We start from the raw sequence: 143,836 nt of genomic DNA, 5'->3' as shown, positions 1-143,836 counted from the left end.
AGGAAGAAATTATTTTAGCTTGAAATAAATTATTTTAGCTTAAAAGAAAGTCCAGACAGTTGTCTTGGTGAAATAGTTTTAGTTTGCCTTGTAAAGAATTTAGTGCTGCTAACCTTTACGTTACCAACCTGAGATTATTCATTGCTGAGGACAGGTAAAGATGCTTAGTGGATTGAAATTAAAGTAACGGCTGTTTTTGATGAAATGCTTCTCTTAGACAGAAACAGGAAACGGGAGCCGTGGGTACTTTTGGAACAAAATCGCATTACACTCGCATTTCTCTTTGTGTTTGCCAGGACAGTTGTCCAGGCTATCTGTGTGGGCCCTCAACAACTCTTACCTGGTATGTGACAGACCATCCTAGGATGGGGAATGTTCCTGGAGAAGTAGTACTTTCCCCCTGAGCAGCTAGACTGAGAGTAACACCAGTTGTCCTTCCATGTGTTGTGGTTGAACTGAGGTTCATACACTGACTTGAAATTGGTATTTGTTCTGTAACCTTTCATATTCTCTTGTGGAGTGTCTTTCTGCAGAGCAAGTTGGCTCTTCCGCTGATCGCCTGAGGCCAAATGCTGGAGGTAAAGTAAAGAACATGAACTCAGATAGACTGAAAGTTAGTGGAAACTTCAATTACTGTTTTTCTTGTTATTTTTACCTCTTCCATATACAATTTGGAGAAGCTGTAAGCACAGGAGGGTAGAAGCAAGCTACCTACTGCTCCACTCCTAAGTAGTTACCTCAGGCAACCAATGCTGCTTGTCGGCACTTTCCAGCTGCTTTTATTTCCTTGCAGTTTCTGCTCCGGACCTTAGCCGCTCCTTCCTGTGCATATCTGAGACCCCTTTTTGTAGTAACAGACTCTATTGAAGCAGGGGGAGTGGATTGCTTTCTGACTTGCGACAAGAAGTGCAGGGACAAGTGATGATAGCAAAGGACATGTCCAGGCCTTTTTGGTTTCTATCTTTACTAAGGGTTGTGTATGCAGAGAGGCAGTCCCATGTCTCTTAATACTTGGTATCTGTTCTAGATCTTGGGTTTAGGTTGAATAATAGACTAGTAGCTGTTATTACCATTAACTTGGGTTTTTTTCCTTTCCTGTAGTAGCAGTCACTAATGTTCATAGTGTTCTTTGCCTCTGGCACTTGCTTAGGATACTCGGCACCGTAACATCTAAGATTGGGAACATCCTAAGAACGGCAGTTTATTGAAGGCACCTTGCAAATGTCACACAGAGGGGTTAGCTAATCTATTTCATGATGATCCAGAATCAAGTTCATCATAAGAAATTCACCTGTAAGAGCTGCAGGCTGTAAGAGCCTGGATGGGCTGAGAACAGAATAAGCATTCGTCAGTTATCTGTTGGGGTCAGGAAGCAGCATATTTTAAGGACTATGTGGAGAGAAGAGGGTTGGGAAAGGACAGGATGTCTTTTTAAGCAACTCTTAATGTTTTGCAAGGTTACATTTTTATTCCATAACTATGTCTCACCAGGGGAAAAATGCGAGTGAACTGACAGATTTTGCAATGTGCACAGAAGGTCAACAGACGTGAGGAGGCTTGCCCATCTGAAAACAAAAAGTATAAATTCCAGAGTTGAAGGTCTTGCATTAAGGTCATGCTATGCCCTGACAAACCAACCAAGCAAGGCAAGGTCAGTGTTTGTCGCCTGTGAATCATCACATTTCAGTGCACAAAGAGGCAGGGTGGAAGCTACAGTTCATAGAAATGGTTTGAAGCTTATGGCAAGCTCATCCTTTTTTTTCAAATTTCAAATACCTGTATCTCCTGATATCAAAAGTAAAAATACACATGTTCTGATTTTGGTTGTAGTGGATTGATTGAATAATTGACATAATGGATATGGCTATTTTGTGTAACATCCTGATTGCATTTGTATTTCTCAGCCAACCTTTATAACTTCAATTAAAAAAAAATAATTAATTGGGAGGCTAGCTTTTCCAAAGCCCTATAATTTTTTTAAATGTGTAGTACTTACCATAAAATATTCTCTCCATATGCTTAAGATTAAATGCTTACTCAAAATAGTCTATAAAGTAACTTGTAGGAGCAGAAAACGCTTTCTTTTTTCTGGGACTTCTGATTTTCTACATAATCCTACTTATGTTTTTATGTTGGCTACCTATAAAGGACTAGCTATATCTAACTGAAGTTTTTAAAAATGAAGTTCATGTGGGAGGGTTCTCTTCTTTACTAAATTGTTTAGTGGATTTTCTTTGGTAATCTAAACTGTCTTGTGAAACATACTTTTAGAATCTCACTAGTTATTTAGCAGCCTCAGAGTACTATATACAATAATTGCTGGTACAATACATTTTGGGGATTTTAGGGGTGTTACTTTACCAAAATAGCAACTTATGACATTGTTAATATTTAAGTTAGTAAAATTAAATGCAGCGATACCACGAACAATTGGACGTTTGACAGAACTATGTTACCAGCTAGCACTCATTTTTATATTGTAGATAAAATCGCACCCAAAATGTTGATTATCATTGCAGTATTCAACAATACTCAAAGGATTCCCGTTTCCTTACAAAGAATGCGTACAGCAGTTATTTAGAGTAGTCTTATCTGTCTGATCTGACTGTGTTAATGAACTCTCAAGAAAAAATGTAACTTATCTTGTTTATTGCCTTTTCACCAGTTCTCAGTCTATACCCGGAAAGCATGTAAGTGATGGTGTAATGGACAGAAAGGTCTAACTACCTGAGAAGCAGTGCTGTAGAGGACCTTGTTCTCAGCAGGATGCTAGGTCAGCTAGGTAGGTTTGCTAGCTGCAGCAGGTAATGTTCCCCCTGTAGCAGGGATTCACGTCTTTCCTCGGGTAAGGGTCTTCAGCTGAGCGAGCGGCAGCTGGCTTGTCTGCTCTGCCGAGCAGCTGTGGCAGGCACTGGGCTGGTGATGCGGGGAGACTCTAGAACTGCTCTTGTTGACACTTCTGAGCTGTGCACCGCCATGGCAGCAGCACAGCCCTATCTTTTGCCTGTCATTAGCAGAGGGAAAAGCTTGTGTACCTCCAGTTCATCCTTTATGTTTTTAGCATTCTTCCACTTTAAAATTAATATTTGTGACCAGAAATAATGAATTTCTGTAGAGAATTAATATTTGCATGTGGACACAGAAAAAAAGGCTGTGCACAGGACTGTAAAATCACCTGACCTTGGGGTTTTGTGTTCAATAAAATTCACAGTTTTGGACAAGATTTTAGGGATTATTTTTTCTAGAGTACAAGTGCAGTGCTACATAGTTTCAACAGGTGAAATTCTCATCATCAAGTAGGGTTAATGGAGTTAAATGAGTAAGTGTAAAAATGCATTTTCAGGCATTGACCAGTAAGGATCTTAAATGTAGTCATGCGATTGCTGTTTGAATCTAGTAACAGGAAGAAAATCTAGAAATCTACATTGCGATGTGGCCACTGGTTATTGCCAGAGATGTCTCCAATGGTGCTTTGCCCACAAAAATAAGATTCCTGCTACACTGAGGTTGCAACTCCAGTACACTTTTCAGGTCTCCTTAGAAATCCTCCAAGTTTACAAGTGTTATTATATAGACTCAGACACTAAGTCACAGGATATTTTGTGTCTCAGTTTCACAGGCTCTTATTTCCTTACCACTGCTCATATTCCAGAAAGCACAGCTATCAGAGATGGCTTTTCCCTCCCTGTGATGGTGGACCAGAATCAGTGCTTTTGGTCCCACCAGGGGGCCATAGCAGTCCATTAGCTTGTGGTCTCCAGGCGCAACTATTTCAGGACATTATACTTGCGAGTGACTGCTACTCATTTAATTTTTTATTGGTTTTGTTGGTTTTGCAAGCCATCTTGGGAACAAAGAGGAGAATAAAAGCTTTGTGAGGTCAACAATAAATTAGATGTAAGTTTCTTGTCGTGATTTTAAGGTCTTTTGTAGAAAAAATGGGGCACACTGTTTCTTTTTGTATTCACCAGAAGTGGGAATATATGGCATTGTCCACAAGAAGTTGGAGAAAAGCAAAAAATGGAAGAAGTGTGAGGAGGCTTTTTTTACACTTGGAGGGGGAAAAGAGGAGTGTGACTGGTGTGACTCTGTCATTACGACAAATGTTTGGATAACTTACAGGCTAAGTTGCTATTGAATCTTTTCAAGAAGAGAAGGCAGCTGATAGCAGAAGCTCTAAGAAAGGGTCCATGCAGCTGCTAGCTTCTGATCCTGCAGCCCAAAATGGCCTGTTACCATTTGCTTTGTTGTAAGGCCCATGTAGAGAAGAGGCTGTTGTGAAGGCACAGAGGTAACAGGAAGCATGGGCTGATTTTGAGTTGTCATACGTGGGGACACAAAGTGTCAGGACCCCTGGGGCACATGTTAAGATCTATATTTTGTTTCTGAAAGCACTTTTATCAATTATTTTTAAATAAACCCAGCAAGGTTGGCATGAAATTGTGGATCTACTTCCTCATGAATCCTCTGTGTCTGTGGACGGGGGAAGAGCACAAGAGAGCCAGAGTTAACAGAAAGTACCTGCATCTTTGCCACATGTAAGAGACAGCAGGACATTGTTGAAAGGAGGAATGCAAGAAATTCAAAGGATGTGGAAGGGACTGCAAGAAGTCTTTCATACTGCTGTTCAATTAATTTTCGAGTAAACTATGACAAGGAAATGGCTTCCTGGGGACCACGACTGTCTGCCTACAGAACAGACTGTAAGTTGCAAACCTTGTTTTTCCAGCGTACTGCGTTTTTTTACGATTGCTTGGGATTTCCACGTAGTTGCTATAAAAGCAACTTAAGCAAATAGCCAGGTGACTTGTTAAAAGGGAGGTGCCATTAAGATCTCACATAGTGCATTATTGTCTTTATCCAAATACAGCAAATGAAAGTGAGGTTCTGGAGCAGCATTTTCCTGAGATGCAGTACAAGGAGCTTAACTTTCTTTGGTAAATTGATGAAAGGGATAATTTGGGAAAACTTCATTTTTTACAAAGCAGATTCATTGACTGGGGAATTCAATCTAATTCTGTGACTGGGATGCCTATGGGGAGGTAATACTGCTGATGCTGCAAGACAACAGTTCATAATGTCTTAAATGTTAAAGAGATGATGACATATCTAAAAGGAGAAATGGAGAATGGATGGAGTCAGGTGAAGGGCAGTAGTGTTAGCTGCCAAAGTTATGTGTTCTGTGAGGTTTGAATATTGTGCGGTTCCCTCGTTCAGCTCAGCCTGTTGATTTCAGTGGAAGGTGAAAGGATGAAGTATTATTAAGGTATCAGAATCTGCCAGTAATTCTGGCACTTTGCCTTTTCACACTTTCCTTTCCCCAGAGCTGATCCATATTTCTTCCACTATAGTGCTATAAAAATACTAAGATGATTTTTCAGTTTTAAAGGGAATAGCTTTTTTGGACATGTATTTTGTTGCCTTATGAAAAACATTTTCCAAATGTTAATTGAGGTTGAAATTGTGCCTGGGTCCACCAGTTTAGACATAATGGAGGATCTTTAGTTACTCTTGAAACTTATTCTTATCTATCTCTTCACCTCAGTTATCTATACCATCTTGGACCGCTCTCCAGTAGTCTGGGCTCAACGTGAAGTCTTATTTTCAAAAGCCTAAGTCTCGTGGAAAGCAAGAAAGATTTGGCACATAAGCTAGGGGGATACCTTGGGAAAACTCAGAACTAGATTTGGGGATTTGCACGTGCAGAATATCAAATCCAAGAATTTATGCAATGCCTATCTGTATAAGAAAACAGCTAAGATGTTCTGTAGAAGTGTAAACCTGAGCTGGACAATTAAGTTTTAAAGGTACTTTAGCTCTTGCACCCAGCTAGAACTGAGAAGTTGAGAAAGAATAGGGGCAGATACAGCAGAGCGTTACAGATTTGTTTCAACTTTGGATCAAACAGCAACTGAAATCTTGAAATAAAAGGCTGGCTGGAAATGCTTTGGGAGTTATTGATAAAAGTCTTGGTGAAAGATAATTGAAAGAAGTCTGGATTGGGGGGTGATTCCAACAATTTTCTTTGGTTTCAAAATTTATTAATGTTTCTTAAAGCAGTGGTTCTCAGGAGGGGGGGTATCTTTGTGTTCATGGAAAGGTGCTTCTGAAAGACTTCTAGTCAAAGCTGGAGAGACACAATATTTGTTCCAAAGTGGTATCCAGCTTTTTGATTAAAAAAAATATAGAGTAAGCAGCTTTAGCTACAGTTCTGGTAGCAGTCCTGTGCAATTTCCTATGCAATTCAGAGGATTGTGACCTACATAAAGATAAAGATCTACAGTAAAGTAAAACCATGAACCACTTTGTTGTCCCCATTCCTACAATTCCCACCCCTATAGTGATACAACAAGGAGCATTCAGGATCATATCATGGAGATACAAAGATAACTTTCTCAGTGCCAGATGTTCTTCAGGCAAAAGAAATACCATCTCTGGTTTTGATCGCATTCGTGGCAGTTGCTAGCTAAAATCAGTTTACAAGCAGAACAGCCTGGGACAATAAATAGTAACTGTGAGTAAATAATGACAAAACAAACAGAAATGGTGGATAAAAGCCAATTTGAGAGAAGTCTATGATCTTTCTATGTTCAGATATCTCCAGGGTGTGAGGGGAAGGGCTGCTCTAACATCTTAAGATCTGGATTCTTTCATGAACTGCCAGTTGAAGACATTGCAAGGCAGCTATTATCAGTGCTTACTATTGATTGGGAACCTGCTTCCTCCTGGCTGAATTCCATGATTTTATCACTCCTTTCAGGAATGGATTTAGCATGTTCAGTAATGCCAGATATGATTATTTAACAAATAGGAACATCTGTTCAGTGGTTAAGTGCCCCTCTTGGTTCTGATTTCTGGCTAAAATCAGGCAGTAAATTGCTTTGCTTCTCTGAGCTTTTTCTTTCCACCTATTTATCTTACCGATACCTGACAACCTTAATTGCATTTTTGATCCAAAGATAAGCTGGTGGTGGGCATAAAGCTTCCTCCACCTCCCCTTGTACAGTGATGTGCACAGAAAAGGTGAGGTGGGACTGAAAAGGAAAGCCAACAGAGCTCTACAGGCAGCACATACTACTGGCTTTGGAGGTCACTAAATGTACTTTTAATTTTTTTGCATTTTAGATTTACATACTGTATGCAAGTTATAGCACTGGTTGGCGCGCTGGTGTTCTAGCTTGTGGCATGTTATTTAAGAAAGCACATTTATTCCTCATTTGCAATCTACAGGCCTGGCTGTATTATTCTCAAGATTTTCAACACACTTGCATATTTCAGGCATGGCCCACTAAAGCATTGCACTGGAAGCAGAGATGAATCGCTGTACTGTTTTATAATAGGAAAAGACAAGGAATTAGTTTCTGATAACAGAAATATTTACATGCAGTGCTCTCAGGCATTTCTTAAAGAAAGATCCTTCTTTGAATCCCAGCTTCAGCTGTACAAAGTTAACAAAACTGTAGAAACATAGGCAGGGAAGTTCTCTGCTTCACTCCGCTGTCCCCAGGGAAGGTCAGCTCTGGCATGCTTGTCTAACTAGGTCTTATAAGACGTCCAAGATGATGGCACCACACCATCTCCAAGCAATCTATGTTTTTTGCTATCCATGCCCAGAGAAAGTTTTTTTCTGAAGTGTAATTTGAATCTTCCTTCTTTCAGTTTAAGTCAATTTTTTCCCTGGCCATCATGGAGATGGAGAACAGAACATGAAAAAGAAAAGCTGCACAGAAACTCTGGAAGAATATGATCACTGTGTTTCACCATCAGGCATCATTGCTCTGCTTAGGAAAGCTCTGATTTTCATTGCTGAGCTTTGTAAAGTTTTGGGTACTGCCAGAACTATTACTCAGCAATCCTGAGCAGCTGCTGAACAGCAGAATACATCCAGAGATCTTTACACCTGTCTAATAAAACAGTAGAAAGGCAATAAAGAAGGTATGGCTCGATGAACCTGAAAAGAAAGCCTCAGAAATAGGAAGTATGAAGGGGATATGGCAGAAAGATGAACCTTCTGGCTGAAATGGGCAAACTTTCTTTTAGCGGCTTGCAGCGGGGAGGTCACAGCAAGTGCCGTAAGTAAGCCTGTTGCCTCGTTCCCTTCCTGCTGAGACTCAGCCCCCCTGGTTATGGATGGGACATGACAGATCTACCAGATTTCTGAAGTCAAGGACCCCAGCTGTGTTCATCTGCATCTGTGTTGTGGCAATTTCCCAAACACTGTACTCCTGCAGGTTAGTATACTAGCCCCCTGCTTGTCCTTTTCCTGGATTCAGGTCAATTTGTCTTTGATTTGGGTTCCACATAGACTCCTGTCTCATGTCATATATGGTCATTGACCCTATGTTTGCTTATGGAGCAATTGTGTTTGATTCTAGACTTGACTCTGCAGGAGGGCATCTGAATGATTTGAGTGGAAAAGAGCCTCTCTGAATACCCCCATTTTAGGGGCTTTCAGTCAAGAAGTTGGCCACTGGTGGTGTTTTTTGCAGTGCAAGCTGGCATGCTGCACAGCAGTGTAGCTGGCTGGGGGGATCCCCACTGACTGGTTATTCCAAAAACCCATGGCAGCACCTCAGCTCAGGGCAGTCTTGGGGCAGTTTGACTGCCAGCTGCAGCTGGGAGGCTGGCTGTGCCCACTCTTTGCGCCCCAAAGCCAAGAAACTGAAAAAGAAAATACCCTGAAGTGCAGCCTAGGACTATTGGGCTTGCCTTTGAAATATTGTTACCTACTGACATCAGTCCCTTTTCTGAAACTGCTTAATAACCTGAACCTTCCTCTTGGAAGCTTTGAGAAAGATCAGGTATCAACTATTTAAATGCAGTTAGCTGAAAATTGATAGATGGATGATGATGTAAACATGTATTGCTTTATGGGTACTGTCACACTGCTGATGCACACTCTGCAATGATGTAGATGGCTGTAACAACATATTTGGAGGTTAATCTGTTTTGAATCATTAAGGTGGTACCTCAGTGCGAGCGCTGTTGCAGAACTTCTAGGGCAAGATTCTGCCGTGCGCTGGTCAGATATAGGTGGCTTGCATGAATTAACAATGCATTTACTTATTTGTAAAAGAGATCTTGAAGGTGGTATTCCTAAAATCCTTCAGGCTTGAGGATTAGGTCAGAGAAGTTTGAAGAGTTCCAGCATTTAAACAGAACTTTTTATTACTCGGGATATGTTGTAGATCCAGCATGCAGCTCATTAGGTAATCACACTGAAGATCATAGGTTCACCATACTGTTATTGGTGTTGGTTCATATTATTAGAAAATATCCATTTATTTACTCCACAGGGGGATTTTTAAATAAGTTTTGAGTAAGCACATATTCTTCTTGTGATAAGTTACTCTGAAAGGTAGAGATGGATGTCAATATGACTTCCAAATCTAAGGCTGACTAAACTTTGGCCCATCTTTGACATGTATAGCTTAATTGTCTCTCTTCCAAGAATGTGGCTCTGTTAGTTGGAACAACACCATCTACTGACACTCCTAAAGCCAGTAAGTAATAAAATTGTTGATTCATACTCATTCCCTTTTGCTCCATTTTTACTTCAAATAGTGTAAGATGTGCTTTGTTCTTCTTGTTTGTCACTTGGCTGTGATTTTTCAGAGACCTAAAAGGAAGATAAAAGGCATTATTTAAAAAAGGGTTGTTCATACTTGATTCAGCACTCTCCTTAGATATTATTTTCCTATATATTTGAAGAAGCAGATGAAGCATTCCATAAGCAGCTGGCAGGAGTCTCACAATCTCTAGCCCTTGTTCTCGTGGAGGACTTCAACTTAACGGATGTGTGCTGGAAATACAACGCAGCAGAGAGGAAACAGTCTAGGAGGTTCCTGGAGTGTGTGGAAGATAACTTCCTGACACAGCTGGTAAGTGAGCCTACTGGGGAGATGCCTCACTTGTCCTGCTGTTTACAAACAGAGAAGAACTGGTAGGAGATGTGGTGGTCGGAGGCCATCTTGGACTTAGCAACCACGGTACGATAGAGTTCTTGATTCGTGGCGAAGTAAGGAGGGGGGTGAGCAAAACCACTACCATGGACTTCCTGAGGGCAGTCTTTGGCCTGTTCAGGACACTGGTTGACAGAGTCCCTTGGGAGACGGTCCTGAAGGGCAAAGGGGTCCAGGAAGGCTGGGCATTCTTTAAGAAGGAAGTCTTAAAGGCACAGGAGCAGGCTGTCCTCATGTGCTGTAAGATGAACTGGCAGGGAAGATGACCGGCCTGGCTGAACAGGGAGCTTTTGTTGGGACTCAGGAAAAAAAGGAGAGTTTACCACTTTCGGAAGAAGGGGCAGGCAACTCAAGAAGAGTACAGGGATCTCGTCAAGTCATGCAGAGAGAAGATTAGAAAGGCAAAAGCCCAGCTAGAACTCAATCTGGCCACTGTTGTAAAAGATAATAAAAAATGTTTTTACAAATACATTAACAACAAAAAGAGAACCAAGGAGAATCTCCCTCCTTTATTGGATGCGGGGGGGAACATTGCCACCAAGGATGAGGAAAAGGCTGAGGTACTTAATGCCTTCTTTGCCTCAGTCTTGAATAGTCAGACCAGTTATCCCCAGGGTATTCAGCCCCCTGAGCTAGAAGACAGGGACAGAGAGCAGAATGAACCCCCCATAATCGAGGAGGAAGCAGTTAACAACCTGTTACACCACCTGGACACTCACAAGTCTCTGGGGCCAGATGGGATCCACCCAAGGGTACTGAAGGAGTGGAGTACTGATGTCCAAGGGTACTGATGTCCACCCAAGGGTACTGAAGCTGGCGGGGGAGCTTGCCAAGCCACTCTCCATCATTTATCAGCAGTCCTGGTTAACCAGGGAGGTCACAGACAACTGGAGGTTAGCAAATGTGACACCCATCTACAAGAAGGGCCGGAAGGAAGATCTGGGGAACTACAGACCTGTCAGCCTGACCTCGGTGCTGGGGAAGATTATGGAGAAGTTCATCTTGAGTGTGATCAACAGGCATGTGCAGGCCAACCAGGTGATCAGGCCCAGCCAGCATGGGTTCAGGAAAGGCAGGTCCTGCTTGACCAACCTGATCTCCTTCTATGACCAGGTGACCCACCTAGTGGATGAGGGAAAGGCTGTAGATGTTGTCTACCTGAACTTCAGTAAAGCCTTTGACACTGTCTCTCACAGCATTCTCCTGGAGAAGCTGGCAGCTCATGGCTTGAATGGGTGTACTCTTCGCTGGGTTAAAAACTGTCTGGATGGCCGAGCCCAGAGAGTTGTGTTGAACAGAGTTAAATCCAGTTGGCGGCCGGTCACAAGCGGTGTTCCCCAGGGCTCAGCTTTGGGGCCAGTCTTGTTTAATATCTTTATCAATGATCTGGATGAGGGGATCGAGTGCGCCCTCAGTAAGTTTGCAGACGACACCAAGTTGTGCGGGAGTGTTGATCTGCTTGAGGGGAGGAAGGCTCTGCAGAGGGACCTGGACAGGCTGGATCGATGGGCCAAGGCCAATTGTATGAGGTTCAACAAGGCCAAGTGCCAGGTCCTGCACTTGGGCCACAGCAACCCCATGCAACGCTACCGGCTTGGGGAAGAGTGTCTGGAAAGCTGCCTGGCAGAAAAGGACCTGAGGGTGCTGGTTGACAGCCGGCTGAACGTGAGCTGGCAGTGTGCCCAGGTGGCCAAGAAAGCCAATGGCATCCTGGCTTGTATCAGAAATAGCATGGCCAGCAGGACTAGGGAAGTGATCATCCCCCTGTACTCGGCACTGGTGAGGCCACACCTCGAATACTGTGTTCAGTTTTGGGCCTCTCACTACAAGAGAGACATTGAGGGGCTGGAGCGTGTCCAGAGAAGGGCAACGAAGCTGGTGAAGGGTCTGGAGCACAAGTCTGATGGGGAGCGGCTGAGGAAACTGGACTTGTTTAGCCTGGAGAAGCGGAGGCTGAGGGGAGACCTCATTGCTCTCTCCAACTACCTGAAAGGAGGTTGTAGAGAGGTGGGGGTTGGTCTCTTCTCCCAAGTCACAAGCCATAGGACAAGAAGAGATGGCAAGTTGCACCAGGGGAGGTTTAGATTGGATATTAGGAAAAATTTCTTCACCAAAAGGGTTGTCAAGCATTGGAACAGGCTGCCCAGGGAAGTGCTGGAGGAGTTCAAAGAATGTGTAGATGTGGCACTTCAGGACATGGTTTAGTAGGCATGGAGGTGTTGGTTTGACAGTCGGACTAGATGATCTTAAAGGTCTTTTCCAACCTTAATGATTCTATGATTCTATGATTCCTCTTCAAAGTCTTTTAACACTTGCTCTAAACCCAAAACCTTTCAGAACCAGTGTTTAGCTAATTTGCAGCTTCCACCTTTGGCTTTTGTTCTTCAGCTTACATCATTGTCCCATGAGCAATTGATTTATTTTCTGTGTGTTCTGGAAAGGTATTGGTGTTTATTTCTGGGAGTCTTTGTTTATGTTCTCACAAAACTGCATGTCATGATCCCATGCTTGCTTAATTCAGCTCCATTGCCTTGTCATTCACATCTGTGTGATCTTCAGATATGGTCCCTAAGCTGTTTGAACAGATTTAATTTGACCTTCCCTGCATGCTAGCTCTGAATCTTAACCTGCTGCTCCATTTTATCTCTGCACTTCATAGCAATAAGCACCTGCAGAGTTTCGCATACCTAATCCTTTGAACATCCTTAAATGTGCAGGTGGAAAAATACAAAGGGGTTGAGCAGTCACAGCTTCTGTACTGTGTAGGGTGGGACTTCAGAAATGTTGCATTTTTTTTCTATCTGCCAGTAACCTGTGGAGCCCAGAGCTGAATCTTTTGTGCTTACCAAGTTCTGAAGAGTAAGAAGTGACTCGTAAAAGAGTAACTTGGAAATTGCTATCACACAGTAGGAAGAAATGCTGAATATTCAACTTAAAGACACTCCAGAAGGCTAAAACTGTATTTGCTTATTTAACAGCTAAATCACTGTCTGAAAAGAAACATACGTGTACCTTGGTAAGCTTAAAGATAAATATTAACAGTGTAGATGCAGGAAAAACTAAACTATTTTTAAAAATACTTAAGTATTAGCTAAAGCTAATACACATTATTTGTAGGGCAGAATGTATAGTTGTTGCTAAAAACTGTGAGGCATAACTGCCCTTAAAAGCTTTTTTCTGTAAAGAGTTAAGTCACTTGAGCTGTGATTATAATATTATCCTGTTAAATTGGGTCAGGTTCAGTGCAGAAGAACTAATTTTGTTTATGTTAAAAGAAGGCTGTTTCAGAAACCACTAGCTCTCTTTACCTGGAGTCAACTTCATGCATTGATTCAGGAAAGCAAGCGATGCAAGGCTGATCAGCTCTGATAGGACTGAGGAGTGGGAAGCAGGCTGTACTGCCTGTGAAGTGGAAGTAAAGAACCACCTTCCATTAGAAGCACCTGTAGTCAGAAACTGTAGCTATGTGTGGTGGGTTGACCTTGGCTGGACACCAGGTGCCCACCAAAGCCGCTCTATCACTCCCCTCCTCAGCTGGGCAGGGGAGAGAAAATACAAAAAAAGGCTTGTGGGTCGAGATAAGGGCAAGGAGGGATCATTCAGCAGTTACTGTCACAGGCAAAACAGACTCAACTTGGGGAAATTAGTTTAATTTATTACCAATGAAATTGGGGTGAGGTAATGAGAAAATAAAAACTACATCTTAAAACACCTTCCCCCCACCCCTGCCTTCTTCCCAGGCTTAACTTCACTTCTGATTTCTCTACCTCCTCCCCTCCAGCGGCGCAGGGGGACGGGGAATGGGGGTTGCGGTCAGTTCATCACACATCTCTGCTGCTCCTTCCTCCTCAGGGGGAGGACTCTTCACGCTCTTCCCCTGCTCCAGTGTGGGGTCCCTCCCATGGGAGACAGTCCTCCATGAACTTCTCCAACATGAGTCCTTCCCACAGGCTGCAGTTCTTCACGAACCACTCCAGCATGGTCCCATTCCACAGGGTGCAGTCCTTCAGAAACAGACTGCTCCAGCGTGAGTCCCCCATGGGGTCACAAGTCCTGCCAGGAAACCTGCTCCAGCGTGGGCTCCTTTCTCCATGGGGCCACAGGTCCTGCCAGGAGCCTCCTCCAGCGTGGGCTTCCCACAGGATCACAGCCTCCTTTGGGTATCCACCTGCTCCAGCATGGGGTCCTCCATGGGCTGCAGGTGGATATCTGCTCCACCCTTAACCTCCATGGGCTGCAGGGGGACAGCCTGCCTCACCATGGTCTTCACCACAGGCTGCAGGGGAATCTCTGCTCTGGTGCCTGGAGCACCTCCTCCCCCTCCTTCTTCATTGGCCTTGGTGTCTGCAGAGCTGTTCCTCTCACATATTCTCACTTCTCTCTTTGGCTGCAGTTGCACAGTTTTCTTTTTACCCTTCTTAGCTAGGTTATCCCAGAGGCGCTACCAGCGTCGCTGATGGGCTCGGCCTTGGCCAGCAGCGGGTCCCTCTTGGAGCCAGCTGGCATTGGCTCTGTCAGACATGGGGGAAGCTTCTAGCAGCTTCTCACAGAAGCCACCCCTGTAGCCCACCCGCTACCAAAACCTTGCCATGCAAACCCAATACACTATGGCTACAATCTGCTGAGCATGGTCAGTGTTTTATGTCCTTTGCCCAAGCTACAGTCCTCAAGTAAAGACAACCTGGAGTTGCATGAACGGGCCTTTGTTCGCTGATGACTTCTTCTGGGTGCAAGCTCACCAGCCATTAACAACTCCAACGTCCTTCTTTCTCTTCTGCCTCTGTCGTTAGATTTCACTGGGATCTGCTGAGGTTAAGAAGTCACTGGAGAGAGAATATTAGTGCCACACGTCTAGTTGGACAAAGTGAGATAAAAAGCTGATAAAGGAATTGCGTATCTGTCCTGGTTTCAGCTGGGATAGAGTTAATTTTCTTCCTAGTAGCTGGTACAGTGCTGTGTTTTGGATTTAGGATGAGAATAATGCTGATAACACACTGATGTTTTAGTTGTAGCTAAGCAGTGCTTACACCAGTCAAGGACTTTTCAGCTTCCCATGCTCTGCCGGGTGCACAAGAAGCTGGGAGGGGGCACAGCCAGGACAGCTGACCCAAACTGGCCAAAGGGCTATGTCATACCATATGGCGTCATGCCCAGTATATAAACTGGGGGAGTTGGCTGGGGGGCAGGGATCGCTGCTCAGGGACGGGCTGGGCATCGGTCAGTGGGTGGTGAGCGGTTGTATCACTTGTTTTTTTTCATGGGTTTTGTTCCTCTCTCACTCTCTTGTTGTTTTCCTTCTCATTACAATTTATTATTATTAATTTTTTTTTCCAATTATTAAACTGTTCTTATCTCAACCCACGAGTTTTCTTACTTTTGCTCTTCCGATTCTCTCCCCCATCCCACTGGGGAGGGGGAGAGGGTGAGCAAGCAGCTGTGTGGTACTTAATTGCCTAGTGGGGCTAAACCACAACAGTATCACATTTTAATTGCATAAGAAGGAATACAATACATAGATAAGCATAAAGAAAAGTTATCTTCATAGTGAACTGCCCTAAAAGGGGAGAGAATGGGGTCTAGGGATCAGTTAAGTCTTTTCTGGCAAGTATCAGAGCAAAGCATTGAGCCTGAGGGCCTGTGTGAGCAAATCATAAAGGGGCGGCACTGTACTTTCCCTGCGTGCCAGGGCCGCTGTACACCTCGAACCTGGGCATCTTGAGCAATCTGGCAGAGCAATGCAAATAATGCAGCTTCTGCAACATAGTTACGCAAGTCAGCTCGTGTTTCACTGGCACCATGTGCAGTCCTTTTTCTTGCCACCTTCTTCCTAAAGACCGTGCCACCTACCCCTGCATAGGCTGCAGACAGGATCCACTGTCCAGTGTTCCCAGTTGGAGGTACCCACTCTGGCCAAAGGAGATGGTTTCCAGATGTCCTCAGCTCCATTCCCTGAAAAAAACATTTCATGGACTTGATGTATATATTGCTAAAGAGATGAGGGGAATTTTGAGGGGAAAGGAAACATAAAGGGATCAGAGAAGAGACCAATAAGGAAAAGGGATGGGAACTTTAGAAGAAAGGAGGAAAGGAGAAAGATAACTGTCAAGGAACAAACTGGACTATAAATACTTCATTGTGATACAAGTTTTTCTAGGAAGTGCAAGTCACTAGGTCTTACCTCCTGAGGCTTTGTAGAACTGTCAGCACATTTACAGGAAGGTAAGTCATGTTGTTTTGGATGTATTTTGATGCAGAGTACACAGAATGTGTCTTTTACCTTGAAGGCCTTACTGGGAGAATTTAGAGGGTTTTTTATATACATTATTTTTGTGTTGACATTTCGTGTTACACTACCACTCTTTTAATTGCACCACACCCCACAAATTTTCAACTTGACATGACAAGGCATCCTCTGTGATAGTGGTATTGCCTACACTTTCCCAGAGGTGCCCAGCCTTCTGCTCTGAGGTCTTCAGCCATCACTCCACTCTCAGGTCAGAGATGTATGGGTATATGGGGTGTGCAGGGAGTCAGGGAGCAGATTTTCCTTTAGCTGGGAGAGGAATGAGTCTTTTTTTGGTTTTTGAGGTTGGCCATCCATATGTATGGTCTTTCCCAACTGATGTGTCAGGGTTGCAGCATGAGGTCTCTGCTGGCTGGCTGGTGGGAAAAGGGGCTCAGAGCAAGGTGGCTCAGAACAAGCCCATGTTCAAGCAACTTCTTGAGGGAGAATACAAGTTAAACTGGCCAATTTTGTATAACCAAACAATATATTTTGTCAGCTCATTACTGTAAGCAATATGCAGAAGAAATCATTTGTTACTTCCATCTAGATAAAAGCAACGCGGTTAGAGTCATAATGTCCATGTGTGAGTTTGGCCAACACAAGGCTTATCTGAGGTTCCTCTACCTTAGATGTGCCACAAAGACTATACAGTTCAGAAGGTATGTAAGCACAACGTGTAGTATCTGCTATACTGTGAGCAGTCATAGCTTATCTGCAGCATTATCATAAATCAATACATTTATGAAATTAGTTTCCCTATGAACTTTGAGATGACCTTAGCAGGCAAAATTTCTGTGGCATCTGTAGATCTCTACTCTCAAGAAGCAGCAAGAGAGATTAATTATGACCACTGCTATATAAAGGAAAAATATGTTATTACACTGTAATACACTGTATTACACTGGATGATGTGATGGTTGGAGGCTGTCTCGGGCACAGCGATCACAAAATGCTGGAGTTTTCGATTCTTGGAGAAGTCAGGAGGGGAGTCAGCAGAACTGCCTACCCCCAGGAGGACAGCAGGACTTCCGGAGGGGAGACTTTGGCCTGTTCAGGACACTGGTCGACAGAGTCCCCTGGGAGGCAGTCCTGAAGGGCAAAGGAGTCCAGGAAGGCTGGGCATTCTTCAAGAAGGAAATCTTAAAGGCGCAGGAGCAGGCCGTCCCCATGTGCCGAAAGACGAGCCAGCGGAGAAGACAACCAGCCTGGCTGAACAGAGAGCTTTGGCTGGAACTCGGGAGAAAAAGGAGAGTTTATGGCCTTTGGAAGAAGGGGCAGGCAACTCAGGAAGACTACAAGGATGTTGTGAGGTTATGCAGGGAGAAAATTAGAAGGGCCAAAGCCCACCTAGAACTTAATCTGGCTACTGCTGTACAAGACAATAAAAAATGTTTCTATAAATACATTAGCAACAAAAGGAGGGCTAAGGAGAATCTCCATCCTTTATTGGACGTGAGGGGGAAGCATAGTGACAAAGGATGAGGAAAAGGCTGAGATACCTAAAGCCTTCTTTGCCTCAGTCTTTAATAGTAACACCAGTTGGTTTTGGGGTACCTAGCCCCTGGCGCTGGAAGACAGGGACAGGGAGCAGAATGAAGCCCCCCTAATCCAAGGAGAAATGGTTAGTCACCTGCTACACCACTTAGACACACACAAGTCTATGGGGCTGGATAGGATCCACCCGAGGGTACTGAGGGAGCTGGCAGAAGTGTTCACCAAGCCACTTTGTGTCATTTACCAGCAGTCCTGGCTAACCAGGGAGGTCCCAGTTGACTGGAGGTTAGCAAATGTGACACCCATCTACAAGAAGGGCTGGAAGGAGGATCAGGGAACTACAGACCTGTCAGCCTGACCTTGGTGCTGGGGAAGCTGATGGAGCAGATAATCTTTGAGTGGCATCACTTGGCACGTACAGGACAACCAGGTGATCAGGCCCAGTCAGCATGGGTTTATGAAAGGCAGGTCCTGCTTGACCAACTTGATCTCCTTCTATCACAAGGTGACCCGCTTAGTGGATGAGGGAAAGGCTGTGGATGTTATCTACCTAGACTTTAGTAAAGCCTTTGACACGGTTTCCCACAGCATTCTCCTGGAGAAACTGGCTGCTCATGGCTTGGATGGGCGTACTCTTCACTGGGTTAAAAAAACTGTCTGGATGGCCGGGCCCAAAGAGTGGTGGTGAACGGAGTTAAATCCAGTTGGCGGCCAGTCACAAGCAGTGTTCCCTAGGGCTCAGTTTTGGGGCCAGTCTTGTTTAATATCTTTATCAATGATCTGGATGAAGGGATCGAATGCACCCTCAGTAAGTTTGCAGATGACAGCAAGTTGGTCCCTCTACAGAGGGACCTGGACAGGCTGGATTGATGGGCTGGGGCCAACTGTATGAGGTTCAACAAGGCCAAGTGCCAGGTCCTGCACTTGGGCCACAACAACCCCATGCAACGCTACCGGCTTGGGGAAGAGTGTCTGGAAAGCTGCCTGGCAGAAAAGGACCTGAGGGTGCTGGTTGACAGCCGGCTGAACGTGAGCTGGCAGTGTGCCCAGGTGGCCAAGAAAGCCAATGGCATCCTGGCTTGTATCGGGAATAACGCGGCCAGCAGGAGTAGGGAAGTGATTGTCCCTTTGTACTCAGCACTGGTGAGGCTGCACCTCGAATACTGTGTTCAGTTTTGGGCCCCTCACTACAAGAGAGACATTGAGGTGCTGGAGTGTGTCCAAAGAAGGGCAATGAAGCTGGTGAAGGGTCTGGAGAACAAGTCTGATGAGGAGCGGCTGAGGGAACTGGGCTTGTTTAGCCTGGAGAAGCGGAGGCTGAGGGGAGACCTTATTGCTCTCTCCAACTACCTGAAAGGAGGCTGTAGAGAGGTGGGTGTTGGTCTCTTCTCCCAAGTCACAAGCCATGGGACAAGAGGAGATGGCCTCAAGTTGCACCAGGGGAGGTTTAGATTGGATATTAGGAAAAATTTCTTCACCAAAAGGGTTGTCAAGCATTGGAACAGGCTGCCCAGGGAAGTGGTTGAGTCACCATCCCTGGAGGTATTTAAAAGACATGTAGATGTGGTGCTTAGGGACATGGTTTAGTGGGGGACTTGGCAGTGCTAGGTTAACAGTTGGACTCCATGATCTTAAAGGTCTTTTCCAACCTAAATGATTCTGTGATTCTATGAAGTCTTGGGGGGCTGGGGAGAGGAACTTAGTTTCAAAAGAGCAGAGCAGACTGTATGGATGAATACCATGAAGTCTGCCATTCCCCAGATGGAAGACAGGTCACCATCTGTGGACTCTGTTAGCCTTTTTCTGTAGGAAGCCTCAGGCCAGACTTGCCTTTGTGTTCTGTGGGTCTTTGAAATTGTTTAGCAGGGGGTCTTGACCTCTGTTCTTCTAGCCCTGGCCAAACACAGCTCGCATCCCTGGCAGGCTGGAGTTGAGTCTCAGACCACTAGAACATCGTGCTGTCCCTGAAGTACCTGCCTGAGGTTACATATGTCTACCGCGTCTCTTCCTGTGTACCCCTTCTTAAATTAATTACAGTCATACAGGTAAACCTGAGAGAGCGCTGTACTTAGTAACTACTAGTCAGGTTATATGCAGTATCTTATCTCTTTTTTGCTTGTTTCTGAAGGAAAAATCTTGATTTCAGAATGCTGGGCATACTTTGAAAATAGATGAGGCTTGAAAGCCACAGCAAAGGCATGCAGTGCTGACTGCCACCCAATCCCTCGCACCAGGATGTTGTGCCAGGAGAGGGTAAGTACATGGGCACATGAGCATGATGGGGCCTGCACTTGTGGGTGTTGGTGGAACCAACGGGTCAGGCAATAACTCACAAATTGAGCAGGGTGTTGCACATGGTAAGAAATGTGCATCATCTCACAGCACTTCTTGCTGACTTACTGATTTTTGTTTTCCCATCAGCATGATTGGCACGTCCTTGGTTACTGTTCACTGAAAGCCATTCCAACAGATTAATGAGTAGCTGGACTGTAAAACTAAGGAATCAGGAGCAGGTACAGCCGCAGCCAGATGGTGTATATTTCTTAAGCAGCTTGCACAATAGCATGTTTTGATATATCATCTGAGCTCTTATGAGTGTCACCAAAGTAATTCAGCAAAGCCTTCATGTTCTCACTGTGTCCCTGCTGCTGTGAATTGAAGAGCCACTCTCTCCTTTTCTTTTTGCACCTACAGTGCCACTGAGAGCAGTGGGTTTGGAGGGCAGCCTCCCAGGGAGGTGGAAAGAGGGGACAGCTTCCAGCCAGGACTTTTGCTTTCTTCTGTGGTGTTGAGGGTAGCCATAGGTGGGATGCAAGAAGGGTAGAGAAGAGCCTGACAAAGGAATCAGGAAGACAGAGGTGCTGTAAAGAGTGAGGTTTCAGCAGATGGGTGGTTTATTTTCATTCTAGCGCTTTGGCTGATAAGGGGTGGGTCTCTGAGCTGGGAGGCTTGGCTAAAAGGTCAGAGCAGTGTACTTGCAGGAGCACTTCACAAGACTGGCGTCCAGCATATTGGACAGGACTTGTGGTATCAGCAACGTGATTGCTTTGCAGCTGACTGAATTCTTGGTGCAAGAAATCAGTGGTGGCAAGATTGGAAACAGACACACCGGTCAACATGAGCATGGCAGGCAAAGTAAGCAAAAGTTTATACTAGAAATTTTCTTTGCTGCAGCTGAGTAATGCATTTTTAAATGCAATTTCTTTGCAGGAGCACTGTAAGTCCTGGTGGTATAGCACAGATGAGATTTTAGGAGGAAGCTGGTACAGGAGAGCTGCCTTTACTTGCAGGCCACTGTACTCTCCTAGGAAATGGTTGTTACACTCTTCAAGGCAATAATTTATTTATTTTTTTAAACACTGAGGCAACATAATATAACAGCACCAGAATAAGAATAACCTCCCCTCACAGTTAGCAAACTATTTTTAATCTCTGATTGGACAGTTTAAAATATGATACAATGTAGTAAGTGTTCAGATCAATATATTGATCAGCTCTATCAGTTTCCATTCTGAGATCCCACAGTGGTTTAAACTATTTTTAGCTTCTTTATAAGTAAGTCATATCCTTTTGCTTTCTAAAAAAAATAGTTAATATTGTGTTAAATTTCAGAGTGTAATCGTGCTGATGTTAGGACAGTCATTAAATTTGAATATGTGTATAACAAGTCTGGGGGTTAAGACAATGAAGATCAAAAGTAACTATCACATGCAATGCAGTACTGAGCTGGGACTGAAATGAGTATTTACGTCTTTGCTAGAAAGTAAGTGACAAGAGAGATGTTGGTTAATACCACTGCTGAAGACGGTATATGTTGCTTCTTGCACTACCTGAGCGATGCTAACATACACCCAGAGACATGCAAGAGAGGTCAATGGACAGGAACCCAGAGGTGGAAAGTGACTGAAGGCATGTACCTTGCTGGAATGTGCCTTAAGAAAGTACCAGGATTGCTTGCTGTTACTGCCAGCTGTCTTCACTATTTTAAAACCAAACAAAACAAGAGAAAATAAAATAATGCTCTCTTTAACTCTGAGATACCGCAAGTGGAAAATTAATTGTAGTTCACTTATAGGTGAATTCACTAAGTTCAGTCCTCCGCCCAGCCTTGAACTGAGCATGATAAATGAAGTCTTGTGATGTAACTAAACTGCCTTGTTTTACTTTGTTTATCTTGGAGTAATAGATGAGTTACCATGCAGTTTACGTGACCAAGCAGCATAATCCTTACACTCTGTAAAAGGGTGTTTTTCTACACCTACCCTCTCCCTGCTGCAGTAACTTGTAAGGCTGGTAGAACACAGGAGCAGAAAAGAAAACCTTGTGACTCCAGCTAGTGCTTGCCTTAATAGATGAAATGGGTGACAGTGTGCTGGTGGTGCATCTGTGGGATCCTGTTATAGTTGGTAAAAGTTCACAGGGACTCAGCCATCAGAACAATACATAGTTAACCAGTGTCTAATTGTAGGAGAGATTTATTTGTTCTCAGCAATCCCAGTTCTTGGCTACCTTTTTTCTTATAAACACTACGTGTGCTTTGCATGTGCAAGTTGCGAAATCATTATTGTGCTATGTGGGATACAGTATAAATGCATAAGCCTTTTTTTTTTTTAAAGTAAGTTTCCTAGAAAATGTGGCCCTTTAAAATGTGATCTTTGGCCTCACTTGTGAATTTTTTACTAATCACGCTTGCATTTGACACTTGAAACGTTAAATTTAGTGCAGACCTCTCCCGAGTCTGTCTTTTTCAAAGCATTGTGCTCATTCCCACTTTGGGTCTGGCTGCTGAAAGTGCGCTATTTTATTTCATATGTTTGGTATTTCCTAGTAATTATTTTCTTTGTTACCAGTTGACAATTTGTTTATAATTAGACATTATTTCTACTTCTACTTCAAAAGCTTTGATACTAAGAAGTTGCTTTATTTTTTTTTCCTGTGAGAACTTTGCAGCACACTGGTGTTAAGTTGTCCCAGTCCCAGGGTCCCAGTCACGCAGGATACTTGTGCATGTGCTAAACTTCTTGCATTGTGGACTTGATTCGCCTCCATTTCTCTCTCAAGATAATGCCACCTGAATGCTTGCAGTCAGTAGGACTTAACTGAGTCACTGAGGACTTAATAGAGTGTCACCCACAAGGGTGACCATGGAAAATCATATTCCAGCGCCTGGAGTCATTTAAAGCTCTGGGATGGGCAGAGACCACCAAGGAAGAACAGGAATGAATACAGGGACAGAGAGGCCCCACTACCTTTGAATACACTAGGAGTGAGCTTGCAGGGTGGAAACTGGGGCTACCTTCTGTCCGAGGGCCTGGGATGAGGAGTGGACAATGCTCCTCTCTCTTCTGAGTGCATTCTTCTCTCAGTGGCAGATGATCAGAGGAGCCCAGAGGCCCATCAGCACCTGGACAAAGCCTGCGGAGCTAATGGACAAGCTTTAGCCTAACAGACAAAAAAAGCTGTCTTGGGTATTGGGAGTAACCCCACCTGAGTTAAATATCCCTTTTGAGAAGCAAGGTACCTTAGCACAGATAATCTTGCACTAAAGGCAGTGTTGCTTCTTCCAGATTACTTCTGCATGGTGCTACGTCATTTTACATAGGTGTCCTCTCAGCCATCACCTCATGCCTGAACTTGGGCTGTAATAAAACATTTATAAACCTGTATTAGGCTCTGAATTCCATTTTTTGTAATTTTGTCAGTTCCCGACACAGGCAGTTCTAGGCAATACAGACTTTATCACAACCTGATATATGGCATCATTTAGTGTGCCGTCTCCAAGAAGACACAGATATACACCAGTAATCCAACACGGCAAAAATAATCCTCCAAGAAAGTTAGAAACAGAGAAGGAGCAATGAGGATGGATAAGGTATCCAGTTGTCCTAGGAGACTATTATACATGTTGCTGAAAATGTCATATGACAGAAATATGAACAAAGTCAGACATGATCTTGGTGGGGGGAAAAGAATGGGCTTACACTGTGCTTTAGCGTTGGCTTTTTTGTTGTGTTTTGGGTTTGGGTTTTTTTTCCTGTAGTTTTCCCTCTCCTCCCCCAAATATGAGCAGGAATTTCACATGCAAAAATGTAGGAATCTGTCTGTGTGGTGACTTGCAAATGCAAGTGCCATCCCCTTTTTCTTTGCTCTGTTTGCAGGTTATTAAATGCAAAGCAGCAGTAATGTGGGAAGCCAATAAACCGTTTTCTATTGAGGAAGTGGAAGTTGCCCCACCAAAAGCACATGAAGTTCGCATAAAGGTACTAAAAATGAAATTTAAAACAATTGTTATGACTTGCATTCTATCTTGCTGTTTATCAGAATTATTTCTATAGATTTTTAGGATCCAGTTGGAAAACATTCACTAGGTGAGTAGTTACTGTTCAGTGAGCTCCTATGGAACATGTTTCAAAGTCCTAAATTTGATCATGATGTTCTTTTAAAAAAAAAAAGTTTTCAGGGTTAGGTTTTTTGTTTACTAAGACACCTGTGCTTCTCATAGGCTGAAAAAATTACAGTACAAGGCAAAAATCTGAATCTCCTATAGTGTGGAGCAAGAAATTCTCTTTTACTTTGTTTGAATCTGTGCCAGGAGATAGCTCAGTAGGGGTGGGAGCTTCCTTTTCTAACTGGGTATTGAGCATCTGTTACATTTCAGGAACTTTCTCAGTGGAATTCAGCAGCTGTTTTCATTTTAGAGCAGTTTCAAGGGTAACACAAGTGAGGAGAGCCCTCTCATGGGGTTGACAAACTCCATTTGTCAGAATAAAAGTTGTAAAGACATACCTGAATTTTTCAAAAGAACTACTGCTGCCCTACCTGCAAGAAAAGGCAAAATGTGATATAAAATACTATGTGTAGCCTAAATTTTTGTATATATAACATATACATTTAAATATATAAATAATATATAATTATAATGTAATTATAGATAATATTATATCCTTGTATAATACATATTTTATATAACATCTATTATATGATATATTGCAATATAATCTAAACATAAGGAATATAAATATATATATTTCTATGTTTATAAATAATATGTGCTAGTTAATTTATATTTACATAATTTTGTAATATTTCTATAATATTACAACCTTTTTCTATTTATGTATTTATATATAAATATTAGGAATAATTTATTTTATTCTGTTCTTCATACGTAATTGTATTACTGGAACGTTGGTTCTGCCAGATAATCAACGAGACTCCCTATAGAACTCAGTAGCGCATAGCAAACATTCACAAAGGAGCCTTGCTTTGTAGATTAAAGACTAATACAAACCATGAAAATCATGAATCACACAACCAAAAGTGTTTTACCTGTAGATTTACTGTGTGCATATGTGACTTTGGAGGGAAGCAAGTGACTTCTCCAAATATATGACATCATTTCACTTCCGCACATGACATGACATAGTTAAATACTGAAATATTCCTCTCTTTCCTCTAAATCAGATCATGGCCACAGGGATCTGTCGCTCTGATGACCATGTGATAACTGGTGGACTGGTTATGCCTTTTCCAATAATTCTTGGGCATGAAGCAGCTGGTGTTGTGGAGAGTGTTGGGCAGGGAGTAACTTCGATCAAACCAGGTATGAAACAGCACTGAACACAGCCCCTGTGCTGAGTTTCCAGCTCCTGGTTAAGTCAAAGATGATTACATGCGTGAGTACTTGTATTGCAGAGGAAAATGTTCCAACTTTTAGTTTTTTCAAGGATACCTTAAAGGACACTACGTGCTGTTTCCATCTTTCTGTGTTCCCAATCTTGATTTATTTTCAGATTTTCTATTCAATTTCTTTTGGTTTTGGCTAAAACATCTGCAGCTTGCTTTCCACCTACATAGCGCTTTTCCTGTTATGGGATTAGGAACATAGATTCTTTGCTGTTGGTCATAGGAAATCAGGTATTAGCTGCAGGTTCTTTAAACACAGTTTACACAGCTAATGTCTCTCAAGAGTAAGGCAGAGGACTTACAACATGTCAAAGCACCTTTTAATTCTCCTGACAGCTAAATAATCCATTGACTTGAGTAGACCAGAACTTAGGTCTGTGTGTTCAATTACTTCACTTTAAAAGTATCAGGGCATGACTGGGGTGCCCACCCTGCCGCAGACTTTGCTTGTGTGCAGCACCAGTGCAGGTGAGTCAGCACTGCTCGCTGAGGGCTGGATCGCTCTGAGGACACTCCTCTGGACCAGCTGCTCCTCTTGCTACCCTCTCTTGGAACCACAGTGGGTAGATAGAGAAGTCAGTGACAGATGCTGATTTTCATCCAACTGCTGCAAGATGAGGCAGGATTTCTATACACTTTTACTGGACTGAACAAATTCTAACAAGGGCTAAATTATTAAGACAAAATATGCAGTGAACAAAATCTGCATAGAAATGCTCAATTTTATCCAGGCAGTTTGTTACAATACCTAAGTAGTTCACTTTTAACACCTCCGTACTTCCAGTGTCTTTGTTCATACTGGCAACAAGTATGAAGTCTGTCCAAGGAAGGTTGGTATGTATGATAAGAGAAAGTTTTATCAGAGATTTCTGCTTTAACTCCAAACAAATATGCATATTGTAAATTTCAGTGATAGCTCTAACTGCTTTTTCTCTTACCTCTGGGTTCATAAATCACTCCGTTGTCTAATTCCAGCTGCCATGTGTTTCCAGGTGAGCTGAAACAGCAGGCCTGAACACACACACGCACAAAATCCCATTTCTCAGATGTTGCTTAATTTACACCTTCAAGTTCTAAAAAAAGGCTCCAAGATGTGCAGAGTTTCTTTAGCAGAATGATTACTAAGCCCATGTCACAGTTCTAAGTTAACTGAGGGTCAGGGTAGTGGGGGCATTTCATGTTCTGTAGGCATTTTCCATTTTTTAGTGGAAATCAAAGATTCCCCTTGACTTTCAATATGTCAAGGATTAGCCACATTTTAGAACTGCCAAACCACAAATCGATCTGTATTAGGGATTACCTGTTTAGAGATCATTAGGGATTTACCATACATGGTTGCTGTGGAAAATGTGTAGCAGCAAAAAATTGCACTGGGAAGCTATGTGCTACTTTGTTAATCATGTAATTGTGCTAGAGAATTAAGAGATGTTGTCTTAGCTTGTGTGTGTGTCACTGCTTCTCTGACAAATATTTTACCTACCTTTACTCCAATGCAACAGTAATAGGACTGCAAGTAGGAAAGAGATTCAAGAGGGCTGGCAAATTAATGCTTAATTTCCCCTTCTTTGTATGCACAGTTTACAGCCCTGTTATCTGGGCACTCCAATCTGCTGTCCTAGTGGATGTCAATTTTTATCTCAGTTTCTTTACCTGTGTGTTACTATTTTCCTTTTAAGTAGAAGATGCAATAAACTGCTGAATCAGTACTTCAGGTATGTCAGTAGCTAACACGGTTTTATGACATAGCTCAGACTCAATTCTATGAAAGACAGCAGGAATTTTGCATATCGAAATTAGGTGTCATAACTTTGCCCTAATTATGTCCTTTATAACAGAGAGAGATGGTTTATCTTCCAAGGGCAGCAGAAGGAAATAAAACCACCACTGCACTCCTAGGGCACATTCGCCTAGGGATTAAATACACTTGCTTCATGTTTTTACCTGCATGCTGCTTGTTTGCCTTTTTTAATCCTCTGTCATCACTGTTTTATTTCTAGGAGACAAGGTTATTCCACTCTTTGTTCCACAGTGTGGGGAGTGCAACAGTTGCTTAAGCACCAAGGGTAATCTGTGCAATAAAAATGAGTGAGTTTTCCTACGTTACCTGCAACCCTTATTTGATTTTTAGTTATACAAAACTGATCACATTCAACAGATTTCACTTGCCATTATTTCTGGTCATCTCTCAAACAGTGTTGGTTCAGGTACTGGATTAATGCCTGATGGCACCACTAGATTCACCTGTAAAGGAAAAGCAATTCACCATTTTATTGGTACAAGTACCTTCACTGAATACACAGTAGTGCATGAATCTGCTGTAGCCAAAATTGATTCTGCTGCTCCTCTGGAAAAAGTTTGTCTAATTGGCTGTGGATTTTCAACTGGCTATGGGGCTGCTGTGCAGACTGCCAAGGTAAGTATCGTGGTGGGTGTTTCTGGTATCTCATGGGGTCTGTCCAGGATTGTGTGGCCTGCAAGCAGGTCATCAGCATGGCAGCCAGGAGGTGTAGACTCTGTTGAGTTCAGGGTGGAAAGAAGATACTAGTTCTTTGGCTACTTCAGTTTCTCTGTCTCTAAGGTACTCAGAAGCCTTCAATTCAAAATCCTGTAAAAATACTTATTACCATCCAGTAAGTTTTCTCTCATAGCTTCATCACCCCTAGAAAAATGTTACAACAGAGCTGATTTGTTTTATTGTAACTTAAGTCTAGAAATACATGGAAGCCTATATATGCAACACTCATAATTGGTAGCAATACATGAATGTGACTTTTACAGCCGGCACTGTCTCCAGTGGAGTGACACTACAGATCTTAACACCACTGGAATATAAAGCATCATTTAAAAAATGTGTCTCTAAACCTGAAGCTGAGACATATAATGAAAACCTGGTCTCAGAAATGTATTTTAGGGACAATTTATCTTAGTCACATGTAGGATTATAACAGTATAGCTGGCTACTGCACTAGTAGGTATGCATGTGCAAATTCCTTCTCAGCAGGTAATCTCTAAATTACAAGAAGTGGCTTAAGTGAAAACACGTTGATAATAAGAAAATGCATTGTACTTTACCTAGACTGTAACAGTATGCCATGTTTATATGGTTATTATAGGTGGAACCAGGCTCCACCTGTGCCATCTTTGGTCTCGGAGGAGTTGGCCTTTCTGTTGTCATGGGTTGCAAGGCAGCTGGAGCTTCCCGCATCATTGCTGTTGATATCAATAGCGACAAGTTTGCCAAGGCCAAAGAGCTGGGAGCCACAGACTGCGTCAACCCTAAAGATTTCAAGAAGCCTATTCACGAAGTGTTGATCGAAATGACTGGCTGTGGTGTGGACTACTCCTTTGAGGTCATCGGCCGTACTGAAACCATGGTATGCAAGCAAAAGATGTGGTCAAATGAGGCATTAGCTTGTTAGCTCTCTCTTCACTTGTTAGCTCTCTCTTCACTAACCCACTAAGCACCGAGGATGAGGAGCTGAGAGCCACTGGCAAAGTGTCAAGCTAACTTCAAAGTTGTTAAGTCCAGCTATCTGCCACTGAGATGCCGGGACAGAAGCATGCTCAAAAACTTAGGAAAGGGAACTTCAATGTAGTCCCCTGGCCTAACCAGGCGGGCTAAATTTCACGTAGCCCCCTATCTGCTTTCCAACAGTGGCTTATCACTAATGACTAAGACAAAATGGGGAAGGAGAACAAAGCTAGGACATACCTAGCCCATGACAGCAGATACAATGGTGTGAGCAGATACAATGGAAGTTGTTTGATGTGCTTGCGCTTACCAAAAATGAATTGCAAGCTGAGCCCTGAGAGGAGGAGAAGGGATTCCAACTTTTGCGCCCCAGTGGCAAACCTTGCACGACTCTGGGGTGTGCCTCTGTTTCAAATGCAGGCTGCAGCCTTGGCCTGTTGCCAGTACAACTACGGAGTCAGTGTGATTGTGGGAGTGCCCCCTGCAGCACAGAAGATCACTTTTGACCCCATGCTCCTCTTCACTGGTCGCACCTGGAAAGGGTCCGTCTTTGGAGGTAAGGACTTGGAAAGATGTGGTTTAACTGGCTTGGGAAACTTGTAAATCATCTTGAATGAAATGGGATATATCTAAATTAATTGCTTAGGTCATCCTACTGGAAGGAATATTCATAGCTATTTTGCTGACAAAGAAGCACAAAGGGAATTAATTATGGGAACTGTTAGTTAATGGTGAGAGGAGAGAGAAAAACAGAGGGAGGGAGGGGGAAAGAAGTGGGAGAGAAGAAGAGGCAGAGAAAGAGAAAGGAAGAGATAAAAAGACCAAAAATAGAGAAAAAGAGGAGAAAACATAAGAGGAAAAATGAGAAAAAAGAAAGGGAGAGAGAAAGAGAAAGGTAGAAGAAGAGAGAGAAAAGGGGGGGAAGGGGGGGGAGGAGAAGAGATAAAAATAGAGAAGAGAAAAAGAGATAAGGAGAAAGAAAAGGAGAAAGATAAGAGAAAAGGACAAAGGGAGAAAAAGAGAAAATGAGGAAAAGATAAGCGGGGGAGTGGAGAGGGGAGGGGGAGAAAGGAGAGGGATAAAGGAGAACGAGAGGGATAAAAAGACAGGAAGAGAGGGAAAGAAAAAGAGAGAGCAGGAGAGATGGAGAGTCAGGACCCTAGAGGACATCGGCGGTCAGACCCACCTGATTTCCGCATAGGTCAGACCCCAGCTCAGCCTGTTGCCAGCTACTGTTAGTCCCTTCCAGGTCTTTCTCTCTTCTGAGCTCTCCCAGCAGAGTCGCACACTCAGCAAGCCCTGCCTCACTCAACACAAAGCTGAAGGCCACAGACAACTTGCTTCCAACAACAGGTTTTCTCACTCACAACCAGTTCCTCTGATGTGTTCAGTAGACACCTGAATAAAATAGCAGAGACAAATTAGGTTCCTCTGGAAGGGCATCCTACTAGTTGAGACAGCTTTATCTAATACCGCTTGTAAGAAAAAACCAGCCACATCTACCCCCCATGTCCCCAGTTTTGACCAGACAATCAAGTTTCCAGTTACCAACACGGATGTCAGCATTCTGGCTTTTGTATGGTGTGTGATTTAGTGGACGATGTATCAATAGACAAGCTGAAACAGTATTTAATGTGGGGGAAAGTTTGGATTCTGTAAAGATTCAAATTTTTACTGGTCTTCTACCAGTAAAAAACCCACTTACTGGGTTTGTCATATGTAGAATAGCTACACTTCATCCCATGTTTCCTGCTGGCACTCTGTGTTACAAAAGTAAAGACATGCTGCAACATTTAATCATGCTATCTGCTATAGAAATTTTATCTGGAAATTTAAGCTGCCATGAGTTTTATCTGTTTTCACGAGCATTTAATGTTTCATTATCCGTTGTCTGTGGGTTTTTTCAGGCTGGAAGAGTAAAGATTCAGTCCCTAGACTGGTTTCTGACTACATGAAGAAAAAATTTGTTCTGGATCCATTAATAACCCACACACTTCCTTTCACTAAAATCAATGAAGGATTTGATCTGCTAAGGACAGGGAAGAGGTAAACATCGTTTAAGTGTAAGGGTTCTATATAAATAACCTAAAGGAGCTGTACAGTAACACAGGGTATGACTTCATGGCAGAGAACGGGGAAGGCAACCCTCTATGCCCCTTCATCTCGCCCAGTGTGTGTCCATGGGTTGCAGGTGTAGTAATAAAGCCAGTAAAGCTTTAGCTTTTGAAATGCAGTGGGCCCTGTCTTTCCTTGCAGAGGAACTTTCAGATTCTACTTTGAGCAGAGACTCTGGGTGGCAGCGGGAGAAAAGACTGCGTAAATGAGGAAGGCTCTGCCCACTACCCACTGGAAAAGAGCACGCAACCAAGGGAGCCTGGGAACGCCAAGCTGTAGAGTGCCAGGGGTTAGCTACAGCACATCCCAAGAAATGTTTTAGGATAAGGAGCAGGAACACAGAAACAGCCTATGGAAGAGCAACTCACCATTCCTCTGGTGAGTTAGGGAACAGAGTCCCAGTGCAATTAGTCCTGAAGTGACTGGGTAGTTTACCTTGAACTTCGGAGCTTTTCAAAAAGGAAAGTACTTGGTGTATATATACATTGCAAACTCAGAATTTAGCTCTCGTGCGTTCCTCAAATATTTTGAGAGTTCAGCTCAGACTCTTTTCATAGGGTGTTGAAATCAGAAGTCTTGTGTGCCAGAGACATTTGACAAGATTCACCATGGGAATAATTGAAAATTCTCCTGGGCAGAAGTGGGAAATGCATTTGTATATCTCAGTATGTGTGGGGACTACCCTTTTTGAAAGTTCTAGCTGTTTATAACTTCCCCAGTCTGGAGAATTACATTCATGCTTTCTTTTCATTGTCATTTGCTAGCAGTTATTTTTGGTGTTACTAGCTCTAAATATAAAAAGCATGTAACAGAAGAATTTAGTCCCTGAAATTTGTTCTCAGGTTCTAACTATGCAGCACGCACTTCATTTTTTGACTGTCCTTATTTTAGATGTGCTGTAAATGTTAGTTTTAGATTTTAGTGTAACAAACAGGGGAAAATGGTGAGGACAGAGACACCATCAGCTTTGCTAAAATACTGAGTCAGCCTGAAGACAGAAGCATGTTGCAGCTGACCATTTTTACCAAGTGACACACTTCAGTGTTTCAGCCCAGATTAAGCTGTACCATTCAGAGCTTACCCTTAGAGACATTTGTAACTGGAAGGATGTGTCTAAGCCCCCCTCCAAGGACTTCCCAGGCTGTATTTGGCGATTAATTGCCAGGAGCCCTGGGCGTCATGAGTGAAGGCTTTGCAGTCTTGCATGAATCTTATTCTCTGCAGCAAGGTTTGCACATCTGCTCTGTCATTTTGCTGCAAACTGGGGCTGGGGCGGGCAGGGACAAGTACCCCGGTTGACAGCAATAGCCTAGATTTTCAGAGAAAACAGCAGTGTTTTGCTGATGTTAGCCCAGGGGCTTTTCTACAGTCACTAACTTGTCATTTTGTATTGCAGTATTCGCAGTGTCCTGGTGTTTTAGGATTCCCAATTGTTAAGCAGCAGATGGCTCAGCACCAGTACAAACTTCGTTATCCTCCAATACAACTGATAAGAAATACAAACCCAGACATTTCTGAAAGGTCTACCACCACCACCCTTGAATAAAAGGATGAAGCTCAAACCCCAGACTTCAAGCACAGCATTTATAAATGAAATAATCTTTTTCCTCTTACCACTTTCTCTTGATTCTTGCTTTAAATCCTCTGTATTGTGCTGCAATTGTCTTTTAATAGCCAAGTATGAATTACCGGACTTGCTGGTGTCACAGGTGTTATGAAACGTTTGGCTTTTTACATTGTCTTTCAATATGCAATCTTTTCATAAAAGAAAAATGAAGGAAACTGTTTCCTTGGGCCTTCATAACACTGCAAGCTTAACAGATTTGTGCATGCAGTTCAGCACAGTAATGTACATGTGTACATTGTGTACATTATACAAATACAGTATGTATCCATCCTGAATGATTTTAGTATTCCATTACCTGATAGGCAAGGAAATTACTGCAGAGATTAAAATTTATGGTGACCATGTGTTTGAATTAATAATTTCAGTAAATGATATTTAAGTAAATCATAGACTTAGGTACTGGAGAATGTCTCACCACTGGACATTTTACCAAATTAACACTTCCAAGCATTTTATATAAAACTGCTGTGGTGGTGTTCTGTGTTGTGGTTTGGGTTTTTTTCTACCTTTGTACCTCTTTCTTGGGGATGTTTTAGTTGTTTTATCAGTATGGTTTTAGATCTTTGGCCAATTTATACAAGCGCATCTGATGCTTGGGAAACAATGTGAAGAAATATGAATGTGCATCAAGTATTGTTATTTGTTTCCATTAAATAAAGGGAGGTTTCTTAACCTTTAAGTGTGAATACAGAGTAAATGGGCAGAAACAAGTGACTGGGAACAGTTTGCAAGAAATCAAACATAAAGCATCTTACTGCTTTCTGTGTTTGTAGTGTGGAAACAGGAACAGAGGCTATTTCTATCTCGGCAAACATGGTCAACATTGACTTATCTTTTGAAAGTACCAATCAGAGCTCGCAGGCACTCGTGTGCATGGTAGCTGGGTAAAAGAGCCTGTGAAGTAAGGGGACTGTGTGCTAATGATAACTTGTTTGTGTCAGCAGAAAGAGTCCTTGAGCGGCCCAGCTAGGTTAATAATTTGAGGATAAGTTTACCAAGAGATTAGACTTTAACAGAAGAAGATCCTTAAACACATGTGTGTATAATAAACTCAGTTTACACAGCAATTAAGACCCAAACTTCAGTCATTTGTTTCTGTGGGGTTACCTGTACAGTCAGGTCTGAAGATTTTTTTCTGGACCATAAAATAATTCTTTTCAGGTGCAGTTCCGTTGAAGAGTTCTGATCTCTTTCAAGGCACGTTGTGTGTGAACCAACCGTGTAAACTGGATCACTATGCAAAATAGAAGGAGAGGGGGCTTAATTCCACTTAATTGATCTCATCTGTAGTAACATGGATTCAGCAGAAACAAGAGCATAATAATATCTCAATTCTCAGAGTATTCTAACAAAATGTTTTCTAACAAAATGTGGAGGCCAAGCTAGTTTATTGAACCCACTAAGGTGTGTTTAGCTCATGACTTAAACAGAAGCCAAGGAAAGCCTGTTTAAACCTAGCTTGTGAGGACAGAAAGGAGGAGTACGGAGAGGTAAAGTATCCTCCATATGCCAGATACATGTTTTTTCCAGGGCATTCCCTATTGCATGACGGGTAGAGAATACGCCAGCAGTCTTCAGAGTAGGAGAAAAAAGAAATAAAGCTAGGGAATACTACAGGCCGCCTGATCAGGAGAGCCTACTGATGAAGCCTTCTTCCTTCACCTACAGGAGGCTTCATGCTCGCAGGCTCTCATCCTACTGGGGGACTTCAAGCACCCCGACATCTGCTGGAAAAGCAGCACGGCGAGATGTAGGCAATCCAGGAGGCTCCTGGAGTGCATTGAGGATAACTTCTTAACCCAGGTAATAGACACCCCTACCTGAGGGGATGCAATACTGGACCTGATGGTCACCAATGCAAGTGAGCTCATCAGTGACATCAAGACTGAAGGCAGCCTAGGCTGCAGTGATCACGCATTGGTGGAGTTCACAGTCCTGAGGGATATGGGACAGGCGAGGAGTATAGTCAGGACCCTAAATTTTAGGAAGGCAAACTTCCAGCTCTTCGAGGAGTTAGTCAGTAGGACCCCCTGGGAAACGGTCCTCAGGGACAGGGGAGCAGAACAGAGCTGGCAGATCTTTAAGGGTGCTTTCCATAAAGCGCAAGAGCTCTCAGCCCCCAGATGTAGGAAATCAGGCAAGGAAGGGAAGAGACCAGCATGGCTGAGTCGAGACATGCTGGTCAGACTAAAGAGCAAGAAGGAACTGCACAGGTAGTGGAAGCAGGGACAGGTAACCTGGGAAGAGTATAGGGATGCTGCCCACTTGTGTAGGGATGGGGTCAGGAAGGCCAAGGCGCAGCTGGAGCTGAACTTGGCAAGGGATGCAAAGAATAACAAGAAGGGCTTCTACAGGTATATCAACCAGAAAAGGAAAGTTAAAGAAAGCGTAGCTCCACTGATGAACAAGAATGGTGACCTAGCATCAACAGACGAGAAGGCGGCTGAGGTACTCAACAACTTTTTCGCTTCAGTCTTCTCTGGCCACCGCTCTCCTCACCCCTCCCGAGTCAATGGACAACATGTTGGGGACCAGGGGGGTAAAGCCCCTCCCACTGTAAGGGAAGATCAGGTTCATGACCACCTGAGGAACCTGAACATACATACGTCTATGGGACCTGATGAGATGCATCCCAGAGTCCTGAGGGAATCGGCAGATGTAGCTGCCAAGCCACTCTCCACGATAGCTGAAAAGTCATGGCAGTCAGGTGAAGTCCCTGGTGACTGGAAGAAGGGAAACATTGTGCCCATCTTTCAAAAGGGTAGAAAGGATGACTCTGGGAACTACCGACCTGCCAGCCTCACCTCTGTGCCTGGGAAGATCATGGAACAGATCCAGCTAGAAGCTATGCTAGAGCACATGGAGGACAGGGAGGTGATTCAAGACAGCCAGCATGGCTTTACCAAGGGCAAGTCCTGCCTGACCAACCTAGTGGCTTTCTACAGGCGAGTTACCACATCAGTGGACAAGGGAAAAGCAATGGGTGGACTGTTTGGTGGATGAGGAATTGGTTGGATGGTTGCATCTAGAGGGTAGCAGTCAACGGCTCAATGTCCAGATGGAGATCAGTGACGAGTGGTGTCCCTCAGGGGTCTGTACTGGGACCAGTGCTGTTCAATATTTTCATCAGTGACATTGACAGCGAGATCGAGTGCACCCTCAGCAAGTTTGCAGATGACACCAAGCTGAGTGGTGCAGTTGACATGCCAGAAGGACGGGATGTCATCCAGAAGGTCCTGGACAAGCTGGAGAAGTGGGCCCATGTGAACCTCATGAGGTTCAACATGGCCAAGTGCAGGGTCCTACACCTGGGTCGGGGCAATCCTCGGTTTCAATACAGGCCAGGGGATGATGTGATCGAGAGCAGCCCTGCGGAAAAGGACTTGGGGGTACTGGTGGATTAAAAGCTGGACATGAGCCAACAATGTGCGCTCGCAGCCCAGAAGGCCAACTGTATCCTGGGCTGCATCAAAAGAAGTATGGCCAGCAGGTCGAGGGAGGTGATTCTGCTTTGGTGAGGCCCCACCTGGAGTACTGCTTCCAGCTCTGGAGCCCTCAGCACAGGAAGGACATGGAGCTGTTGGAGCAGGTCCAGAGGAAGTCCACGAAAATGATCCGAGGGCTGGAGCACCTCTCCTACAGGGCAGGCTGAGAGAGTTGGGGTTGTTCAGCCTGGAGAAGAGAAGGCTGCGGGGAGACCTTCTAGCAGTCTTCCAGTACTTAAAGGGGGCCTGCAGGAAAGACGGGAACAGACTTTAGCAAGGCCTGTTGTGACAGGACAAGGAGCAATGGTTTTAAACTAAGGGAGGGCAGATTTAGACTGGATTTAAGAAAGAAATTTTTTACAATGAGGGTGGTGAGGCACTGGAAGAGGTTGCCCAGAGGTAGTGGAGGCCCCATCCCTGGAGACGTTCAAGGTCAGGTTGGACGGGGCTCTGAGCAACCTGGTCTAGTTAAAGATGTCCCTGCTATTGCAGGGGGGTTGGACGAGATGGCCTGTAAAGGTCCCCTCCAATCCAAAGCATTCTATGATTCTATGATTCTATGGATAAAGTACAACAAACCTCCTCACTTCTGTCCTCTTCACGCATCCCCTGATCATGCAAAGCCCATTATGTTGTTGTAATCTGCCAAGCATAGTAAACACCTGCTGTTAGTATCTTTATTAGGATAGTTGCTGGGGTCCAAAACAATAAACCCATGAAATCATTCTTATTAGGCACATTTTATCAGGCAGCAATCTAGTTCTGTGTTCACATGGAGGAAAGAAGAGGCTTCTGACTGCGGAACAACAAATAGTTCATACTGTCCTAGAGTATTTCTCCCTGCAGATCCCCATCCACACTCAGCTGAAGATTCATTTGTTTGTGTGATTGTGCAGCTCTGGCCAGCATGTTTCTGACAGACCTTCCCAACAGCTCTGCCTCTGAGGTACTCCAGGTGGGTTCAGGGCCACATGCAGCAGCTCTGTGTGAGCCTCCATTTAGGAGCTTTCCTGTGAACGAGCAGGGTCCACACTCCCCATCGGAGCACAATCTGTCCCTTGGCGCATGACGACACTATGAAAAATCCACAAAAGCCATGAAAAATCCAGTAATTTCGCAAGAGACAAACTCTTTGTCTGACAAAGCACAAATGGTGTTTCCTCAGACCTTAAACTATGCCAGTGTTTACTGAACATCACTTGGCTTCGTGTACAGCTGAGCACTCCCGTGTTTCTGCTCTCCCACCACATCCCACCTACCCAGCAAGTCCCTCAGGAAACAGCACAGGACAGTTGTGTAGCTCCAGCAGTGCGTGCTCCAGTGTGCAGAGACACGCGCTGTGCAGCTCTGGTTTAGGTGATTGTAAGATCACCCTCCCTGACCACACATCACAGGCAAATGATCATTCCCACACAGTGTAATCCTCCCTATTGCTTCCAGGTTATCAGACAGAGAGCACAGATCCCAGTTATAAAATCCACTGTGCTGCACAGATAATTGGGAGATGACAGGCCAATGTTTTGTTCAAGGACTGTCACATCTTTGGCTGCTCAGGACAAGTGAAACAAATTTTTCTCTTGCAAGATACATAAATCATACCACAAGTCATGATAGATTTGGTTTTTTTAAATGCAGCAGGCAGACCAGGCTGAATATTGAAAACCTTAACAACTTCATTCTAAAAATCCTTATTCCTAGGAAACTATACATCACTAGCACTCACAGTCTGATGGAGGCTACCAAAGGTGCACAAAGAAACCTATGAAAAAGTAGAAGTTTCCTGGGAAAAACTGCTAAACATCCCTGTGCACCTGAAACACACATCAAAATGATCCACAAGTGCGTGGCCACTCTAGTGCCAGGTGCTTGCCTCCATGAGAGGAGCACAGCAGCACCTGGCCATCATCACGTAGAGATTGGGCTTGACCAGCAGGGCTGGGGAACAGGCTGCCCAGCAGCACTTCCACGCGGCTGGACCCACTGTCACACCACAGGGCCACCATGTCCCAGGCAAGAGCTCGGCCAGTTGCTGGGGCACGGTAGTGCTGCCGGTCTGCATCGATGAAGCTGGAGACAGGTTCAGGGGGTCTGGGAGCTGGGGGCTCGGCCTGCCAACATCAAGTGCTGCTGCTGCTGCTGACCTTGCCCCTCGTCCCATGAAACAGGGCTGGGACATGCGGTAGCAAGCGCCAACACAAACCTCTCCAGGCAGTCCCCTGAACACATAAACCTGGCGCTGACGTCCTCCCAAGAGCAGAAGCAGTTCCCAAACCTGAGGGTCACACACGGGGTGCTCATCTTAGCCTGGTCCTCCAACAAGGTCTCGCTCATCCAATCTCCTATAAATCACCTCACCCGATGCCTCAGGAGAAACAGATCTGTGAGAACCAGGAGAGCCCGGGGGAGCGAACCCCCCTCGCAAACTTGGTTACACACGAGTGAAACAAATGTGTCCTTGGAAAAGCCCCCCTTGCTGACACATTGTCCCCTTACTACCCAGGTGAAAACAGCTGCCATACCACAGACAGTTAAGCCTCACTCCAAAAGGGCATGCATGTTTGGCCACCATACCATGTTTTCACTGTCTTTTTTCTCTTCTTTTTAATTTTTAATCCTTTCGCAAACACCTTGGTGTGAACCACTGCCAGGTCAAATGCTACCCCTTGGCAACCAGGGGACCCTGAGGAGTGAACCTCCTCTCTCCACACCTACCGGAAGCCACTGGAGGAGAAAGACCTCACTGAGCTCTCTGCGCCTTTCAGGCAGGGAGGGCAGGGCATGGCCGAAGGCAGAGCCACCAATAAAAGCCTCCCCGGTGGACTTCTGCCCGCTCCCCGTGGAGCGTGACTGCTGCTCATTGGCACCTCCCTACCGCTATCCAGCTCCTCCACCCAACACTCGCTGTGCTCCTCAGCATCCGACGCTGGACACAGATTAACCACAGCTCCCCACTCTCTGGCGGCGGCCCCACGCCAGGACTCCCTCCACGCTCCCTGCCTCCCCCTTCAGCTGCGGCCGGCAGCCGCCCAGGAGTGCTCTGGCTCCACTCTGGGCCATTTCACAACACGGGGCTTCGGCCAGACGGGCAGCAGCTTCCCTCCAGCCTGCCGCAACGACGGCAACAGCTCTGCTGAGACCACATGGCCACTTCTGGAAAAGTAAGGACAACACATTTCCCATCTTCCTTTCCAAGGTGTCCTGCTCTTGGGGAAATATTCTGTAAATGGCTCAGCCTGTGCACCTCTACTGCACACCCTCTTTCCTCTGACGTTACTCCTGTAACCCATCCGAACCCCTTTGACTTACGTGAGCTTCTGCTTTCATACAACTGCACGTGTCGGTAGCTGCGTTAGGTAGTCCATTCCTCTCCTGTTCTGCCCAGCAGCTCAGGAATGAAAATACTGAATCGTACCACTCTGAAAAACACCCTCCTGCTCAACCCCGCTCTGCACTCCTGCTTTGGCAGGGAAACACAGCTCTTCAGAGGTGCGCTCTTGCCTTGCATTCAACCTTTTCCTTGGCAAAACCCCTTTCAAGCTGCAAGCTGAATTTTGCTGACATCAAACCAGCTCTGGGGTGATCAGCTCGGGGTTTGAGAGATGCCACACACAAATCATCCCTTTGGCAAGGGAAAAAATTATCCAGTTAAGGATGGGGACCGTTCCTTAACCCCTCTTAGGTACCTTCAGCCCAGTATCTTACAAGACTGACAGCAAAGCTCATAACAGGCATTTCCACTGGTACTAAAAGTGCTGTCCTTCTGGCCTGAAGATACAGAAGTGCATGCGTTGCTGTCAAATCTGCCCAGTAAGCCAGAGTCTCTTTCCTTCAGGGATCTTCTCCATGTCACCCAGGAAAAGTCAGCTTGGAACTCACTTGGTACTCACGTGGCAAACAGGAGAAGGGCCAGAGCCGTCTTCACCTTCCCCTTAGCACAGACCAGCCAAAGGCCAGGCAGGGCATCAGCATGGAGTGCTGTTGGGAGGATACCCCCAGCAGGGCTGGCAGCCTCTCCTGTGCTGCAGCAGCTCGGCCCTGCTGCCCCGGGGTCGCCTCCAGAGCCCTCTCCCACAGACACAAGGCAGGTGGGTTTTTCCAGGTCCACGGTCTCAGGGAAAACACAAGCCTGACCTCCTGTGGACTGGTCACTTCATCTTTGCATTTCACGCTTCACACTATGCCAGTGTTTACTGAACATCACTTGGCTTCGCGTGCAGCTAAGCACTCCCATATTTCTGCTCTCCCACCACATCCCACCCACCCACCCAGCAAGTCCCCCAGGAAACAGCACAGGACAGTTGTGTAGCTCCAGCAGCGCGTGCTCCAGTGTGCAGAGACACGCGCTGTGCAGCTGTTTTAGGTGACTAAGACGACCGTCCCCTGCCATGCGCCAAAGGCAAACATTCCCATGCAGCGTAATCCCCTTTGTTGCTTCCAGGTTATCAGATGCAGAGCTGCTGTCGCCTGGGCCGTGGGCAAACCGCTCTCTGTTGAGGAGGTGGAGGTTGCACCTCCTAAGGCAGGCGAAGTCCGTATCAAGGTAAAAACATGTTTCACTATTTTTTTTCTGCCTTGTGGGAATTGCTCTTCTTGTGGTTATACCTTGAATATACCTGTCAGGGATTTGTGTCCACTAATAGGCCCTAATTGTCCAGAGCAGCCCGGTGAGAATTAGTTCAAAAAACTGGGTTAAACAGAGGCCAGATCATTTCTAAAGCTCATCTGCTCTTTCCTCTCCAAACAGATTGTGGCCACAGGCATCTGTCGCACAGATGACCACATTTTGGAAGGCTGCTTTCCTAACGTGGATTTCCCAGTCATCCCAGGCCACGAAGGAGCTGGGATTGTGGAAAGCATTGGAGAAGGTGTGACCTCTGTGAAACCAGGTAAGACACACACACACACACACCCAGGAGTCAGCTCTCAAAGCGGATGAGACTGCCCAGAGCTCAGAAATTCCCCCCTGCTCCTGCATCAGTGGCTCAAAACCTGGGTGCACACTCATTGCACTGGACTGTCACACACACTTTCCTGGTCTATTCCCCATGCACATGAGCAGGGCTCTGAGCATCTCCTCCTGGCAGAGAAAGCAGAGGGTTCATGGTAGGATGCTGCCATCGGAAAGCTCAGCAGAGGTGCTCCATCAGGCAGCACCCTCAGGGCCTGCTGAGCGAGAGGCACCTAACAGGGATCTGCTTTGTTGCAGGAGACAAAGTCATCCCCCTTTGCCTTCCACAGTGTGGGGAATGCAGCTTCTGCCTGAATCCCGAATCCAACTACTGCCTGAAGTGCCAGTGAGTTTGTTTCTTCTTCCCCTACACTTGAATGCAGTCGGCCATGTGCCAACAAGTCTGACAACCCCATGGGTGCTTTACTTGATGAATAACAAATGCATGCACCTCCCAACAGTGTCTCTGAACCACAAAACCTGCTGCCTGACAAGACCAGCCGGTTCACTTGCAAAGGGAAGCAGATCCACCACTTCCTGTGGGCCAGCACCTTTGCAGAATACACCGTGATCCCGGAGTACGCTGTTGCCAAGATAGATGCTGCGGCACCTCTGGACAAAGTCTGCTTGCTTGGCTGTGGGTTTCCCACAGGCTATGGGGCTGCCATCAACACCGCCAAGGTTAGTATTCAGGCGTGTCAAGCACAAGCACCCCATGGCTGCCCTTGCACCCTCACCAACCCTGTGCAACATAAACCTCCTCCTCACACTAGAGACTCACAGGGCCCATGTTGTGCAGGTAAAACCAGGCTCCACCTGCGCCATCTTCGGCGTCGGAGGAGTTGGCCTCTCTGTTGTCATGGGCTGCAAGGTGGCTGGAGCTTCCCGCATCATTGCTGTTGATATCAACAAGGACAAGTTTGCCAAGGCGAAGGAGCTGGGAGCCACCGACTGCATCAGTCCTCGGGACTTCAAGAAGCCCATCCAGGAGGTGCTCACTGAGATGACTGGCCACGGTGTGGACTACTCCTTTGAGGTTATTGGGCATGCGGATACCATGGTAGGTGGCATTTAGCACGTGTCCTCCCTCCCAGCTCATTCACAGGCTCCCATCAGGGCAAAATTCACCCCAGCAGGCAGTTCTTTGCCTGCTGCCTGCACTGCCCAGAAAGGCATCTTTGCCCAGAAAGGCAGTCTGTTGGCTTTGGGAGAAAATGATGTACGGGTCTCAGGAGAGGCACTGACCTCTCCGTGTCTGCTGCACAAAGGAGTATGTGTTTTCAGATTACCAGGGAGGGGCAGACGACTGCACAGAAAGAATGCTTTTCTGACAAACTCATCAGTGCATTCTCTAATTCACCTGCCTGTCCCATCAGACTGCTGCCCTGGCCTCCTGCAATATGAACACTGGCGTCTGTGTGATGGTTGGGGTACCAGCTTCTGGTTCAGTGATTTCCATCGATCCTATGCTTCTGCTGTCTGGGCGTACATGGAAGGGGACTCTGCTCGGAGGTATGAAATTCAAGAAAACATTTTCGACATTTCCATCTTTTCCTTTCTTGGTAGTTCCCAAATTATAGAATCACAGAATGGTTTGGGTTGGAAGGGACCTTCAAAGATCATCTAATCAAACCCCTCTGCTGTGCACAGGGACATCTTGCACCAGAACAGGTTGCTCAAAGCCTCGTCCAACCTGACCTTGAACACTTCCAGTGATGGCACATCCACAACTTCTCTCTTCCAGTGTCTCACCACCCTCATCATAAAAAATTTCCTCCTTGTGTCCAATCCAAAGCTACCCTCTTTCAGTTTAAAAACATTGCCCCTTGTCCTGTCACTACAAGTCTTTGTAAAATGTCTCTCTCCATCTTTCTTATAAGCCCCCCTTTAAGCATTGAAAGCCCACAATAAGGTCTCCCCAGAGCCTACTCTTCTCCAGGCTGAACAACCCCAGCTCTCTCAGCCTTTCTTCACAGGAGAGGTGTTCCAGCCCTTTGACCATTTTTATGGCCCTCCTCCAGACCCACTCTAAGAGGTCCATGTCTTTCTTGTGTTGGGGGCCCCAGAGCTGGACACAGCGCCCCAAGTGGGGTCTCACAAGAGTGGAGTAGAAGGGAGGAATGACCTCCTTCGACCTGCTGGCCATGCTTCTTTTTATGCAGCCTAGGACATGATTGGCTTTCAGGGCTGCAAGTGCACATTTCCTGCTCACTTCCAATTTTTAACCCACCAGTATCCCCAAGTCCTTCTCTGCAGGGCTGCTCTTAATCCATTCATCCTCCACTCTTTACTGATACTGGGGATTGCCCCAACCCAGGTGCAGGACCTTGCAGTTGGCCTTGTTGAACTTCATGAGGTTCCCATGGGCCCACTCCTCAAGCCTGCCAATGTCCCTCTGGATGCATCCCTTCCCTCAGTTACACTGCTCAGCTTGGTGTCATCTGCAAACTTGCTGAGGGTGCACTCAATCCCACTGTGTATGTCACTGATGAAGTTATTAAATAGTATTTGTCCCAGTATGGACCCCTGAGGAACACCACTCCTTACTGGTTTCCACTTGGACATTGAGTCTTTGGATGGGGCCATCCAGCCAATTCCTTATCCATCTAAGAGTCCACCCGTCAAACCTCTACCTCTCCAAATTAGTGGCAAGAATGTTGTGGGGGACCGTATCAGAGGCCTTACAGAAGTCAGGGAGATGACATCTATAGCTCTTCCCTTGTCCACTGATGCAGTTGCTCCATCATAGAAGGCCGCTAGGTTACTCAGGCATGATTTGCCCTTGGTGAGGCATGTCACCTCCCTGTCTTCCATGTTTTGATATCTGTTCCCGGAGGACCTCTTCCGTGATCTTACCAGGCACGGAGGTGAGGCTGACCTGTCAGTAGTTGCCAGGGTCCTTCTTTCACCCTTTTTAAAAATGGGTGTGACGTTTCCTTTTCTCCAGTCACTGGGGGCTTCGCCTAACTCCCACAACTTTTTAAATGTGATGGAGAATGGCATGACAACTACATCAGCCAATTCCCTCAGGACTGTGGGATGCATCTCATTGGGTCCCATGGACTTATGTATGTTCAGGTTCCTGAGGTGGTCTTGAACCTGATCACTTCTGATGAGAGGGACTTCATTCCCACAGACCCTGCCTTGAGGTTCAGGGACTTGAGAGATGTGGGAAGAGAGATTACCAGTGAAAACTGAGGCAAAAAAATTGTTGAGTACCTCAGCCTTCTCCATGTCGGTTGTCATTAGTGTGTCTGTGGAACAGGTACCCTTCAGCGCGTATGAATAACTCCCTTGAAAATGAGTTTTCCCATCTGAGCAATGTCCTCAGCTGTAGGACAAAAGATACTTTTCCTCATAGTCGTTATTCACTAACCTCTTAGTCACCAAGAATATGTCAAGCTTGGCAATGTCCCAGAAATCCTCTTTGAGAGGGCTTCCCAGAAAAAAAACCCCACTACTAAACAGGAGCACTGCATTTCCACTGTATAGATAGGCATGAAACATTCTAATAAACCTGTAACTATTTCATACAGTTCAACACACACAACTGTCTACGCTAACTGGGGACTAAAACAAGGACAAAAACACTCTCCTCCCAGGGAGAGGAAAATTCCTCACAAGATAAAGGCACCAGTACTGGTCGTTCAGTCCTGACCCTACAGTATGTGTAGGAAGATCATAAATGTCTCACAAAAGCAATTCCTTGTTGCCCCACTAACACCTTCCTGTTGCACCTTGCTCTCTCCTTCCACTACAGGACTATTCTTCCCTCTCGCACTCTCTTGCTTTCTCCCATCCCCGCCCCTCTGTCACACATATACCTGCTACCTGGCCTTTCAGGGGTGGCCACTCTCATACACACTCATCTGAACCCCCAGCAACTGATCTCAGCTTGCATTTCACTGCAATGTAAGTCCTTCTGTCTTATGCCAGAGGAGGGGCTGGTGCACCTCAGGGATCTTCTCACTCCCTCCAGCTATACTCCCAGCTGAAAGAAGGGACCCTCTCACATTTTTAGCCTCATGCTATTAATTTTCACAGAATCACAGAATCGTATAGGTTGGAAAAGACCTTTAAGATCATCGAGTCCAACCGTAAACCTAACACTACCAAGACCACCACTACACCATGTCCCTAAGCACCTCATCCAAACGTCTTTTAAATACCGCCAGGGATGGCAACTCAGCCACTTCCCTGGGCAGCCTGTTCCAATGCTTGATAACCCTTTCAGTGAAGTAAAATTTCCTAATATCCAGTCTAAACCTTCCCTAGCGCAACTTGAGGCCATTTCCTCTTGTCCTATCACTTGTTACCTGGGAGAAGAGACCAACCCCCACCTCTCTACAACCTCCTTTCAGGTAGTTTTTGATGCATTCCAAGAAGTTTTCAGGTAGTTTTTGATGCATTCCAATTTTGATGCATTCCAAGAAGTAGCTACCGTGCTTTACAAGGGCACAGCCTCAAGTATGTTTTACAGGTCAGCATGGCCTGGTAGAGGGGACAAGCCCTTTGTTGGCTCTGATATTCTGCTCAGAGGAGAGCTGCTACACTGTTGGCACCAGCAAACTCTACAAACATTACCTAACAAAATAGCATTTCTCTGATTATTCACTGCAGGTGCTTTCTCCCATTCCTAGGTTGGAAGATGAGAGATTCTATCCCCAAATTAGTTTCCAGCTATTTGGAGAAGAAATTCAACTCAGACTTGCTGATCACGCACACACTGCCGATTGCTAAAGTGAACGAGGGATTTGAGTTGTTACGTGCAGGGAAAAGGTGAGACCCTGACTAGCAGGAGTGAGGTACAGCAAACACCACCTCCACCTAAAATTCAAACAGCCCAAACACTCTGGCAGGCAGAGCATGCAATATTACCTTCTCAAAAAGCATCTGAGCCTTCTGAGGAAGCAGGGCCCAGAGCCATGTGTCGGGAGGATCTACCATAATCCAGAAGGAAGAGCCCGCACTCAGCACAGGGAACCCTCCTGCTCATGGTTCAGCTCAGCAGAGATCCCATGGTCCCCGCACTGCACTGAAGCCAGCACAGACCCTCAGACACCATAGCTCAGGGCACTGTTTGAAAGCACAGAACAGGCAAAGGAGAATGAGGAGTAAGGGGCATCCTTGGTGACAACAGCATAAAAGCCAAAGGAAGGAAGAATGTGTCTTACAGTGGCAGCACAAGAGCTTTGGGGAGGAACAAGGTGCCTTAGCTCCTGAGGGGTTCCCTTCAGCAGGGTTTTGAAGGCTGCCCTGTTGCTGCACATCTCATGCAGCTGAGTTAGGAAGAGACTGAATGAGAAAGGCAGCGGCCAGTCCTCAGGCACACCTGCCTGCCCCGCTGCCTGCTCCTGAACACCCGCAGCCACAGCACCTGTAACTCCTCCCTTCCTTTCCACTTTTCAGTATTCGCAGCATCCTGCTCTTTTGAAGGACACAGCCATGGCAGGCCAAGCGGAGGGACCAGAGCAGGAGACCACCTCCCTTCTTGCCCAGCACCTCACTTTGTGGGGTGCAAGGAGACAAGAACAAGGAACTCGCCAGTGCTGGTGCCGCTGCCAGTGCTCCCGTGCCCGGCCAAGACCCAGAAGGACACCTCTCCTGAGAAAACACTTTTACCAATAAAGGGCTTCGGTCAAACTCGTCCCATGCAGTACACTCAATCAACAGGGGTCCCACGGGGCAGGAGGAGCTCCTCCTCATACTGCAGGCCCCCCTTCCTCATCCATCACACCCCTTGTCTCAGCAGCAAACAACTGCCTTTGCCCCCTCCACTGCTGCTGCTGCTTCCCACCTTCACCCACCTTACAGACTTATGCCCACGCGTCTCTGCCCCCATCTCAGCTGGGTGAATGCTGCAACCTCAACCAAAGTACAGCAGGGAAAACACAGCTGCTGCTGCTGCTGTTCTCTGGTCTCCCTCGCAGGACCAAAATGTGTTTTGCTACATGAGGTTATCCTCAGGTAAAACCTGTTACTCCAGCCCCTTTCATTTAAACATGAGGTTTTCTTATCACAGTACTTTGTCCTATTCTCTACTAATTTTCCCTTCTTCAGTTCATATTTGTCCTCTTTAGATCCTCTGGCCTCCTCAGCTCAGTCTGGTGGCTTCTTTCCTGATCTAGTTTTTTTCTTGATAACAACCTCAGAGAAATTTACAGATTGGAACCAGGAAGAGAAATTACAAGTGCATTTATTCCCACGATATGTAAAAGTGAGTGCTAGCGGTACTATGCCTAGACTTTCAGAAAGTAAAAAGCAAAATTCCTCCTTACATGGCAGGAGTGCAATTCTATAGGAGCTACCAGGATCACAACCGGTCTGGCAACCAAATTTGTTCTGTGGACAAAAAGGAAATGCAAGAATGTGATCCTTATGGGTCCCTTCCAACTTGAGATATTCTCGGATTCTATGATAGCATGGACGCAAAGTTAGCAATTGCTGTGAGATTCCTGTTCTCTATTTTTAACACTTTTTTTTCCCCTCAGCCATTCTCCCTCACTAGGGTGAATAGAATCAATTGTACGTGTTTAATAGACCTTTATCGATATTTTTGTTATATCTCTTCAATGCATAATATTTCAGGGTGAATCTAACTCTCACATTCCTTACCTCATTTGCCTCCTCCCCCTTCCACTTTGTATGAGGTATACAATATTTTTGTCCTAATGGAAATTAAAGCAACAGGGCACCTTAAAGAATAGTGAATTATCAATCTTTCTAACAAATGCAAAGCCATACCTGCTAGGACATGATCTACTTTGTTCTTCATAGTAGAAATACAAAGATTGTCTCTGAAACTGGTGCCCAGTTACATTGAAGACAAAAAATTAATGCTGAGGCATTAAAAAGGCATTAATATCTGCTTTTGTCTTTTAATTAAAAATTATTGAAGGGTTTGAACTACTGCAGGCAGGGGAAAAGATAAGATTTGTACTTAGCCCTTGTAAGTGCATTTCAGTCTATTCCACAAAGTGATTTCTGTCAAATATTATTCCATTTTTCCACCACTTTGATACAGACAGGAAACGAACATAATACACAAAGGGGGCCAGAACACTGACTACCACGATGAAGACAAAGACCTTGAGGCCTGTGCCTATCTGTACATACACCTGACCTAACAGATCAGTTATTAAAACTTGCCTGATACGCAAACACATATAGCAAGTCAGGATATGAAAAACTGTTGAATGCAGATACACAGTATCTGTCATTAAAGAGTTAATCATTAAATCCATGCCTACTGACATACAAGTTTGATTTTATTTTCCCTCTATTAAGTGGATAAGAAAAAAAACATCCTCCTTTTTTTAAGGTATACACAAAGCTGCACAGCAACAGCATCTCAGTATCAACTCCCCCCCACATTCACATACATTTCAAATGTTTTGCAGAGATGCCAGCTACCCATAGCACTTCACAACTGCAAGCAGGACAGTCAGCAATTCTGAAATCTATGCTGTCTTCACATCAATGTTGGATTTGCAAGTTTGATGGAGGAGAACATCACATGGATGTTTTAAGGAAAAACAATATTACACATTTGAAGGACCTTTTTACAACCCTTTTGTAGGCTATAAGCTCAACAGCAAAGACTGGACATGTCCTAAGAGGCATGAAATACCAGTACATGTAGCACTGTTCACATTTATGTCCTTACGTGTGAGATGAAAACATAAGCCATATGTATGGAATGCTATCTAGGAAGCAGTTGAATGATTTCATTACGTGTCACAGTATTTTTAAAATTCATTGTTTTAAACTTCAAACACTAGCAACCATATGGGATATCAGCCATACAGCATTTGTCCTCTGGAATTGCTCTCCAACTCTTGCACAATGTAGAAAATTGAATGGTAATCAAAACCAACTAAAATAAGGCTCAAAAGCTGTGTAAAGTGGGTCTGTCTGAACAGCTTAAAGAATATTTTTGTTTCCAGCTAAGCACTTAAACATCAGTCCACTTTCAAAGTGGAGTGAAGATTGCAAAGCACATGAAAGCAACTAATCCTGGAGAAGAACCACATCTTTGCTCCACCAAATCTGGTGAGTGAACTGACAGGATAACAGGCATGAATGACATTTGAATCACCTGTAGAGCTGGGTGTCCTAAGCATGAGTCTAGAGAGCAATGCCTTCCTGATTCATGAATGCTGCATTTTTTTCTGATCAGGGCTAATCTTTTTTGCATCCTAAGGTTAACAGATGTCTTTGCATTTTAAAAAATATTAATATTAGTATATCTATCATTTTGTTCAACAGCTAAAGAGTTGAGTTCTACTTACTACAGCACTCTAAATGGTTCCTGATGCAAGAAGGGTTTTTATGTCATTATTGGTAGTCTTCTAGAAAATCATCCCATTCTTTAAGTATATAAAAATGTCCTGTCAGCCACACAGAAGGAGGATTACCTTCTAGTGGACAGGCCTTTTCTAGTCTATCATTTCCGTCTAGACTAGAGCTGTTGGGATCATGAAGGTCCTCAAGGCTGAATTAGGCATGTGGAAACTTACTTTCATTACAGACCACACGAATTTTTAAACAGCAGGCCCAGGAATGGGAGAGGGACTGCCAGAAGGATGAACTGGCTTTCAGTGCTGGGCTAAGCAGTTAAAGGATGAAGAAAAAGGGAAGCATGGAGCAGAGAGGTAGGGAGAGAACACAGGTCTAAAGAGAGGAAGGATACAACACCTGAGCAAAGATTTTTATTTTAAGTTGAAAAGAGCTCTCATTGCTTTTTCTAAGAACACACAACATTTCAAAGCTATAATCAATATATGGCATTTGACATGCTGCGATCAACTTCACACATGTGACTTGGAAAAACTGATTCTCTTTACTGGCATTTAACCATATCATCTCTATTTTCAACCTCTTTGTCCATCACCCTTCTGTTCCTTTTATCAGTCTCTCCTTGGCAGCAGCTTAAAGTTGAGTATGTGATAAGTCTAGTGATTCTTGCTGGTTGCCAAATTACACATAACAACCATGTGCATTCAATATTCTAACGTGTGGCATTTCTTTCCAGAGTAGCAATGGGAAGGACACATTGCTCTTTAGAGTGGTTTCCATTATTTAGCTTATCTGTTTCAACTACAGTTCTATTTTAATCGATTCTACTGCTCAGTTTCTTTGAAATAACAAAAAAGACCATGTCTTCTAGAATATAAATGCAGACTCAGCAGTCTAAAGCTACCATCAATAAAACACCTGTAGATTTATGCAAGATATATTTTAACCCAGATAAATATTTACTACTCTGTCCTAGCAAACAGTTTATATGGGCAACGAGCCCATGTATGAGATTGCAAAAATCAAAAGGAAACAAATAGGTTTGCTCCATAACATATACATGAAGCTTCGGAGTATCAAACATTGTTCTCATACTGTTAGAGGTGAATGTAGAGAGCACCCAGCTCTGAACAGACCATCACTTACACTATTTTCGGTTTCTGTTTGAGTATTTGTGACTCTGTACTGTTTTCTTATACTTGAGAGATGACAATCACACACCATTTCTCATCGTGTCCCCTTTCCAGGTCTTTCACATTGTAGAAGTAACACAAACACAAACGTCAATCAATCTTTGCTTCTAGAACTATGTAAACTAGCACTATGTAAATGTAGTATATTATCTGAATAATCCTTTGGCATCTATTTTAAGTCAAATACGCTGAGCTCTGACTTATACAAATGTTATGATAGCCACGCAGCAGGGGATATCAATATTTTAAATACAACCTAGTTCCCATAAAAATGCAGTACATCATAAGATGGTTGTCATTTACACCACCACTTTAGAGAAACTGATGGTGATGTGCACTTCTAGCAATATCATTTACATCAATGAAATGGTAAGCAAATAAATCTCTTATGATGCTGATCAAATGTGTGGTTTTTTAACATCCTACATGTTTTTTAAAAACCACAATCCGCTGTGCATAAAATAACAAAACAAGACTATTAAAGTAATGAACTCATCTCAAAACAAGAGCTCAGATGGTTCTTGAGAGACCATGTAGATTAGCTTTTTTCCCCAGTGCAAGATCAACTCTCTGTATCATTCCTGAGAGATAACTTGTGCTCAAAGGCCTCCAGTGATGATCTATTCCATTACCTTTTCAAACTGTATCATACTGTCAAAGTTAATCTTCTCAGAGAGACTAAATCTCCTGCTCAACCTTATAGCTACTTTTTATGTTTCTGAAGACTGTTACTATGTCTACGCTCACCCTTCCCACTGTGAAGCATTACTTCTCCTCTTTTCAACTGTATTCTTGTTTCCACAGCCACTATGATGTTCGCCTTTCCTCTACCCCCAAATAGCAGGGTATCACTAACTCACGTTCACTTTGTCATCCACTATCCTCTGCAGACATTTTTTTTCTGCAGGACTGCTTTTGACTTGTCACTTGCCATCCTACGCTGATCACTACACTCAATCGCATCCCAGGTCTTTAAAAGCATTCCCCCAAACTGTCAGGATCATTTTCCAATCCTTTCTTTCAGTGTCCTTGTAACCCTCCTGCTATCTGCACATTTAATGAGTATACTCTACTCCACCATTAAAATCATGTAGTAGAGCTGACTCTACTATGGATTGTGCCCAACAATTGTGCCCAATTTAGGGAGAGGAAAACATGAAATACATTTCATAATAGGATGTTGATCTATTTTTTTGTTTTAGCCAATATACTGTGGACTGAATTTCTCAAATTTGCCTAGTAAAATACAAAAGGAGAAATACTTTTTCCACTATCCTATTTACACCCCAAACAGAAAGATTGTACCATGCTATGTCCCCTTGTGGAATATACTCAAATTTATTTTTTTAAATAGTTCCACTAAAATACTGTCTGGAAATATAAGATCAATGACATTTGCTAGCATAAACTTATACTTTGCTGCAATCCCAAAGTCCCTCAGCAAAAAAACCCAGATGTCACTGAAGCAGCATCAACTTCAGCAGCCAGAGAAAACTTAGCCATTGTATCTCACTCAGTACTTTTTTGATCCAGTGAGCCTCTCTCCAGTGTTTAATTTCCAGTTCACTGGATTAGTGATAAGTGGCAAAAGATTCAATATAGATTGGACAGTGGAGCACTCAAACAGTGTTTCTCCAGAAAGACTTCTGTCATGGCTCCCATAGGGACCGTCAGGAGCCTGCAGTTACGGGTGAGACTAGGAAAAAGAAAACCTCATTGCAGACAACACCCATCACATTGGGTGCCTGTTCTGCAGTAACACTGCAAGTTGTCAGTCTCTTCTCAGAGAATCTGTTGCTCAGCCACAACTTATTGACTGGAGTACTGCAGATTGCTCAACCATAGTTTGGTGTTCTGGAGATCATCCACCAATCTTGTTAATGAATTTCCAATCTCTTTAGCACAGTCAAGGATTTTAAAACTACTGCTCCCTATGCATAATATTCTTCCCTGAAACTGGAGGGTGATATGAGAGAGCAAAAGTAATACCTCTGCCCACTGCAGAAAGGAAACAGATTCCTTCCGTGAAAAAAGTCAGGGCATCTGAATTTCTCTGTGCACATGTAGAGATGAAATGATGATTTCCTCCTAGAGGCTTGGGAATCTTAGATCAAATAATCAGCTTGCTAATTTTTGTCATGCTTTATAAACCAACAGTCTATTAAAGAAAAGAAGAAAAAAAAGATCTTTTTAAATTGGCAAATTATTTACCGTAACTACATTGACTCTGAGCAGCCAGTAGGGACTTTGGTGAAGTTGCAGCATGGATATATTTTTTTTAATATATATATGTATGTATACTACATATATATCGTGTATATCTATGTTTAAGTTTGTGGAAAGCATGTCTTGATTTTGCACCATCATACACTGTGATGGAAACATTGGCTGGAACAATTTAGTTACTTCATTGTCAGATTTGGAAACATGCATGGCTATGAGTATACTGTGCACAGAGCCAGAACGTAAATTGTTTATATCCGTGTGCATGTGTAGAAAACACCCTTCCACAGCAAAATCACATGCCAGAAGCAGTATCTGGTTGAGAAAACTTAATGGAGTTTATCCTCCAACTCTTTTGGTGTTGACACCCCTCCCATGCCTCATAGTTAGCACCGCTGCCTGACCCTGTCTTTTCTTTCCTAATATGAACTTCTCTAGCACCTCTATCCCCCATTCCTCCTGCTCTGCTTTTAGAGCCAGGGACTGCTCACAACATCAGACTCAAGACGTCCTCAAAACTCTGCCTCAAGCATCTCTGTTTGTGAAAGCTCCTAGTTCTCATAAATTCATTTCAGAGTCTCCTACAGGAGACGAAAAGCCTGCTTGGGGCATCCAACTCATAAGCAAGAAGTCAATAATTACAAGTGTACACAGTATCTCTGTTTCACAGAAATTATTTATAGAACAGTATCACAGAAACAGCCACCTCATCTGTTTTACAATGGAAATCCTTGGAACTGCCCGCTACAATGAGTACAGCTTTCAATATCATTGTTTACATTTTATTTGTATATAACACATTTTTCCCCTGCAGAACAGGCAGCAGAATCCCTTTGCCATGCCTATTATGAAATACACAAGTTGGCAAGCCTGGCTGGAAACACAGTTTTCATGCTCCAAGTGAACTGGAAGAAAAACATCTCCCAGAGACAGAAAAAATTCCCTTGTTTACCCAGCACCATTACCAGGCAGCACTAACAACAATGTCAGTATGGAAACTGAAGCAAATTATATCCAACTTACGTATACTGTGCATGGATGACTCATGTTGTAGCTCCTGACAGGACTGCAGATACGGCTCTAACCATATCACGTTCAGACGGACCCTTCTGTGTTTCAGTTTGTGCCCATTGCCTCTGGTCCTGTCACGGGGCACCACTGGCTCTGTCCTCTTTGCACCCTCCCTTCAGGTATTTGTACACATGGATGAGATTCCCTGAGCCTTCTCTTCTCTGTGCTGAACAGTCCCATCTCTCTCAGCCTTTCCTCATGGGAGAGATGCTCCAGGCTGCTAATCATCTTTGTGGTCCTTTGCTGGACTCTCTTCAGTATGTCCATGTCCCTGTTTTACTGGAGAGCCCAGAACTGGACCCAGCACTCCAGGTGTGGCCTCACCAGTGCTGAGTAGAGGGCAAGGATGCCTTCCCTCGACGTCTGGCAATACTTCTGCTAATGCAGCCCAGGACACCGTTAGCCTTCTTTGTCGCAAGGGCACATTGCTGGCTCATGCTTGACTTGGTGTCCGCCAGGACCCCAGGTCTTTTTCTACAAAGATGCTTTCCAGTTGGGTGGCCCCCAGCATGTACTGGTGCATAGGGTTCTTCCTCCCCAGGTGCAGGACTTGGCACTTCCTCTTGTTGAACCCAATGAGACAAAGGACAGCATGTCTTTTCAAACCTAAGAAATAGCAATTTCCCTTTAGCTCTCATTTAGAGACTTTGGCATCCAGTATTTGAAGTGAATCCAAGGGAAATAAAGAGAAACTCACACTGCAAGTACCTTTTTCAATTACTCTGGAAAAACTATGAACCACAACGCTTTACTGAAGCATTATTCTTTTCCTATAATGCCAGATTCTAGTCTTAGCCATACAGTTAGTCTGGTGTGAGATCAGACTTTGGTCCATAGTCATTGGTATCAAAACATCTTCTTCCACAGTTTTAGTGAAACGTGAAGGTGCATATTGTAGAAATTAACCAGTTACAGCTAATGCGATAAATACACAGAATACAGAAATTACACAAAGCAGCTCACTTAGCTAGGTTAGTTATTACATAAAGCAGGCAAACCACAGAAATATTTCAATAATTTATCTCTTGCACAGACATGTTAGCTTGTGTTTTCAGTTGAGACTAAATATCGTGATGAACAACAAGTAAAGAAATTCTGGATAACCATGTTCAAGGACAATGAATTCAAACTGGAAGAGATGCAAAGGCATGCTACTGGCAGGGCCAAAGGAAAGAAAGCCACAGTGATAAAAGAAACTATCAGCGTGTGGCTTACCCAAGTCTAACAAAAGGGAGGGTAAAAGGATATGGCTACCTTCCAAAAATAAATTAAGGGTATAAACACTAAACAAGGGAAAAACTTTTTGCAGTAACTGGCATTGTTTGCACAGGAACAAGTGGGGGAAAGTAGCCTAGAAATTAAAAGTAGACTAATCAGATCAAACTATTGTAAATAATCTTAATGGCAGTAAACCCCCCTATTTTTAATACGGAACATGACACGTTTATGATGAAGTGCTACATGATACAGTTCCTACAGCAGCAAAGGAATAGACTCAGATTTATTGCAACTGCATCTTACATTCAAATAGAGCCTTTCATATAAGAAATCTATCCAGCCCCTCAGGCACATCATTTGGTGCACAACACTCATACAGAGATTTGCTGCTGTTCTAGGCACTGCTCCGTTCATCCTATCCTGCCTAAACAGCTGTGCAGGATGACACATCTCTGGGGCACATGTGTCACAGTGAAGGTCTCTGCTGATTCCTGTGAGTTCAGAATGGAAATATACTAAGCACATACTTATTTCTCCTAATTTCCTTTCCTTCCTTCGGTATTTACTGTATGATCAAAGTTTTACGAAGCCTTAAGTAAAGAGAAGTCTAGCAACCATCTAGATAATTAGCAGAGCAGAAGCAACTTTCCTGTCAACAACCACTTAAGTTTTATACCTGTGAATAATCCCTTTGCATGAAGACTTTTAATGCAACTGGCTTTCTCCAGAGGTGCCAGTTGCTCTAACTGAGAGCACCCAGGCACCTTGCCATACAAGCAACACTTCATAAGGAACAGAATTAAAAAGAAAAGCATTAAGAGTAATTACTCACTGACTGACTTAATTAGATGTGACTGACTTACTAAGATACTCTCATCAAAATTTATATTTAAAAAGACACTTGTTACATGACCAATATCTAAGCCATTGATCTGGATTATGTTCTGCAGCAAACAAGTCAGATTGCAACATCTTGGTAATGTTTTTACTTGAATTGGATTTTCTGCTGCAACACTTAAGACTGCTTGGTTTGGATACTTGCTACTGATTGTTACAGACAGTAAAAAGTCCATTATAGTCCTAATCTGGATTGGATAGCTTAAAGAACAAGATGAGGCAGTGTCAACTAAATTCCTGATCAGATCAGCACATATTCTGATCAATTCTCACCATATGCCAGGAAAAAATAAAGTCTTTAAAGAAAACAATATCATGTGATGGTACAACATGGTCTTACAGCACAGATAAACATGGCAGAAATGTCAGGATGCTTTTATCTTCATACACAAGTTGCATGAAATATAAAAATGGTCACCAATTTCAGTAGGAAATCATATGCATTTGATACTTGCAGGTACAAAACCCCCTAGTTTCCTTATATAATTCCTCACAAGTATTAGGACCTGGGCTAATAAGTTTTTTTTCAGAATTCTCAATTTCATATTTTGACCTGTACCTTAGAGATACTCAGTTACCCTCATTTTTGTTTTACTTGGAGGTAACATTCCTTTTTCTCAGCGAAAGGGTCAACATTTCAAAGACGTGTCAGTAACAACATTACTAGTAGCTTTATGCCAGTACTAAACTGATAATATTACCGAAGTCATATTACCCAAAGTTTGCACAAACTGAGATGGGAGCCATAGTCTGGAACAAACACAGCACAAATTTGCTTTGAACATAATTAAACATTTGCAATAAAGGCTGGTTATCTCTTGAAAACATCCTTTGTAATAAACCTGCTGAGAGATTTTCTGCTCTATAGGGTTTAATAAATGCAGGAAGGGTCTTCCTTTGTTTCAATTTTGGCAAGAATTATAGGAATGTACTTATTTTTGTTTTGGCTTTCTTCACATCCTTTGGGCTTTGCATGCTAATGCAAGACAAAGAAAGTCTTCTGTTGTACATCAGAATATCTGTTTTAGTAAATAGATGTGTTTCAATAGAAATGCATATAATTTTTATCATCTTCTCTTTTTTATCACCAGAATAGTATTAACGGCATCTCTTGTCAGCCAGTATTTTGCTATTCAAATCTCTGTAGTTCCTTTTCTTGTTTTGAGCAAGAATTCATCCCCTTTAGCAACTAAGCAGTGAGGCGTGTATTTATGTACTTTATCCATGTATAGTTGGTGATAAGCAGAGGATAATGTCTTTTGGCTTTCACATGCAAAATTTATGTTTTCATTATGTTACATCTGTGTTTATTGACTGAACCAGTGCTAAAGCTCTTCTGTGGACTTAAGTAAGTTTCTTGAAGGCTTCCAAGGTATGTATGTCCTAAACATTAATTATTGAAGAAATAATGGAGATTTGTAAAAATCTTTAGATTATTAAAAAACCTGTGATAAAAGAGAGCTTGGTTACAATGGCATAGTCTGAATTTCTCAGGTGAAATCTTACAGAGAAACTCAGTTCAAATGGAGAAAACTGTAACTGGCACCTAACTTGCAGCAAAAATGGCCTTTTCTCTGTTCTGAACGAAATAAAACAATAATAATAATAATTTATCAGCAACACAATAGAACTTACTCACGTTACAGTGTTATACTAATGCCTCCAGTAGCAATTTTTAGAAATTTGGTTGATGTATTGTAATTTCTTTTGCATTTTTGAGGGATTTAGACTAAATGTTTTGTTTGGTACAGTACTGCCACAAACTATCACTGAGTTAAGTTCAGCTCCAAAACAGGACACACATGGAGTTTAGATACTTGCATTCAAAAGCAACATCCAAAAAACCCTTTTATTCCCTAATAGGCTGGGGCATCTAACTTCAGTATGCCCTGTTCCAGTTTTGATCTGACAGTTCCCAGGTTTGCACTTTCTCCAGAACTGCCCCAGTTTCACAGGTTCTTCCCCTGACTCTGACAAAGCATTTCTCTACCAATGCGATGTAACACAGTAGTCCTATATAGGAACTGCCAGTCCTTGTCCAAGACCAAGAGGACATCGTGCTAGGCACTCTGAATACTGAATAAAAACGTATCCCCTGCCCTACAGAATTTTACTGGGTCTGGCTGGGATGGAGTTAACTTTCTTCATAGCAGCCCATATGGTGCTGTGTTTTGCAGTTGTGACCAAAACAGTGTTGGTAAGACATCAATGTTTTATCTACTGCTGAGCAGTGCTTGCGCAGTGTCAAGGCTTCTCCATTTCTCACTCTGCTCCCTGCAGCAAGCGGGCTGGGGTGGGCAAATGGTTGGAAGGGAGTACTTCTGGGACAGCTGACCTGGATTGACCAGAGGGATACTCTGTGCCATTATAATGTCATGCTCAGCAATAAAAACCAGGAGGTAGTCTTTCCAAGGTAACTGTTGCTCAGAGACTGGCTAGGCATCAGTCTCCTCATGGGAGGTGGTAAGAGATTGCCTTTGCATCACTGGCTGGTTGGGTTTTTTTTCCCCCCTTAGATTTATTAACTATAAGCACACACGTTCATTAATTGGGTAAGCTTGCTCTTGCAGTTCACAGACATTGAAAACTTAGAATCCGTTACAGCTTTGTGTAAATAACCTTTGAGGATATTATTAAGGCTGTTCCTGGTAAAGGAACATATGTAAAGGGACCCAAGATAGTATATAATACCCAGTGACTTACGGATACTAGACTGCACATTCCACGTAGATCACTACCAAATACATTGTTTATTTAAATATTCTGTCAGCAATGTGTAGGGGGATGCAGTGTAAGTAGCCTTCATTTTAAATTACTTTAAGATCTTACCATAATTCATTCCAAAAGTGATTTATTTTTTTATCCCAGGAACCTCAGAAACTAAACTTACAACTCAGAAAATCTGCAAATTTTCTACTAGAAAATAAGAGTAACAAAATGACACATGCTTCAAGAATCTAAATCTAATTCTAAATAATCTTTTGTATCCAGGAGAAAGAAACACAGAAAAACAATTTGGAAAGATACAAAAGAAAAAGTAGGCGTAAAAAAGGATATGTATTCTATTTAAAATGTAGATTCTTTCATGACAGTGTTTCAGCAGTTAGTATACTTGGTAGAGGCTTGAAATTTCTGGAAGTGATTATCAGAACAAGGTCATTATAAGGGTCTCCCATTTGCCTCCCAGTTTCTCAAAACACTGGATACAAAAAGATGCGATAAAGCATTCAGACTTGCAGTTTATTAGGAGTGACCCTGAATACAACAACAAAGAACGTTTTTATTTTCAGAGTGTAACTGGATATGTAAGAGCATTTAATGTATTAAATATCCTCTTTCCAGAATATTACTAAAGTCACTTGGGTTGTCATCCTATCAAGCAAGAACAAAATGATGTGATACTTAAAAAAATATACAAAGTTTATAATTTAGTTGACTCCTTACAAATCAGCAATTTGTGGAGTAACACTTGACTGCTACCACAGCAATGAAGGTATCCTGACCAAACACTGCTTTTTAACTGAAATTCATAGCAAAGACAACCAAAAAATACCACCAGCACAGATCTGCCATTTAACTAGTAATAGTTCTGGTGCTTTTCTTCTGTTCAGCAGGTATCCCTCAAAACCAGTGGATTGTGGGGGCATGTTTTATACAGGATTCAGAGTATTCAGGTTATTAATATTACTGTATCAGCATATTAGTGCGCAGTATGGTGGGTATATTGAACCTGGACAGGTACAGAATACTCAGCAGGAATTAGGCACTTGAGAGATGTTATATATTCAATTAATTTCCTGTACTCATGAAACATTCATCAATCTGATTTAATAGTTTTTGTGAAATATGTATGTGGCTGATAAGGCAAGAAAAGCATCAGAAAAGAAAGTGTGACCACTGGCTTGAAGTAGGGAATCAGGCAGAAAATCAGGCAGGTGTCTAATCTTGGATCAAATTGTTTTTTCTTGTAACCTTATTTATTAATTAAATTTAGTTTGTTCTCTGCTAACAGAACTTGGTTTTATGGATTTTGTTGCAGGTTGGAAGAGTGTGGAGAGTGTACCAAAGCTGGTGTCTGACTATACAGCAAAGAAATTTTATTTGCATGCCTTGGTGTCATACACATTGCCATTTGACAAAAATCAATGACGCTTTTCACCTTATGATTGCAGGAAAGAGGTAAGTTACCAAGAAATCAAATCTACATTATACTGTTCATGAGGCATATTTTAATCATAGAAGCTGGATATTTTGTTGTCCTATCTTATAAGTCTATCATTTTGGATGCGTTTAAAAAGAAAAGAGAGAAAAAAAAAAAGATGCATCTTTGAATGGTCCAATAAAACCTCATTCCTGCCACTAATTCATTTTTAAAAAGGAAAATTAACGTGCAGTCAATGAGGCTATGTATTTCCACAGCGTTAGGTACCCAGTGCTGAGTCTTTCTGAGGAAAGCGAACACACACCAAAGCCTGTATTCCACATTCAAACTGAAGTATGCGTCTGGGCCTTTAGGCAACACTAAGAGAGTTTCAAGAGGAGTTAGCCTACAGAACCTAGGGCTTTGTACATCTACATCCCAGCTGACTGCAGTAACTTTGAGCAAACTTCTACCTTGCTGGAAAAGCTTAACTGCTGAACTATATAACCATCATAAAGTGACAGGATAGAGTAATAAAATTTTCAGCTTATATAATATAAAATATGTAGGATTGGAGAAGACACAAGAAGCATGGGGTGGGAGAATCATTTAACGGGTCAGAGAGGTCTCTTTATTGAAGGATGTTTGAAAATACTTTGTCTTCACAAATGTTCATGTCATACTCTCCTTTAGTGTGACTTTTCTGTGTCAAGGACAATTTAGCAAAGAGCAAGGGAAGAAAACTTCCCCAAATTTCTCTTCAGCATGAGGACAGTTTCTACGGGGATACAAAAAAGCTACTGAGCCAACCAATTAAACTATCACTTTCACAGCCTGCCAAAGGAGAGCAATGCTGCTAAGCTGAGGAACAGCCCACAGCAATAGGATTGCCTGAAGCTCTCACAGAACAGGAACGTCTAAAGACAATAAGTGATTACTGTACATACCCACGTTCCATATACTGATGTTTTGTGTTTGTGGGTTGGGCTTTTTTCTTAAGTTTGAAACAAACTTTTACGTGGTTGATTTTCTTTGTTGCAGCAATCAAACTGTCCTCGTTTTCTAAGGATTGATCTCAAATTTTTAAGACTCTCACTTGAACTTAAGCCTTATTTTTGGCCGGTATCTTTATTTAACAAATTGATTTAACAATTAATAATGAATAAATATGTATTAAGAATTCATATGTATTTAAGAAAGTGCAGCTCACACAAATATGGAATGGTTAATATTGAAATGAAATAAGGGACAGTAGCTAGCACTATATTATTTGAAGCATATTAAAGGAGTAGATAACTTGCGTATTATCATGTAACATTTATACACGCATACATGGATGTGGTTTCATTTTTGCAAATGCTGTTGTACTTTTAATATATTTCCAGCACCAAGTCCCACAGAATATTACAGCACAACTGTGCAAAATCTTGCCCAGAGAACAGGATTGCCACTGTGAGCAGGTCATTCTGCTAAACAGACCCTTCTTTCAGTGCTGAACATTGGACCCATAACACTATAATACCTTTTGACCTCTTTTGAGCAACTCTTATCCCAGCCCATAGCCCTTTGAACTTCTGGAAACCCCTCAGCACGATCAGCAATTACACAGCACATCATGAACACACAAATGAGTTATCAAAGGTTAATAAATTGCATTTTGTCTGCCAATTTACAGTAACTTCTGCACATAGAACTCATGTTGCCCTGATATAAAAGTCACCTATAATTCTCTGAACTACTTTTTAAGCATAAAACAATAAGACTGCAGGTAATAACAACAAAATAACTCGTTAAATGTTTTAATTGAGTTCTAGCAATTCCCTACCAAGAAAACACTACAAGAGGTTCCTCCCAATCAACAATATGTTTCCCCTAATACCGCATGTGGGTCTGCACAGCCTTAATTTTATACAAGTGACAAGTCTCCAAAAAAGTAATCAATTAGCCTAGTAACTCTGTAATAAATATAAATACATAAATAGATTTGTGCAGGATTGGGACAAAAAAATTATTTTTCTTTTTGAAAAATATCTAAACCTAGATGAAACAAAATTTGATTGCTATAAAATAACTCCCTTAAGTCAATTGTAACTTGCACTTTACCAATTAATTTGAACTGTTGCTATGTGAAAAATTGTGTAAGTACTTCTGAGTAGTGACAAGTTCTGCCATTATAGCAGTGCCACCTGGCAGTTACCTTTCACTGCTTTCTCTGCATACTGCCTATCAACTTCTGAACATGCTGGAAGAGGTGGATTTCTGCACAGCTCAAGCGTCTGCCTGCAGCAGACATCCATTGCCGAGGTTTGCCCTGCGCACAGGGGTGTGTGTGGGCACACACATGTGCAGCTGCCAGCTCCACAGAATGTTCTGCCATCCTCATTGCTAAGCTCTGCTACCAGCCACGACATGACGTGTGCCTGTTCAGCTGCCCTCTCCTCGAGCCAGTGAATGCACTACAGCTAACTTTCCAATAACTTGAAGATTCTCCTGCCCCTTTGATAACCATCACTAACTGGGCAGGACTTCAAATTTCAGCAGATAATTAGAGAGCTCCTCAAATTCTGCTTGATTCCTAAAACATCACTGGTTTCACAGCTGACCAAGTAATTACGTTTGAAAGACTAGCAAAGACATTTATACATACCAGAAGAAAATGCTGTGAAGTGCAAGCAAGGAGGTGCCAGCATAACCCTCCACCCACTTTTATCTTTAAAATTTCCCTTGCATAGTTAGTTTAATATTAACATATTAGAACCAGCACATAAAAGATCCACTTTTTGTGTTTCATTTGATTTTCAATGAAAGCAAATACCTGAGACCATTTAATCACAAACCTCCACAAATTACTTATTTCCATATCTAAAATATAAAAAATCTTTCAGTATCCCAGCCTCATGTGCCTCTACTGCAAAACTGTTATGGTCACTTTCATATCTATTCTATATCTACTTCAATATTCATATCTATTTTGAATACATCTAATTAACATGGGTCTTTGTTTTGAAAAGTTATTTTACTTCAGTATACTTTAGTATTATACCAGGATTAATTAGTGAGTACTAGGATTAATTAGTGAATTTATTCCTAAAGTTTTTCTCTTGGAGCCAACCATTTCTTGAAATACTGGATAATATTTTAAATTTAGATTTGTATTTACAAAACCAGAATATTTTAATTAACAAAGAATTATGCAAAGAAATATCAACCAGCTTAGAACATTTTAAATTAAAACAATCTTGAAATGTTTCCATCTTTCAACCAGCTATATTTGTACTTTACAGAAATAAATTGATGCTGATTTGAAGAATGGCAAGAATTTCTAATTTTTTTGAATGCTACACAAGTATTATCCGCCAGTACTTCATATGAAAATGTAGGAAAGCTTAAATCAGAATTCAAAAGGATGGTTTTGAGAGCAACACCCCACAAAAAGACTCCTATACTCAAGCAACCACAGCTGAAACCTGTGCACAGGTTATCCCAGGCTTAACAGGGTTGTTCTAATGAAATGTATCTATCAAAACTACTTAAACTACATCGGTTTCATTTGGAAAATCATATTAATAGGAGAAAAATTACCTCTGGGTCAATGTAGCACCATTTCTGTTTGGGGAAAATAAACCAGGTGTTTGTGTGAATGCATTTCAGTTTCGCCTAAGGGCAGGCATGTCAATCCTTCCAGCCTCCCTATGCCTTGCCAATCTGTTCACCAGTGTGTGAGGTTGCAGCCAGCAGTTACAGCACCTAACCATCACCTCCTAGTTCTGATGCTGGCATACAGCCAGCTTCTGCTGTTGGCACTCAGATTGCCCCAGGACGAGCATCCTGGCAAACCACTTGCATCTTCTTTCAGCATGTACTGGCTGCCAAGCTTGCAAGTGACTTCTTGCTCTGCATCTTCTTGTATTTCAAAGTCAAACTAAGGTACAGAAAACCCTCACTAAAAACTAATGCCTCCAGGGGGCATAATAATATAATTAAAAAAAAAAAAAAAAGAAAAAAAAGAAAAAAAAAAGGTAATGCAGACTCCTAGTTATTTTGGGCTTTTCCTCCACTCTCCACACGGAACAGAGAACATCCTCCAAGCAAAAATACGATTGTCAGGCCTCTCTCCCACATGCTCACAGTGCTTCCAAGCCCTCCTCTTCTCTCAGTCTAAACTAATGTTTCTGATTAGCACATAACATCTGCTAGAACAACACACCAAAACCAACCCAATGTAAAAACCACAGTAGCACTAGGAGCCCTCACCTACAGAACTGTCCTACATAAAGCTGAAACACACATGACAAAGCATAGACAGTTCAGTCAAGAGCACACTGTGATGACTTGATTTACTTGCACAGTACTGAGAACAGAAAGAAAGTTGCAAAACCACTTACCATGTCCAGGGGCTTCCAATAGTACACAGCAACACTGGAGACAGCACCACAGAGCTGCAAGGGAAGGAAAAATGAAAAAACCAACCACTTTAATCTCTCAAATTGAACAATGAGCATTAAGGAGTTAGGATTTCTGTATTTGTGCTTTTGTCTACCAGAATCAGTACCTGCAGTTTCCAGAATGTCAGATACTAACAAAAGCTGAGCATCTGCAGAGTTTAGCTAAACATAAAATGTTTTGAGTCTTTTTGGAAGCACTGACAAACCCGGTGTGACCAAGAGCATGAAATTCACAGGAGAGGTTGGCAGAGCTGAATTTAACCAAGGAAATGGACAAGGCCTGCTTTGATTTCAACTACAAGGTTTTAGCGGTAGCCAGCGAACACACATTGAAGTACTTAATGGAAAGCCTCAAGAAGGCCATGGGACAGGCAGCCTGATCACACGTCCTTTCATTCCTTCTCAACACCTTTCACCATATGTGAAACCTATATAGCGCTTTCACTGCCCACATTACCTTCCAGCTGGGTGTCAGCTTTCCTGAGCCTACAGGTCTAATTTGTCATTTTAGTTACATTATTAAATGTTATGTTATTTTTAAGTTATTTATTAAATGCTATAGTTGTTTAAGTTGTGTTATTAAAGTTTATTTTTCCCCAAGCTGGTGCTGTTGTCTAACTGTGGTATTTGCTGAGCTTTGTTAGCATGCCACTGGAAAATAAAAATTCCATTTCTTACTGAGGGGGACTTAGTTACACCCTGCAATTCCTCAAGCACCAGCACCTCTCATGTAAAATCCCGCAGCCCGTGGCAGAACTGTTCACCTGATCTTACACAACCACGTCCGCAGATCTCACAAGAAGACCTTCCTATCCTGCCTGGAGAAAGAAGGTTCTTCAGAAAATGAAACAACAGTGTGAGCAGGTTAACGATCCCATCTTGTAGCAATACCCCCTTTGCTTCAAAGACTGCCAGACGGGATCCCAAGGGCCCCAGCCAAAACTTCCATCTCACTGCAGACCCCTTAGCCTTCCCTGGAAAGGGGCTGCCTTCTCCCCATTTGAAGCACACCGCTGCCCAGTAAAGCCTCCACCACTGCGGTTTAGCCAGCCAAGTATAGATTCAGGTGCGAAGGACCCACCCTGGAGACATGAGGAAGCTCCCACCTGTGTCCCGGTGAGATACAGGAGGTACCAAGTATCTCCAGGCCGGGTGCAAGAAGGAATGCATGTACATGCACACGCTGCAGCCTTCAGGGAGCAGCGCAGAAGGGGTCAATTACACCCCATTACTCGGGAAGGAGGCTGGACAACCTGGTGTCGGCAGGATCAGGGGACTAGACCCAATACCCAGGACAACGGGTCTGTTCCCTCACAGGCAGAATAATGTAAATCTGCCTGCCGGGCTGACGTTGTCAGACGTTGATGCAGCCGTCGGAAGCCACAAAACCAGCCACATCGCAATGCAGCACCGGGGGAAGCCGTGAGAAAACGGCCAGGTCTTCGCCCGTACCGAGGTTTGCAGGAAGAAAAGCACTGCAAGGGGTTTGTAACCCCCTGCGGGCGCTCCTGCCCTGCCATCCCGGCGGGGAATGAGGGAGGGAAGGAGCCAGCCCCCTCACGAAGCGCCCCAGCCCGCCACCCTCACCGCCTCCCCTCCCGCCACACACCGCCTACCGCCCCCGCGCCGCCCGCCCCAGGGCGCATGCGCGTGGGCGGGAGGGGCGGGAGAGGCGGGCTTCCCTTCCTCTTCCCCTTCCCTTTCCCCTTCCCCTTCCGTTGGGCAGCGGCAGGCGCGCGCGATGGCCAGCGGGGTGAGACGGCTCGCGTGCGCGGAGGCGCCGGGCGCGCGCGGTGGAATGTTCCCCGGGGCGCGCGGAGGGGCCCGCGCGGCGCCTGCACGGGGGAGGCTGAGGCGGGCCCTGCCCCGCCCCACATCGGCGCCCTGCGGCCACGGCGCCGGTGACCGGACGTGCTGGGAGGCTTTCCGGAGCCGGGGGTTGCGGGCCCTTGCTGATGTGTGTGCTCCCGCCCGGACGCTGCAGGGCGAGCGCGCAGCGCTAGCGAGAATCGGGGCGCAGGGCTTGGCCTGGCGTCTCCTGACTCCTGTCCTACGCGTACACGGTGTGCGGCACAAATCAGTGCCGTTATTTGCGCGTGGGAGGCGCCTGCTGTAAGAATTTGCAGGGTTAGGAACAAAACTACGCGCATTGCTCCCCGCCGTGTGTTATAATCAACCACTGTGCACGTTTTCTAGGTCTGAGGGTTCTGCTTATGTGCTTAAGACTGTTTGTTAGTCACAGTGTTGGAAGAACGAGCAGAAGACCTTGAGCTTTCATGGTTTCCTATGGGCTTCGGACAGATGTGACTTCAAAAGGGCTGGAGCACCTCTCCTACAGGGCCGGCTGAGAGAGTTGGGGTTGTTCAGCCTGGAGAAGAGAAGGCTGCGGGGAGACCTTCTAGCAGCCTTCCAGTACTTAAAGGGGGCCTATAGGAAAGACGGGAAGAGACTTTTTAGCAAGGCCTGTTGTGACAGGACAAGGAGCAATGGTTTTAAACTAAGGGAGGGCAGATTTAGACTGGATTTAAGAAAGAAATTTTTTACAATGAGGGTGGTGAGGCACTGGAACAGGTTGCCCAGAGAGGTAGTGGAGGCCCCATCCCTGGAGACGTTCAAGGTCAGGTTGGACGGGGCTCTGAGCAACCTGGTCTGGTTAAAGATGTCCTTGCTATTGCAGGGGGGTTGGACGAGATGGCCTGTAAAGGTCCCCTCCAACCCAAAGCATTCTATGATTCTACGATAAGCTTGAAGGAAGGGAAGAACATCACTTTGCAGACGGGGCTGGGAAGGCGTTGGCTTTTCAGTGCACGTTCCGTTGCCACAACGAAGTAAGGAGCGTACTCAGCATGTCAGCTGAGATGGGTGGGCTTGGGGGAAATAGTCAAGCACAGTTCACCCTGTGTGTTTTCTTCCTGTGACTGTTTAGTGGGACAAGAAAGAATAGATGTGTGTTTGGGACAATGCCACTTCATGGTGAGTGCGATCCTTGAGGCCGCTCTCCAGCAGCGCTGCCAGTCCATTTTCAGTAGAGCTGGACCCTGCTTGCTCTCAAAACCATTGCCTGGCAAGTTTGCTGCATTGCTTTCAAAATGTCATGATAGTCCAAACTTAATTAATACTGCCTTAATTTCTGTGCAGCAGTTCGGTGTCCTGGGTCTGAGCAGGCTGGGTGGTCTCACTTGTGCAGACACTGGAGGCTGGTCCAGGCCGGCAGCAGTTCCAGAGAGGATAGGGCAGATTCTGTCACTGCCAAGAGCTCGATTTCATCTTGAGTGAGATGGCTGATCGTGTGTGTGGCTACAAGCAACTCAACAGTTCTGCTCCTGTGCTAATATATTAATAGAGAAAATTAAGAACTGGTGACAGTTGGGGTTTTTTTCCAGTTGTTGGCTTCAAGATTTTCAGCAAAGCAACAGTGGAAAGCTTTGAATATCGAAAGGTCAGAAGATGGGACTTTTCTGATATCCACTCTGAATAGTCCAGGGGCCTTTATGGCTGTATGAGTTGACTGCTGTTTCAAAAGCCAACTTCTTTAAAAGTTTCTGAATCATAACTTCAGTTTCTGAAGTTATTATTATTTCAAAATATACTTCCTGATGTGTAATGTTAATGTGTAATGTTTTAGGAAGATCAGAATTTATCCCATAAGGAGACTTTTCTTTTCTGCCTTCTTTAATCCTGTGCTTAAATAAGCATGTGGAAATTCAAATTTTAGGAATGCACAGTCTCCTTTGTGAGAACAAGTGACTTCATGGGGGGAGGATGAGGGATGGATTGAAAACCAGTAAATGATTGACTGAATGATGGCTCCTCTTGCACTTTGTGCCTTGAATTTAGATTTTCTGGCAAAATCTTTGGTACATTTAGAGATTATGACTGAATGCCCATACTGTGACTCCCCAGTTAGTTACTATGTCACATTTGGTGCATTTTTATATTTACCCTGGTAATAAAAAGCAGGGCAAGGGGAATTCACGGTTCTAGGTTAAGGGTGTTTCTGTCCAATCTAGGCCCCTGCTGGCTGTAGGAATGGGTACGTGTTTTGTGTTATAAAGCTTCTGTCCCTTTAGGGTTGGCAGTATTTATTTTAGCAAGTTTAAGCCAAGGTAAACATCTGCAGTTCTGCTAGTACAGGTACAGCGAGGGTGTTAACTGGCTCTGGCAAAGTCCGATACTGTTAATTGTACAACAAAAATACTATGGGAAGTCATAAACTACCCATTATTTTCTCTTGTACACGCAGGTGATGAATCAGACCTGGCAAGCTCAACAAGTGGTCTTGGTACTGTTATTTCTTCCAGGCAGTGAAATCTCAAAAAGGCTGGATGACTGCACATCTGGTCTTGGGAATTTGTATTAATCCCCTTCCAGTGATTCCACGGGAACACCACAGCTAGTTTGAACGCACACAATGTCATTTTCTCACATCAGTTTATATTGCATGCTATGAAATGCTTCATATTTCCAACTGTCATAGCAATGGCTTAGACCTTGTTTGCATGGAAGAAAATCAGTGCAAGTCTTCTGGTATAACTGAATTATTCCAAAATACATGGACGCTATTCTTGAGTAGATTGCAAAGGGATCTGTTCCAAAGCAGTCTAGTCTGCAATAGTATTCCTCATCAGGTTTTATGTAGATAAGGTCTGGAATTTGATTTCGCAACTGGTCTGTGTGTCCTGCAGGAAGCTATTGCAGATCATATTTGCTGAAAGATATTGTCTGTCAGAAAGCAAAATTCAGATTTGATACCCTGCACATTTTATCCTGAAGGATAGACCCGGAGTCATGCTTTGTAAAACTGACATCTAAGGGTACTCCACATGCTTACCCTTGCAGCACCCAAAGCTGCTCTGGATCGTATGGCTATAATGCCTGCTGATTTCCTCAGTCAGTTGTGCATATGTATCTGTTGATAGGATTGGGTTTACGGATCCACAGATCCTGCTCTTTCATCCAGGCTCTGCACCATTTGGCTTGAAAAGCTTCTGGGAGGTATAGGCGTGGTTGCAGAGCAGGATTTGCGACGGTGAGAGCAGTGAATGAACACTTGCTAAAAGTAATCCATGCAGGCTCTGCAGAGGTGCTAGCGCACAATAACTCGCTGACAATATAGCAAAATCTCTCCGGTCCCTATGCATCACTGGAGGGCTTTGCACGTCAGCTGCATGCACGCACATCTCCTTGCCAAAACTGTACTCAGCACCATCCTGATAAGGAACAAGAAATTCACTCTTGATGGGGGTCACAGACCATTATGTGACCACCAGTTTGCTTTCTGAAATTTTTTAACTTGGAACACTCTATGCTCAAGGAACACATCTCAAATAAATGCCAGTCTCTTATTTTAAACCACCATTTTTATTATGCAATCTTTCCATTCCTATTGCTCATTTCACTGCAGTATTTGAGTATCTCCTAAGCACTCCTGGGTTTATTATATTTTTTGCTCAATAAGAGAATGACATCCAAATTTCAGATCTTGGTTTACTCATTATTATTTAGCTTCCTGAAAGCAAATGTAGGGCAATTAAACCTTTGTGTTGAAATTATGAATTTCAGATCTGGGATTCTTTCCAAAAGCCAGTAGTGTTTCTCTCATTTTCTCACTTGGCTGAACAAGAATTATTTTAAATGAACCATACGACAGATGTCCTCTTTTTTTGTTGTTGTTGTCTTTTAGGTTATTAAATGCAAGGCTGCTGTTGCCTGGGAGGCAGGTAAACCTCTCTCTCTTGAGGAGGTGGAGGTTGCTCCACCAAAAGCTCATGAAGTTCGTATCAAGGTAATTAAATGAATCGTTAGCTGTATGCATTGTATTTTGGGAGACGAAGTATTAAAGCTGAACAGTTTGTTTACCAACAGAAGAAATGTTGAATGGATAGCATTAGTTCATTAGTATCTCAGCTGGCTTTACAAAGAAGAAAATTATGGTATTTAAATCATCTGTTTATGAAAAACAGTTTTAATTTCTACTTGTCTCACTTCACAGTCTGGTCTAAAGATCATGGCTAGTCTTGGGGATCAATTCCAGTTGTTACAGACTAAACTCCCTCAAAACATTGGAACTAGGAACACCTTTGATCTTGTTTGAAGGGCAGCAGCTTGTGACCTGTTGCAGCTGTGTAACACAGTGGATTTTAACTTCAGTCAGGCCGTAAGTTACTGGCTGCTGAGCTGTGTGATTGGTCTCTTGGATTCCCCATACCCAAGTTTCTGATTTGATCAGGACTTTCCAGTAGCCCATATCTGCCAAAAAGGTGAAATTTATCTCTCTGGAAAGGATCTCTGTGTGGTCCTTAAGACTTAAAATGGATTTATGCAGTACTGAGAGTTCTGTGTGGTCTCTCTGGTCATTTTACCTTTGAGAGACTGACTGACTTCAAATCTGAGATGCCAACCTACTTTGAGACGACTTGGAGTACTGATTTCTAGCTTTAGGAAACCAGGTGTCATCTTCTACCCGTTTCAACGTCAGAATTTAGTTGATGGAAATGAGAAAAGATGTACTATCATGACTTTACTTTTTCAAAGTAAGAAAAAGTGCCTTGCCTTGGCACTCCTGTGCCTTGCCAGGAGTGAAAGTGTGTTAGCTGTATCACAAACGCTGCCAGGATTGGCAAATTTGTCCCAGCAATTGTTCTGAATTTCTGACCAAAGGGAAATATTTAGCTCTGTGCTACTATTGTGTTCTTCAAGGTGCCTCAGATTATGTATTTCTTCACAGATAGTTGCCACTGCTGTCTGTCACACTGATGCCTATACTCTCAGTGGTGCTGATCCTGAAGGATGTTTCCCTGTGATCTTGGGTCACGAAGGAGCAGGAATTGTCGAGAGTGTTGGGGAAGGAGTAACAAAAGTAAAGCCGGGTAAGAAAATATCTAGAAGTTTTCTGCCTTCTTTAAAAGTGTTACTTCACTGGAAGGTCAGCTGTCAAATTGGACCACTGAAATGCTATATTGCAGGAGTTAATATAATGTCTTATTCTGGGGTGTATGCCTGTGTAGATTTCTCTTGTCTGTGAGATACAACAGTAATGTATTCAATGTGCTCTTGGTTTAATGCTTGAAAGAGCCTAGCATAACCAACTTCTTACTTGAAATTGGATCAATATAGTTAGAAGAGGGTTCTTTTTCAAATTATAGTTGTTACCTGTTGGTTTAATTAAAGGGCTTAAAAATGTTTAATTGTGTTGTTCACTGTTGATTTGGGGTTTTCTTTTACAGTAACATTCCTATTTGTTCTGGAATGATGAACTTCTGATCAGCTGTCTGCTCAGACATGAGAAAAGTCTTTTATCTAGCACTCTCTATAAACAATGCTACTCTATACCGTAAACCGTTTTTAATACATGAAGAAGTTTTTACATGAACAGAGGCTCACATAAAAACCATGAAAATCGAGTAACTTCAGTTTTTTTCCTAATCCCTTGCTTGACTTGATAACTAGCCACAGAATATTTTTTATTTTTTCTTAGGGGACACTGTTATCCCTCTATACATCCCCCAGTGTGGGGAGTGCAAGTTCTGTAAGAATCCTAAAACAAATCTGTGCCAGAAGATAAGGTCTGTATGCTTTTTATTTTGACACACAGTATAGTATTTGTTCAATGTATACCTGTTCTAGTTATCGAAAGTAATTGACAGGAGTTATCTTTGAAGAATAAATCTCTTGATGCATCATTTGATGACTTGGAAAGTAGATGTTTTAGGGAGTCAGTTATGCACTGCTTTCCATTCTTCCTTAAAATTTATTTTCTTTTTTGCCCTTAAATAAATCTGTTTTCTCTGTTTTCATGTATGTGAAGGTGTAAACTGCTAGCTTGTGTCCACAGCTTTGAAAACATAAATGCTGACTCCATATTTAATCCATACTTAAGGGAAGCACTTCAGGGAATTTAGTTCTTGGGAGTCAACACCAAAGCTGTCAAGTAGTACAGAATTATACAGAAAGCTCTTTTTTCCTTAACACCTGCTTCCCAGCTAAATTTCCAGCTCCCATTCTGGAAAAGAATTCTCCCAAACCCAAACAAAAATCCCAGTGACATAATTGACAGGTGCTATTCAAGGGAAGAGTACTGAAGGAGGTGAAGACAGCAGTGTGATACCGTGGCACAAGCATCTAGCATTGGTACCTAACAAGATCAACATGTTGATAAAACTCCATTTCTTTCAGTGCTTCTGTGGAGGAATTAACAGCATGAAGCTTTAGGAGTTTAGCATCTGAACTCCTGGGCTTCTGTGAACTCCTGGGTTTATTGACATGATTAAACAATAACAGTGCAAGTATGCAACTGCATCTCTGTGCTACTTAACGGATACTGTCTGGTGAGAGATACTGCTTAGGACTCTGACTGTACTTTCCTGTCTTTGCCTTAAGAATTACTCAAGGGAAAGGACTCATGCCTGATGGTACCAGCAGATTCACCTGCAAAGGAAAGCAGATTTACCACTTCATGGGAACTAGCACCTTCTCCGAGTATACTGTGGTGGCTGATATCTCAGTAGCCAAGATAGATGCTGCAGCACCTCTCGATAAAGTGTGCCTGCTGGGTTGTGGCATCTCTACTGGCTATGGGGCTGCTGTTAACACTGCTAAGGTAAAGGCTGTGGTTGCCTCTGCCTTTTCTCTGTAACTATATCTGAGCCAAAGTACACAGATAGTTTAGGGACTAGATTAGGACTGTAAACATGATGTACCAAACTTCTGTTTCTTCCTCTTCAACTGATGAAGCTTAGCTAAGAATTCCTGACTTCTCCATAAAGGCCAGATCAGGTTAGAAGAACCTGATGCCCTTTAGAGGAAATCCAGGTAGAAGATTCTGCATCCCTTTTGATACCAGCTATATATAAATTATTCTTCCAATTCATCTTAATCTTGCTGCAAGTCATTCTGATAGTTTGAAGCTCAGGGTGAGACAGAGCTGGTAGGTGAGTGTGCATGAGTCTAGGGCAGGTTATGGGAGTCGAGTCTTTGGGCAAAAAGAAAAGCTTAGTACCTAAAGAGCTTTTGGATGAAATTTCTGTATAGTTTCCCTTATCTAAGTGATAAAGTCTCATAGCCATATATATTTGCTTCCATGTTTCTTTCATTACAGACTTCTTAACCTGTGTTTCCCACTTACGTGGAAGGATGAATTTTCTTGGTGTTGCTCATGGCTCTTTTCCTGTTCCTAGGTGGAACCTGGTTCTACGTGTGCTGTCTTTGGTTTAGGAGGAGTTGGGCTGGCAGTTATTATGGGCTGTAAAATAGCAGGAGCATCCCGGATCATTGGCATCGACTTGAACAAGGATAAGTATGCCAAAGCCAAAGATTTTGGAGCTACTGAGTGCATTAGCCCTCAAGACTTCAAGAAGCCCATACAGGAGGTGCTGGTTGAGATGACCGATGGTGGTGTAGACTACTCATTTGAGTGCATTGGTAATGTTGGAGTCATGGTGAGTGTTTGCGTAACAGTAGTATGCAGAGGGAGGGTATAGCTAGCTGCCACTTAGTTGTTTAGCTAAATAGCGAAATGAGCTGCTTTCTTGTTACAGAAAACATGCCATACTAATTTATTTGTTTTCAATAGTAATGATAACTGCTATGACTAAAAGGGCCAATTTACATCCAATCCTAATTACGTAATGAAAGCAGATGCTACTTCTTAGGTTGAAAATGGCACTTATAATTTACAAACTTTTTCCTTAATGGGAGTTCTTTGAAATCCCGAGTTTTCATATGTTGACAGTTGAAAAATTACCAAAACCCACATAAAATATATTGTACAATGAACAGTAAAATCTCAGGGACCACTCAGTATTTCCCTAATTCCTCAAATAATGAATTTAACCTTTGGAAATACAGAAATATTACTGAATGTAAGGCTAGGTTTTCAGGAATTACAACAGCATTCCTGTCAGTAACATGGTCTAGATTGTTTCTGATTACAGTTTATCCCAACTCCCAGTGGGAGTTCAGAGTGACTTCTCTGGAAGCCAGATGGGATATAAAAAGAGCAAAGTGAATCTTTAACAGTATGAGGAGTCTGAACCAATGGAAAATTTAATGTAATTTTCAGTGTATTTATTGTTCCTTAAATACTAATGTGGTGATTCATTAACTGGGGGAAAGGAAGTGCAACCTGTGCCAGTCTAGGCAGCATAAACATTAGCAATAAACGCTCTGCTTTGTCCTATCCATCTGTGAAGAGGGCTGCCTTGGAAGCCTGCCACAAAGGCTGGGGAGTCAGTGTGATAGTTGGAGTAGCTGCTGCTGGTCAGGAGATCTCCACACGGCCATTCCAGCTAGTAACTGGGCGGACATGGAAAGGGACCGCATTTGGAGGTAACTCTCTTTTGGTATGGGGATAAAAATAACTTACTATGGGTTCAAGTTGGGAAGAACACACTGCCTTGCTTTTGCTTGTGCAAGAAATGTACTACTGACAGGCTATTCATAAATGCTGTGTTGATTTTTAAGATAAAGATTTTAAAATCTGATATTCCTACAGACAGGCTACAAATAAACACATTGGTATGATATCTCACATATTTTGAAGAGACAATATAACTATATGCTATTGAGTACTAAAGGAGCGGTGTAGAGGGATTGCTTCATCACTTATGGAAGGTTTGTTTCAGTTTGGTCCAGTGAAAGGACCTAGTCTTTGGGGAGATGGGAACTCGCATAAGCATGTTTGTGTTGCTTAATCACTAAGCAAATTGTGGGGCTAACATGGGAATGTGCTATAAAGAGCTTTAAAATAAAAAGCAACAAGTACTTGATACACATTTTCTGCTGTCAGACCAAAAAAAACCGTTGAGACTTTTACAGCTACTGATAACTTGGGGATTCAGTAATTGCTGAAGTTCATGGAAGTATCCAAACTTGATGTTATTATTACACTGCCCTTTTTCCAAGTAATACAAAACTTAGTTGGGTTATAAAGATACACAGAAGGGCTGATAGACATGCCTCGTGCATGCTTTCCGAGGGGAGGGCTGCTGTTACGTTGAATGCTGAAATACCTAGTGAAAGGTTAGTGCACATACATGTGTGGATAACGTGTGCTCTTGCCAGACCTAGCTGTCCTCTTGCATTCCTTACTGCCTGCGTAGAGCAGGAGGGACAAACATGTCACTGATCTCAGTTCTTTTTCATATTTATCACACAAGTACTCATGTAAGAGTTGTATTTTTTCTTTCTCTCTGTATTCTGAGGTGGGTGGAAAGGGGAAAAACAAATGCATGCTTTCTGTCTTTCAGGCTGGAAGAGCGTAGACAATGTACCAAAACTGGTGACTGACTATATGTCCAAAAAGATCAAGGTTGATGAATTTGTGACTCACACCCTGCCTTTTGACAAAATTAATGAGGCTTTTGAGCTGATGCACACAGGAAAGAGGTAATGTTCATAATACTGAAAGGGGTAGAAGACAGTTCTTGATGAGATACTGTCAAAATATAGGTTCCCTGCCCACTGTTATGTTTTAAACAGGGAGGATAAAGGCTGACATATACTGTGCATATTCATTCTGAGATAAACAAATACATTTTCTCTGAGCTTCTAGGCATGTGCCAAAACACAGGCAGAGAGTAAAAACCAAGCAACAACATATAAGGGAAATACACAAGTATGTAAAGCTGATAAAGGGGACAAGTCAGACAAGGCTTCCAACATTGGTAAAACATTCTTCCTCAGAAAAAGAAGTATGAAGAGACTGAAGAGGAGTTCACATGAATACATTTTTACAAGTCATTAAGCTATTAGTCTATCTTAATTAAATAGTAGATTTCGGTATATTTTCAAAGTATTTAGGATAGATTACCAGCACAATCAATCACTTGGAATGATGTCTTAATATGCTACATTTAATTTTTTTTCTCTAGTTTGAACTGGGGTAGAACATTCATATGATGGGTTTGTACTTCTTAACATACAGCAGTTTCTGCCTTTATTAAGATAAATGGCAATTTGGACTGTTCCTACTGCAGACTTAGGCCATAGTTATATTAAACTTCCTAGTGAGGCCCAACTTCACTGCATATTAAAGTGGCCCTACTTGCTGGTAAAAAACCTGCTGGATGCGTGATGAGCCTTGCTGCCCTTATAGCAGTATACTTTGCAAGTGGTGATCAGCCTGCAAAAGCAGTACACAGTAGGGTATTCTTATCAGAGGATATATTGGGTGATCCTTGTAAAGCCTTGTATAGATATGGGCATGGATGTGCTTGAGGGAAAATAGGGACCAGCATGGGAACACTGTGGCAGAACTTGTATCTGCAGGTTAAAATCTAACAGAGGAAAGGGGAGAGGATTAGACAGTTTTAGCCTGAGGTGTGTTAAAGCTTGTCCTGCTGTGTCTTTTCAAGAGCAGGCCTCTTTTAAATGAGTTTTAATGAGATGTTCTGTAATTTGTTGGAAATTCAGAGACCCTTAATGAGAGACCTACCAGTGCCTCTAAGAGGAGAAACCAGTTTATTTAGCAGACTAGGTCACATACTTTTTAAGAACATGTTTTGAATGAAGGGAAAAATCAGCAGGTGGACAAGAGGAAAAACTGGAGAGATGTCCTAGTAAAAAAGAAAATATTTTCCTGCATATTTGCACTAATGCAGGCAACTCTGTTTATCCGTATATAGGTTCATCTGCAGATGGGTAAATAGTTACCAGCATTATCTCAAGAAACCATCATGGTCTTTGTACTTGATCTCAATCCATATTGATGTATTGTATATAAATTTCTCAAAAGTAATAACTGTATCTGCTTTATCTCATATGTATTCCTATTTTTGATAAGTCAGTTAACAGTAACTGCATCTGTACTTTATACAACTGGAAACACTGGATCTATGCAAATTTCATCTGGCAGTTGATCCCATTTCCCAGTTGCAAACTTCAGTATAATTTCAATGCTTTATTCCTACATGAGTATGTCCTATGAAACTAATAATGAAATTTACTTAAAATTCTCTAAGTAGCCAAAAGAGGAAATGCCTGTAAATATTAATGTTCCTGATCAATATTCTTGGCTAGCCACTGAAAACTGACACTCAGGTAGTTTGAAAAAGCTTCCATTTTGAGTATCTTATTGGGGGAGAGACTAAAAAAACCCAAAGATAACAAGCATTACTAACCCATTTTTAACCAGGATTTTTGATAAACATTATAGGCATAAGCATAACTTCATTCTTACAAGAGACAGAAGTTAAGTTAAAGTATGTCTCAGCAATGAAAGGGAGGGGAGAAAATGGACTTCTTAGTAACTTTTTTTTTTCTTTTCCATTTTAAGCATTCGAACTGTCCTAAAGCTTTAGAGCCAAATGTGGACCTTCCAGTTGGCCAGCAACATGGTAACTGTCCTTTTATAATGGAATTTCTGATAGAGGGTAGAATCAAGCAAACGAAAACTCACTGGGACTAGGAAGACTATGTATTTTAGGGTGAGCATTCTGAATATTAAGTAACAAAAAAATCAGTAACCACTGAATAGCGTTATATAATTAGCACTGGTTGTGGAACTTCTATTTCTGTACTTGTTCTTTAAATTCAATAGTGCCTAACTCAATCTACTTAATAAAAGTTTATTTCTAAACACAGTGTTGGAATTATTGAGCATTAAGACTGTGACTATGATTGCCATATCTTAGTGTTTTCCTCTTGTGATTTTACAGTATGTGTGTACATGACAGAGGAAGAGCATTCTTCAGAGTCAGTAGCAAATGATGTGGGATTCATTACACTAGGCAGTTTGCTAAGCACAGCTGGGTTGAGAAGCAGCACTGATGTGCTGTAACTGTACTGAGAGAGTGGCAAGAACTCCAACAGCTGTCAAGCTTCTGAGGCTGTTCTAGGACTAAAAAGGATGTACCATCCAGCTCTACCTTGAAGCCCCTGTAGAGCAGAGTGTGCTTGGATGTATGACCTAAGTGTCCAAGTGTACCCATGTTCACTTGGGAAGTCCATATTCTGCCTTATTTCCTATTTGGCTCGTTACAGTAGCTGTAGGCAGGCCTGTTGTAAAGATGATAGCATAGACTACTCTAGCCACTTGCCCTAGTGGTGTCCTCCAAGACTTCAGTAGCAGAGTTTTGTCATTTCTTTAAACTTACTGGCAAGCTAACACTGCAAAAACAAACAGCATGGGATTGTTACCTCTATTTAGTCAGAAACAGGATCATGTCATTGAATCAGGGAATGTTACTATTAGAGCAACAGTCTGCTCTTGAGGGGTGCAGGGGAACAACAGTAAAGAGCATTGTGTGATGAGGGCTTCAGGGTTTTGTGGGATTTTGTTTGTTGGAGCAGGAAGGGTTAAGTCTTAATTTTGGAGTTGCAGGGGTTTTTTTCTTAACTATAGTTGAAATGATCTGACTGGATAAAATTTCTTTGAATAAGCAGTGCCACAGGTCCAGAAAAACACAGAGGAACAGCAGAAACCAGACTGCAAAGCAGAGGCAGAAAGGCTACCCAGTTAAAGAAAGGTTTTTATGTATATAAAAAGTCAGTGCTTTTCAGTGAACCAACGACACTGATTAAGAGAGAAGTTTCATGTTTTAAGGGAGCCTGGTCAAAACAACTGTTACAGAGAACTCTGAATGCAAACAGTAATCTTACTAGAAGAAATTCCTTCTCACCACTAACAACTACCTTACCCCAAGACACTCCTATACAACTGGGACAATTACATCTTTCCCATTTGTTATTGGAAAGATATCCCTAGAGCATTCTAAAAATAGTTGAGGTAGCTGCATTTCTAATTTAATTTCAGACAGAGTAAACAACAAAGTTAACTCCTGTGAATGTCATAAGAATTCGATTTTGAGCATCTGGAAGAAATAAAAAGTGAATTTGTACCAGGAAAGTGAGCCCCTCCAACACAGGAGTGAAGTGATTCTCAGTACCTTGTCGCTCCAGAAATGCTGGATGAACATTACAGAATTCAGTAGAAAACTTGGTGTTAAGCCGTTCCAGCAAGAGAACTCTAGAACTACAAGATGGTATCAACAGAATATTAGCTCAACATCTTGGCAAAACTACCCCCCAACTGGATCTACCAGATTTAAAATATTTATACTATAACAGTTGTTCCTCTAGGCTGCATAGACTAGATCAAGACCATACAATCATGCTGTCTGCATTACATTATTACGTTAGAGAATCTGCATCTTGGAGTGGTTGTGGAAAGCCAGTCTTGTAATACCAGGGTAAGTCAACAACAGACATTTAGTGATACCAGAGTGCTCAGGTCAAAGACTTACAGCTTCTTCGCAGCCTGAAGAACTGATGTCCTTAGCCCTTATGTAGCAGAGTTTTCAGACTACTTTGTCCTGCAAAGCAGTTGATTGAATGGGGCATGTTTGAAGTAGTCTCTTTGAAGTTGCTCAGCTAACAAAGGGACTCAAACACAAGAGCTTGTACCCCATTCTTGGTCATGAAGTTACTGTATTGAACTGTACCATCTTGACAACTGTAAGGACTTCAATGGACAAAAAGTTTCCAGTAAATGACTGTACATGAAATGTGTATGTATTCTGCTGGTTGTCATGTAAAAGATGCAGCTTGCCCCCTCATGCTGTTACTTTTATTCAACATTAGCTATCAAATCTTCTCTCCTAAATATTCATGTTCAAACAGCATGAAGAGTTTCCACACTCTCTTATATGACAGTAATGGGAAAATACTTCAAGAGATTGTTTCAGAACTAATTGCAGGATTGTGGTTTTGGCAAAAGTGTATACAATTTCTAAAAATTTCATTTAAAAGTAGATTTAAATTGGTTTGGTTTTTTTTTTAGTGGATAGCAACTTGTGTAAGAATCAAAAAGAGATCATTTCCCAAATCCAGTCGGCACAAGCCTAATATGCCATGTTCAAGCAAAGTTACAGCTAGATAGGTGAAAAAATAGCCTTTCACAGTATTTTTATTTAATAAGTTTTGTTCTCCAGGCTGATCTGCTATTTCACATTGAAAGAACTGGTATAGATGCTGACTAAGCTTTCCACTTGTTTAAAAATACTGTAGTAGTATGAACTCAGTATGAACAGTTTTCATGCTGTGATTTCAATTTATAGGCAGAAATGCATAGCATCATAGATTACTTACATTAAAAACATGCAGTGTCAAATTTGGTTGTATTGGTGCAAGGACAAAGAGGTATTCAAGTGGCACATGTGCAGGTTTAAGGGTGAATTTTAACTGGTTGCATGGATCTACCAGTAGTAGTGCAAGTACAAGTAGTAGTAGCATCTACCACTAGTGCAAGCAAACCTGGATATAATTGAGAATGCTATGCCTGGTTTTGGATCACAAAAAAAAAAAGTTATTTCTGTTAAAAGCAGCTACAACTTTTATTTTATAGACCAAAAATGAAGCCCCCCCTCATACACACACATATAGAAAAGGCAAGACCGTTGTAACCATTCAAGTGAATGATATGGTGGGCAAACCTCCAGGACAGTCATCTCCTCAATACATTACATCTCATTCAACACAGGTAATTCCACTCAAGTACTACAGTCTGTTTTGTTAAAATCTATACACACACACACACGCATACGCACACACACACGTTCTATATGCATCATTTCAGGTCACTTTACTGCATAATTAAAAATAATAATAAAGGTAATGAAAACATCGTAATGATACTCTTACAGCAACAGAGGTCTGAGGCACTCAGGGCAGAGAAGACATTTTCTGGCAAATTTGGTATTTGTAGTACACATGAATCCAGTTCTATGAAGCACTAACCCCTTTCCCCCACCTAAATTCTGCAGTGCCAAGGGGAGCCAAAGGTATGCAGTACCTCATATGCTTGGGTCTAATGTGGCAACAAATTCACCAGACACCTTGTAAAAGGTGTATTTTATGCCCATGATTGTATGATTTAATGTGTGCATTGGTTTAACTATTTCTTGCATTACAGTGGTGTAAGATAAGTCTGCAATGGGGTCAGAAAAATTTTTCATTACAATTCAGAAGAAAAAATAAATTCCCTCAGCAGAGACACCAAAGATGATGGAAAGGAAGTGGGCATGGGAAAAGAAAGGGTAGAGAGAAGAGAGGCTTAATCAATCCACACTCCTTAACATGACAGTTTCCAGCTCATCATGACCCATTAACAGAAAATACAGGGGTATATATACTAACATTGCCCACTCTATATGCAGTCTGAGGAAAAAAGATCTGTTTTCATAGCTGCCCCCCTAAGACTTTCCAAAAGCATGAAACTGACTTAACTGAGGGGGAAAAAAATGAGCTGTTTAAAAATTACCAAAAGAAAACGAACACAGCATTGAAGGTATTTCATTTTCTCACACCCAGACTTGTTTTCAGATATATACTCGTTTCACTGTAAGTCTTGCAAATCCCATAGCTACTGCGGATGTACCTTTAAAAAAATGCCCCACAGTTAACACACGCAGGGATCCCATGAATCGTGGGATCTTTTTGGTTCTTGTTTCATTCCTTTACCTAGGCAAGTCTGATAACATCAGCTTCACCAAGCTTTTGGAGCAGGAGATTGCCTGCACATACTGCTTCACCAAGAAGCAGCTTATTCCAGGGAGCTGCATGTAAGACAATTTATTAATTTTCCCTGTAGGAAGCCCATACTATCAAATCTCCAGCAAGAGAAACAAGTCCTGCCATTAACACAGTGTGTCACCCACAGTCACAATCACCACAGAGGCCATCAGCAGAGAGATGGAGACAGAATTAAAGGTAAGGGTAGCCTATTCTTGGCAACATGCATATCTTTCTCCCTTCTGTCCCCTTCTCAACAGATAAACAAAAAAGGGCCAGCCCATTAGAACAGTATCTGCAGAAGCAGGAGCAAGTCTTTGGAACTAGAAATGCTTAAAATCTCAGGTGCCACTCACATACCAAGAGAGACAGGGCACACTGAAGTGGTGAAAAAAACCTGGATCCCAAAATATCAAGTCCCAGTGGGAAAGGCTACCCACACTTTTCTAGCTAATATCATGGCAGCAACAGAAGCAATTGTGGGTCTAATTGGAAGAAGGGGGCTAAAGAGATAATTGAAGAAAAAAGAAAAATATAGCATGAGTGTTGCAGGTAGGAGGAAAGCAGGAAATTATTTAAATTCTTCTCTGCTTTTCCAGACATTGGGTCAGGTTCTTCAAGATATTCCTCTTATCTACAATCACTGAGAACAAAGTAAATGATGAAATCTCTCTATTCTGTACTCTTAAAAAAATGCATAGTACAGAGACAAAAAAAATATATATGTATCTTTCAGATCCACCTGCTCAGTCTAGACTATCACTGGGACATGAAATGGGGGCGAATACTATCCAGCCGCCGGGTTAAGATCTCACAGCCTGTATCAGTGACCAGAAGCGTGTGTTCAAACTGGGCAGATCGCTTTCCATCTCTTGTTACCGCAGTCCAACCATCAGGCCATGTTTCATCTTGCCAACCACCTAAAAACATAAATGATGACTTTTTGACTGTTTTTAAGTAACAGATATCAGTTCCCCAAAGAGAAACGAAAAATCTATCAACTATACAGACTAGAACCAGCATCCTATTCCATCACTACTTAATAGTAAACAAGAGTAAACATTTTACTCTATTGCTAAGTTGCTCACCTTCACAGATCATTGGTTCAATTGTAAATACATGACCTGGCTTCATGACTCCAACTGCCTTATTTTCTGCAATAAAATAAACACTCAAGTTAGAAAAACTGATCCCATCTTAGTAAATTAATGAATCCTTGTCCTAGAAGAATACAGCAGGAATACTGTAAAGTCAGAAAAGCCCCTCAGAGATGGCCCGTTCACTTGTCCATTTTTAATTCTACATTAAGATTTCCCTTAGTTCTTTCCTTCTCTCCCTCCTCCAACACCACAATATTACTCAAGGGGCTTAAAATGAATTGCTGTCTTTCTCTCCAACAACTGGAGTTCAACTCCAGTTCTATAAAAACACTGAATAAATGTAATATAGGAATTTCTGCAGACTTCTATGATGAAAAACATCATTAAAAAAACCCCGATAAAAATAAGAAGCACTTAAGATAGTCAGAGAAGGCTTGAAACCTCTTAATTTGTTTCCACTGAACCATTAGCTCCAATAAATTGTCAAAATATAATAGCGGTTAACTAATCCCATGATTCCATTTATGAAAGACACATTGCCCTCCTCATTACTCTGGGTAATGAGGTCATAGTAGTGTCAGGGTGATAATGCTGTATTTCTTTAGCTAACATAAAAAGACAGAGAATTTCAAGGCATCCAGGACAATAATACTGGAAGTTTTGACTCCAAAAACTCCAAAAATGTTTATGTGGAGGCACATGAACTGATGCACAGCACATCTCTAGGGAGTGTAGTTTGACTGAAGAAAGGCTTCAGCCCTTCTCCTCTGCCCTGTTTCACCTTGAACGGCAGTGCAGCTTAGACCTGACTCAGCCTAGCATGTGAGAGCTGGAACAAACTCCAGTATTGCACAGGAACCATTAGCTCCAAGCTACTTTGCTGCTGTAGACAATTCGCATCAATTCTTAGATACAGATCCCTCATCCCCCAGTGTACTCTAATGGTGTAAATTTATTAAATCGTCTAAATCACCTAGATGCTTTAAAAATCTCAGACATCAAGCGGACACAACAGCAACCAGAACATTTTTCTTCTACTTAAAAGGTCTTGTCTCTATCTCCATCATCTGGTATTTCTTGCTCTCAATACTTACATTTAAGTTTCTGGTCTTCTGCATCTGAACAAATTTTGTCCCTTATTCCCTGTAGTTTTCATGATTTTGTTAAATAATTTAAAGACTTATAAAATGAGCTTTTTGCTTTTAAAAATCCTTTCATAGTAAGCCAGAAATAAGCAGCATCTTTCATTTTTTTTTCTTCCAAGAGGCTTTAAGTCCCTCAGGTCTTTCTACTTTGCTTTTGCTGTGAAACTGTATTTAAAAATATCAGAAAAAAAACCCCAGTATCTTCCTTTTTGGGAAGAGACATTTTGGCTCAATTACAAAAAAAAAAAAAATTTCAAAGTTCCCAACAGCCAGGAAAGATAGAAATTTCCTTTTTCTTGGACTGCATTTTACAGAATCACAGAATCACACAGGTTAGAAGAGACCTGTAAGGTCATTGAGTCCAACTGTAAACCTAACACTACCAAGACCATCACTAAACCATGTCCCTAAGCACCTCATCCAAATGTCTTTTAAATACTTCCAGGGATGGTGACTCAACCACTTCCCTGGGCAGCCTGTTCCAATGCTTGAAATTTTAAATTTAATTTTAATTGGTATAAAATGCCCTCCATCTCCAAAGCATCCAGATTTTCTTCATTTTACACGACAAAATGTAAATACCAGGAATTGATACCCTTCTACCCTGTGATTAACAGATTTTCTCTGTTTTCTGAAAAAATAACTTAGGGAAATGATGACATGAAAAGTCAGGGATTGCTAGATCATAATCTACAACTATAATCTGTGTTAAAGCTCATTAGGAGATGGGAAGATGGAGGCATCTGTCAGGTTTGAGGAAATAAATGTCCTATCAGGGGAAATAAATGTCCTATCAGCTGAAGTGGGTGTGAACTGTTAATCACTGTGTCATGATATTCATTCTATCCTCAGTTGTCCACTGGCACTTAAGTGTCTCTCCTTTGCCTTTGTGGATGCTGTTTCTTAGTCCTGCTGGCAAAAATTGTCATGGGGACATTGCCATTTCCAAAAACTAAAGCTGAGAACCTGCTGGGGAAAGGGTTGTTCCTCCTCTGCCACACACTACAAAGAATTTTCCAGGAACACCAGATCACAACATTCAAATGAAGAAAACGGAAATATAACAGGATCCAGATTCAGGCACAGCACCCGACTATACCATTCAAAAAGCCTTTTATTTACATCTGGAAATGGCAGTAAGTTTTTACTTAGACCTTCTAAGGATAGAAATATTTGCCCATTCATGTCAGACAAGGATGTCTAAGGGATTAGTTGGGAATTCAGGCAAAAACACTGAGCACTTACCCAGTACAGATGAGACCTAACACTAACCGTTAGTGTAGGCACAGATTGTCTCAGTATATAATATATTCACCTTATTTAGGTTCATAAAGCATGCTATGCTCCAGAGTTTAGAAAAAAATTACTTCACAAGTGCAAAAATGCTTACTTGATGGCTGTCAGGCAACATGCTACTTTATTAGAATATAAGCAAGAAGTAAATTGGGTGCATTCATTGCAAACTACTTCTTGTCTACAGGACAACCCAAAGGGAATCAATACTCACTGGCATAATGTGGCACATTAGGGGCTGTATGGAAAAGTTTATGGATTCCGTGCCCACAGTAGCTCCGAACAACTGAAAATCCATTTGCTTGAGCGTGTTTCTGAATAATGTTTCCCAGTTCTCTGTACCGAACACCAGGTTTTACTGCAAAATTAAAGAGATACAGATGGAAATTTATAGAGCTTTCTTTCAACATAACTAACCATCAAACACCATTCAGGCTAATATCTCTCTAGCACTCATGGCTTGTATGGCCATCTGTTCTAGTGTGCAACTTCCTACGATCACTTAATCCACCAAGTATATAAATGAGTGCAATAACATGACAGAGGGAGGAAACAGTCTCATATAAAAGAGAAAATGAGAGGGAAAGAAGAAAACTTCGAGAACACTACTTTCTTCCTTTCATGGATGTAAGTGCTCATATATTAAAAGGATGTTGAAGTTTGAAATTAAAGACAACAAAAGACTTTCAAAGTACTTGGTAACTTCTCATACCCAGAGTTGTAGTGCTTCTTTAAATGAATGTATGAACTATATTTGAATATACACTTATCTTTCTGCTACTATGTGAAAAGTGCACACAAATAAAGAGGAAAAATGATTATACGTGAAGGACCAAGAAGGGGAAAAAAAAAAGACAAAACAGGTATCTCTACTCTTAGACAAGATTTTTAGTGGCAACGCTACAGCAAATAAGAATGCTCATATGCAGGACTAACTTTTTTCACAATCCTTTTAGGAAGCCTTAAAAGATAAAGAGTTTGAAACAGATTAAAATGGTGTGGGAAAATTCACTTTGAGCACTTGGACAAGGGATTAATAATACCATAAAAGCAACAATGCCTCATCCATCAGCTCATGAAGATGCATACCAAAAGCAACCTTGAGCCACTAGAAAGAAAAAAGAATGTAAACACTATTTCAAGATCATTCACAACTCCCTGAATACATGCTGTTCCTTCAGGAGACAGACCTTGTGTGGTGATGTGGAGCCATCTTAAGCAGAGTTCACATACATAGCTAAAACTTTACATGCAGCAAGCCATTTAGTTCAATTCTCTGCTAATGTAAACAACAACAACTTAAATCAGTTAGCTGAATTTACAGAAAATAACAAGAAATTTAGATTACTGGAATGTGCATGCTTTTCCCAAAACACAAAAAAAGAGACATGGTGGGGAAGAGAGGAAAAGTTAATCTGTTGGTTTTGTGCTAAATAGTTGTGAAGTAGTACCATCTCCTTCGGGCCTGACAATACCAAGCAACTCATCTCAATGCAGCAAGGAGCCCCCTGCTTCTCTCTCTCATACAAGTCTCCTAGTTAGATCTCCGCTGGTTCAATGCCAAGAAATTAAGATTAATTAAACAGGGCAGAGGCAACCCTTTTTAACAGCCGAGACACATGCTGCCAGAATTCCTACTAGCAGGCAATGTCTAAAGCCCATTAAAATCTGTTACAGCATCTAAAAAGTTGGTAAAGAAAAGTTACACTGAGCATTTAAATCTCATTATAACGAATACAAAGGTGAACTTCTGTCATAGTTTACACATCAAAGCCAGGATATGAAAGATAAGAGACAACACATATAACATTTGCTATAAAGTACAGGAGCAAAGATAAAGCAAATGACCACTTTGTTTTTCAGAGCTGTTTTTCAGCTCTGAAAAACAAAGTGGTCGTTTCAGAATAGTAATCCCGCATAAATAGGTAATCTACATTCTTCACAGGTCAACTCTGTAGTATTTTCTTGATCACACAACGGATACGCAAGACATCGTTCATATGGATTTTTATCTTTTCAGCTTGGCTACGCTATCTCCAAATTATTAACCAAAGTAAGTTTGTTATAATTTTTTTTCCTTTACGTTTGATTAAATGCAAGTTTAAAGCCTTCATATATAGCACCTTAAACTTCAGTCTTGAAGTTTAGCCTCTAGGCCATGAAGTGAGTAAATTTTATTGGGGATTTTAAGAAGCTGCAGGGTATAAAAGATACAGATGATACAAATATTTCCAGGGACTTGGGAGATTTTTTTGTTTTCTGTTTGTCTAAGAGAACTTAGTATACTGCTTTGTGAATGAAGTTGAACATGACATTCTCTACCTATCTTTGTATCTCATTTGTATGTCTCTATGAAGCTGTCCTGAGTTATATCTAAGGAACATAATTAAAGTCCTGTGGGTACTGAAGGATATGAATCTGTCTTCTCTGGCGCATTCCCACAGTTGGAAATCAAGAGCTCATAATTAGCGTTATGAAATAACCATCAGGTTTGGCAGGGGTAAAGAGATAGTTTAAGTGTTCAAACAGTGCTTTATCTCATCAGTTCATTGTGCAACACCATACAAATTATAGAAGTAGGAAGCCATACTTTGGTTTTCCAAAACACTTTGTTCTTCATGTTCTCTAAACTACTCAGATCAAGGATGTCTTATTCATCTACCTAACAGTCTGAAAAGGCTGTTTCCGTGTAAATATCATCATATGTTGATCAGCTCAGCATCAATTACATTTTCCTTGTCAACCCACATTTCAAATAGAAGTTGCAACCACCACCCACAGAACCGTGCCATTTGAAGAATCACTGTATTATACAACATACATCATCTGCTGGTGACACACACTAACTTCTGTGTTCTACAACAGAAGTCATTCCCAGGTAATAGCAAATATGAGCACTCTTGTTTGAGAACCAAAACCACAATGCTTCAGGCCCTAGCCAAAGGGTTTACCTGCATCGATGGCTTGCATTAGGCACTCATAAGTTGTTTGGACAAGCCTCCTTGCACCCTCATCAACTTCTCCAACATAAAATGTCTCATTCAGATCTCCATGGTAGCCATTACGATAGACAGTAATATCCACTGCAAAGAATACCAAACATATTGTTATATTAGCATTGTATTTCTCACTTCTTGTCTCTTGATTTGTGAAAGGACAAACACATGTAAAAATGCAGTATTGTAATTGTGAAGTTATAAGATTACTTTGGAAGAATTCCAGATGTAAACTCTTCCAGAAGAATCAATTTTCACATGCTTATCCTGTAGATTCTATAGAATTAATAAGATAGTGTTTCCACTGGTCAATGGTTTGATTTAATTAAAAAAAAAGAAAAAAAATTAAAAAAGATAAAAAACCCCACACCAATGCAACACAGACACAGCAAGCTTATGATTGGTTTTGTAGCTAAATATAAAAACAGGAAAGAGAAGCTCTTTGCTCCACGGTGATTTACTTCATTAAAATATTTTCTTAGAATTAATTCCAGCACTAATAGGGGAAAATTAAATTTAAAAAGGTATGTAATCGTGTTTTAACCCATATTTTAACTTCAATAATCTCTATGCACGTTTAGAATAATAAGTCACACCTTTGCAAAAATTGTAATGCCAAAACCCATTGCTTCCAGCTAAAAAGGTAAAATTTCTTGAACATTAAATACACAGCAACTTTCCAATAGTGTTCCTAACTAAGAAAAATACACCAAATGACTTAAAACTTTTTCTTTTTTCCTTCAAATGAAAGAATTTAAACATTCGGTATCAGGCAAATGGCAAGAATGAGAAGGGCATGCTTAAACAACCGAGGTTTAGAAGAACATAGTAAGAGTTGAGAATTATGTTGCAGCAAAACTCTAACTTGCTTGCTTTGTGTAGAAAGTTGGTTGTAAACTAAAAGTGATATAACTCATTCTTGAAAAATAGCAGCATAAGTAGTTTTAATGAGGAAAAAAATGTTTTTTAGTTTAACTCATTCCAAAAAAAGATATGCCTTTTTGGATTAAGAACATCCATACAAGATGCTTGTTGCAAATAGTCCTTTTCCAAAACATAGGAACAGGCCTGCCAGTTTAGACATAGCTGTCATCTATTCTGGTATCCTGTCTCTCACAGCAGACGAGTAAAAAATTAAAACCTGCCATCATATAGTCATTATATATAGTAAACACATGCAAAATAGTCTAGATTTGCATATCAAGTTGACTTCCTGTGGTAGAATGGGTACTTTTGTGTTTAACAGACTTTGTCAGTAGTCTGGTAGGTCTAATAGCTGCTAAAGTACCAAAACCATTAGAATAGTTATTGAACTGCTATTCATGAAGAAATCCACACGCAGACTCCCTCACAGGTAAATAGTCATGAAGGAAGCTATACTGAGTGCATGGGAGTACTGGAATACTTTGACCAGTGTACATATGTAGTAACATAACAGGACTGTACAGAAACCAGCACCCTGGTAACTTAGCCAGGTAAGTTTCTTGTGAACTGTGTATCAGAGCTCCTTAGCACAGTGTCCAGACTACTTGCTGCAAAGAGGCTATCTCTATAGGCCACATGATTACAAGACTTTCTCTTGATGCTGCCAGATTTGGCCAGAACATCTCACTTTGCAGAGAGATCAGCTTTGCTTAAGAATCTGCTCCCAGGGAACAGTATGATAACAAAATGTTATGATGCCCTGCTCGGAGCAGGGGGTTGGACTAGACATCACCTGCCATTACCTTCTGACTGATGTTTTCCTGTGATTCTAAAAACCTGTTTTGGACTCTGACATGGCCACCTTTTGCTTCCAGCAGGCTAAAAAGTTTTAAGTAAAGAGGAAGATGGGCACTTCCCTCTATTGTTCACTGGGCATATTCCCTCCAAAGTACTTTTTCTATCTCGTCCTTTGTACCCTGTTTTGTTCCTTCTTTTAACAAGGCTTTTGAGCCACTACCTTACCAAAAGGAAGCCTACAAGACTTAGAAGCCTTTTGAGCCCATGGGGAATGCACATTCAATCCACAAGATGTAGACCTTTTGTAACAAGACCTACTTGGCTACAAAAGAGTAAACTAGTTCTTCCTCATCAAAACAAAGCAGAAGGCTCAAAGCTTGAGCAAGTGCAGTCAGGGCAGAGATGTGAACAAAGGTATGACTAAACCCTTTTATAAAAGGTGTTTTATAGTGCTGAGGTACAGTCTTGGCATGCAAATATTGGAGAGGTAAGGCACCACGTAGATGAAGCCAACCTAGTAAGCTTAACTGGGCTTCTTAGTTTGGACTCCAGCAATGCCAGAAAAGCTGTCAACAATAGAGAGCTGTGCAAAGGCATCATCTTTGAAATTAAAAAAAGATAAAGGAGCTTTGGCCAAATGGTTCCATGTATGCTACAGCTCAGAGCTAAGTCAGACCAAACCTGAGCTAGAAAGGGGAAGCAATCATGAGGCTTGTTCTGAAAAGGCTGGTACCCACAGCACTCGAGCTGTAGACTTAGTAGCTACTATTGCATGTTAATATATATCAAATATCTGACAATCTAAAAGGATTCCAACCTGCTTCTAGAGGTAGGCCAAACCTTAGGATATGCTGAGTATTTACTTATGGATAAGGGAAAAGCAAACCAATGCAATAAACAAAGGTGCAAATGTTTGTACAAAACAAATGTTATTAATTTTTACTGCCAAACCAACAAGAAATGAATGAGAAAACAAAAAACAGTCAAGTAATTTATAAAAGTAGCCCTCACCACCCAAGAAGGCATAAGTACCTTAAGTACCATGAACAAAAAGCAGCTGGTACTGTTAGCCTGTGAGATGCTCAAAAAAAGGGTATGTTTTTTTAATATGCACCTATACAATGCCTCACCATTAGCATCCTTTACAGTCATCATAATCATCATGTCCGTAGCAAAATCTTAAGGAGCTAGAGCCATCTAATTAAAAATTCACACAGAACTAATCCAGTTGAATAATTCAATATACATTTTATTCACTATTTATACAGTCTGGAACAACTGGAACCTCGCCCACAAGTAGAATACTCAGGCACTATACTAATACACAGACCAGGGTAGAAGAATTATAAAGCTCTTTAAGTGGACCAAACTTTTGAAATTATTTTATTAAATAAACTCATTAATTTAAATATGTAAAGAGCAGAGGTTAATTGGTAAACAAGAACAAAAGCCTCTCTCTTAAGAAGCTGTTCCAATCATGTTGCCTGCTAGTGAAACCTCACCTTACTGCACAGTTTAACTGGATAGAAGGTAGAAATGTTGAAGGTTAATTTTCATAGCACTTACCATTAACAATATCTCCCTCCTGCAACGGCCTCCTGTCAGGAATTCCATGACAGATCACTTCATTCACTGACGTACAACACGACTTAGGGAAATTATAATAATTCAGAGGGGAAGGATAGCAATTCCTTGCAATACAAGCCTAATTTAGAAAATACAATTTACACTTTACATTAGTAAGTTTTGTACAAAGAAAAAAGGTATGCACAACAGCTTTACAATAAGAATGACAGGTTGAAAAGCAGTGACTCTTGAAAATAAGATTCTTCAAGCATTTTTTGGCATTACAGTATTTTGTTATGCTTTGCATTTCTTACTGGGAAGAAAGTAAAGCTACTTTAATTTTTGTTTCTACTCAGTTTTATGTTCAACTACCAATGCTGAAATATTCAGGTTTAAAACAATGCATGGCAATATTTATTCAGTTAAAAATCCAGCCATTTTCAATGATTGTTTTTAAGCACCTAGTCTAATACTTGAAGTATTTTTGCAAAACACACAAGCTAGACAAAATAACATTTAGCACCACTCTTTCACCCCTAGCTTTAAAACCTTAAGCTGCTTCCTTTGCACTCACTCTAATAACCTTTTTGGGATTTTTGCAAAACTGACACATACATTTTATATATACTTACCTATACATATATACACACACACACACACACTATGTGACATACTGAGCAATTCTGGAAAAATAATACTGTGTTAACTTTTTTTTATTTTAAAAAATAATACTGTTTTAAAACTGCAAAGTACCAATTAGGGATATCGGTCAGTATTAACAATCTGCCATGCAAAAGTTTCCAAAAACTGCTGAGGAGGGATAACACCATTTTAACTACTAGTTGTTCATATTAGACATTATGCATAAGCAAATAATTTAGTGTTTAATGCACTTCAACAGAAACCTCCGGCCTAATCAAACCAGAGTGAGTTCCTTACAATCTTAGTTCAACAGCTGCAAATGCAGATAAAAAGAACAGCAACCAGAAAGCGCTCCAACAAACTTAACTATACTAAAATTGTTGCCTTCCCCACAGTGCACACAAGTATCCTCAATTATCAGTTTATAGCCTTATAGAGAAGACAGCAAAGAAAAATAAAAATTACACAATTCAAGTATCTATGAATAGTTAAGCCAGGAAAATACTTGAACATGCATTTCAAATACTTCGCTGGATTGTGGCTTTAGTTTGCCTGACTGCAAACATCTTGTTTCAATTCTCTCTCAGGCTCCTCAGTTCTGATTCCCAATCATAAATAGTTAACTTTCTCCTCTGTACATCTTAACCAACAACACAAAGCACAAAAACTCCATGGCCTACATATGATGTTCTTTATATAATGGTATCTGTGGAGCAAAAAGGGTTTAGAAGAAAGAAAATTATGTGACGTTAAGCGAGAAAACAGGTCAAGAAACTTAGAGGGAATCTGAAGCTGGAAATCATGGAAGGAGCTCATACAGAGAGAGGCCAAGGAGTTCCTAACTCATTTTGAATCTACCATTGCACTGTAACGTATTTCTAATATCTGCACTACCCACTAGCTTCAAATTGGGAAACAGTTCAAAATAAAGAAAATGAATTAATGCAACAAAGAAAACCACACAACAATCATTGAAAAATAAAGAGAGAGAAGAAAGCACTTATAAACACCAGAAGAACAATAAAATAACCTTACTAAATGGACAGCATGATCAATTTCTTCAGTAGTTACACCTGCTTTCACCATCATGGCAGCAACATCCAATACTTCTCTAGCAAGCTGCAAATGAAACAAAAGTACTGATTTAAAATAAGACTGGGACTACTCCCTAGAATATTAGCAACCCATTTTCTACAGCTACACCGAGATTGCTGGGAAAGCTGGGTAGACAGGCTCTAGAAAGACTTCGAGATGTCTACAGGTTGTATTACTAAGCCACCTCTGTGAGATTTGAAAATACCCCAATTAAGATTTGGACCACAATTTCCCTGAAGTTTATAACTTAAATCAGACTACTTAAATACATTTCAAAGTTTGACTTTATGCACAAGGAAGTTATTACAATTGAACAGCTCTTTTTCAAAAATTGTTAGGGATGGGGCTCTTTTGCTTTTTAGTTTTTAGTTAGTACTAACTCTAGCAGAGGAAAAAGTTCTGTTCTCATTTACACACTATAAAATATATTCTTAACAGTAACAACACTTCAGCCACAAATTATCTTACTAGTAACAACAAAGCCAGAAAACAGATAAGTCATCTTTCTGCTTGCAAAATAGTTTACTGTGAATTGGAAATCACAAGGAGAGAAAAAGCAAGAAAATACCAAATTTCCCAAACTATTTTTCAGTGCTCAAAGGTGATTCAAAAGTTTGTACTCTCAAATGTGCTGTCACAAACTGGTAAAATCACTATAGATTTTTAAAGAATAAAGGCACTTCGTAACAAACCCAAAACCCCCTTACCCTACACACTACTCGCATTCCTTCTATATCTTCAGATGAGAGTATTTTTATTTGAGAGGTTCCTTTTAAAGCTTGTTCTGATTCAGACATTCCTGAAAAGAAAAAAGGGGGAGGAGAAAAAAAAAGAAAGAAAAAACCCATGTTATTTAGAGGAGTGATTGCTACGCATGTCCAATCAAGGAACTTACTTAGCTTACCAATGGCAATAAAAGTACATACTTTCTCACCACAGACTAAAGTAACAAACCCACCAAGTCATAGCATTATTATCATTATCCAGATTAATTTGAATTCATAAGCCTTCCACAATATTGTAATGCCCACATGTGCTCAGGATGCCCGTTCACTTACTGCATAAAACCATCATGTCCAGTTAGTCAAAACACAACCTTAAAAATCAGATTTACAAGGAAATTATTTTATTCAGAGAAAAGTATTTTTTCTTTTTCTTTAGCTGCTTGGAGATAATAAATAGTAATAAATAATATCTTAAAAGAGCCATAAAGGATTATATAAGCTTGTTAATATCTCTAGTTATACTATTGCAATAATCAGCTGATAAAAACATGTAAATTCTTCCTATCAAATTCTGTGCAAGCTCAGTTTTATAGTTGAACAATCCCCTAAAAGACAGTATTTTGTGTTGTTTAAATATTTACATTCTGTAAAGAATAACTAAAGAATGGCTGAAGATTTAAAAATAATTCTAACAGACCTTATAGCAGCTTTTTTGGGAAATGCAAAGCATCAATACCGATATAAGAAGGGGAAAATACCAAAACAGACCAATAAGCAAGTAATTTTGAATGTATTCCCTCTGTGTCCAAAAATAGCTGGAATTCATATATCAGTTTTCTTTTGAGGGTTGCTTACTGCAGTTTTGTTTCGTTTTGTTATTTTAGAACACATTTCCAACAGATACACTGATGTCACTGAGAGTGGCTTAGCAGAATTCACCTGTGACAGCCAACCTATTGCTGTTTGTTATGAAGTTAACCACAGGACTAAGACTTGCATGGTTTTTTTCTTTTCTTTCCTGAACACCTTTGGAAGATAACACATTACAAACTCTGGACTTCCAAAAAATACTTGTAACCATTATTTCTGAAAAATCAGTAAGTTAATGTGGGGGAAGAAGAGGTGGAGTGAGAAGAACAGATAAAAGAAGAGGTTCCCTTCTCCAATATCTCCTTCATGCTTTAAAGGCTTTTTCAATTAAAAGAAGAATAGAAAACAAACATAACACTTCATAATTGTGATTTGTTTCAAGTTACCTAGCGGGTGATCAGCATAATCCGGTCTCTGAATATAACTTGGCACCGGTCTTGTTGGCGTCTAGATAAACCATAGTCAACGGGGTTAGGTTGCAAGAATACTTATTATAGTCACAAAAACAGAGACTCATGCAGCAAAATTAAATACAGTGAAATATGGCTAATTCCACTTACAAAAATTTGTGAAGTATGCAAAAAACTCCAAAACAGTTTCAATTTTCATTTCTCAAAGATTCTCCTGTTACTCTCTATTGCTTTCATATTATACAAACACCTTCACAGCTTTGTAAAAATCAAACTTTTACAGGTCAAGTAAATGAAACTGGTTTTATAACATATTATCCCTGTTACATTGTAGTGTTTATTCTGCTGCTTTCCAGACTGCAAATGCACTGGTTCCAAATACATCTTTCCTCTCTCTGGTTATTAGTGCCTATTAGCAAGATTGTTATGTCTAATCATCACCCTAGTCATTAGCAGTTTATTATAGTTTCATTTGCATCAATCCTACAGCAGTCAGAAGACACACAAGCAAACGTTCAGCGATAACACTACTAAATTACTTGGCCAATGACATATCCAAAACACCCTTTCTCCAATGACACTAACAAACACACGTGGGCTCAGTCTCGGTTAATCTGTTTCTGATGAGCCTGTAACAGATGGAGAAGACTATAGAGAGGATGCCACAGGGGCAGCATTTCTAGCACAAGCCAATTAGAAAAGACACATGTAAATACAATGCCATTATTCCCGTAAAAACTTTGGCTTATTCCATGTACAAACTTGTACCAATTTAAAAATACAGCTATACTAAGGTCATCTTCTAAACCCACCTTTCACAGCTGAAGATGTTACTGACCTCCATTATTCTTCACCGTTCCACTGCTGGAGATTACTATAACCTCTGTTCCTTCAGCAGAGCTGTTCACCAGCTTACTCACCAGGTTGTTTCAAACCATTTACGTAAAATAACATAAAACTATTTATTTAAATTCTAAACTAATTCACCTGAGTTTTTCTGAAACAGACTGCTCCATTATTGGTGAGAACAGTAAACAGCTAGGAGAAGACATCATCTGAACTAGCAGCAGCTTTTTGCAGAATAAATGTCAAAATGTACAGCCAAAAGGTATGAGCTGAAGCCTGTTACTGATGCATGTTACCTCACATGCACTTCCTTCATTTTAAATATACCAAGAGATAGATCAAGTTAAATCAAAATGAACCACAACATGTCCTTGCCATCAGGTTCAGATTGTTTAAGAAGCTTTCCTCTCTCAGCTAAAATGTGGAAGGTAATCGGGTCAGGACTGGTCCATTAGTTGCTACAGAATGTAGCAGCGCTGGAGTACAGAGTGGCAGCTATTGCTTACCAGTGGATAGTGTGGCCTGAGTTTACCAGTATATCGATAGCCAGACCAGGGATTTGTGTTAACGTCACCTTCCAGGGTCCAAGAGGAAACTTCACGCTTAGCTTTTTCATCTTCTGAAAAGACAAAAAAAAAAAAAAATTGCAGCAGCAAAATCAGTCTCACTAAGAGTAAGAACTGTGGGGTCCAAGAAGTACATAAGTGTAGATTTGACTCTTCCTGGCATTTTAGATACTGATATATGAAAGTGTAAGTACCAGTTATCATTTTGTATTGCCCTTAAATTTTTCACATTCAAAATTCACATCCTGCCAACTCCATCTTTATTCAATAGCAAACTGGGGAATGTCAGGACAGCAGTATTGAACGCACTATTTAAGTTGCTCTTCATTTGTAGTTCTAAAACATAGTTCTGTGCTTGTTTTCATTCTTGGGAAAAAGCATATTTCTACAGAAACACTCATTATCCCTTCAGTTAACACTCTTGCACTGTAGATGAATGTTCCTTTTCTGTGATTTCTCTTAGCATTCGGTGACAGAAATGAGCTGGGGTGGGAAGGAGGGTATCCAACTGTTGGTTTCCATATATGGAGTCTGCTGCCCCTCCAGATCTGATGGAGAGAGTGCAGCTGCTGCCACTTCGACATCTCAGGACAGGCAGTGCATGCACTTTACAAGATGGTCCCAATCTGCTGGAGGTTCCCAGCTCTCTTAACTTTGTGAAATTCACCTCTGCTGTGGTCCAGTGACTGATTTCATTCACAAATAACACTATCAGTCCTAACAGGGCAGATTGAATGTGTTTACATAAAGGATTGAAGCAAGTAGCTCGTGACCATTACCAAAAGAAAAAATATTTACTCTGAAAGAAGAGGCAAGGGTTAAGAAAAAGCACAGTAGCATTAATTTTTAACTCATAACCTGATAACTTAAGTTTGTTTTCTCTTTTTATATCTCTCAAGAATAAAAGAGATGGCAAAAGGTCTGCCATAGCAAGCCCTAACGTGAGTTCCTCAGAGTCTCTGTGGCTGACATCTGAGCCATCTGCTTCCATGACATTTAGATGAACCACTGAGAAATAACAACTTAAAAATCCAACGTTTTAATGAAGCAATATTTTGGATTCCCTTGAGAAGCTTCAGTAGCTTGTTGCATTAAGGTCTGGAAGGCTATCAGAACCAAGCCAGCTCAGCTTGGGCCCAGCAGTTATCCAGGAAGCCAAGAAGATCATGGATTTAGTGGAACCATAAAAAAATTTGCTGTCAGATAAACAACGGCCTTAGAAGACTGCACCAGAGGATTACTAGAACTACTAACAAAGACAGTTTCATATTCATGCAAGTACAAAGTAATAGGACACAGAAAGCAAGTGTGAACTATGGAGACCCCTACACTGCGAAGGCAGAAAGAAGGAAAACATCTGTCATTGTTTGTGCTACTCCGACCTATTAACCATGCAACATTTATCATGGAAAAAGGAGTTTTATTGGGTTTTAGGAAAGGAGGAGGAGGTACATTACTTGAGGATTTGAATTTCTGCCATGCCACTTACTTTTTAATCCCACCTCCCTTTTAAGCAGGGCTTGATGAAGATGGGCAGGGGATGGGGGGGAGGAGGCAAGGGCAGCAGAACTGGGGTCTACTGTCGTTTTGTTTGGTTGGTTTTAAACTCATGGATTATTTTTACTACTCAGGTAAGGGAGAATCTACTAGTGTACTAGTATTTCTGTGCTAGAGCTACCAGCTGTAACTAAGGCATACAGATACTCTTATTACCTTCAACTAAACTCAGCAAAATCCTAGCTATGATACATCCTCCTATCAATGGCTGCATCACTGCACAAAAGCATTTTCCTTTTCTTCTTTTCCCCAAAGGGGTACACCCCAAATGTACAGAACAGCTGCACTCTGACTGCCTCACTTGCATCCCAGCAAGCGTCTAATCACGAAGACTTCACAAGAACCTTTTCCGCTTTACTGCCTTTTACTACATTAGACATCAATGAACAAGCCTGGCAATGCCTTATAATAATGGTTTATTTTTCTCCTTGCCCTTTATTTCAGCATCCCTCTTTCTTTGTTCATATACCTGGCAATGTAGCTCAAGGAATACTTCATACAAATAGAAAAGGAAACAGAAACAGAGATTTCTGTACCACTGTCTCTGGAATTTTACATAGATCTTTAGATTACCAGGAACTGGAGAAAATTTCAGATATGCAGAATCCAGTGCCAGATATCTTGGAAAAATCCACACCATTCTTATACACAGAATCACAGAACAGCTGAGATTGGAAGGCACCTCTGGAGGCCATCTGGTCCAACCCCCTGCTCAAGCAGTGCCGCCTACAGCTGGCTGCACAGGACAAAAATTCAAAACAATATTAAAACAGATTTTAAAAAATGTACTTACTTGCTTTCTTGTGTAATAACTTGTGAGTGGCCCAGCTTCCCTTAAAGCATTCCTAGAATTGCAAACAAAAAATATATGTACACATGTTTTAAGCAGCATTATCCTGGACAGACATGCCATCCCCACAAAATAGAGAAGCAACTGTATTTTAAAAGAAAACTACAAGACTGATTTTATTAACCCTTATAGCAACATGCAGTAAATGCCACTGTAACTGCTAGTCTTAACAATAGAAAATACTACATTCAACAGCTTATGACCCAGAACAGACAGAAAGCATAGCCAAACAGACGCACCCACCACAGTGAAACACACTGATCTAATCCTAGCTACTAAATATTGTCCCCTTATCGTTTTAATGAGTAACTAAATGCCATGGTTGCTCCGGGTTGGCTGAAACACAGAGTCTATCTCCATACCAGATCTTAAAGCATTGCAGTGGGCAGGATGGTCCTCCCCTGGCTCCTCCAAGAAGCCATCTCCTCCTCCTAAGTGCGTCCTTTCTGCCTCCTTCCCCAGCATAGGAAAGCAACAGAGGCCAATCAGCATGATCACAGGGGAACAAATGAAATAGATTAAAGGAGGGGCGAAGTGAGGGCTACTGAATGGAAATAGGAAATGAAAAAAAAAAAGTTGAAATGGAAATCAAGGAAAGAGTGGCTGTGAAGGAGTTTGTCTTTTTCTCTTCTTCCCAAGCACAAATAGAGCAGTTCATGTGATGAACAATGAATCAGCGAAGGGACAGATGGAAATGGCTGGCAGCTGGAGAAGAATAAAGAAAGACTAAGATGAAGGAAAGACATGAAAAAAGGAGAGATTTAAGTAGAAAAGCTGCAGAAGGCAGCATTAAAGGTGACCCTTTAAGGTGCTAATTAGGAAATTACTTGGTTTTGTAGTAGAAAGTCGAATTCAGTGGCTACATGCACTCAAAACAACCATTAGGAAACAGCTAATTCCAATCATTTACAATAACAGCTGAATTTCTGAAGAAAGAGGCAGGAAGCAAACTGTTTTCCTTTATAAGGAAAGACTAATGCTGAATCATCATTGTGAAACTACCATCCAGAGCCAACAACCGATTCAACCTAATGCATACAACACTCAGCCAGTCCAAGACAACAAATCTGTAAACTAAGCCCAGCATATATCATTCTACCCCTGCTCCGTGGTTGCTATTGAGCAGTCTTAACTGTCTACTCCTGTAGACATCTCCCCATTTTCTCATTAGTCTTGCAACCAGTAGTTACCAAATTGTACCCACAAGACCACAGTGAAGTGGTGCACAAGTATGCCTACGTTCAAAGAGACCCTGTTGCGTGCTACTTCACTCATTACCAAAACCAGTTGTTTGTCATCTTCTCCTACGCCGTATACTTGAAGTCGCCACATTCTCTGGACTGGCACTCAACATGCCATGGTGCTCCATAATGGCCTGGGCAACAAGAGGCTTTGAAACCAACACTTTAAGATTACCAGAGAGAATGTCTTTTTGAAAAAGCAGCGGAAGGTTTTACTGTCACACTTATATAACCCACTGCATACACAGACCTTTGCGCTGCACTATTATCTGTTTTCTGTTAGAGAGCTGGGAGAAAAGGAGCAGGTTTTAACTGAGGCCTGTTTTAAGAAGAAAAAAAAAAAAATCTAAAAACCCTATTTCAAGGACACTTAGAAGCACCAGTATGGTTTTAATTCCCTTTTAAACACCAGGCCTCTGTTCTGCAGCAGAAGGATTACACAACTAAGAGCAGCTACCAAGTCTGCCAATCTGGAATCCACTCCTTGGGATATAAAGGAGCATTTGGGGAATGAAGACGTACATCAGCTGTGGTAATTACTGGCTGTAGTTCATTCTTTCCTTCCCCATGAAACTTTGGAGTGTATCTTCCAATGCCATTCCTTTCTCCAACACCAACAGTCTTTCCTCTTTGCCAGCCCATAACCAGAAAACACCAGGCAAACACCACACAACTGGTAGTATCATAACCTGACAGGCTGCATTTTGGCTTTTTATTTTCTGCAGATGTAAACAACTTAAGAGGATCCTGCATAAGGCTGCCATATGTATGAGTTTTCCCAGACATGTTTCCCAGATTTTGCTTGTCCTCTATTTCCAGAGGAACAGCAGCTCCGTCAGAACTACTACAGCATAGCTCCAAACAAGCTGCTGTACACCAGGACATTCCAGACACTTGCACTATATGCACATCAATCAACCGCAACACATACACACAGCAAGTCCGAAGCATTTTTGTAAGCACAGGCTATTACACATGCAGGGTACAATCAATGAATATCTCTGTCTTGGTCTGACACTTTTGGAAGGCACTCAAAGGATATGATGCACATCCACCTACAACCAATGTATTTTGTGTAGGATCAGTCATATGCTTCCTGTAAGCACCGGACTTACCGGGTACACAACAAACTATTTATATTCAACAACTTACTGCACAAGCACTACATTGCACATGCCTGCAGAGTTCTGCCTTGGTAATTCCAGATAAAAATATGGCAGCTGTCATCTCACAGGCTGGAGAATCATAGCTCTGGCGACAAAGCACTACCAATGTACCACTGCATATTGCAAACACCCTCACCTTCTATACAGCAGAATTCCTGACAAGCCATGGAAGAAAGCCACTCTTTCTCTCCATCTGGGCCACTTTCTGGAGAATTTTCTGGAGAAAATTCTGCTTTTCGCTGAGCCTTCTCTGCTGAGCCTTCTCCTGAGACATTTACTTCAATCTTCCTATTATCATTCCTGCCTCTAATGATTCTTCCATGTTCCTATGCCATATACAGACCAGAATAGAAAATTTTCAATGATTAAATAAACAAAATCCAGGAAAAAATATCCAGGGTGATTTTTAATATTAAAATGAAGAAATTAAATAATTTTTTTCTGATACAGTTAAGAAAGGAACACATGACCTCGCATGGCTATATTTGAAAACATTAATTAGCTTCAGAGGGAAAGTACACAGGAATAGTATGAATTTGGCTTCAAGTTTCTTGGAAGACTTTGTGGATTTCATTTCAAAAGCTACATTATCCATTACTGTGTCGGATATTAATATCCCACCCTTCTCACCTAAAGCATTTTTCTTTTTATTGCATGCATTTTTTTATATAGCAGTCAAGACAGACTTGGAAACACTGAAGAGGACTGTACGAGAGGTCAAATTATGGGGAAAAAAAAAGGCAGGGGGCGGAGGGGTAATCCTCAATTTGTTTAGAGCAATCTTGGGTACAACTATTCTATCAGCAAGAAAAATACAACTGTGATTTTTAGACAGAGGCCGTCAACATATTTAAACCTTTAACAACACTTCTGGCTTCAAGGCATTCTTAAGCCAATCCGACTGATTCTGAGTTTAGACACAAGCTCAACCCAGCGTTTACCAGAACCTGTGCATTTACCAAAAGGTAACTAAAGGTACAATCAGCATTATGATCCAGAAAGATTCCTCTTGGATCACCTCGTGGAAGCCATGTTATTTCTCTAAATGATTTTTACCTGAAGGACTCAGCCCAACCTCTATTTAATGGTTGAAATATTGACAGAATCATGCAGCATAGCAGAATTTGTTTTACAGTGGAGTGCATTTTCACTGTGAACATAATGATCACTACCAAATACCTTAGGCTTTTTTTTTTTTTAATCAGCCACTGAAAGAACAAAACAAAACCCTTTAAAACAGTTACTGAGCTACTTAGCAAGGATTATTTTTTTCCTATGTTTATTGTCATCTTTACAGTAATAACAGGGAGCTTCTTATTCTTTCGGTTCATGTATCCATGCAACCTGATTAAGAGGTAGAAAAGCACAGCCAACTGCAAATTCCAGAGGAGAAAAGGGTGCTAAATCAACCAAGATTAGGATATAACTACACTGCAAACCTCTGTATAGCACAGACATAACCAAACTAGCTTTAAATAAGCTACCCAAGTACAGGAAGCTATGCAGACACCACAACACCAACTTAAAGGCATATTCATCGATTGTGTTTCTGAACTGCCTTTGCAAGGTAGCAGCTCATTTAAAGTTAGCTCTGCCAACTCTCCATCAGCAATTTCCAGCCTTAAGGCTGGCATTCTTCTTCAGGCTCCCCTTCACCTTTGGGTGCTACTGCTTTATACAACCTGGCATTTGACACTGTAAATACACCTATCAGCAGGTACGCAAAAACCACCCCACTGTACGGTTACTGAGAACTCCATTTCATGTCCAACTTCCACAAAATTACCCCTCTCTATCCACTGTGCTCATCATTTAGATCTACTGTGATGAATTTCCAAAAATACCTATTCTACAGAAAAAAAAAAAAAAGACAGCTGGAATCAAGACTGTGGGGACAGACTGGCTGTCTCTGCATGTCATTATACCATGAATTGTAATAGGCAAACATGTAGGAAACAGTGCCAAGCAGTACACTCTATTTAAAAATATTCTGAGAAATTTTTTAAAATAGAATTTTAAAATGTCCTTTGGAATGTAAAATTGTCTTGGGCTTAATCTGAGATCATGTAGTTTTGCTTAATGAGAACTCATTTTTAACCAAACCACCTTGAAGGTATGCAAAACAGAAGACGAGAAAAGCTTAAGTACAGCATTTTAGCTTAAGAAAAAATTCAGGTTATCAGTGATATATATATATATATTTAATACAATACAGGTTGACCATACATTTTATCCATAAATACAAGTATGTTGAGGAATACAATTGTTAATACATTTGATGTTAAAATAAAACAGTTGCCTCTCTTTAGCATGCTGAACCCTGTTCTTCTAGGTGTGGTACAAGCCCACAGAGACAGCCTCTGGCCTGAAAAACTCAGTACAAAATTCCCAAACTAGCCTAAGCAGCATACGTGACTAGTCAGTTTTTCAGAAGAGCTGAATATGTATTTTCAGATTTGAATCCAAGGGAAGCACCTACATGCAGCACCTTGGTATCAGCAACATTGGCTTTCTCCATCATCTAAAGCCCGATCTCACCCAGAGGCTCCTGGGTCCCACAAGACAAAGCTCTTCCTTTGAGGAAGGGACTGCATTTTGCAACTCTTCAGATTTACAGACATATACAAGTGATTTTTGAGAGTAGCAAAGGAACAACGGACCAGAGAAATTCAAACTGGACCATCCTTTCAGTATATTGAACACTAGCTCAGAAAGCCTGCCTATAGGAGTCTGAAGTTTTACTTTCAGAAAGTTATGAGGGCCCAGCATTTTTGTCTCAACAATAACCAGGCATTTACCACAGACACAGGTATTTATGGTGATTTATAGGCAATTAAAAATGTTGGCTTCCTGGTGAAGGGAATCTGCCAAAAGACCTTCTAGAAGGCAGTATCTGCAGAGTGCCATTTATACCAAAAGAAACCCATATGTGTTGCAGTTGGATCCAAGCAGCAGGTTCTAGCCTATTTTAGGCACAGCAAAGAACAGTGAACCAAGAATGAAATATGGCACTTACGTCCCACGGTCTGACACGAGAGAGGACAAAAAATAGTTTCATCCAGGTCCGCTGCTCCCCGCTCCCCACCCCCAACACACTGAAGGTGAAAGGAAACAGTGAGGCGGGGGACAGAACACTACCACTCTTCTCTTCAGGACCACAATTTTTCACAAATTACTGTGACCTTGACTATCCAAAGCTGTCAAGGGTCCAGGGCTGAGTATCAGTGAAAATGTGCCTCCCAGAAAGGAGTTAATCAGTATACAAACCCACTGAGATAACAGAGCAGCATTTCTTTGCTGTCACTGGAATTTAACAAGTCATACCCCACCTCAAATGGAAAGAGCCCTGCTGGTGGGTATCCACCATTGACGAGAGAGATGTTGCTGCCTACTGTACAGTTCAGAGAAATTGTTTCCCTTCAAGCACCTAAACCACATGTTCCAACCATTGCTCACATGTGGCAGCTTCACCATGTCACAGTCCTCACTTTTGACACTATTAACCAGATCACTTGATATACCCGGGCCTCTTTAGGACTGACAACACACGGGCACACAAAGCAAGAAGGGGTAACCATTCTCCTTGAATAAGTTAGGACTACTCTTCTGATAGCAATCTGTGGCCTCCACCTCTCCGAGAAAAAAAAAAAATGCAGCCCAGGCCACTGACTTTATAATAAGAGAATGTTTCCAGTATGTGGCTAGAAATAGATATTCCTGAATTTGGCTGGAGAAGTGCCCCCACACCAGCATCCAGTCCACACCACAAAAAAATCTCAGACTACTCTGTTTCATCCGAGACACTTACACAGATATAAATAGTATGAGAGAGGAAGTTTTCATGAAAGCAACACAAAATTATTAATAAGAGATCAATTTACAGTTAGAAGGCTCATATAAAATTGGTAACTGGAGATCTCAAGAACAGTTACTACTTTCCCTCTGTTCATCATTCAGCAGCTCGTAGAAAGCATAGAAGAAATGTAAAATGTGCATTTAAACACAAACTGTTTTAAACATATACTACATATAATTTACACACAAGTGACTTATCTATAAAGGCAGATTTCACAATAGCAAATTCATCTTAGTAAGAGGAATCACATGCTTGAGATGTGATGCTGGGCATCTGTGTTACTTCCACATTCAGAAGATACAGTGAGATACAGTAATTCAGTCTAAGATGATAAACACACACAACACTGTAGTAAGTATCTACAAAAGAGAAAGCAAGACAGTGAAAGAAGGTAGCTGGCAGTGACAGTACCTGATTTACTAGCCTAAATTAAGATCTTATTAAAGGTTACCTAACAGTAGGCAGAATCCCTCAGCAGAATATTCCCCCTCATTACACCCTGGAGTAAAAGAAAAAAAAATAATGCTGGGGTTCAACACACCTCCTCAGAGCTCCTCCACTGCTAAAAGCCATCTTTACCACATCTCCATTACCAGTTCAAAACCTCCCTGCTAGGCCAGAACTGGGCTGCCTTGGCCCCTTTTCCACCCATGACCCACAAGCACAACTGTTATTCAACAGCTGTACCCAGTTTCCAAGGTGCATACACCCAGAGATGAAACAGTGTTGGCTCAAGGGAATTTCAAAGGATGTCAAATTACTTCAGAGTAAGCATTTTCAGGGCATGTTGTTGAGACATAATCTTTTTGATGCAGAAAGGGGAAAAAAAAAATAAATGACCAAAATAATGCCCTTTCTCGAGGAAAGGAGAAACACAAATGCTAAATCCACTGGGGAAATCACTGTCTTGATACAATCTACTTGAAATGTTCACTTCAATTCTCTACGTGCAATGACGAAAAATAACGTTTAATCAATCTCCTCACTATACTGAGATTCTCAGTCCTATACCACCTATCCCACCAATTTCTTAACAAATTGTATGTTACTACTTATAATCCAAACACATTGCTCCATACTGGTTACCTTTCTACAGTAGTTCACGCTTTTCTATTGTTTATTCTTAGCATTGGAGAAAATAAACTCCTACAAATTTGGTTTTAGCTCTGATTGGAGTTTTGGCTGTATGAACAAGTCATCATAGGCTTCCAAGCAAATTAATTAACTTAGTGTGCATGTCCGTACAGATGCTCTTACCCCTCAAAGAGACGCCAGGTTACTTGTCACTCCCATCCTGCCCTCAGCCCAGAGTAAGCACCTGCATACCTGTAGCTAACGCCACTGCATACAATAAAGATGTGTTGACTTTACGGCTATGCCAAAATGGGTCACAACGGGCAAGCCTGCTCTTCTGCAGCACGCTCTTGAAGCACTGGTGTTTTCTGATCCTGCAGTGCACAGCTTTGGGGAGCTAAACTAGCGGAAAATTTAATGCAACGGCTTTTTCTCCATTAAAAGAAAACCCTAAAAACCCCAGAAGTGGCTCACCAAAGAACCAGGGCCAGCTTAATGGAAGGGGTAGAAACCTTCATCCTTGGAGGGAGGGAATAGGACTGTGCCAGCCACAATGCAGGCTGTGCTGTGAGGTGGAATAACATCCTAGGTCCACTCACTAGCTTATCTAACAGTTATTTATGCATGTAATACCACAATGGAAAGAAAACCACCAAAGAGAGAACTTTGGAAAAGTTTTACAAATGCTAACCAGTCCAATACTGTCAGCTGAAACTTGCTAGAAGTTCAGAGAAAATTTCCTGGCTTTTAAGACTCCTTTGCCTATCACGTGCATATTTGAATGGACAGCCAGGTTGTCAGCGGCACCTCACCTACCCTGATGGTGCTCGCAAGACACCAGCGGAGCACTGCAGTGAGTCTCCTCCATCGCACACACCGGATGATGGGGAGAGCTGGAACCTGGGGGCAGCCTGTGCTGGGCCCCACACAAGGGGGGCTGAAGGTTCTCGCTGCAGGTTAAACACAGGGACTCTTCTCTCAGTGCATGACATTTTTTGCACATCTTTGAAAACAGGCTGCTGTTAATTTCCTTTTCTCTTCTGTAACACGTTTAAGCCCCAAAACCTTCAAAGCACCTTTCACACGGGGAATAACTATGCTTACCTACTTTACTGATCAGGACAGCGAGGCACAGTGAGGAGGAACAACACACCCAAGGTCACTCAGAAGTAAGACAACTGGGATCCCCAGTTCAGTATTTTATTTCCTAGGCAGGACACCTTTACAAGCATGTAGTTAGTTATCCAGCAGCCTATTTTAACAAGCTAATAGCTATTTCTAGTAATTCCCCTTTTACCTTACAACAGTAGCAGATACTTCAAAAGAATGAAACCTAATACATAGATAACAAGAATCTCTGCATCCTATATAAAATTAACTGAGTTGGGGATGGGACAGAGGGGAGTGAAGATGTTACTAGGACTTCTCACACAGGCTTGTTTGGTCTGTTTAACAAATGGTTTTGGCATCGCCAACTAGTATTTGTATATGCTGAAGACGCATTTATAATGAGTTTTACATCAGACATGTCAAAACGGGTAGTAAAACGCAGAGCAAATCCTACAAACCAGCTGTAAGCACCGCATGGGAACTAGAGACACAGAATCATCACAACAATTTTGAGTTGCAGTCAATGTAATTTAGCATTGACTCCCAGAATCTGGCACCAGAGACTTCAGGGGAAAGTACCAGAAACCATACAGTGGGTGTGTTACGTGCACGTGGGAAGTTTTCCCCTAGTCCCTATGCAAACCATAACTACCAGTTTACATCCTGACTCAGAAAAAAAAATTGTCCAATTAGTAAATTAATCTAGCTGATGTGACTGAATGATTTTGTTAAATTTATCTACAAAACTGCAATGATTTTACCCTGAATTATAATTCTGACAGTGAAGTTCACCATTAATCTCTAAATTAAACACGCACTTCCTCACTGACATTGACAGAAACTACACATACAAAATGTTCAAAGTATTAGGCTATGTATTTTATTGTGCGTTTTAGAGTTATTCAAAAACCAACCAAACAAAAAACCCCACTCAACAGCCATCAAACAGTCCTTTCTATTTAAATTAAGAACCAAACGATATTACCACTGTGGTAATAAGTGAGGATAGCTGAGGCCTAGAGAATATGTTTAACAGGAGTTGACGGCTGTATGACAACTGGCCTAACCCAAATCTCCTTGTTCGGTACCTTTAAAGTAAAATACCTACGGACATTAAGGAGAAAAAAAAAAAAAAGAAAAGGAAAAAAAAAAGAGCACCAAATTATTCTCCCAAAAGCTCATATTTAAAGGAAACAGAAAATCTCTTTTCAGAGCAACAAGTCTCCCGATGTTTATCAAAGCCAAGCAACTCCAGAGCCAGAGCTGATGCAGACACAGACATGCACACGCTGGAATTTGATGAGCACGTCTCATTCTGTCCCACTAAGCCCTTTTTTTTTTTTTTTTTTTGGGGGGGGGCACCCAAACCTTCAGGCAGAGAAAAAAACGTGCACCCCCTCACGACCGCTCCGGCTGCTCTGCAGCAATCAAGCCCCGCATCACCCCTAGCCACGAGGAGCAGAGGGGCTCCCACCCCACCCGTGACCGACCCGGCACCCCCCGAGGCTCCAACTCCCCCCCGTGCGGGGGCACCTTCCGCGAGGGCAAACGGCGGACCCTCCTCCCCGAAGCTCGCAGGGACCTCACCCCGGGAACGAAGGGCCGGGCCCGGGCGGCCGGGGGCAGGCGAGGGGAGCTGGCTCCTCCGCCTCGCCTCACGCCCGGAGCCCGGCCCCGCGCTCGGACAGCGGTCCCACTTGCTGACTAGAAATCTCATCCCGGTCCCTCCCGTATTTCCTCTCTGCGAAAGGAGAACGCTCCCCGGAGCACGGCAGCGCTACGAGCAGCCCGCGAGAGAAAAACCCGGCCCGCAGCGTGGGGACGGGCGGGCTCCCAGAGGCGCCCGCCGGGCAGGCGAGCGGGGAGGGAAGGGGAGCGGAGCCGCCGGCAGGGCGGGGGCCTCACCTGAGAGCAGAAGTAGGAACCCTGGATGCCCAGCTTGAGGCAGGTCGGGCACTGCAGCTTGGCCTCGCTACTGCAGCCGGCCGTCTCGCAGACGCGGGTCTCCACCGCCGCCATGCTGCCGGGCTGCCACAGGCGCGGCGCGGCGAGCGGCGGGGGAGGAGCCGCCGCCCGGAGGTGCCGCCGGCTGGGGCGGGCGGGGAGACGAGGGGAGGAGCGGCGCGGAGCGGCCCTAGGGCCGCTCCGCGCCGCTCCTCCCCTCGTCTCCCCGCCCTCCCTCCGCGCAGACGCGGGGCGAGGCGGGGGAGCGGCGGCGGGAGCCGCAGGTGCCCTTCAGGAGCGGTAACTTCCCGGAGATGGCCGAGAGGAGAGCTGGGGACGCGGGCGGCCTGCTGACAGGAAAACCCTGCCGGCGGGCGGCAGAGGTAAGAGGAGAAGCCAGACCTCCTAATTCCCCGTCTCCTGACTTCATCCGTTTGGCACGCTGTTGATCAATTCATTGGTAAAAGGTGTTTAAGATATTATTTTTCTTTCTTGTGGCTATTACTCAGCAAGATCCTAATATGCATGTATGGCGCGCAGGATGTTTCGTGTGGTTTCGCTTGAGATGTGCGCTGGAGTTAACTGCCTTCGTCTCCATCTGCCAGGAAGAAGGAAGTTCGTTGCCTTCAGCGCTCGTGTTTTTCATCAGGGAGGCTAATATCTCAAATTTTTCATCATGCCCTCTTTATTATGGAGTGAGATGTTGGTCTGTAGGGCTGTCTGTGTAGTTTATAATAATTCTTTTGCTCTATTTTTAGCTCTCATTTGGGGGGCTGGGGGAAACCATCACAAATTCAATATTCAGTACGGCAGTAACTAAAATCAGAAATATAGGCTGCAGAGTCACAGTGGCATTATCACAGGAAGGATGCTGATTTTCTTCCTGGAAAGAGAAAGATTAGATACCAATGATCTGTCATTAAAATAAGTGTGATTAATACATACGTTATATTTCTCTCATTTACATGGGTTGATCTCGAAAAAACTACTGCCTGTGCCTGTAAAGCTAACGGTGCTTACGTTCTCCGAGTATTGATGTCAAAGCTATTGTCAATATGTACTAAAACACCTCTAACTTAATATCACTGCGAGACACTTTTTGCTGGTTCATAAGTCAAGAGGAAGTTGCTTTTAAAAAGAACATGGAGAGATGCCTATTGAGTAGGAGAATAGCTGCAAAAGACTTCAGAGCACATGTTTGCCAGATCCAGCCGTGAGTGCTGGGATCCCACTCCTTGTTTAAATCTCAGTTGTCTTCCCACTAGCTGGCAGGCACAGCCTATGATTTCAGTCAGAACTTTGCAGGATTGGATTCTCTCTTCCTGCTTCAATGTCATTGACTTCGATGAAACTACACCAATCCTTATTCTGATCTTAGTACACAAAATATTCTCCTCATTTCCTGGCATCCAGATAACTCCCTGGAAAGTGTGATTCAAAATCCGAACTGTAATCTCCATATTTTCTGCAACTGTGTTCTATGCTCTGTGGTCTTCTGGCCCCATCTTTAATTAAAAAATGTTTATATATCTCCTAGGCTTAGAGGTTAAGTGAAAATTTCCGCTTACTAACTCCAGAACAGAAAAGCATACATCCTATTCTTTTGTCACAATAAGTGTATTCATACAAACATACTCACTATCTTATGACAATGTAATTGGTAAAAAGTGGCTAAGTAGCCCAGCTGATTAGGGGACCAAGGCAACAGATAACAAAGTATCTGATCCTGGTTTGTTGTGTGATAAACGCTTTCACTAGCATGGTCAAACAACGGAAGGAATTTGATGCCATGCTATTAGTGAAGTGTAACTGCAGGTGGACACCTGTCTTTCTGACAGTTCTCACCTTCATTTCTCTAGTATTGATAATACTTGTGTCCGCCTGTTGTTTGTAGAAAGAGAATACTGTGAGAGTGAATTAGGAAACATTTCAAGGATGCTTGTAAAATGCAAAGATTACAACTATTATTTTCTTCGAGTGAAAATAGCTACTTATTGATTCATGCAGCTCATGCTGTGACAGCATTTAGGTCCAAATTCTGAAGACAGGCAATGAATTGCCAACCAACATCATGAAATATCTTTAAAGGACACATTCACAGACTGTGATTTTACATATTCCAAATCCAAATCATTATTAAAGGCTTGGTTTACCCTTCTTAAAGCAAAATGTTACTGAACGGGCAGAATCACTCCTAAATGATCCATGTTGCTAGCAGGTATTGTACTGTGTACAGCCCATGAAAAATCAGTGCTCCTTTTCCAAGTATCCAACAAATCAAGCTATCAAGCAATGGCAGGACAGGTACCTTCGTACACTTTAGTTGCCGCTTTGTGCCATTTAAAGAACCCTAAGGAGCTGTAGACATCATTTACCTGGTTAAGCAGGATTTACAAGTACTTGGTGTCACTGGCATGGTATAAAAAACCTGAAGCATACTGGTTGATCTAGTCCAGTGTCTTCTGCTCAAATGTCATCATCTGCTTCTTGATGAGATTTCGGTATAATCATCATTAATAATTTAGGATACTTTACTAAATTTTATGAGTATTTAATTCACATTTACTTTGATGTCTGAGTATAATTTTACAATTTATTCCTGTTTGTGTCTTTCAGTATCCTTACTAGGACAATGTCAGTATATGTGCTCATTTTGTAGTGGTTGATAATGATGCAGGTTAGAAAAAAAGAGGACTCCCATTCTAACTAGTAGACAGGGTTCTTTCTGTTACTCAGTTTCTTTTATTTGCTGCATTTCTGAAGTGCAAAATAAAAGCATGGTGTTTCCCTGCTTACCCGGAGAAGCCAGAGATGCATATATTAATTAAACAATTTAAAAATATATGTAATTTAAAGAACAGTGAGCCCCCTAATTGAGGAATTAACAAATTTGCTTACTTGTCCTCTTCAGTGTGTGGAAAGAACACAGACTGCATTTGCGGATCAACCTAGAATAACAAACTCTGAAAGATTTGACCTAAGACTTTTTTTGTTGTTGTGATGGTTTTTACTTTTAAACAGCCCTATATTATCATCCCCATAGTAAGAATTATGTGGATTCTGTGGTATTTCAATGCTTTTGTTTTCCAATTTGGCCTTGATTTTCTGATTTGATAAGTGAACCCATTCACGCCTCCTGGAGGTCCATCCACTGCCATTTCCCATTATCTGGTGGCACACTCATTCTTACCAGGGAAGTTCACTGACCTTTGCTGTGACCTTCCCTGAGTGGAGCTCTTTTTTCTCTGTCTGGCTTTTCATGTCACTTTCTAGCTGCCTGTCCCCCTGTGTCACAGACAAACGCACACAGAGGCGCATGAGTCAGAAATTTTATAGCCCATTCATGATCCTTGATTTATGTCAATGCTGTATTCCTGCTGTCCTCCCAACTTCTCCAAAGTGATGCAAGGCTGGGAGTGCGTGAGGTTAGCAAACAAGGGCAGAAGGAGAGGTCAGCAATGTCTCATGGGTCAGATAGCTGCTGCAAAAAAGCTAGAGCAGCTGGCGGCTAAGACAGCTGCTAGTTAGGAAGAAAATGGCCACTGAATTTGACATTACTTAATTAAGAGAATGCCTTAGCTCATGTTCCCCCTCCTCACTTTGCTTCTGTACATTGCAGTAGTGGGGGTTGAGCAATCGCACTTTCCCAGTGAAGCTCTTGGGTATAGTAGCTGTCTTCTGTTCAGGCTCATTGAAGACACAATTAAATGCCTCTTTGTTTAGCTATAACTGAAACAATGCAAAAATGCCACCCAGGAGCTAGACCACATGCAAATGTGCACTATTGTGGCTTGGCCAGATGGTACAGGCACTTACTGAGATTCTCGTCCCAAATGCAACAGTTATGTAGATGGTGTGTGTCTGTATGTGCGTGTAAAAAAGAGAAACTGCAAAACCATCACAAACGCACACAAAGACAAATGTCTCAAAGATGGCCAAAAAAAGCACGTAGCATGATCTTAAAAAATAAAAGCGAAAGAAAGCCCTTGTAGGAAACAGTACCCAGAAGAAAAGACAAACCTGTGGTCAAAGCAAAATAGTCTTACTATGGGCAGAGAAAAAAAAGACTTTATAAACATCCTTTGTAAATGAACAGAGTTACATTAAAGAAATACCTGTCTCAATTTTTCCTCTTTAAAGAAAAATGATGTGGGGTTTCAAAGTCTGCCTACTTCTGTAAGTCAAAAGAGGTTGCAATATATTGTAAGCCCCTGCATCACTCTTATTCCTTCCATTGGTGGAGATACGAACTAAACTACTGAACAGCCTACTTACAGCCACAGTTCAGGCTGGAGCAGGCTTATTCAAAACTAATTCCAAGCGTGCTTTCTCTAGTTGTGGTGGAAAGGAAGATCCTGCACATTCTTTTGTTTTGTTTTGCTTGTTCAAGCCGTGCTGCCTCTTGCAGCATACGTGTTAATATAGTGGATCAAAATTTCTGCTATGATTTAAGAGCGGTTCTCTCTGAATTCAAGAACACTCTTCCAGTATCCAAGAAACTTAGCATTTTCCAATATACGCATATGAAGCTGGTTGTTTATCATGGGACAAGAACAAAGGAAAACAAGCTGCATCTTTTTAAACAAAATGGTATTTTATAAAAACATTCCTATTTAACAAATAAGTTGCAAGCTTTAAAGAAAGAAACTCCACCGCTTGTACTATTTGAAAAAATCCATGAATGTGTCTAGAGGTGATAAAAAATTTTTATTCTTTACTATGGAAACAAAATAAAAGTCATAGAGTGAAGTTCTGGCCCTATGAATTCAATGGGAATGTCACTGATATCAACAGGGATTTCACCTAGGTTTTGTCATCAAAGTCAAAGCCATAAAAAAATAAGACGTAGTAGTAGTACAATACTAATAGCGTTTTGTTTCCACTTTCGACATCCTGGACAATACTATGAGACATTAAAAATTATTTTTATTTTCAGGTTTCAAAATCAAACTAAGATGATCAGATTTTTAATTACATAAACCACAATTATTCTAAAAGTGTTATATTGCTGAAGTGAGTGATCTGCTGCATTTCCACTCAAATCAGTGAGATACAGGTGTGCAGATCAATTAGAGCTTATACTTGAGCACCTCTGACTTTGATGCTGTACTTTGCAGAATGAAACAGATGTTCCTAACAACTACTTAAAGTCACACTGAAAACTGATAGAGCTCTAAAGTGTGCGAGGATTACTGAAGAAGAGATACTTAACATTTCTTTACTTCAGACTCTTCTTTTTTTCCACTATAACTTCAAAAGGTGTGATTTTGTGGATGTGTCTGTGATACCTCTTTGCCCTCTATCTTGATTTTCCTTTTAGTTTGAAGATCATGTCACTTGCAAGGCAGCCACATCACTTCTGAGGATCTTGCTTATGAGTGTCAATGACTCAAAGAAAAGATTACAGTAGCTCATAATCCTCTCATTGCTGTTATAAGTTCTTGGATACCTTCTGATGTAATCTTTAGAGGCTTTGTGCCTCTGTAACTCAACAAATCAAAGAAAAACATGTACCAAATCACAACACATGCTTACTTCCTATTTGCGTGGTAATAAGGTAGGCCATGTTCTGAACTAAGATGTACTATATTCATCTATCTTATTAAACATTTTTAGTAAGCATACCTGTCTTATAGGGGACTTTATGCTGTTATCCCTGTATTGCATAAGAAAAATGAAATAACCAAATGCTATATGACATTCAGTATCATTTGGTGGTTAACACTCACTCACAGTTCTGCTCAGCAAAATGACATTCAAAGCTATAAAATGTAGGTCTGTACACTTGGTTCACTGAGAATAAAAATACAAAGTTAAACGCAGAAGAAGCTGAAGATAAAATGATCAGAGAGGAAGAGGATTCTGGATAGATTATCTTTATTTATGTTAAGAGACTTAAAGGCAGGATTAAAACAGGCAGTCAAAGAATGTGCATGGTCGCCAAACAAGTAAAATGGAATATCAGATCCATCTGGCAGTATATTAGGCAAATAAATAGGAAGGCTTATTAATTACTGTATTCACATTAAGCAGTCTGTAAAGAATTACTAGGAACCAAATTTTATAAAATACATAAAATGAAGAGTATGTCACCAGACAAAAAATAATGCTTCTGCATGTATTGACCTACTTTCTGAATGTACAAATTTAATAGATTATGTTCTTATTTTGCCATCATAACGTGGTTTAACATTATAGAGCATAAGGAGAAATATTTTATTTCTTAATTTCTGTTTTATCACTGGGAAGATATGTCCCAGTTCTTTTATTGTGAAAACTTTTTCGGTATTTATTTTATAAAACTATTATAAAAGGTTAAGAACTTAAATATATTTTTGTTGTGTTTTCCTTTAGAGATATCGGGTGGCAGATAAAACATTACTTTATTGAACACTCTGCCTTTGTTAAATAAAAATCAAATCGTAACACTAAAATGAATTCTATGGCAGAAAAAATACAGCAGAAAATTTACTGTTCCAATACATTTTAATTATAACCAATGGCCATTCAGTGATCTACAAACAAATATAGTAGAAGGCAGCTTTATTCCATCTCCTAGTAGTAAAGAAACAACAAATATGATACCCTGCACCACCCTGTTGGAGACTATAGCCTCTCTTCAGGATTGTGTACTGACACTGCCAGTAATAGATGCTTTTTATTAAAACATTCACATATCCATCCCCTGTCTGGAGTCCTATAAAAATCCCGAAGTCCTGAAGTGAAGCCATTTGCCTGAGTACCATAAGCCCTTCCCGGTCCTTTTTCTGCTGGCACAGTGTATCTGTGGATGTGGATTTACTTGTACCTCTATAAACATTCTTCCAGTAACTGTCTGGCGGTACCACAGCCCCCATAGGAGTAATTGAGCCAGGCAACATTTTAGTCAGTGTTGGCCAGATTTCAGAGCGACAGGAAGTTCACCTCCCCTTAAAACCACTTTGGTTTTGGAAAAGCTACGCTTTAAATCAAATCCAATTAACAAACTTATTAGAAATCAAATAATATTTGCATAGGTTAACATGTCAAGCCTAAAGAGGGGGATTTTAGAGGAGTACAAATAATTACTGACTTGTTCCATAATTAACCAACCCAATATTGGGTCTGGTTTACTAATAGTGAAATGCCAAGGAGGATCAAGTTGATCAGCAAGGGCAGGAAATAGGGCAGGAACAGGACACTTTGTTGCATGGAACAGCTTGCTAGAAGCGCACAAGAAGATAGACAGCTTTTGACTTCACCCTGAGTAGCATTCAGGATCTGGTTTGAAATCTCGTATTAGAAGAGCCATTCTGTGACAACTGCCTTACCATACTTTGATGCAGTATCATTACAGGAGCAGCAGCAGCCAAAACATTCAGCAAATTTGTCCTCAGTTTCAAAAAGAGGAACTATGTAAAAATAAGAGAGTTTGTTAAAAAGTAACTTTAAAAGTGCAGCTAAATTAAATGCTTGGATGCAGCAAGGAAGCTATTTTAAGATGCACATTTTAGAAACTTAAGGACTATATGCACTTGGATTATTAAGGAAAGCTTGAGAATGGGCAAAAGGGAGACAGCACAGGTAAACAACAGGCTAAAGGAGGTTGTTAGAAACAAGAAGCTTTCTTTAAAAAAAGGTGAAGTAATACTGAAATGAAAAAAAAATAGAAAAAAAACACATATTCCTGCAGATTAAATGTAAGAAAACAATTAGATTGGGTCCCACCCAAAGGAATCAAAGCTAATAATCTTTCTTCAATCCTTAGGAACAGGAAGCCTTCCAGAAGTCTGCTGGACTAATTGATAACCATGGTATTAACAGGAGTACTCAAAGAAAACAAGGCCGTTGCAGAGAAGTTCATAAACTATTTGAGCCAGTGTTCACCAGCGGATATCCTGGAAATGGAAGGAATTTTGAAGAGAGAATGGACAAAACTGATAAAATGAACAGTAAGAAACCACTAGGACCAGATGGAAATTGCTAAGAGGTGCGTGTAACTACACTTTTAAAATTGTACTGATACCCGGTGTCTGCAGGATGGCAAATGACATGTCAGTTTTTAAAAAGAGTTCCATGGAAGATAGGGTGCCTGACGGGCTGGGACAGGAAGTCTGCTCTCTCTCCCTTGCAAGTCAGTAGAAACTATGGTGGGCAGTAGAAGTGGTGGACACCTGGATAAATATGATCTGCTTGGAACTATAGTTGTAGGTACTATAAGTTGTACTTACTACCAAGAGGTAACTCATCTGCTTGGAGCAGATAAAGGAATACATACCTGTCAGAAGCATCTAGAATATTTTCCACTCACACATTTCTCTCCTAAACAGCTGTTTCTCTCACCTCTTCTCCACGCCTTCCTTAGATACCTTAAGACTTAGTGCTGAATAAAGTGTATCTCAATCCCTCTGTCACCTCCCTTAACTTCCTCTGTTTTCAGGAACGTAACTTCTTACATGTTTTCTGTCATGAGATGAGCAATACTGTCCTGACTCTGGAAAGTGATTTCAAGGGAGAGAGCTTTAAAGGGTAGCTTTCTAGGGGGAATTAAAAGCATTTTAACCACCATAATTACAAACTCTCTGTTCCTCATGCTGTGCCTCCATTTCTAGGTCACCCTGAAGAGGGGATACTGCATGAATGTGCAGGAATGAACCTAGTCTCAAAGCCTGAAAACACCCTGCTTGCTAATGAACTCCTTAGCAGGTAAAGCAGAATGGATGCATGCAGATCCCCTACAAGACTGTGACAGGAACATTTCAGAAAGAAAATGAAATGCCTCTCTCCAGAGGCTTACAGGAATTCTGCACGGCTACAGCCTTTTCTCATGGAACCAACTTACAGCTCAAATGTACTGTTATCCCTCTTGTACTGCTGTATTTCTACTGTTCATCTGATCAGGTGTCATTTTTGCTCATGAATAGCAGTCTCAAGTATCAGATCCACTACACTGCTTTAAAGATCTTATTTCTTAAAATAGCTCCATTTAATTTTTAGACCCTTTTTGTAAATTAGGAGTGCTGTGGCAATTCAGATACCCTTTACAGCCTTCCAATCTCCTGTGGAACCATGAAAAATTTCAGCTGTGGTAGGTCTCATTTTGTGCTTGATTTCTGCAGGGCTGCACCCTGCTATTTGCACACAGAAAAGCGATCATTTTCTTCCATAGTGGCTGGAATAAATTTCTCAGGACTTCTAATTCATTTAATCGAGAGCCAAGAGCTAGGGAAAATGTAGCTGCTGCAACCCCTGTAGTTGTTATTATGGTCAGAAATATAATTCTAACTGGTAGTGGAAAGAGACTGAGTCAGCTGAAACAGTGCAGCAAAACATCAGCAGTGTCAAGTGTTAAGGCCTCTTGGTTTTAAAATGACAGCCCTTCTATCTATGTCTTTTCCTCTCTTTGAGAGGGCTCCACCTTTCAGCATTCTGCATTTTGAGATATTATCGTCTGAGTAAATAGGAACAGACATGATCGCTCTCCTAGAAACATAGCTTTTTAGTAAACTAGCTTTAGAGTTGTTACTGACACACAAATGCTGAATTTAAGTCTGCCTCTCTACTTTCAGATACATCCTGACCAAGGGAAGAAGACACATCTGCATGGCAGTTTGTGCGCAGGCATGATGGCAGATAAAACCCAAAATGTTGCGCGGCCCACCAAGTGGCAGACATTTGGCTAGAGGACAGTGTGCCCAGGTGAGCCTCGCAGTGCCTTAAACTGCCAGACAGGCTTAGGAATGCAGTGTCCCCTGTGCTCAGGAGGGTGGGAGCTGACAGTGTCTGGAGCTGTCCTTAGGAGAAGCAGTGCCCATGCAGCCCTTGTACAGACATGTCCTTAGAGCCAAGTACAATTCTTGACGCTCTGAAGTATTGGGGAGGGTCTGTTTTGCGCCAGAGAGACATGCCTAACAGTTGTGAATTTCTGTGCCTCAGTTGCCAACAACCGAAGCACTCAGCTGGTAGTGTTGTACGCCTGTGCGGGCCCAGCCTGTGCACCCTGGCTGTGTTGCATTTCCGTGCTGGGAAGAGGTCTGGCTGGGTATTACCTTCTTCTGCTCCCTGTGGTACACGAAGGAAGTGGGGGCACGGGAGCTAAGAGGGATCTGCAGCACGCTTTGAGCAAGTCCCTGCTGTAGAGGATTGGACCAGGTTCCAGGGCTTGGCAATTTGCTCATAACATTCAAAGCTTCAGCACACTTAATTGTCAAACCTGTCTAATCCTTCCTTGGCTGGAGAGCACCTCTCCCTTCCCTTCTCCCATGCGCCTCAAGCGAGCCCTAGTGACAGGCCTGGGAAGTCAGACACGGTGGCTGAGGGTAGAGTGGGTTTCCATGTTTGCATCCTTTCACAAGCAAAAGGAGGTCTTAGGTGGGCTGGGTCTACCTCTGCTGACAGATGCTTTCCCGCAGAGCTGGGATAGGGAAGGGAAGAGACGGGAGGTGCCTCTCACTTTTCTCTCATCCTACGAATTCACACAATCACAGAATCATACAGGTTGGAAAAGACCTTTAAGATCATCGAGTCCAACCATAAACCTAACACGACCAAGAGCATCACTATACCATGTACTCCTATTTCCCGGTGCAGGGAAGGCATCCCACCTGCCGGCTTTGTTCACTGCTGTCCCGTACCTCCCTGCAAGAAGTCCGACCGTACCCAGACACCGGCAGCCTCACGTTTTGGATGCGCCGACGTTCCCGACACCAAACTGCAGCTGCCTCCTGGCCGTTAGGTTTGAGAAGCAGTGGGTTTCTCCGCTTGCTACCCTTTTTTTGCCTGGTGAGTCCAGATCACCGGCCGCCTCTCGGTCCAGTCCGAGTACCAGGTCAATTAAATGCGGAGTCGGCAAAATACCAAGGTGAATGAAACAAATAAAGCGCATGGTCTGAAACACTGGACTCGTCTGCGGTGAATGATGCACTTAAATGGATGCTCAGGCGCCCGGCGGCTTTCCCTGCGGAACAGCAGGCAGCCGAAACCACCCCTCCCGGGCCGCCCCCTCCTGCACGGGCAAACGGAGCGGGCCCCGTGCCGGGTGTTCAGGGGAACAGGAGGGCTGTGAAGCGGTGCGTCAGGCGCCGGGCACCCTCCGTGTGCTCGCAGGTGTCCCGCTCGGCACCCCGGGAGGCCGGTGCCGCCCCGCCGCTCCCCGTCGCGGCCGCCAGAGGTCCCCGCCCCCCGGCGCTGCCCGCCTCTTCCTCCCCACGTGACGGCTCCCGGCCTCCTCCGCGCTCGGCGACTACAGCTCCCGGCAGGCGCCGCGCCCCGCCCGGGGCCCGAAGGCCGGCCCCTCCCCTCCCCCTCCCAAACGGCCGCCGGGCTCACGTGACCGCCGGGCGGCCAACCGGGTTTGAACCTGCGTTTTTTATCCGCCCCTTCCCCTCCCCGCAGCGCTTCTGCGATCAGATCGATCTAAGATGGCGACGGTGGAACCGGTGAGTGTTTCATTCCCTTCTCCCGCCTGCCTTCCTCTCCCTCCCGCCGCCTCCTTCTCCTCCTCGAGCCGCGGCTCCCCTGGCCGCGGCGGGCGAGGGGGCGGCGGGCGCCCGGCCGGGCGGGAGGCGGATGGGCGCCGGGGCGCGGGCGGCGAGGCCGGCGAGGAGCGCACGCACGCACGCAGGGGGACGGAGCGGGGGGAGGGGGAGCGGGAGGCGCGGGCCTGCGCGGCGGGAGGGGGAGGCGGGAGGCGGGGGGCTGTGCCCCCGCCGCCGCCGCGCGGGTGCGGGGGGGGCCGGGCCGGCGGCGACCCAGGGCGGGCGGGAGAGGGGCGGGGGCAGGGCCCGGCGGGCGGGAGCGAGGCCTGCGGGCCGGCGGCGCTGGCTGCTGCCGCCGCGGCGCCCATTGTGCCGCGCCCTGCCCGCGGCCCCCGCCGCCCGGCCTGGCCTGGCCCGGCCGTCCCCGCGGCGCTGCGGCGGGGGGGGACGCCGGGGCCGGAAGGCGCGGCGAGGAGCAGCCCTGGGCGGCGGCGAGCCGGCCCGGCCGCCTGGCGGGCGGCTCTTCGCCGCGCTTGGCGCATGTGGCGCGGTGGGGGTGGCCATGTTGCTTTCCGCCCGGAGAGGCCGGTGGGTTAGACTTGCCGGTCACCGAGGGGGTGGCTCGTCCTCGCCGGGCGGCGAGCGGCCGCCTGGCAGACGGGGAGGGTTGAAGGTCTAGCTTCGAGGCAGCCAGAGCTGGCGGTGAGAGGCCTTGCGGTTCGGAGGCGCGGGGTCGCTAACCTGGGGTGAGGATCTGTAAGTTAGCAGATGCGCTGCTCGGGAGGCTGGCAGCTGAAACAAGAAAACGGTGTGACTGGTAAGACTCGGGGCGTGTTGCAAACGAAGTCGGCTTTTTTCGGTTATGTTATCTTTCTGGATTAAAATGATATTTTTATTCAAGTTGTTTTATAGTTTTCATGATAATTAAGTACTCTTTTTCTTCTTCTAGGTATTGAGTTGTGTTTGTGATGATATGCTCTATTTTATAAACATTGTCCTAGCCTGCTCTTCCATAAAGAACTGAAGCAGCTGAAAGTGGTCTGAGTATAGTTGTGACTCTAATCCCACGTGCTTGTGTATCGTGAGGAGTGGACAGCAGAAGACTGTGTATTAGGGTTTCAAGACAATGAGAAACTTAAAGCAGGCTAGTTTCTTGCTGCTGCTTACCCACTGTGAATAAATAGCCAGTGCGTACTTTGGAGAGGCTTTGTAACATTCAGACAAAAAGTGTTTTACATTTGAAAACCACTTCACTGTTTTTAAATAAAGGTTAATTTTACCCTTTTGTGTAAGGGACATTGATTCTCATATTATGATTTTCTTCCGTGAACAAAAAAACCCCACCTTTACTTACAAGGAAGAGATTGAAATTGGTTGGCACTTATAAATTGTTTGACTAGCAGTTCTGAACAAGAAGAATGTCAGTTGTTAAGGCAGTGAGCTGGACCACCAGCAGCACCCTTCCCATGTTTTCCAGCCACAGTGTTAAACACTTGTTTTCCCATCCAAAAGCTGATCTCTGAGCTGTAGCCCACATATCTGAAGATGAGAGGTTCCTGTCAGCTCAGTGTTTTGTGATGACTGTGGAGCTTAGCAGGGGTTGTGGTAAATAATTTGTAATACTGATGGCCATTGGAAATTGAAATTACTCTAAGGGCTTAGGTTTGTGGCTTTCTTGGCTGTGGTGCTGGCGTAAGCCTGTCTCTGCACCATTCTCTCCATTGTTCTTGCATAAGCATGAGGTTGCATGTTGAGCTAGATCTGGGGCTTAATTTAGCCAAAAATAAACAATTGGTTTTACCATGCCATTTCCCAGCAAGATTGGTTTCCCAGATCCAGTTCACCATGCAGTGACAAAAAGCTGTGCTGAGCCAGTAAAAGTTGAAGATAGGGCAGTGTCTTAACTTAAACAACAGTTTAAGTAATGCTGCTGTTGAATGTTCTGCCATAGTTGAAGTATGTTTGACTTCAGGAAAGAAATATCAGCTATGCTTGCTTATTTTCAAATTTATTTAAATAATAAAATTTTTGTTTATTGTCCTTTTAGGTGGCTCACACTTCTCCTACCTAAGCTTAAAGTTAGACTTGCGTAGTGACTGAGGTCATAGACACTTAATGTTGCGGAAATACTATGTGCTTTTCAATGGAACAGTTTAATTGTATGTGTGGTTAGGGACTGGATTACTTCTTGATCATAGGGAAGCTTTTCTGTTGCTGACCTTCAAAATCTGGACCTAGGTTTGTAGAGGTGCCATCTGTGATGCTTCCCTAGTGTGAAAATGTGTCTCAGGAAATGCAAAACACAACTGAATGGGTCTTTTTTTAAATGTAGGCTCCTACTAAAATCGGTGAAGTTTCTAGTACTTCCATGCTCTCAAATGTAACATACACTTTTGGTCTTGTTAAGAGGCTGGAAAAAAATGTTTGAAACACTTTAAACTCAAGTTTCAATATTCCTAGAGTACTGTAAAGAGTCCCATGGAAGTTGCTAGGAAAAGCAAGATTATTCTAAGTAAATATAGAGCTGTTGCACAGGTGTTTACTTCTCCACTGCAGGGGCAACTTAAGCCTCTGCAACATTGACAGGTTAAAACTGTTTTTCTTGTGCTATCCAGGTTGTTTTTCTCTTAAGACTCTTCTAGATTAATTTGTGAGAATATGCAGAAGTTTGTCCTGTTAGAGTGTGCTCATATTGTAGCCTTTGAGGATTAAATGTGATCAGATAATGCTGCAAAAGTCCACAAAGTCAACAACAAAACTGATAGTAATGCTTTAGTAAACAGTAGTTTACCAAAGGTGACTTTAAAATGTAGCCACACAAAGCTTGTACCTTCTAGGTGTGTATAAATTTTGTGGAAGTAACTTACATGTGAGCATCTGATCCCTCATCATTCAAATTGGAAATGGACATCATGGTGTGCTTTTTTTGCATCATGACAGTTATTGTTGACAATTGTCAATTGTCATTGTGCAAATGCAATTCTTGTGAATTTAACTCTGAATTTTAAGATACGTGGGTGAAACTTCAGTTACGTGTAATTTGAAAAATGCTTGTTTAAACAGCTAACCATCAATAGGTAGGACTTAACTTTCTTTAAATGAAACAGTATTATCTCAAGGGGTTACAAACATAGTGGTATAGGGCCTTGAAATTCTGGAAAGTTCAAAGTAGCTCCTAAAATTCAAGGTAGGCTGAAAGGTATTTATTTTGTATTATTAACAGACAGTTAGCATGTAAATTAAGTGCAGGTTATGTTCAACTTTAGACTTACGCTTATTACTAGGTATTTCTGCTGTAATATAGTCAGTGACCTGCTATGGTTGAAATCAGTATAGTATTCAGCTGTAGTATTGTGAACACAGTTGCTTGCTCACTGCATTTTTCTGAAATGATGCAGGATAAATGTATCTTGCATGCTGTTTAATAATTGAGAATGTCTATCATAAACTTTCAAACTGTAAATGACATTTCTGACTGAATACAAAGCTTCCTCTAAGAGGAGGAGGATGTTGGACAACTTACAAATTTTTTGAGATAAACATTTTTCTGAAAGCAATTTTTAAAAATTACATTTCATGCAGTGTATAAAATGTCAAGCTTATTTCAAGGGAATGCATAAAAATAGCATATGAGACTGAGTTGTTTCTTTTACTGGTACTACCTGCAGGTGTGGAGGTATATGGGAAATTTTGATGAGAAAATGCAACCCTTTTGGCAGCTTTGTAAAGATCAGTGTGAATTTTGAGGGGATAGAGAGGAGAACCAAATGAGGGAGGTTGGTAGAGAGCCTGCATTGTGAAAGAAAAATGCAGATTTTAAGTGAATTAATATTACTTTTTCCTCAAACAAATTTGTCTTTCACTTTTCAAGTATTCTAAAGTCATGGTTAAACATAAGTTTAGAGGCTATTTTTAACCTAGAAACTTCAAGCAGTGACTCATTTCTTTAAGTCCTAAAACCTATTCCTGTTTAAAATGTTAATGTTATGAAGGTACTAAGTGTGTGACCTGCAGATTTAATTGTGCTATGTAATACAAGTGTTCTGTTAGCTGCCTGAAAGTGACAGTTGTCCTTGATTCTTATATAGTGGATGTGAGGCAGAAAAATTTTAACTGTTTAAAAGTTGTCTTTTTCTAAATGTGCAGAGCAGTTGCTTAAATGAATAATCTTTTAAATAGTGGTCAGTTTTTCTTACGTTCAGTGCTGTTTATCAAAGTAGCTTGTGTACATTACATGCTTTACAATAATGGGGCATACCAGTAGTATGTCCAGTAGTTTATCTTTTTGGTTGAAGACTGACCTCTTGAGCATCCATACATTATACAATTTTGTTTTAAATTCTTTTCTGAAGATTCAATATGTCTTAATTTTTCAGCTGATGTAAAATGCTATGCTCGGTTGTACGAGTGGCTCAATACACTTGTAGTAATTTGGAGTGTGCGGGGACATCAGAGGTGTGTTGTCCCTTGAGTCATCTGAACTGTTCTCCTCAGCAGTTTTGGGAAGTCTTTGTTTTCTTGTCTGAGTGCCTTAGAACTAACAGCATGTTATATGTGGGAAGTCATCCCATGCGTAGATTTCATGTTCCAGTAGCAAAGGCAGCAGCAGACTGCAAACTGGGGTGAGAAGTGGTAGCACAAGGGCAGCCTGCTTAGGCAGCTACGAAAAAACCACAAACATAGTGAAGTATTTTGATATACCTTGTAACTTGTTTGCTAATTCTAGTCATAAGGTTGTGAGTTAAATGTTGAAAATCTGATGGGTACTTTCAAGTGTATGCCACTCATTTTTTCAGAAGTCAAAAGGGCTGTAAATATTATTTGCATCTTTTAAAACCTGAGATTATATTTCCTAAAAAAAACAAACCAGTGTGCCCCCCTGACCCTGGAGGAGGTGTATGACCCCTCTACTTCAATCTTTTGTTCCTGTCCTCCTGTACATGTGTTGCACTTCTGATCTAATTTGGTGGGATGTCACTCAGTTAAAATCATGCCCCATGTTTGTGTTCTAATAGTGAATGCCTTTCTAAAAATCTGTGGTGGTCTAAGCAATAATGTATGCAGTTAGGATAGTTGCTCTGTATTAGGCCTTGCTATGTCATGCCTAGAAAATTTTTCTCTGTCCTGGTGTCTGGAAAGCTATTTAACACAGTTTAATTGGTAACAGGTGGCTATTGGTACCTCTCTCTTCCAGTTGGTATTACACATACTATGGATGATTTTTACCTCTGTATATTAATTCCTCAGAGCTGTGTATTAGATCATAATTTGGTTTGTTTTCTTACAGCACATAATACTTGCTTGTGGGTGGGCTTAAATCCTTTTTTTGTCCAGAATATTTTGAAATAAATAGCTCTTGATTTTGTGCCTTGTGAATTGTTATCCTAACAGTAGTGTAGTAGCAGTTATCTGCAAGAAGCATAAGGACCAGCAGATAGTTGACATGCTTTTTCCCTAGACATCTGCTAACTGGGATGTGCACTTTCCTCATTCTGTAGGAAACCCTAAACAAGAAGGTGGAAACTCTCAAATGTAACTTATTTTGGTTTACTGCAAGAAGACTATGGAAGCCTCTTCCACGAATTGATTCTGTTAATTTTCACCAAGAATGCAGAATAGTGCTAGGTTATGTCCTTTTGGGACATAAATGTTGTGCTCTCTCAACTGGACTTCCTCAACAACTTCTGTAGGCAATTAGATGACATGAATGTGGTCTGGGCAGCACCTGGAAACACTTGGTGAAACCTAGTCAAGCTAGTTGTTCTCTTCAATAGCCAAACCTGATTAAGCAGTTTTTACTGTAAGTGCTGTTTGTTTCCTGTCCAGGTGACATGCACGCCTTCCTTTGATATGTTGGTCATTATGTGCTGTGGAGAAAGAATAAATAACACCAATTAAATCTGCAAGTTTCAGAATCCAAGTAATGTGCAGATAGGCACAGTCATTAAATGCTGACTAGGCAAATGTTTCATGGACTTCTGCAAGCTGATTCCTACATCAAAAAACCATGTGGGTAGTGAATAAATGTCACTTTTAATTACGTGCTGCCTTGTGTGTGAGGAGTAGGATTGGCCATGTGAAGCTTTCCAGTTTATCTGGTAATACTACCCTATTTTATTACATCTATTTTAAAAGCAGCAAACCCAGTGGTGGCTTAGTTTAATAGTAGACGCAAAGTCAATTTTAGGTTAAAGAATGCATTAGTTATGAGCAATAGTAAAGTACTGTGAAGGATTTTAAATTTAGTAGTCCAGAAACTGCTTGTGGAGACAGTCTGACTGAAGTAAGTTAATAGTGTAGCGATTTCAAGGTGTGAATTGGTAGAATGTGTACAATATCACTTTAATTCATATTGTATTTATAGAATCTTTTAAAACCTGCATGCTTGTGGTTTGGTGTAGAATTTCAGTAGCTGGAAAGAGGCTGGATACAAGAAATGGACTTTGAATGCCAATTAGTGAACTTACTTTGTATTTGACTAATAATGAAAAGTGCTTTGCTATACAAATACTTTAGCTTGGTGATCAGAATAGTGAGATAAAGGTAAGATGAAAGGAAATGGGAGGTGATATGATTCATCAGCCAAAAATGAAAATGGTCCTTTTTCCGTTTTTCTTGGTGGTAGTGGGAAATAAAAGGTAGTGAAAACAAGCTGCTTTAGGCTTCTGTGTGAGACCAGCCAGGAAACTGTTTTGTGGTAGAAAGTCCTGCTTCCAACTTTACACCTTTTTCCAGGTTTATTCTGGTGTGTTACAGCTCTACCTGTCCTTGATGGGCAGCCTGGTGCTGTAAAAAAAAAAAAATAAATAAATCTGGCTGGGTTAGTTTGAGGGAGTGGCGTAATCCTGGGTCAAGATCATAGTTAGCTGGGCCTTGCAGGTGACTTGTCATGTACTGTTTTTGACAGGAGCTTGAAATAATGGTTAGTCTGAGTTTCATTAATGCTAGGTAGCTTTCAAAATATCTTAAGGGACTTGTTATTGTGGTGACTTAACTAAAATGTTTGTGCTGAGTCAGATGTCTTATGTTTGGCCAGAAATGGACTTTCAAGTAGTTATGTGAAGGGTGACCATCATTATACTGGGCAGGTGTTGAGGCTCATTGCATTTTTTAATTGTCTGAAGGTGCTACCTTAATCCTTTCTAATGTTGTCTTGTATTAGAAGTTACAAAATGGCATAGCCCTGCGTGTGCTTAGTAGTTTGGTATTGATTCTTCCAGTTTATATGTTATGATACTTCTGGAAGACTGACCAAGGAGACTTTAGGATTAGCTCTTTGTATATTGAAAGATATTTGAGCAAATGTGAATGAGATTCTCAACTGAAGTTATTTTTTGAAATACTCTGCATTTGTCAAGAGTGAGTCTATTTGATGTAAAAATCTTTAGTGTAATAGCATTTGTAAATCAATTGTAAATATTAGATGTCACAACTGCAGAGCATTGTGAATGAAAGCAAGCTTTATCACAAAACCTAGTGCTTAGTTTACTTCCAAAATATCAACAAGATTTTCTTTGTATGCTCATTGTATTTGCACATGTAATATTTCTAACTCTTCTAGTTAGAAGCCTCTGAAGAGGCAACACTTAAACTGTAGTTGTCTATACTTGGCTTTTTGTAGTATAATGATAACTTGGATGAGGAAATATTGAAATGCTTCCTTAGTGTATTTTTCAGCTTTTGTGCGTTGACCATCTTAATTTGTTCTGTGGGGTTCTTATATGTGACTAAAGGGAAAGATGTATATTTGATCCCATCAACTTAAAAATAAACAGGACTAACACTAGAAATATTATTCTAGATAGAATTTTGAAGTACTTACTAAGCTTTTTGAAGATCTGTTTAGCTTTTTATAGTATTACACTGAAGGAGATTTGACAGATTGTTCAACACTCTGCTCCTGAGGTTTTGAAAGTGATGTTCCCCATTAGGGAATCTTCAGAAAGCATTTAGTTTTATTAAGAGGCAGGAAATTGTACTGCCTGCCCCTTGTACTGTGTAAATCAAAGCACTGTCCTAGTTGTCACTGGCCCTGTTAGGCCTTTGCATTTCAGTCTTTTCACTGTGAACATGGGAGCATATGAAAGCATTCTTACATGTGATGTAAATTAGCTTTCAAACTGAGATTTTTTTCTAGGTGAGCTGTTAAACTAAAGCATACTTAATGATTTTCAAGCATAAAGGTGTAACTTCTGTGAAGTAAAACATAATATGCTTAATTATGATAAATATATTGATAATGAAAAGAAAATCCCTGTTAAGACGGATCTTTAGGTGTTATCAGAAGAGTCTGCCAGCTGAGACTGTGAAGGTTAAACGGTGTGTGTTTGTTATCACTTCAAATCCATTCCACTTTTCAGCAGCTTTGGTGATGATAAACTGAGTAACATGGAAGTCTGGAGTAAACTGTTCCATGAATTAGATGGCTTGCCATTACTTAATCCACCCCTACGCTGCCTTGTTCTCTTAATACCACAAAGTTTAAATTGATTTTTAAGTACTGCTTTTGTATTGCTGCATTTAGGAATGTCTAGAGTCTTTGGGTCTGCTGTAGTTAGTATTTGTTTATATTACTGTAGTGCTTTTTCTTTCACAGGGTCAGCTGTACTGGCATTTTTGTTAGCTGTAGGAATTCAGCTCTAGTCCTCATTCCTTGTCTCTGTAATATTCTAGCATGGATTGCAGATTAGGGGGAGATGGTGGTAACTGGCAGGGACACTTGGCCTCACAATAAAGCTTTGTGTTCCCTGGTTTGAAGGAATGGCATTAGAATTTCAAACCTGACACAGTGGCTTCTCGAACTGAATGACAAGCTTGAGGGGGTTTGCATGCAAAGGGAATATATTATTTTGCTTCTTTGTGGTAAAGTATATTTGACATCTCTAGCACTGTCTCTGGAGATTTGAAAAAAATAATACTTGGAATCAGTCTAATCTGTGGTAAGCCTGTGTAATTACATCTATTTCAATTTGAAATTTGAGACCTGATACGTGTTTAAATTCTGCTGTTTGGTGCCTGAAGCTTTGTTAGTAGCAATGTTGCAAATATAAAGATAACTACTTACTGGTTTGGTTTCTAGCTGCTTGTAATAGCTGATTTCAGACCTGAGAATTATAGGCATGTCTCCTACTTGTAATAACAGATTTTTCTAAATAAACAGGGCCTGTACATCTGTTTCCAATGATGCTTTGTCAGAAACTGATAAAAAATCATTTTCCTTCTGAAATTATTATCCTGGAAATTAATTTTTAGATGTGTGTATCCTAGATAACATAGCATATTATGTATTTCTGAAATAACTCTCAGAACTGTTTCAAAATATGATAAATGTTAAGTAAATGTTTCTGGAAACAACTGACACAAGAAGCAAATCACTGAACAGCAGAATGTGAATTCCTGCAGTTAGTATTTATTGTAGGATTTGCTCAGATGTTGAAGAATAAAGGGATGCAGATCATGCTTCCATGATGTGATTTGGGCCCCTAATCCAAGATGAATTAGAGGAACTCTTAGCTTCAGCCTTCTTAAAGTTACTTCAAAGAACTAAAATACTTCAATAAAAATTGAGAAGGAACGTATTAACTCCTTTCTTCAAACAGGAAACCACTCCCAACCCTCAGCCTTCAGAAGAGGAGAAAACCGAGCCAGCACCTAGTCAGGAGGTTGCCAGCCCTGAACAGTATATTAAGCATCCACTACAAAACAGGTAAATAGTACAGAAGCATGATTGTAATTTTGCCAAAGATAGAAAAATGCCTGTGGCTTTACAGTGCTCTTGTTTACCTTATGTTTTCTAGCAGCATTTTGAGCATTCCCATTTTTTTGAATATTTTTGCAGGGAGGTTGCAGAGGAAATAGAATCTGATCTGTTGTAATTTAGAGACTTTTCATGTAGTGTTATTACAGAAGCTGAAAATCTTTGCAAATTTTCATAATGCAGCCAGGTAATTGGAAAGAGCATGGCTTTGCTTTTAGTTGGAAGCAAGCAGAGCTTTTGTTGCTTTTGTCTAGTGTGTTTTAAGAGACTGACACTGAGATGAAGTTGCTGCCAAGCAGAACTGGAAAACCTTCCATTCTGCCTTGTACTTGGGCAGTTCCAGTGCCAGTGGTAAAGACTTCTCATTCTTACTTCTTGTCAGTCTTACTCCTTCATATCTTACAATTTTTTTCTCCTATTTGGAACTGAAAGTAGTAGAAGCTGTGTTAATCAGCCAAAGAGCTAATTAGACTTGATCGTATGAGTGGTTGGTGTCTACAGTAATGTTTTCATTATCTGTAGGAAGCACAGCAGAAGAAACCTTATAAAGTGCAAATGCACACATTTGTACCAATGTGTCACTAAGAGAAAAAACTGTAGGGCACTTAAATGTTCCTATTTAACAAGTAAAACATGGAGCAGTAGTTAAAAGTATAGTTAAGAAAAGTTGTCGAAAAATCAAAGCCCTCTTACTAAATTCTGTGTTCAGTGTGCAAAAACAAGTATGTTTTAAAAGCTACTACTCAGCTTTTTACTGAGCTATAGAGATAATGAGGACTTTACCAAGAAGCTTTGTACTAGAAAAGCTTGACTTGAACTGCCTTTCTGCAGTGAAGATGATATAAGCTTACAGGTTGAATTCCTTTAAATGTGCACAAAAGTTACTCCAGCAGCATACGTACACTTCAAAAAGAGCAGCTAGGAAGTAATTTTCTCCAAGTGAGCTGAAGAGCTGATGTGGTGTGCTCAGTACTTAATGTTGGTAGGTAGGTGCTGCCCCAAAATGAACCTTTTACCAAGTGGCACCTTACTCTTTTTCTAAGTTCGGAGCAAGCATGGAAAACCCCTCTGTACTGTAGTTCTATGCTGTGTGCATCCCATTTTTCCCTTGTTGTCTTTCTCTCAATTTCCATCCTTCCTTTTTTTCCTGTGAACACTTTAAGTTGGTGCTGACACTCCTTTATGAATGGTAGTGGGGCTATTACTGGAAAATAGTAAACTTTTAAAACAAGGCTTGAAATGTCAGGAAAAGTCTCAAAACACCTGAGGACTTAAAGTACTCTGCTGTGAGAAGGTAAATCTACTCTAGTGCTAACCTGAGTGAAACTATCGGAATTAAAAATAAGCCTGTTTTCTTAAATGCCTCATCAGGTATCCTGTTCCAGCATTTTAAATTATACTTTTTAGATCCAGAAGGGAGCATCTTTGTGTGAAATGTTCAATTTATAATATGTGTTGAGATTTGTACTCAGTGGAGATAATGATTAAGAAAATTGGATGGAAATTTTTTCATTTAGTCTTGGCTTTATATATGCAGATTTAAAAACTTGAAACAGTTAAAGTTGGTGTTTTTTTTAAGGTGGTTGCCATTAGTAAGCTTAATGCAGCTTCCCTTTTAAAACTTATGCTCTCCTAGTATGTGACTGCTTGGGAAACTTTCATGTCCTGTATAGCTTTGGTGTGATATAATTAGCTTTTGTAACCTTTACAAGGAAATTACTGGAAAGGGAGCTGTGCTCCTAGTTTGAATAGTTGGTATTGTTTTAGACCATAATCAGTTATTTGCGGTAGGGGATTGCAGTTTAGCAGTGGCAGCAAGGAGAAGCATCTGAGGCTTAGAGGTTTAGAGTCTTAGAAATGTTACAAAATTATTTAAAATATTTACCTAAATGGATTGATCAAGTCTGCCATGATTCTTGTAATGGGAACACAAATATTGTTGATCTGCAAAGTTGGATTTGAGAACTGAGTTTCACATGTAGCTTATTGATGAAAACTGACTTCCATACTGATAATATGTTAAGTTCTGCAATTAGTTTGGGTATAACAATACAAATCATGAATTATATTTTTAATATACTTTAATTTCTAGATGCTATTATTTTATTTTGTTTTCCTTTAGATGGGCACTCTGGTTTTTTAAAAATGACAAGAGCAAAACTTGGCAAGCAAATCTTCGTCTTATCTCAAAGTTTGATACTGTTGAAGATTTTTGGGCGTAAGTAAAGACTTTTCAATCTGCATAATAATCCTGGTGTGTGTTGGCAAGGCTTATGCCAAAGTCAAAAAAAAGTGTTCCAATTGCAACTTTTTTGGGTGTAATATGAAATATTTGCAAAACTGAAGGTGAGGTCTACCCCATTTTTCAGAACCTGGTAGAATGTAACCTTTGAAGAAAATGTGATTGGATAATTTTTTCATACTTTAAATGCACATTGTCTTGCTGTTAACACTGCAACACTGCTTATATTCATATGTACATGACATGCATGTAGAAAATTGTACTTGTGCAGTAGATGCCTCATAGTAACATGAATTTGTAAATTCTTGTAGCCAACTGATTGTTACTTCCTCAGCCCCAAATTTTGCTAGTTGATTAAATTCTCAGATAGCTGGCCCACTTCAGATATTCAAAAGTGCTTGAATCTGGAGCTTAGTACTTGGTAGATTGATGCAGTTTAATGGCATGTGTGAAAAGTTCATTAGAGGTTACAGAAGAAACTACCTTAATTTTAAATCGAAGGTCTGCAAAAGTGGTTAGGCTCAAACAGCAAGAAAAAAGCCTTTGAAGGTAGGCCTGTGCTTTCCGAACACTTGCTTCAGTCAAATTCAGGTAGCTTACTTGGAAGATTTTGCCTGCTGTAATGATGAAATATGGAGAAAATGCAAATGGCATGAAATTGAGGGTGAAAAAATGCATTATATATTTGATCTTAGTGTTTCATGCTACATTGAGTGATAGGGTTCTTCTTTTGGATGTGATAAGTAAGGGAGAGATGGTGTCTCAGTGGAATAATGAGACCTATCAGTGACCCATTAGCACCAACAGGAAAGAAATAAAGATACTGAAAAAGCTGAACAACTATTTATCAGTGCAGTTGTCAGGGAGGGGAATAGGATTCCGTGCTTGTAGACAGCTTTCCCATTCCTACTGTGAGGGTGACTGATGGTTGAATGAGCAGTAGTTTGCAGTCTTGGGGTATGTGGTAGGAGGCTAAATTGTTTGAAGCTCACTATTAAAGTTGGGTAAGTTTTTTGAGCTCCTATAACCAAGATAGTCTGGGTAATTAAGTGCTTAATCTAGATGTCTGCAGTCAAGGTATAAATTGGTCACAAGCAATTGAGAAGGTTGGAGTGGGAAATAGGTGTGTTGTTCTGTGGAAAAAATATTGAGATTAAGGTAAACTTGAAGGAAGCTGGTAAATCTGTAACTGGCTTCGTAAATTCCTGTGCCTGATTTCTAATTGTTAGAACATCTCAGTAATTAATTTCCTTTTTGGTGCTGGACCATGCCTGAATGTTAGTTGGTCTTGGACTCCAGGTTACTGTGGTATGTGCAGGCCTTTTTCTGAAGTCTGACCTTAACAGTGCAGGAAAAAAAAGCATCTATTTTCTTGCTAGAGGAGACAGTATGTACTCCTTTGATTATTTTTTTTTGCTCTGAATTGCATAGTTGTAAATTTAATTCGGAGTATATATTTTATATTTTGTTTGTCATCTCTTCTTGTCTTCTGAGTCCTTATTTCAATTTGAATTATCAGGCCTACATCCTTCATCCCTAGAGTATTGTATTAAATAAAGTTGAATATTTCTCCTAAAACCTCTCTCTGCAGAGAGTAGCCTTAGAAATATAAACAATTATCCTTATTCCATGTATGTATATGTACAGAATACACATGCACACAGAACTTGTTGCCATGAAACTTCAGTGAGTTATGTTTCTAATAACTTTGTTAGAACTAGGTATAAAAGAAGCACTGGTATTTCTGGAAGATACTATTGTGTAGGAATCCAGCAAGTGTTTATAAACCAGTTTCCATTTTCCTTTAAGCCTGGAACAGCTTAAAGCTAATGCTTTTATACTGCTGAAAAATACTTAGGAAATAAGGTTGTTTCTGAAATAAATTTAATGCTTTTTAATTTTTGTATTTGATTTGGTCATATGTCTTAAATTCTTAAGAAATTTGTACCACAAAATAATGCTTAGTTTTTAATCCTGCTTTTTTCCCTCCAATAGTTTATACAACCATATCCAGCTCTCTAGTAATTTAATGCCTGGTTGTGACTACTCGCTCTTTAAGGTATGCTTGCTAACCTTTTATTTTTCTTCAGTTATGGATGTTGATGGATGGTTTCCTGACTAGGAAAGACACTGTCCAAATATTTCACTTCAGATATTTAGGAACATGGTTGGGAATGTCCTAAAGGAGTTAAATTTTTTTAGGAAGTCCTAAACACGTGCCCTCTGAAAATGAGGCTGTCACTAGTTCTGAAAATGCAAGTACTTGCTTTAAAACACTTCACAGAAAGTACACCTTAATCTGTTGCTATGTTTGTCTTCATTCTATGTTTGAGATGCTTGTGCAAATAATTAAGTCTCAATAATTTTTATAATATGAAAGATTTTCCAGCCCTGTCATTTGGTGTGACGTGAAATGGGTTAAAATGTCTGAGTTCTGTGGGAGGCTGCAATGTTCTCCAGTATTCTTTGAGCACTACTAGCCAGATGCACAATGCTCCTATAATTAATTTTTACACCACCAGTTACATGCCATATTAATTATGTATGTAATAGAAAATTGTACCCAATGCTGACACTTAAAGCATGCTGAAGAAGTGTTCAGACTGGTGAATAGGAAATGCTGATGAGAAAGTGTACATGAAATCGTGCCTTGGCTGGAGTGGTGATTTGACCTGGAGCTCTAAATTAAATCCTAAACTCTCCAAAGCACTTCTAACATACAGCTTCCTTTCTGGATTCAAATACCTGAATAATCCTCTAAGTACTGGTGCCTGGGTCCTCCTTTGCTTATCAAACATAGCTACTGGCTGGGACTCCTCAGTAGATTGTGTACATAGTTTGTAAACCTTAGCAGCTTTAGGTAGTGAAGAGGTGGTGATGCTTGGGTTTGGGAAGGTAACGATATTTTAGGTGACTGAGAAACCTTAGCAGGAAATTTTAAGAAGCTGTAGGCCCTTCAGAGGTTAGGATCTCTATGGATCATGCTTGTATTTTTTTGCATGAATCCTAAATTTGTGGTTTAAGTATGTGTATCTATGCTGTGTTTGCATATCGTCAATCAGCAATAATTTAATTATTTAAATGCATGGAACAGGTACAGAATTGGCAGCTGTTGCAGGCTTCTGAGCAATCTCTTGCTGTTGTCCTTCAGTCATGACCTCGTAAGAGTGCCTCTTAAAGGCAATGAAGTAGTTCGAGCTCTGCAGCTGCCAGTGAGGGTGTTAAATTTAAAGTGAGCTGACACCACTCCATCCTGCATGTTGAACACTTAATTAGTTTTCAGCCAAAGTTTTGTAGCGCGGCTTTCTTAATAGACATTTCTTAAGCAAATTTCTCTGTCTAGACAGTTACCTGCTTTTTTAATGACTGACTCTCCTGAAGTGCAGCATAGCTGGTGGATATGGGAGTGGCAGCTGGCTGCTTTGCTGGATCAGTGCATCCAGTGTCATTTAATTCAGTACAGGGCCATTGGTAAAGCATGTAGCAGAATGCAACTTGCTTCTAAATGGTGTGTTGATTTTTTGTGGCCCTGGCAATTAAAACCCTCTTATTCTCACCTTGTTTCTGCAGGAAGTCATTGAGATAGACTGCCAAAGGTGTCTGTTTCAGTGAAGTAATCTATATGCATAAGCGAAGCACTTGGCCAATGTTGCAATGAGTCCAAGACTTAAAATAAGGACTCCAGAATGTAGCTGCTAATTTTATCTGGTTTCATATGGGGCAAAGTGGATGTTTGACTTCGCCTGTTCCCACAGCTTTTTATGTAATGTTGTGTAGCCAAGACTTTTGCCAGGGCTGTGATTTTTCTGTAGAAATAACAATTCATTAGAGAAGGTCCACTTCTTAAGCTATTTTGGAACTTTGGTATTGGTATGAGTCAGTATTTCTGAACAGGTATGTACCTTAAACTGTACACTTTATTCTTAAGTTGCTATTTCAGTTACTACGGGTGTTTTGGTTATTCTTTAGGAAAAATACAGATCAAGTCTGATTTAACTTCTGAACATTCTTTGCAGGATGGGATTGAACCCATGTGGGAAGATGAAAAAAACAAGCGAGGAGGACGATGGCTAATTACACTAAACAAACAGCAGAGACGAAGTGACCTTGATCGCTTCTGGCTAGAGACAGTAAGCACTATGGCCTTACAAGTTGCAACTGAAGAATCTTGCATTTGTATTATTTTAACTGGTGTGTTCTTTCTGTGTGCCACACTAGACTTCTAACTTCCTGGCAGCACAGTGTCCTGTAAGTTTTTATTGACAGGCTGTGTTTGAAACGTGGTTTTTCAATAGTGATACTCAATGTAGTTGTATTCTGAATACTTTCTTATAATGGGCAGCAATAGAGATAATTCTACAGGACAGATTAACCTTTTCCTGTGGAATGTACAGAATAGCCGTTGAAAATAATACTTTGTCTTGAATTTGACTCCCAAATTTAACTGCTTAAATGTAAGACTATTTGTAAAACAAATTGTTACAAGTGAATTGTTTTCAGGTTTTGGTCTTGCTGAAACAAGGGAGTTTCAGATTTATTTTTATTCTTTCTGTACTTAACACTAGAATAGGCAAGTAAGAGCACAATCTTCCTGTGCACTATAAAAATACTTTTTTCCATTGCTGTTATCTTTTTTGAATAGATTTTTTGGATGGTAAATATACTTCTAGAGATTATGTGGGTTGCAGTAAATGTGTTGTAGAAAAGGATACAACTGTACTGTCTAGGAACTGACGCAGAATAGCCTAAAAGTCTAGTCTGATCTGGGTTTTAGGGGCATGGATTGCAGGCAGTACAATGCAAAGCAATCTTGCCAAATCTCTGATCTTTTTTCCCCTGCTTGTATGAGAGGCAAGAAGTATTGCACCCCTTAAAGGGACAAATGGCCTTCAGGATCAAAGCAGAGGTGTCCAAAATACCAGAGCTATTAGGATCTTTCTAGTCTCTGTAGTGATTTGAAGAAAGGATGATGAGCACTATACTACTAGGCAATATGACTGCACATGAGTAAATAAATGTCGTGCTGTGTGCATTTGGCCTCTCCCCCTAAATGCCTGTATGTATGAGTCCTTCTGACTCTTAATAACCATTACATATGGATTGGAAACACGTAGATAGTCTATGAAGACTTAAGGCTAGAGGGCTCTGCTTTTTGTTTAGCAGCAAGCAATGGCACAGAGCCCAAATACCCAGGTGACTGGGATATGTGCTCTAAAACAACCCTGTCACTTCTAATTCCAGTAATTATTTGTAACCAGCTTTCTCCAATAAAAATCAAAACCTATTCCTTTATCACTCCCCTTTGGAACAAATTTTTGTTATAATCTGATGATCTTAACTGTAAGCTAAACATCATTTGAGAATACTTTTTTCCCCTGTTGTGCAGCATTCATGAAGAATGTACTTGACTGTAGTGTTTACTGAGTGTGGTAGTCATCTTTGCATGTATATGTACTAAGGCTGTTGATCAATATTTTGAATGTTTGTGTGTGGTTTAAACTTAAATACTTATGGCTTTCATTACCCAAGTGACTGTGTGCATCCTGCAATTGGGTGTAACATTTAAAGTGTGTGTCGTTATACCTGACTTATTCAGTAGCACACTTTGTCCTTTTTGTATTTCCTTGATGAAGTCAGCCCTTGCAGCTCTCATGGGTACTGAAAGACCTGCTTTGTTCAAAAAGTTGCAAGTGTGTTGAAGTTCCAAATGTTGTAAGTGATTCTGGAAAACTATGGCAGTGTATTTAATGTACTGTGCAAGTGAAGTAAACAAGTGCCCATTTGGAGACTTAATACTTCAGTGTGCACAAGGATTTTTAATTCAGCATGGACCAGATGAATCTCTTAACCACAAGAAATTATCAGTTTTGTATATCTAAAAATTGCTTGTTTTACAAGTTGCAAGTTGTAGATTTTAAAAAACACTTCCACAGTTAGCATGTTGTAGAGGGATGTGACCTAACTCAATCTGATGTTCCTGAAGTGTACCATGTTTGCCAATTCCAAGCTTCACCATTAGAAGTCTGGCGGGGGGAGAATATTGTATTACTTGTACACTTGTATTGTTGCACTTGCATTACACACTGTTCAGGATGACTGATTCCCACTTTAGAGTATGTGGGAACTCTGAAGCTTCCGGAGTGTGCTGATAGGAAGTAACACTTGATTAGATAGCTCTTTTCATCTAAGTTGCAGACCGATTTGCCTCTGAATTGATGTACTTCAGAATTGAAGTTGGATCTTACATAGCTGACATTGTCCAAATAGCTCTTCACAGGCTCTTCCTAGATAATGAATGTAAACACTTAAAATTTCATATTTGTCTACCTGTGTTAAACATTCTTTAGAAAGAAGAATAAATTCCTTTAATTCTTACCTGATTTGGGATTGGGAGGATGGGGTGGGAGGCAACACTATGTAAATGACCAACTGTCAGAACTTGCAGCTGCTGGGATAGGAGGAGAGATGGAAAACTCAAAATAGGAGGAAGAAACCCTACTACAACTGAGTTTACCTTCACTTGTAACATTTGGAACTTCAAGAAGATACTGTTATAAACAGAAAATGATTGCTCTATGGCAAGTGGCTGTAAGCAGTAAATGTAGTATTCCTCCAAGTCCTTTGCGTACACTGAGTGTTTGCCTGTGGAGCAGGATTCTGACTTTGAACTGCCACTTTTAATGGTTAATCTTTGTTTTGTAGCTGCTGTGCCTTATTGGGGAGTCGTTTGATGACTACAGTGATGATGTATGTGGTGCTGTTGTTAATGTTAGAACTAAGGGTGATAAAATAGCAATATGGACAACTGAATGTGAAAACAGGGATGCTGTTACGCATATAGGGTAAGTAATGTGATTGGTGTCTTGAGTATATGAAGTGTAACAATGCCTTTAAAGCCAGGTAACTTAACAGAGAATGCACTTCAGGCAAATGTAGCCTGTGCAGAGCTGTATCCCTCTGTATGTGGTTGAAAGTTCAAGTAACTCAGTGTCAAATTATTTGCATTATTGTGTAGTTTTTTGTATGGGCTTCTGTTAATAACTTCTTTGCACTGCTGCATTATGTTCACTGTACTTTAGCAATAATAAGGAATTGAACACAGACCTTGGTACAAGATTTGCCTCATTTCACAATGAGGCATTGTAATGAATACTTGTAGATAGTGTAGATTCTGTTGCAGCATGCCAGTTTGTACAGTGGGTAGCCAGTAACAGACTGTTGGTAAGACTTTTCTCGGGGAAAGTGATGCTTACAAATAAGAGAAGAAAGGCATCATAAATCTTAAGCTCACAAGGATGTATTTACATTTGAAAAAAGCTGGACAGTGATGTGCTGTGAAACTCTACAGATGTTTTCCTACATTTTTGTCTCTGTTTAAGTGCAAATCAAACAATGCTGATTTTCGTGGATTATTTGACATGTGTAATAGCATGTTGTGATCTTCATTCCAGTAAGCAACAGTAGTCATCTCGGATTATCATGCATCTCTACTATGGAAATGCATGTTGTGCTCTACTATTTAGCAATACTTGCTAAAGCTAGTGGATTCCTTATGCTGTAGTATTGATGCTTCAAAATTACCTGCTGTTAAATTCAGTCATTGTAGGCCACTTAACCTATGCAAACCAATGAAAATATTTATCTTCCCAGCTTAGCATGTCTGTCTTAGGCCAAACTTTAACTATCAGGCATAGTAGCTTACTAACATTTTTCACTTATTGGGTAGCTTTAACACGTTCCTTATTTGGGCCTTTGAATCTGGTGGGGTCCACCTTGTACTAACAATTTCATTATACAATTATGTTCAGACTTGAAAGGTAAGTAGTTAACAGTAGACACACTGATCTGTGGTACACATCTGCTAATAGAGAATAACCTTACATCAAACCTAGTAGGCATCAGAGTGTGTTTTAGAATGGTGTTAACCATTAGCTAAGGAGCTAAGATGACTCCATTAGAGAACTAACTGTAAAAAGTTAAGATTTTGCAAACTGACAATGACGAAGGTAAGTTATGTTGACTGCGTGCTGTTGTGTTGCCATAACTCCAAAGACAATACAGCCAGCTTTTATTTAACAGTTAAAATTGGGGTAAGCTATGGTCCTGTAAACTGCTTCATTATGATTAGGGTAAGTTAAAAAAACAACTTTTATATAGTTTTGTTAACAATCTGCAGTTGAACAGGCTTGTTCTGTGGTTTAGTCAGAGCTTGCAGCCTGGCACCATTAGTGGCTTGCATCTCAGTCATCCTCTATGCTAAGGAACACAGTATGTGTGTGTAAGCGGGGTACTGCTGCTTCTTTTAAGTCATAAAATCTAAGCTGATTTTTCTTAAAAAAAGAAAAATGGGTAGCTGCCCATGACCAGTACCATAATGAATTGGGGGGGCCTGCTTGATATCAATATTTAAAGAAAAGACAGCAAGTCTGTGCAACTGAGGTGTGTGGTGATAAAAACTGACTGTTCCAGGGAATTGCTGTTTTATTTGGTTCAGGTGACTTTATAATCTCAGTAGTTCTAGAATCGTGGACCATGACTTCTTCATAGCTGTTTTGTTTCTATATGTGGGAATATAGCTTGCTGATATTAATGATATTCATGTGAATGCAGTAGAATCCCTGTGTTCTACATTTAGGTAGGCCTGTGAATTTTTTTTTGCAAAAGCTTGTTCTATTTAATACGGTAAGTCATTGTTCATACAGAACTGTAAGCTGATTTTTAGATGCAATAAGCTAGAAAAATCCTGTTTCAAGTCCTTTATTCATACTTTAGAAATTGTTTCTAAATAGGCAACTATTTGTCATGAATATGTCAGCAGATCTTAAAAGCAGGTGTCCTGTTACTGATTCCTTCCTAAGGGCTTTGCTTAAACTGTTCTATTTCTTTTCTCCAGGAGAGTATACAAGGAAAGATTAGGACTTCCTCCAAAGATAGTGATTGGTTATCAGTCCCATGCAGACACAGCTACTAAGAGCGGCTCCACCACTAAAAATAGGTTTGTTGTTTAAGAAGACACCTTCTGAGTATTCTTTCATAGGAGACTGCGTCAAGCAATCGAGATTTGGGAGCTGAACCAAAGCCTCTTCAGAAGCAGAGTGGACTACGTTTAAATTTGATTTCCATCTAAGTGTTGCTAAGATTTGTGAGAAGTCTCATTCGCCTTTGTCTTGTACTTCTGTGTTCAATTTTTTCTATTTTGGCTGAAGTAACCATTACCAATCAGAATTTTAGTACACTTCACCCCCCCCAATCCATAAATGTTTTCCTGGCCCACTCTGTAATAGCTTGGTAGAAACATTACTATTACGAAAAATACCCATTTGTTTATCCACGGTATTCAGAAAAGAAGCTGCATTTCTGTACCTGCAGGAAATTACTCTGTGTTACATTTGCATTGTATGCAGTAACATTTTGCTGGTTTGGAAAAGAGTATGGTGCATACAGTTTTCTAGCAATTTTTTTATACAGCATCATCTTTGCTGTAACCTATGCTGATGGCTGCTAGATTAATTTATTTGTTTTCCCTATTTGATAACATTAGTGATATTTTGATTTCAGTTGTTTTTGCTCATGTAACATTTGGTGAAGAATCTGGGAATATGACAAAGGTGGAATAAACATTAATTTTGTGCATTCTTTGGTAATTTTTTGGTTTTTTGTAACATCAAAGCTTTGCTACAAATTTATGCATTTCAGTCAAATCAGTGATCTGTTTGTGTGATTTCCTAAACATAATTGTGGATTTTTTTAATGTAACACCATAATTTACATTCCTTACTAGAAATAGTATGTCTGTTTTTGTATCTTATGCTGTATTTTAACACTTTGTATTACTTAGGTTATTTTGCTTTGGTTAAAATGGCTCAAGTAGAAAAGCGGTCCCATTCATATTAAGACAGTGTACAAAACTGTAAATAAAATGTGTACAGTGAATTGTCTTTTAGACAACTAGATTTGTCCTTTTATTTCTCCATCTATACAGCAAGTATTTGTACTTCTTGTGACAAGGCAGTCTCTACTGTGGCTTCTATTGTAGTGTCTTCCAAGAATGATAAAGTCTGGAGCCTATAGTCTGAAACTTTTATTAAATCTATTAGATAGCACCCTAAATCAAAGTGAAATTATACTGATGTGGCTACTGTTTTTTCTTAGTGGTTGGACTAATTGATGGCTTGCATTGTTTCTTTTGACTTTGGTTTATGCCAACCAAGAAATTCGAGGGTACATAGAAAGCTGTCTCATTTCAGGTAGGAACTACACTAAGAGTGCTGAAGTGAGTGATTCTACTTTAAGTATATAATTCCTATATGAAGTACAAGTAAAGCGCACTAGAGACACGGCTACAAAATAAAAGTATATGAGGATCTAGATAGTCTGCTATTATGTATGACTTACAATGAATGAAACTTTCATTGGCTTGCAAGTTGCTGTAGGAGCTGTAAGTTTGCTTGACTTGCAGGATTGGGGGAAAATTTTGAAGTCCATTGAGTTAACTTCTCGTTTTGAGCCATGTGAGAGGCTTTTTCTTTCTACTCTTT

The 143,836-nt window shown here is 41.5% G+C and overlaps 5 protein-coding genes and 2 long non-coding RNA genes across 10 annotated transcripts; 5 read left to right on the top strand and 2 right to left on the bottom strand.

Annotated features, from left to right (window-relative positions):
• Window positions 1-13,682: 13,682 nt before the first annotated feature.
• On the bottom strand, window positions 13,683-23,352 carry LOC140651721 (uncharacterized). The gene is made up of 3 exons (XR_012042480.1): window positions 23,039-23,352; window positions 15,810-15,911; window positions 13,683-14,785 (listed from the first exon to the last, which is right to left on the bottom strand). It is a non-coding gene; the product is annotated as an uncharacterized lncRNA (long non-coding RNA).
• On the top strand, window positions 20,860-32,529 carry LOC140651719 (alcohol dehydrogenase 1). The gene is made up of 9 exons (XM_072861544.1): window positions 20,860-20,877; window positions 23,901-24,002; window positions 25,207-25,345; window positions 27,426-27,513; window positions 27,622-27,841; window positions 28,542-28,802; window positions 29,321-29,456; window positions 30,808-30,946; window positions 32,412-32,529. Exons 1-9 carry the CDS (start codon window positions 20,860-20,862, stop codon window positions 32,434-32,436), a joined length of 1,128 nt encoding a protein of 375 aa, XP_072717645.1. The 3' UTR covers window positions 32,437-32,529.
• Window positions 32,530-39,267: 6,738 nt separating this feature from the next.
• Window positions 39,268-46,509, top strand: LOC140651803 (alcohol dehydrogenase 1). Its single transcript, XM_072861755.1, has 9 exons — window positions 39,268-39,285; window positions 40,566-40,667; window positions 40,872-41,013; window positions 41,334-41,421; window positions 41,537-41,756; window positions 41,875-42,135; window positions 42,452-42,587; window positions 45,716-45,854; window positions 46,485-46,509. The coding sequence occupies exons 1-9, from the start codon at window positions 39,268-39,270 to the stop codon at window positions 46,507-46,509; spliced, it is 1,131 nt and encodes a 376-aa protein (XP_072717856.1).
• Window positions 46,510-66,238: 19,729 nt separating this feature from the next.
• On the top strand, window positions 66,239-78,125 carry LOC140651664 (alcohol dehydrogenase class-3). Its single transcript, XM_072861392.1, has 9 exons — window positions 66,239-66,314; window positions 70,245-70,346; window positions 71,289-71,430; window positions 72,039-72,126; window positions 72,941-73,160; window positions 73,738-73,998; window positions 74,752-74,887; window positions 75,808-75,946; window positions 77,835-78,125. Exons 1-9 carry the CDS (start codon window positions 66,303-66,305, stop codon window positions 77,857-77,859), a joined length of 1,125 nt encoding a protein of 374 aa, XP_072717493.1. The 5' UTR covers window positions 66,239-66,302; the 3' UTR covers window positions 77,860-78,125.
• Window positions 78,126-80,458: 2,333 nt separating this feature from the next.
• Window positions 80,459-109,991, bottom strand: METAP1 (methionyl aminopeptidase 1). Its single transcript, XM_072861391.1, has 11 exons — window positions 109,805-109,991; window positions 99,396-99,447; window positions 96,986-97,098; window positions 95,610-95,670; window positions 94,336-94,427; window positions 93,569-93,652; window positions 91,892-92,030; window positions 88,559-88,690; window positions 85,822-85,965; window positions 83,158-83,223; window positions 80,459-82,989 (listed from the first exon to the last, which is right to left on the bottom strand). Exons 1-11 carry the CDS (start codon window positions 109,916-109,918, stop codon window positions 82,829-82,831), a joined length of 1,158 nt encoding a protein of 385 aa, XP_072717492.1. The 5' UTR covers window positions 109,919-109,991; the 3' UTR covers window positions 80,459-82,828.
• An 82-nt stretch (window positions 109,992-110,073) lies between these two features.
• Window positions 110,074-120,701, top strand: LOC140651643 (uncharacterized). 4 transcript variants are annotated; one of them, XR_012042463.1, is made up of 5 exons: window positions 110,074-110,226; window positions 117,591-117,812; window positions 118,435-118,528; window positions 119,392-119,521; window positions 120,413-120,701. It is a non-coding gene; the product is annotated as an uncharacterized lncRNA (long non-coding RNA). The 4 variants fall into 4 exon arrangements; XR_012042465.1 differs by having other exon boundaries at window positions 110,074-110,303; XR_012042466.1 differs by having other exon boundaries at window positions 110,074-110,310; window positions 117,647-117,812.
• A 444-nt stretch (window positions 120,702-121,145) lies between these two features.
• On the top strand, window positions 121,146-143,236 carry EIF4E (eukaryotic translation initiation factor 4E). The gene is made up of 7 exons (XM_072861338.1): window positions 121,146-121,260; window positions 130,899-131,005; window positions 133,179-133,274; window positions 135,294-135,357; window positions 137,315-137,428; window positions 140,001-140,140; window positions 142,192-143,236. The coding sequence occupies exons 1-7, from the start codon at window positions 121,243-121,245 to the stop codon at window positions 142,304-142,306; spliced, it is 654 nt and encodes a 217-aa protein (XP_072717439.1). The 5' UTR covers window positions 121,146-121,242; the 3' UTR covers window positions 142,307-143,236.
• The last annotated feature ends 600 nt before the right edge of the window (window positions 143,237-143,836 follow it).

Source organism: Ciconia boyciana, chromosome 5 (genome assembly GCF_034638445.1).
Source record: "Ciconia boyciana chromosome 5, ASM3463844v1, whole genome shotgun sequence".
NCBI classification, from domain to species: Eukaryota; Metazoa; Chordata; class Aves; order Ciconiiformes; family Ciconiidae; genus Ciconia; species Ciconia boyciana.
This window is presented reverse-complemented; position numbering and strand designations above follow the sequence as displayed.

Excerpts from the sequence above, each read along its gene's own strand:
- LOC140651719 (XM_072861544.1), top strand. Across the intron at positions 27,514-27,621 it reads AATCTGTGCAATAAAAATGA|TGTTGGTTCAGGTACTGGAT; the intron begins GTGAGTTTTCCT and ends TCTCTCAAACAG. Across the intron at positions 30,947-32,411 it reads CTGCTAAGGACAGGGAAGAG|TATTCGCAGTGTCCTGGTGT; the intron begins GTAAACATCGTT and ends TTTGTATTGCAG.
- LOC140651803 (XM_072861755.1), top strand. Across the intron at positions 40,668-40,871 it reads CAGGCGAAGTCCGTATCAAG|ATTGTGGCCACAGGCATCTG; the intron begins GTAAAAACATGT and ends CTCTCCAAACAG. Across the intron at positions 41,757-41,874 it reads CTGCCATCAACACCGCCAAG|GTAAAACCAGGCTCCACCTG; the intron begins GTTAGTATTCAG and ends CATGTTGTGCAG.
- LOC140651664 (XM_072861392.1), top strand. Across the intron at positions 71,431-72,038 it reads AGTAACAAAAGTAAAGCCGG|GGGACACTGTTATCCCTCTA; the intron begins GTAAGAAAATAT and ends ATTTTTTCTTAG. Across the intron at positions 73,999-74,751 it reads TTGGTAATGTTGGAGTCATG|AGGGCTGCCTTGGAAGCCTG; the intron begins GTGAGTGTTTGC and ends CCATCTGTGAAG.
- METAP1 (XM_072861391.1), bottom strand. The coding sequence starts at position 109,918 with ATGGCGGCGGTGGAGACCCGCGTCTGCGAGACGGCCGGCTGCAGTAGC. Across the intron at positions 97,099-99,395 it reads GTTATTACACAAGAAAGCAA|AAGATGAAAAAGCTAAGCGT; the intron begins GTAAGTACATTT and ends TTGTCTTTTCAG. Across the intron at positions 95,671-96,985 it reads TCAGGCCACACTATCCACTG|ACGCCAACAAGACCGGTGCC; the intron begins GTAAGCAATAGC and ends TGGTTTATCTAG.
- EIF4E (XM_072861338.1), top strand. Across the intron at positions 131,006-133,178 it reads AAGCATCCACTACAAAACAG|ATGGGCACTCTGGTTTTTTA; the intron begins GTAAATAGTACA and ends GTTTTCCTTTAG. Across the intron at positions 133,275-135,293 it reads ACTGTTGAAGATTTTTGGGC|TTTATACAACCATATCCAGC; the intron begins GTAAGTAAAGAC and ends TCCCTCCAATAG.